At 36.3% G+C, this 143829-nt stretch overlaps 5 protein-coding genes, 2 long non-coding RNA genes and 1 pseudogene across 10 annotated transcripts; 3 read left to right on the top strand and 5 right to left on the bottom strand.

Moving 5' to 3' along the window:
• Positions 1 to 25167: 25167 nt before the first annotated feature.
• On the bottom strand, positions 25168 to 25922 carry LOC110936497. Its single transcript, XR_002590061.2, has 2 exons — positions 25737 to 25922; positions 25168 to 25381 (listed from the first exon to the last, which is right to left on the bottom strand). It is a non-coding gene; the product is annotated as an uncharacterized LOC110936497 (long non-coding RNA).
• An 8677-nt stretch (positions 25923 to 34599) lies between these two features.
• LOC110867232 lies at positions 34600 to 46648 on the top strand. Of its 2 annotated transcripts, XR_002551473.2 has the most exons (5): positions 34600 to 34861; positions 44241 to 45012; positions 45220 to 45342; positions 45526 to 45624; positions 46132 to 46648. It is a non-coding gene; the product is annotated as an uncharacterized LOC110867232 (long non-coding RNA). The 2 variants fall into 2 exon arrangements; XR_002551471.2 differs by having other exon boundaries at positions 45220 to 45624.
• A 3320-nt stretch (positions 46649 to 49968) lies between these two features.
• LOC110867244 (caltractin) lies at positions 49969 to 54057 on the bottom strand. Of its 2 annotated transcripts, none has more exons than XM_022116372.2 (7): positions 53860 to 54057; positions 53675 to 53789; positions 52863 to 52899; positions 52756 to 52783; positions 52293 to 52445; positions 51721 to 51823; positions 49969 to 50192 (listed from the first exon to the last, which is right to left on the bottom strand). In XM_022116372.2, the coding sequence occupies exons 1-7, from the start codon at positions 53860 to 53862 to the stop codon at positions 50128 to 50130; spliced, it is 504 nt and encodes a 167-aa protein (XP_021972064.1). In that variant the 5' UTR covers positions 53863 to 54057; the 3' UTR covers positions 49969 to 50127. The 2 variants fall into 2 exon arrangements, with proteins under 2 accessions (XP_021972064.1, XP_035835298.1); XM_035979405.1 differs by lacking the exon at positions 49969 to 50192 and adding an exon at positions 50479 to 51615.
• A 7303-nt stretch (positions 54058 to 61360) lies between these two features.
• On the bottom strand, positions 61361 to 64805 carry LOC110867249 (probable calcium-binding protein CML20). Its single transcript, XM_022116375.2, has 7 exons — positions 64655 to 64805; positions 64384 to 64501; positions 64268 to 64304; positions 63496 to 63523; positions 62124 to 62276; positions 61946 to 62048; positions 61361 to 61533 (listed from the first exon to the last, which is right to left on the bottom strand). Exons 1-7 carry the CDS (start codon positions 64655 to 64657, stop codon positions 61469 to 61471), a joined length of 507 nt encoding a protein of 168 aa, XP_021972067.1. The 5' UTR covers positions 64658 to 64805; the 3' UTR covers positions 61361 to 61468.
• Positions 64806 to 68793: 3988 nt separating this feature from the next.
• Positions 68794 to 70119, bottom strand: LOC118490191 (annotated as a pseudogene).
• On the top strand, positions 70057 to 72299 carry LOC118490190 (ATP synthase subunit beta, chloroplastic-like). Its single transcript, XM_035987553.1, has 2 exons — positions 70057 to 71526; positions 72289 to 72299. The coding sequence occupies exons 1-2, from the start codon at positions 70506 to 70508 to the stop codon at positions 72297 to 72299; spliced, it is 1032 nt and encodes a 343-aa protein (XP_035843446.1). The 5' UTR covers positions 70057 to 70505.
• A 248-nt stretch (positions 72300 to 72547) lies between these two features.
• On the top strand, positions 72548 to 106736 carry LOC110867261 (cystathionine beta-lyase, chloroplastic). Of its 2 annotated transcripts, XM_022116387.2 has the most exons (14): positions 99402 to 99541; positions 101007 to 101157; positions 101241 to 101371; positions 101468 to 101538; positions 101635 to 101726; positions 101818 to 101905; positions 102013 to 102124; positions 102215 to 102311; positions 102408 to 102418; positions 105182 to 105252; positions 105341 to 105458; positions 105694 to 105801; positions 105886 to 105988; positions 106378 to 106736. In XM_022116387.2, the coding sequence occupies exons 1-14, from the start codon at positions 99482 to 99484 to the stop codon at positions 106551 to 106553; spliced, it is 1389 nt and encodes a 462-aa protein (XP_021972079.1). In that variant the 5' UTR covers positions 99402 to 99481; the 3' UTR covers positions 106554 to 106736. The 2 variants fall into 2 exon arrangements, with proteins under 2 accessions (XP_021972083.1, XP_021972079.1); XM_022116391.2 differs by lacking the exons at positions 99402 to 99541; positions 101007 to 101157; positions 101241 to 101371; positions 101468 to 101538 and adding exons at positions 72548 to 72651; positions 72748 to 72818.
• Positions 106737 to 110959: 4223 nt separating this feature from the next.
• On the bottom strand, positions 110960 to 113547 carry LOC110867273 (two-component response regulator ORR9). Its single transcript, XM_022116400.2, has 5 exons — positions 112940 to 113547; positions 112754 to 112857; positions 112577 to 112654; positions 111604 to 111674; positions 110960 to 111480 (listed from the first exon to the last, which is right to left on the bottom strand). The coding sequence occupies exons 1-5, from the start codon at positions 113040 to 113042 to the stop codon at positions 111183 to 111185; spliced, it is 654 nt and encodes a 217-aa protein (XP_021972092.1). The 5' UTR covers positions 113043 to 113547; the 3' UTR covers positions 110960 to 111182.
• Between the last annotated feature and the right edge of the window lie 30282 nt (positions 113548 to 143829).

Here is a 143829-nt window from a genome sequence, read left to right as displayed (position 1 = left end):
TTTCCTTGTGCAGGAGATCAACCGGCAGGCGATCCAGCCAGCGATCCTCGAGAGGAAGGGATTAACCCTTCTTGACGAGACCAGTGTGTTAACCCTGCCCGGTTAACCATTGTTTCATCATTGGCGCCCACCGCTACTCTTAAGCACTTTTTTGTACCATCCCTCTCCCTCTCAAAAAGATCATGTTTGATCGTCCGAATAACACTACTGGGGATAACCTAAACCCCACCAACTCAGGGACTGCGAGGATCCCTCTTCCAATCCCAAATCCTAACCACGTTGGTACATCAACGCAAAAGGGTCCATCTCTAACGTTCGAACACGACCTATCACAGTACGCATCTGTGATCCCTCCGGACATGGACCCTCACACCTGGTATGACCAGCAGGCAGCCCTGCTAGCCGCAACATACAACCGAGCTTGCGCTGAAGCGCAAGTACAAGCCGGGCCTACCCCGGCACCACATACACCTGCGGTTCGTATTTTACAATATGACGGCAGGGCACCCTCACGTCCAGCCTCCAGAAGCAGGCGTGAAGTCCGCGGATCCTCTTACTGTGAGGTCCGCACAATAAATGAGGACGATTCCTCATATGGGTCCCGCACCAGAGGCCCAATACAAAGCCGCTTGGGCCCCCAAGGCGATAACAGGCGGCAATCCACAGTCCACCGCAGTTCCGGCATCCAAAGCCGGCTGGGACCGCCGCCCCAACACGAAGGATATGGCCGTACCGACCCGGACAACCATACATATTACGGGGATTCTCATGCCACTAGCAGCAGAACGGGAGGACGCAACTATTCTCCTCCCACTCACCCCCGCAACACATACCTCCGCGCTGCAAAGCGCCACGAGAACCAACCCTACAGGCCAAGAGCCGCAGCCGAAAATTCTAAATTCGCGCCAAGAATCGCCCACGCCCATGTCACCACCACAAAATTCCCATTCAACATTGGGAAATACAACGGTTCGTCCGACCCGGATGATCACATGAACATTTTCATGGGCGCAGGGTGCAACGGCAGGTGGGATGAACCCACCTGGTGCCATTTTTCCCCCAGACCCTGACGGGTCTGGCTAGGGCTTGGTTCGATTCTTTGCCAGTGGGATCACTGGCCTCATTTGAGGAACTACATGCAAAGTTCCTCGCACATTTCAGCCAGCAGCGACGTCACGTACGTGATACGATGGACGTCATGAATATCTGGCGCAGGGACGACTAATCTCTCGAAGCATTTGTCGTCCGATACAATAAAGAATGCCTGTAGATAGGCGACGTGGCTGACCAAATGGCACGTAACCACTTCATCAAAGCCGTCAGAGATGAACAGATGGTTATGACTATCTCCGGCAAAGATGGCTTGCCAAAGAAATGGGAAGATGTCATGACTGCGGTCAAGACATACGCCCAGACTCAGCGGTCCCTTAAACCGCACCTCACAAAGGCACAACCCCAAGCGGAAGGTCAAATCTCCCGCTACGAGCCCAAGCGCAACCGGGACGCAGGGAATCGCGGCAGCGATTCGAAACCATACTTCCCGCGTACCAACCAGTTTGATGCAAGGGCAACAATTAACGCCCAACGGGATAACCGGGCGTCAAAGAAAGAATCTCGGGACCGCAACTGGACCGAGATCACCAAGTCGCCGAGCGAAGTCCTCCTTACGGACGCGCAAACCCTGCGACCGGCCCAACCAATGAAGTCCAAGAAAAATCAAGATCTCACTCTCTATTGTGAGTATCACAAGGACTCGGGCCACACAAGAAACAACTGCATCAGTCTCCGACTGGAGATTGAGCGGGCCCTAAATGAGGGGAAACTGCAGCACTTGTTGCCCGGTGGGCAAAAAGCCACCAAACGCATCACCCCCCATGGCGAGGGCACTTCCTCAGGGAAGAGGACCATGTATGTGGCCTCAACCCATATGATCAACGGAGGAAACGGAAGGCCGCACAAGGCGGCCAGAAGACCGGACAATGACTGGAAAGACGAGCAAGTCGTCTTCCCAAAAGTTCGAGGCGGTCCGCGCGACAGGCGCGCCGTCGTTATCACCGGCCAACTAGCTCATTACTGCACCGAGCGATTATTCATCGACCCGGGTAGTACTTCTGATATCATATATGAGCAGTGCTTCAACCAGTTTGATCAGTAAGACAAAGATCGGTTGCAAGCAGTGGATTACCCGTTCGCCGGGTTCGCATGGGAAACTGTCTTTCCCCTTGGCCAAATTACGTTTCCTGTGCGCCTCACCAGCGGAAGGCACACACGAACAGAAGAGGTAAACTTCATGGTTTTACCTCATACTTCCAAATATGACGTGCTCCTTGGGAGAGAATCACAGGGTGATTTCAACATGATTACGTCCGTACCCCATTCTGCAATCGGTTTCCCAACCGAAACAGGGGTCGCGATAATCTATGCACGCAGGGAAGTTATGACGTCGGACGAACTGCGTCCGACCAAGATAGCAAGGCCGACCCCCAACAACCAACCAGAAAAATGGGTCCTCAACGCGAAATACCCAGAACAAAAGGTCACGTTGGGCCACGCCTTGTCCCCCAACACCAGAGCACACCTGAAGCAGCTGCTCTTCAGGAACCAAGATATTTTTGCGTGGGCACCCACAGACATGACCGGGGTCCCACGCGACATTGTGCAACATTTCTTGAATACCTTACAAGGTATCAAGCCGGTGATCCAAGGCCAACGCCACCTTGGATCCGCAAAAAACCAGGCGATGCGTGAGCAGGTCGAAGAACTGCTCTCGGCAGGCATCCTGCGGGAAGTCAAGTACCAGACTTGGTTGTCCAACCCGGTCATGGTAGAAAAACCATCCGGGGGCTGGCGCATGTGTGTCGATTACAAAGACTTCAACAAAGCCTGTCCCAAGGATTGTTACGCACTTCCGGAAATCGACGAAAAGGTCGATAACCTCGCACCATTTCGATGGAAGTGCTTCCTCGATTGTTACAAAGGCTACCACCAGGTACACATGGCAATCGAGGATGAAGACAAAACGGCATTCCGCACCCCTACCGGAAATTACTACTATACAAAAATGCCGTTTGAGTTGCGCAACGCGGGCGCAACCTATCAAAAACTGATGAACGATACTTTCCGCGATCAAATCAGCAAAAGTGTCGAAATCTACATGGACGACCTGGTCGTCATGAGCATGGAAGAGGATACCATGCTCACTGATATCGAAAGAACATTCCAAACTCTGCGAAGCGTCAATATGAAGCTCAATCCAGGGAAATGCTCATTTGGAATGGAAGAAGGCAAATTCCTTGGATTCATCGTAACCAAAGATGGATTCAAGGTGAACCCGGAAAAAGTTCAGGCGATCGACCGCATGCCATCGCCTTCAACGATGAAAGAGATGCAACGACTAGCCGGCAGGCTAGCCGCACTAAATAGATTCTTAGCCAACCATGCAGCTAAATCTTATCCTTTCATCAAGACCCTGCGGAACTGTCTAAAAAAGAACAATTCCAGTGGACCGCAGAGGCTGAAGATGCCTTCCGGGAAATGAAGGAGTGTTTGATACAACTCCCAACTCTAACCGCGCCATGCAAAGACGAACCACTTATATTATACCTATCCGCCGCAGACAATGCGGTAGGTGCGGTACTAATAGTGGAGTGGGAGGGAGTTCAAACACCCATCTACTACATCAGCAAGATGCTCAACGACCCAGAAACAAGATATTCAATAATGGAAAAGTTGGTACTAGCACTAGTACACGCATCAAGACGGTTGCGACGCTACTTCGCAAATCACGTCATCACGGTATTAACCAACTACAAGCCTGACATTTCTGGGAGGTTAGCAAAACAATCGAGCTGGGCGCACTCACGCTAAACTACAAGCCGCGCCCCGCAATTAAAGGCCAGGTCCTGGCAGATTTCGTCGCCGAGGTACCGGCAAATCGCATCCAAGAATGCAAAGAAGAACAAAACCCTGCATCACCGCCACCTTCTTCAGAAATATGGGCACTTTTTCCCGATGGTGCATCTAACGAAGAAGATGCGGGCGCAGGTCTGCGACTCGTCAGCCCCGATGGCCAAACGAAGAAGATGCGGGCGCAGGTCTGCGACTCGTCAGCCCTGATGGCCAAGAGCTTACCTATGCAATCCGCCTTGATTTCAAAAGCACAAATAACAAGGCAGAGTATGAGGCTCTATTGGCAGGGCTACGTCTAGCAGTAAAGCTCGGCGTACAACATCTGGAAGCACACGTCGACTCCTTGTTAGTTGCAGGGCAGGTGCGCGGTGACTATACCGCAAAAGGGGATATCATGATCCTCTACCTCGAGCAAGCCTTGCAACTAAAATCAAAATTCACTTCCTTAAATATCCGTCATATCAACAGAAGTAAAAATAAATCCGCGGACGCACTGTCAAAACTCGCGTCCACCAGCTTCCAACACTTGGCAAAGGAAATACGCATTGAAATTCTGCAGAATCCCTCAGTACCCCTGCGCCAAGTCAACGTCATCCAGTACGGTACAACATCCAAGATGACACCAATCATTGCATACTTGCAATCAGGTGTGACTCCCGAAAGCAAGTCAGAGGCATGCAAGTTGCAATACAAAGCGTGCCATTATCAAATGGGAGACGGTATCCTATACCGCAAGTCATACCTGGGCCCACTCCTACGCTGCGTCGACCCCCAAGATGCCACATACCTCATCAGAGAGATAGTCGAGGGAATGTGCGGCATACACGCAGGGCCACGCATGGTAGTGGCTAAAATCATGAACGCTGGGTATTACTGGCCTGGCATGCACCTGGATGTCGTCAAAGAATTGCGCAAGTGTATTAATTGCCAGCGGCATGCCCCCAAGACCTTGCGCCCCAAGAACAACTTGATCCCGGTCACCACCGCATGGCCTTTTCAGAAATGGGCAATCGACGTGGTCGGACCATTCCCAGACGCACCAGGTGCAGTCAAATTTATTATAGTAGCTGTCGATTATTTCACAAAATGGGTAGAGGCAAAACCACTTGCCTCAACCACTGCTATGATAACGAGTAAATTCATTTGGGAACACATCATCTGCCGTTTCGGTCTACCAATGTGCATCGTTACCGATAACGGCACCAACTTTGCCGCCGACGAATTTCAAAAATGGCTAGAAGAACTACATATTGAACATATATTCTCCTCCGTGGCACACCCGCAAGGGAATGGCCAAGTTGAGAGTATCAACAAAAGTCTAGTCGAAGGCATTAAAGCAAGGTTGGGAACAGCCAGGCGTGGCTGGGTCGATGAACTCCCAAGCATCTTATGGGCTCACCGAACAAGCCCAAAAACAAGCAATGGGGAGACACCCTTCAGCCTGGTCTATGGCTCAGAAGCGGTAATCCCCGCGGAAGTAGGTCTTCATTCACCTCGAATGTTGGCTATCAACAAAATAGCCAACAATGAAGCACGCAGACTTGACTTGGACCTCCTAAAAGAAAGGCGCGAAAACGCCGCCATCAAGGAGGCCAAGTACAAAACCAAGCTCGAAAAATACTACAATTCACACGTGCGGGTTTGTACATTTAACCCGGGAGACTACGTCCTTCGCGATAACGAAGCATCTAACGCAGAGCGCCCAGGGAAACTTGCCCCCAAGTGGGAAGGTCCCTACCTCATCAAAGAGGTCTTGGGCAAAGGTGCGTATAAACTACAAACGTTAGAAGGCGAAGCTATCACATGCACATGGAATGCACAACAGCTTAGACGCTGCTACATGTAAGCCATGTTTTTTACATTTCCATGTAACCTATCGGGCCGCAGGCCATTTGCAAATAAATAAACAAGCAATTCAATGCAATATTGTCTGTTACTGCTATTACAAATGTGTGTTCCACTTTGCGGTATCCGTAAAAACAGATTGGCAAAATCTTCATTCGCGATACCCACATAAAGTGCTAACCACACACAAATATTGTAATAGGCTAACAAAGGCAGAACATTAAGTGTCTATCCGGCCGGATACACAAGTTTTTACAAAACTTACACAGTTCCTAAACCCTAATAGGGCAAACGATGGAATTGACTCATACTCATACTCATACGACAAAGGTATAGAGTATACTCAACCCTATTCACAATGGGTAGAGTTCCGCATACACACGTTCAAACATGCAAGAAGTAATAACACTTGTACAAATTGAGCAACAGTTAAACTTTATATTCAAAAAATTCATGCACCCACGCGGTGCACAATGGATTTACATAAAGTTCTAACGTATACAAAGAGGAAAACAAAAAAGGGCACGCAGGCCAACCTAGTCCTATTCTGTACCACTGGTACCCGCGCCATCTTGGCCGTCACCAGCAGTATTTTCCTCCTCCGCATCGGCATATAGCATCCGCAACCGGTCTACATAATCCGCTGCCTCTAAGCATTCATCAAGCTTCTCCACAGAAGAGAGAGACATGTCATAAAAGGATGCAACGGCCGCCTCAAGAAGCGCTTCGGTGTCCACGTCACGAAACCCGGACCGTTCATCAGTGTAGCCGCCTTTAGACAAAATGTTTATATGGACGATGCAGCGGTTATAACCAGCTTTAAAACCAGCATCACGGGCACGCTGCTTGATCAAGTCTATACCAGTTGCGGTCTCAGGCGCATCCATGATAGCTTGAACAATCTGCAACAAAAGAACAATAAGATTATCACATGCTAATCCAAATAAATACAAAGGCACCAGATACTTACATGTGCAATACCGTGACACCGCATCCACTCACGGTCAGCCTCAAGCTGGTTAAACGACGAGGTCAGGGCGTCCCTAGCCTCGACAGCCTCGTTAGCCCGCTCTTCAGCTACAGTTATAACAACCCTCGGTAAACAGACATCCTCATAATATTTCCGACGCCCTAATATATCTTTAAATATATCAACTTGTCTTTATATGCACCCCGTATGTGAAAACCGAGCCCCAAGATAGATTATACTATATAAAATAAATAAAAACAATAATTATTAAGTTGAGGCAGGCCGCGTAGGGCCTCACCTCAAGCTTAAGCGGGCTGCGCGAGGAGATAACCAGACTTAGCCAAATCCATTAGTTTAGGCGGGCCGCGTACATAATCGTTTAAGTCCATGCGGGCCGCGCGCGTCCTGATTTGTGGCATGATACGGAGCCGACACGTGTCAGCACCGTGTCCAGTCTAGTGGTGAGCGGGCCAAGCTACGCCGTTGACCCACTGTGACGCGGGCCGCGTAGACCCGGCCCAAACTTCACGCGGGCCGCGTGGGGACTCGAATTCAGCACTATAAATAGAAGGCAACGACCTTCAGTCCATTTCGTTCATTTTCTTTCTGTCTCTCTACACTTTTAAATAGTGGGCATTATACCCGAGTTCAATATCCCCTAAAATAGCGAGGTTCTGCTACGATGTAAGTATTATAACCCCTGGAGACGTATTAGATACGCTGCCCGATTGATCTAGGGTTCCGTAACGGCTGTCGTGGTTCTGCCCGACGTAGTCGTTGGAATGCCGTCTCGGGGAGGGTATTACTAATGTTAAAATGGGTTATTATACTAACACACGTGCATTTGTGTAATTTATAGATTATCTCCAGGAAACCCTTACGAAAAACCTAAAACAGCAATGTGAGTAATCTCCTTTTTGTTAACTGTTTTTACAAAACCTTAAATACCTTTCCATGCAAATGACAGTTATTGAGTATTTGTGAAGAATACAATTATAGTGGGTATGTTGGGGTTTTGTATACAAAATTGGTTACTGGCGTGGTAACATCCCATATGTTGAGTATGACCGTACCACTGATGTTAATTGTGATGTCTTGGATACAAATGTAATTGCGGATGTGCCCTCAATACTGCAAATTGGTTTTTACTTAAACTTGATTAAATTGGGATTCACTCACCAGTATTTCCCACTGACAAAATGTTTTTAAAACGCGTTTCAGGTAACAATATGTGAAAGCCAAATAAAAGCCAGCTGGACAACACTGAAGGCTTGGAAAAGTGGCAATAAAATTACCTAAGAATAAAATGGATGTTTTTATTAAATAAATAGGATTTATTCCTATGAAACGTGTGTATTGAAAACTTGGGTTTTTACCCATATGTTTAATGTTATAAACATGGTGGTTACTCTGATTAAAATATTTCCTAACTACGGTCCTGATGAAAATTTCCGCTGCCAAATTGGATAAATAAATGTGATACCACCAAAACTGGCTCACGGCCGCCCGTTCCCGGGAGATAGGGATCGGGGGTTGTGACAGGAGGTGGTATCAGAGCTATGCCACTGATTCAGCCACAGAAGCGTTCTGCTGACATCAAAATTTAAAGTGTTAGGAAATAAATTATGGAAATACGTGTATAATTGTATTTCTTGCTATGTGTTATCTGACTATTTGTTAGTTTACAGTATGAGTGACCAAGGACCTTCTGACGCCTATCGTCAACTGTCTGGTTCGCCTAGGAGCGAAGGCACCTCATCTTCTCAGCCTGCCCTCTCAGGGTATTCTGCTGACACAGAAGAAGGGATCTTTGTGTTTAAGGCTCAGTCTGAAGAGCCATTTCCTCAGAAAAAGAGGGGATGGTTCAGTAGGGGAGCGCACGAGCGTAGGAAAAGAATGAAAAAGTTGCAGGAACAGCGAGTGTTAGCCGCAGCAAAAAGAGAAACTGATGCTTATAATCAGGATATGCTCAATAGGGGTATCGCTAATATCCATATTTTAGCAACCACTGCTGCTGACCCAAACCTGGAACAAATGCTAGCACCACAACCACAAATTCCTGATCAACCCATGGAAATAGAAGACCAGATAGAAATGCCTAATTTCGACCCGGAGGAGATACCTAGGGTACCTGCACCTGATCCTCTAGACCCAAACAATTACGACCCCTGGTGGGACGATGTTAGGGACTACGTGCAACAAAACCCAATTCAGGAAAATGTGCCAATACCCAACTTAGGAGCTTATCCAGGGTTAGATCCTCAAGATCCCTACAACATTAGTGATGCATATGTTAGGGAAATTTTAGAAAATCCATACCCGTACCAAGCCCCTATGCCTCCGTATCAGGAACCCGTACCTCAGTTTCCAAACCCAGTCCTAGAACCTGCACCCCCAATGAGTGCAGAAAATGTCCAGGAACTTAGGACTTTTGGGGAGGAAATTCTAGAAAGCAGTGATAGAATGCGACAGGTGGGAGCACGCCTCGTATGGAAATACGATGAGCGTAATATGGATTTCTGGATGAACCCGTATCAGTAAACGTGATGATAATACGGTAGTAGTAATAATAATATAATAATATATGTGTGTATGTGTTAAAAAAAAAAAAACTACGGATGCCTACTATTAGTATTGTAGCTTTACATTTCAGTCGGTACTGTAATTTGTATTTCTGTACTGGTGTGTATTGATGCATACTATATAAAAAGAGTAAAAGTCGCAATGCTCGACGCCTTTGGTTAAAAAAGTGCGTGTCATGTGATTGGCTATATATAAATATTATTTGTGATATTAATATTTGGTAAATGTCTAAAATTCAGATGGCCGACGCGGGAAATCAAGAAAATCTGAATAACGATAACCAGAGTAACATTAACGTGGTTAATGAGAATTCGAACAATAATAACAACGGAAACCAAATGGATAATAGTGCCGTTCAGCATATTGTGGCACAGGGAATTATAGATGCAATGCCATTTATTATTCAAACAGTTCAGGAAGCGAATAATAAAAGTAAGCATAGCAGTAAGCGACCAACTGAACCAGAAAACAGCGTGAACAATGGACCCATACTTCAAGCACCCGTTCCCAAAAGAAGAAGAACCATGCCACATGGTTGTTCTTACAAGGAATTCTGGTCCTGCAAACCAATAGAATTCTCGGGCAATGAAGGACCCATTGCAGCTTTACGCTGGATAGAGAAAACTGAGGCAGTTCTGAAAATAAGCAAGTGTGCTGAAGAGGATAAAATAATGTTTGCTTCAAATCTGTTTAAAAATGCAGCCTTAGAATGGTGGAACACTATCCTCCAGTCAAGAGGAAGTGATAGAATTTATAACATGGAATGGGAGGAATTTAAGAATATGGTAGAAAGGAAATTCTGCCCTCCCAATGAAAAAGAGCAGATAGCAAATAAGTTTCTAAATCTAAAAATGACCGGGGTAGATAGTAAGGGTTACACTACCACATTCTTTGAATATGCTAGGATAGTACCTACCCTTGCATCACCTGAACCGGTATTAATCTCCCGTTATATCTGGGGATTAATTGGAGAGATTAGACATGTAGTCAAGGCAGCTAGACCCCAAACCATAGAGGAAGCTGTAGAACTAGCCAATACCTTGACAGATGAGTTAATCCGTACTAGAGAAGAAGACCAGAGGAGAAACCTAACCCAAAGGCTTACTCAAGAATTCCGTTCTGGGAATTCCAATCGTAGGAATGTAGGTTCTACCTCTGCACCCTACTGCAAAGCCTGCAGAAAGAAGCATTCTGGAAGATGCTCTACTTACTGTAATTTTTGCAAGGCCCCAGGACACAAGGAAGAGAATTGCAAGAAGAAATCCAGTAATGGAATGTGTTTCAATTGTGGGGAAAAAGGTCACATTAGGACAAACTGTCCGAAATTGGCTCCAGCTGCAACCAACAAAAATCCTAAAAATGCTAGAGCATTCGTGCTAACTGCAGACGAAGCCAAGATGATCTCAGACGTCATTGCTGGTACGTTTTTAGTTAATGATATTTTTGCTAAAGTATTATTTGACTCTGGTGCCAACCAAAGTTTTATTAATACTTCATTTTGCAAACTCCTAAATCAATCATTAACTAAACTACCACAAGAATGTCTAGTAGAAACAGCAAATGGAGAAACCGTTAGAATTTCTGAAATCTTGCAGGGAGCGAGAATAGAAATTTTTAATCAAAAATTTATTGCAAACCTTTACCCAATGAATCTGGTAGGATTTGATGTCGTATTAGGAATGGATTGGTTAATAGACAACAAAGCAAATATCTTATGTGATCAAAAGTCAATTCAGATAAAATCACCAAGAGGTGAAAAGATCACAATTAAAGGAGATAAACCCTTTAGATCCACTAAATTCATCTCTGTAATGAAAACTGCAAGTTATATAAGAAAAGGATCTATAGTGTATTTGATTTCTATAATCACTAACACCAAAGGAAAAGAATTAAAAGACATTCCAGTAGTGTCTCAATTTTCAGATGTCTTTCCAGAAGAATTGCCAGGACTACCGCCAGACAGGGAAGTTGAATTCAGAATTCATCTGTCACCAGGAACAGCACCAATTGCTAAAGCACCTTACCGTTTGGCACCCGCGGAAATGCAAGAACTGAAGAAACAACTAGACGAGTTGTTGGAAAAGGGATTCATACAGCCAAGCTCATCGCCATGGGGAGCACCAATTTTATTTGTTAAAAAGAAGGACGGATCAATGCGTATGTGCATTGACTACCGGGAATTGAACAAAGTCACGATTAAGAATCGGTACCCATTACCGAGGATCGATGATTTGTTTGATCAACTTCAAGGAGCTCGATTTTTCTCTAAAATCGATTTAAGATCAGGATATCATCAATTAAAGGTATAGGAAGAGGATATTCCTAAAACCGCATTCAGAACAAGGTATGGCCATTATGAATTTACTGTCATGCCATTTGGTTTAACCAATGCCCCAGCCGCATTTATGGACATGATGAACCGAATATGTAAGCCATATTTGGATAAATTCATAATTGTCTTCATAGATGATATTCTAATTTACTCTAAAAGTAAAGAAGAGCATGCAAAGCACTTGCATTTACTTTTAAGTTTATTAAGAAAAGAAAAGCTTTATGCTAAGTTTTCAAAGTGTGAATTTTGGTTAGAACAAGTACAATTTCTCGGACATTTAGTGAATCATGAAGGAATTCATGTAGATCCAACAAAAATCGAGGCAATTACCAAATGGAAAACCCCAGAGTCACCAACTGAAGTTAGAAGTTTCTTAGGATTGGCCGGTTATTATAGAAGATTTATTCAAGATTTTTCTAGAATAGCCATTCCTTTAACTAAGTTAACCTGTAAATCTGTTAAGTTTGAATGGGGACCAAAACAAGAAGAAGCCTTTAGAATCCTTAAGCAAAGATTAACCCATGCACCGATACTAGCATTACCAGAAGGAACTGAAGACCTTGTAGTCTTTTGTGATGCTTCAAAATTAGGTTATTGATGCGTATTAATGCAACGTCAAAAGGTTATAGCTTATGCATCTAGACAGCTTAAGAGTCATGAAGGAAATTATTCGACCCATGATTTGGAATTAGGAGCCATAATTTTTGCCCTTAAGATTTGGAGACATTATCTTTATGGTAGTAAGTTTACCATATTCACTGATCATAAGAGTTTAAGATATGTCTTCGGGCAAAAAGAGTTGAATATGAGACAGAGACGCTGGATGGAATTACTTAGTGATTATGATTGTGATATCCAGTATCACGCAGGAAAAGCCAATGTGGTGGCTGATGCTTTAAGTCGAAAATATCACGAAAAGCCAAAAAGGGTACGTTCTCTTAAATTAAATCTACAAGTAGATTTGAACAATCAAATTAGAAAAGCACAAAAATCAGTAATCAAGGAGGATACTGAAAAGTTAAAAGGAATGATTAAGGAATTGGAACAAGGAACAGATGGAATTTGGAGGTTCCATAAAAAGAGAATGTGGATACCTAAATTAGGAAATTTACGTCACCGTATATTAGAAGAAGCCCATAAGTCTAAATATACGATGCATCCAGGAAGTGATAAAATGTACCAGGATTTAAGGAAAAATTTCTGGTGGATAGGAATGAAAAAGGATGTAGCAGCTTATGTTTCTAAATGTTTAACTTGCTCACAAGTTAAAGCTGAACATCAGAAACCCTCAGGATTGTTACAACAACTAGAAATACCAGTTTGGAAATGGGAATGGATAACAATGGATTTTGTTACCAAATTGCCTAAAACAAGAAAAGGTAATGATACAATCTGGGTGATTGTAGATAGGTTAACCAAGTCAGCTCATTTCTTACCAATGAAGGAAACCTTTAGTATGGAACAATTAGCCAAATTATATGTAAATAAAATCGTTTCTTTACATGGCATTCCTTTATCAATTGTTTCCGATAGAGATAGCCGTTTTACTTCTCATTTTTGGTCAAGTTTCCAAAAAGCAATGGGAACCAGGCTAAATCTAAGCACCGCGTATCATCCTCAAACAGACGGACAAAGTGAAAGGACAATTCAGACAATGGAGGACATGCTTAGAGCTTGTGTAATTGACTTTGGAGGTAATTGGGACGAACACTTACCTTTAATAGAATTTTCTTATAATAACAGTTATCACACAAGTATCAATGCTGCACCATTCGAAGCACTTTATGGACGAAAGTGCAGAACCCCAGTCTGTTGGGCAGAAATTGGGGAAAAACAATTATCTGGACCTGAGATAGTACAAGAAACAACTGATAAAATCATTCAAGTCAAGGAACGACTGAAAACAGCACGTGATCGCCAAAAGAGCTATGCTGATAACAGACGCAAACCATTAGAATTTCAAGTAGGAGATAAAGTATTATTGAAAGTCTCTCCCTGGAAAGGAGTGGTAAGATTCATCAAAAGAGGAAAGCTTAGTCCCAGATATATTGGACCTTTCAAAATTCTTAAAAGAATAGGACCTGTAGCCTATCAGCTACAACTGCCAGAAGAAATGGCAGGAATACATGATGTATTTCATGTATCCAATCTTAAAAAGTGTTTAGCTGATGAATCACTCGTAGTACCTCTTAAGGATATAGAGGTTAATGAGCAACTCAAGTTTGTGGAGAAGCCTCTACAAATTGAAGATAGGAAAATTAAGAATCTCAAGCACAAAAGACTAGTTCTAGTCAAAGTAAGGTGGGACTCCAAAAGAGGACCTGAATACACGTGGGAACTAGAATCAGAAATGCAAAAGAAATATCCACACTTGTTCCAGTAGATCTCGAGGACGAGCTCTAAAACAAGGTGGGGAGGATATAACAACCCTCGGTAAAACAGACATCCTCATAATATTTCCGACGCCCTAATATATCTTTAAATATATCAACTTGTCTTTATATGCACCCCGTATGTGAAAACCGAGCCCCAAGATAGATTATACTATATAAAATAAATAAAAACAATAATTATTAAGTTGAGGCGGGCCGCGTAGGGCCTCACCTCAAGCTTAAGCGGGCCGCGCGAGGAGATAACCAGACTTGGCCAAATCCATTAGTTTAGGCGGGCCGCGTACATAATCGTTTAAGTCCATGCGGGCCGCACGCGTCCTGATTTGTGGCATGATACGGAGCCGACACGTGTCAGCACCGTGTCCAGTCTAGTGGTGAGCGGGCCAAGCTACGCCGTTGACCCACTGTGACGCGGGCCGCGTAGACCCGGCCCAAACTTCACGCGGGCCGCGTGGGGACTCGAATTCAGCACTATAAATAGAAGGCAACGGCCTTCAGTCCATTTCGTTCATTTTCTTTCTGTCTCTCTACACTTTTAAATAGTGGGCATTATACCCGAGTTCAATATCCCCTAAAATAGCGAGGTTCTGCTACGATGTAAGTATTATAACCCCTGGAGACGTATTAGATACGCTGCCCGATTGATCTAGGGTTCCGTAACGGCTGTCGTGGTTCTGCCCGACGTAGTCGTTGGAATGCCGTCTCGGGGAGGGTATTACTAATGTTAAAATGGGTTATTATACTAACACACGTGCATTTGTGTAATTTATAGATTATCTCCAGGAAACCCTTACGAAAAACCTAAAACAGCAATGTGAGTAATCTCCTTTTTGTTAACTGTTTTTACAAAACCTTAAATACCTTTCCATGCAAATGACAGTTATTGAGTATTTGTGAAGAATACAATTATAGTGGGTATGTTGGGGTTTTGTATACAAAATTGGTTACTGGCGTGGTAACATCCCATATGTTGAGTATGACCGTACCACTGATGTTAATTGTGATGTCTTGGATACAAATGTAATTGCGGATGTGCCCTCAATACTGCAAATTGGTTTTTACTTAAACTTGATTAAATTGGGATTCACTCACCAGTATTTCCCACTGACAAAATGTTTTTAAAACGCGTTTCAGGTAACAATATGTGAAAGCCAAATAAAAGCCAGCTGGACAGCACTGAAGGCTTGGAAAAGTGGCAATAAAATTACCTAAGAATAAAATGGATGTTTTTATTAAATAAATAGGATTTATTCCTATGAAACGTGTGTATTGAAAACTTGGGTTTTTACCCATATGTTTAATGTTATAAACATGGTGGTTACTCTGATTAAAATATTTCCTAACTACGGTCCTGATGAAAATTTCCGCTGCCAAATTGGATAAATAAATGTGATACCACCAAAACTGGCTCACGGCCGCCCGTTCCCGGGAGATAGGGATCGGGGGTTGTGACAACAGTCACGCGGGCAGTAATGTCTGCAAGCTTTGCCTCGCGAGTCTGCACCTCAGCCTTTCAAAAGCAAGAAGCAGTTTGCACAAAATTAGTAAACATTCTTGAAAGGCAGAAGGAAGGATAAAACAGGAAAAGCAAACCATACCTGAAGGCTCCCAACGACCTGGTTCAAACGGGTGTGGTCAGCATTCGCTTCTTAAAGAGCCTTAGAAACGCGGCCCTCTCTCTCTCCTTGGCCTCTTCAAGAGCCTTTGCAGCACGGCCCCCCGCCTCTTTGGCCTCTTCAAGCACCCTTGCAACCCGAGCCTCTGCCTCAACGGCCTTTGCAGCAATCGCTTCGGCCGCAGCCTTCTCCTTACCCAAAGTATCATTCGCTGCTTTGGCATTCGTCAACTCCTGACGAACACGAAACAATGTTTCATTCTGCTTAGCCCAAGATACTTTCCAGCTCTTGCGCTCATCAGAAAGGTTTTCGTTCCAACTCTTGCGTTCATCAGAAAGTAACTTAGCAAGAGTACGAACCTGTTTAAGCTCAGCAGTCGCAGCCCACTCCGCGGTCTGTTTCTGCTTCTCAAAAGCAGCCCTATCCTTTTCAAGCTGCTCCGCACCCGCACGAGCAGCCCTCACCAACTCTTCCGCCTCGGCCCGCAAGCGTGCTACTTCCTCCTCCCTGCGGCCTAACACCTTGTAATCTTCCAGAATGGCATTAGCCACTATGGAACTTCCCACAAGCATGGTGGAAAGTTGGTTAATGTGCAGTTCACGGGGTGCAGAACGGGCACGATCAGTTTCAAAAGGGGTGCCCAGGCCACCCAGAATCTCCTTGCAAGTAGAAGGATCGTTGGAAATATCATCCCCCTGCATAACAGTCCAGGGGGGTCGGTGATAGCTCGTACTACGATCCTGCGTATAGGTGCGGTAATAATACTCCAGTTCAGACTCCCTAGGCTGAATAGGAGGCCCATCATAACCCGCACCACCAGAAGCAGAACCAGTAACCTTCTCACCAGCGGGAGACTTCTGCGGCTCAGCACTAGATTTTTGCTTCCCAGCATCAGAAAACCTCAAATCCAAATCATCAGCATCATTTAGAGAGATGAGGTTGTTGGAAGAATCAACGGTATAAAAAATCTGAGCCATAACCTCCTCCACAGTCTTCTCCGCCTGCACAGTCGGATCAGGCACCACCTTGACAAAAGGTGCCGCAGATTCCTTCGGTACCCCCGCTTCCGCAGCCGGGGTACGCGGGGGAGACGAAGGAGCGTCAAAGATAGAAAAATCTTTATCTTGCGGTTCTGCAAAACAAAGAAAACAACAACTATCAGAAAACAAGTGTGCATACAAAACACTTGCAAAAGTTACACACTTACCAGCAGCAACCGCAGACTTCTTTTGTGTCAGACCAGCCCTTTTGGACTGAAGCTTCCGACGTTTCAACTCACCAACACCAGCAGCTTTATGCTCAGGTTTCCTCTTCTCACCCGCAAGGGTGGAACCCGCAGCAGTCCCGCCCACAGCCGCACCACCACCTGGAACACCCAAACCCTCAAGGGTGTCAGATACTATCACGTAATCTGAGTATCTACAGAAGGAAGAACGAGAGATACCTGCCGCCTGCGGCACCAAATGAGGCACAACAGTAACCTCAGGTATTTTCTTCTGGCGAAAGCGCATACCTTTCACCACCTGTTTCTTGGGAACACCCTTCGCGTCAGGGTCCCCCAAGGCCCCAAGATCACCTGCACGGAAACCATCCAAAAGGTAGATTAGTGAAACCATTTTCTTTCTAACAAGTAAAGAGAATCCTTACTATACCTTTGCCTTGCGGCAATTCAACGGCCAAGCGGCCTCAGTAGGCACCCGGAAGTTGTCTCGGATGATGACCATTAAACTCATCCTCGTCATCCGCACAAGCAACTGTTTCAACCTTGCACTCGAAATCCGGAGCAAACATCCTCCATAGGGCAGCATCCTCTGATAGCACACTTGCAGATTAGTAACGCATGAGGGAATAAGGAAAATCGAACAAATGAAAGTACATACCACCACTTTTCTCCCACACTGCGGGCCTTGACTTCTTATTCATCCTTGTCAGCATCATGCGCAGCACCCATAGCTGTGTGTTGTTCAGCTTCACCCACTCAATGGTCTGCAGCTGCGGAAACCACTCTACCGTCTTAGCACTGGGGACTGCAATGGTCTCTGTTATGATCGTCTCGGTCATATTCCGAAACGTCATCCTCGCAACAACTGCAGCAGCCTTGATATAAAAGAACTTCATTTTCCACTTCGTGATACCCTTGGGAGGGGTCATCAGTTTGGGGCTACCATCCCGTTGCCGGAAATAAAAGAACCCCAAGGATACCGTCATTTGATAAAAACGTCGGAAATCTCCAACAGCAGGCTCCATTCCAAGAGCACGAAAAGTTGATTCAAAATTCCGAATCCGGATCATACCAAACGGACTCAGTTGGGAAATGTGGATCTTATACCACTCCAAAACCTCAGCAACAAAAACAGTCAGTGGTAACCGGAGATTACAGTCACCAAAAAAATCTGCCCATATAGTGATATAACCGGCCGGAGCATCGGCACCGGTATCACCCTCCGATGGATAGAGGGCCCCATACTCTGGAGGCATCTGGACGTCAAGGATCAGACGATTAAACGACGACCTTGGCCACTTTAGCACCGGCAAACCACCGCCAGGAGCCCCCCTTCCTTTTCTTCCGCCACCACCGGCGGCGAGTGTTCAGGGTTTTCACCCTCAGCATGGTGAACATTCGATGGTTCAGCCATTAACAGAATGTAATAAAGAAGACAGAGGAGCAAAATGCTTTCGAAAACTCAAACAAACTCACTGGAAACTTCAAAAAATTGATCGGAGAAGACGATGGAACTTTCTTTCTCTCACCGGGAAATTTTTGAAATTTTGAACAAGTGAGGGGAAACCACGAACGGTTTCCCCTTATATACTTATCACAATAAATGCAGCATGGAAACTGAATCATCACGTCCAAAAAGAGCGAATTATGCGGCACCACGTGTCAAGCGACGTTTCCGCTGACGGTTACCACGCGCGCGTGGCCACACGCGCGCCTGACAAAAGAGACGTTTACACTCCTGCTATAGTGCATTTATGACCTCGGGCAGTGCAAATGTCCTTTCATTTCAGCACATGCCAGAAAATCTCACCAACTTCCACCAACTCGCACGTGCGCTCAGCCACGTATACAACAAAAAGGACAACATTATCCAAACACAAGCGGCATGTGGTTTCTCTGGTGTACCGCACCATAACCCATACCGCATGTCGTTTTTTTACATACCCCTCAAAATAGCTAAAAATAATATCCTTCCATGCTTAAGGAGGTATAAACATATCCGCACATACCCACGAGCACACGTGGAATATGCGGAAATGACACACACGAGCCCGTACAGGTGTGTCAAATGCTCAGAACCAGCGTTGTTCTTTGGACTGAACTAAGGATGAGATCGGTACGATACCGGTACCGTACCGGTACCGATACCGTAAATACCGTTACCGAAATTGAGGAAATGTGGATACCGATATTTTGGTACTTTACCACATTGGTACCGCTTTGGTGTCATTCATTGTTTTACCTAAAAAAATATCATGTGCAACCCATCCATCCATTATTAACTGAACTAGAGTAATATATAGAGGAATGTAAAAAAAAGGTAAACATATTAAACATCCATGGGTTCGACTTTTACCCAATTCCAAGTCACCATCAAGTTCGACAAATGGTGTTTCTTCAACAATAGTGTGGTCTCCTTACACAACCAAATACAAAGATATTAAGAATCTAAAAATAAGAAAATATATATTGATAATTTATAACCAAACCATTAAGAAATTAACTTACTTCAATGGATTCCATGTTTTTTACCGATGATTATTAAATTCGGTATTAATACCGGTATTTACCGAAAAATAACGGTACCGATACCGTTTTTTACCGATACCGAATTTCGAAAAATCTATTACCGATACTGGTACCGTTTATGATCGGTACGGTACGGCATCGGTATGGTACCGGTATGGTACCGGTACGGTACCGGTATTTCGGTAAAAAAACTCATCCCTAGACTGAACCGCATCTCAGGAACAGGTAAACCGCATTGCCTTCTTTCTCTTCAAGCTTCAAATCCCTCCTGTCCGGTTCACAACCACAGAGGGTGCGTAAACAACTTCTTCAACAAAAAGAAGGAGGGAAATGTACGCGCACGCACATCAGCAACCCTGACTCCTGATCCTTCAAGAGCCACATCCGAGCAACACACTCGTTTTAAGCGAGTATGAGGTGACAAAACCGCAGACACTCATGAGTCGCTGCGGACACACCCATAGCTCCGCAAATGGTTGCTACGGAAGAGCCATAACTAAGTTATCACATAGATGAACGAAGCTACTTCAAGGAAAACTCCTCGGTATTGGAGCGTGAAGGGAAGTGGCTAAGGAAGAAATGCGGACGGGATCCCCAATGATCATAAGAGATCTCGTCGAACAACAAGCGGCCGAACAGCGGTAACAAGTCTGCTTATGACTTTGCTGCCCCACTTGTGAGACGGATAGAATAAACAATGGTGGGCATAACCATGCCCATAACCAAGTTTATTTGACCATTATCCAGATTCACATTGTTCGACCAAACATGGCCAACAATGACGCAAGTCCCAACATTGTTTAGTGATGTGTGTAAAATGCAACATATAAATCACATCAATTAAGGCATAAAACTAACCCTTTTTAAGTACTAATGTTGGAAAAAGAGTGTTTTTGTCTTCCTTTTGTATTTTCAGGATGAAATGAGCTCAAAATCACAAAAGAAGCAAAAAGACAACTAATTCTAGCATAAATACAAGAAAAGGAACAAAAGTAGACTGCCCGGACCCTCAACGGCACCTCCCAAGGCAAAGAAGAGAAAACAGAGACTGAACACGCCCCGTGTCCAGCGAACACGGGGGCGTGCCCAGGAAGCAGCAGAAAAGACAAACCAGTAGAAGCTTCCATTGCCCACCACGGGGCCGTGTCCAGCGGGCACGGGGGCGTGGTGAAAGTACAGCAGGCGCATTAATTGTAATTGCGAATTACAATTAATGAAGAGAGAGAATGTCAGACGGGCACGGGGGCGTGTCCAGCGGACACGGGGCCGTGCCCAGCCTTCTGTTCAGCCTATAAATAGGGGTGCTTGGCTTCATTCCATTTCATCCCTTGGCACACCACCTCTCTCACACTTCATCCACCACCCACCACCACCATAACACCATCATCCACCACCATCATCCATTGTCCATCGTAGAGTGTGTGAGTCGTCTCGGGATCCAAGATTGATCGTAAGAGTTCTTGACAATCAAGGCCATGTTTGCCTAAGTCTCTTACATCACTTGGTGAAGACAAGTGTTTAGTATAATACTTTTTATTTTTAATCTTTTGCACTTTTTATTTGGTTTTGTATTAATGACTTTAATAACTAGTTACTTATGTTGAAGGTGATCTTTCCTTATCGTTTGTCCGTGGTGTCTTGGCGTTATTTTACTGTCTATATAAAATAAAAGATTTTCACCATTCATATCTCCACGGTCTATATGGAGGTATGTTGGCTACCTGGTCGGGGGTTAAGGGAACGGTTTGGTAAGGGTCTTGCCCTTGTTCAGCGTTTAGAGGTCCTGCTTGGGACCTGGGTCAAATTTAGTAGGATCTCCTTCAATGCCCATAGGTATTGGATGGCGGGGATCCAAACTCTTTGACCCCCTCATAAGTTAACTACTATTAATACTATAACCCGGCTATTTAGGACTGTATCCCTGCTGACTCAGACTACTTAGCCGAGGGTAACGTCACCGCCGAAAGCGGGGCCTACCACAATTTGCATTAATAACTTAATTCATTATCTTTCAATAATCCGACCCTTTAGGATTGTATCCTTGCTGACTCAAACTACTGGGTTGAGGGTAACGTCGCCTTCAAAAGAGGGGCCTACTACAATAACTAAGATAATCTCTTAAACAAGTGCAAAAGTGCGAAAATAATCAAAGGTTATACTAATACACGTGTCGGATCCAAGTGATTCATCTTGTCTATCTGTTTTTATTTTATTTTATTTTTTAGCATTTAGTTAGTTTTTATTTTTCTTAGTTTAAAACATTTTTCTCACTTTTTGATTTGGTTAGACGTTGAGGATAAACCGGTATTAAAAGCTCTTGTGTCCTTGGACGACCTCGGTATCTTACCAACACTATACTACGTCCACGATGGGTGCACTTGCCCATATGTGTGTTTAGTGTTAGTAAATATCGTGTTTTATAAATTTAAAAGTTGGTTAAAAGTGTAAAAAGGGGCTTAAATATATATTAAAATTATATACACACCAACACACATCATTTAGCCAACAATGCCAAGCAACGAGGTAACCGCAAAGGACGTGCGGTTACTTGAGAGCTAATTAGAAGAACATGAACACCCCACAAAAGGGATCATCATTACATGTCCAATTACTTCTGTGGACCACTCCCTTCTTCATTCACCACCTCAGAGGTTGGTTCGAAGTTTGTGCACATCTTCAACCACCATCTCAGAGGTTGGTTTGAAGTTTGTGAACACCCCCAGCAAGATCTCAATGGTCGGTTCGACACACCAACAGGTGGCACCCAACCTTGATGAGAAACTCACAGGTAGCCTATGCTACCATATCAAAACCCGAGGCTGAGAATTTCGCATCAAACGAAACTTTTTCACCGGTACAGAAGAGGCGTCGCATGACTCTTCCGAATATCCAGCTTGATTTACGAAGAGCAAAGACCATCTACATGGTCTAGAATCTTCTCCAGACTCCAAACTACCTTCTACACACCATAGTCCAATACTCCTCCCACATGTAACTTGCATATGGCAGCAACACTAGACTGGGGGACTTGAAGGGGTATGATCCCAGATCTCGCGTCAGCATCGACCGCGAGTGACCATTACCCTTATCAAAACCCCTACTAGCTAACAACCTACCTGTGTTCGTGCGGGAACGCGCAGACCAGTGGTTGAATCCAATCTGCCCAATGATGGAGGAGGACTTACCTGGAATATGAGAACGGTATAGTGATGCGGCATGGCATCACATCTGGCGTATGAAAACGGAAGTATTCACAGCGATGCGGCCTAGCACCGCATCCAGTAAACACTTCTATCAATACAGGGAAGCTGGATAACAGCAACAGTCACCACAGATGACGATGCGGCCTGGCACCGCATCTCACGTATTTCTTGATCAAAGAGTAAGACGCGGGAACATCTACAGTTACCGCAAACAGCGATGCGGCCTGCACCGCATCCTGTGTACTCAACAAGTGGGACTGACACCACAGAGCAAGTAGCACTAATGGCAGCCGCCTGTCAGGTCTACGTAAGCGACAGACTGACGTGGCTTCACCTCCATAGCCGACATGCCTGACGCACCTGAAAAGGTGCAGCATGTCGTCAGTCTATCCGTCCACCTTCTCCTTCACTCCTCGGCTATAAATACCAACCCCAAACCAAGTTTGAGGTATCTCTTCACAACTCTCTCACTACTACTACTATCATACTTTGCTTCCCAAGCAGACTACTGATTCTCACGCCGGAGAGTGGTAACAAGGAGCACCCCCCACCCCATCCTCCTTGTTACGAGTCACGGTTTGTTTCCTTGTGCAGGAGATCAACCGGCAGGCGATCCAGCCAGCGATCCTCGAGAGGAAGGGATTAACCCTTCTTGACGAGACCAGTGTGTTAACCCTGCCCGGTTAACCATTGTTTCATCACTACCCTATTTATATAAATGGTAATTATTATTATATAAATATATGTTTAATATATTAATAAAAATATATAAACAGAAAGCTCGTTTAGGCTCGCGAGCCGGCTCGAGCTCGATAAGCGAAGCTCGGGCTCGAGCTTGAGCTCGTTTAAGCTCGGCTCGTTCGAGCTTTTTTTTCGAGCCGAGCTCGAGTAGCTCGCGAGTAGCTTGGATCGTTTGCACCCCTAATGTGTGGTTATCATTTTTTTTTGAACGACTAATTTCTTTAATCCTCCGTTGTCTGTGGGACTTGAACCCAAGACCTAGATTTTAAAGGGATGTCCTTTTTGGTCATTTTACATGAATAAGCAAAACCAAATACCTTTTAAAAAACTACTTATTGACTTATAAGTTAACCCAAACACTTTTTTAGAAACTCTTTTTCAAAAAATCATAAATTAATAAGTCCTTTTAACAAAAAGTCATTTTCAACTTAAATAAGCTAACCCAAACACACCCCATGTTTGGCTTTTAGAGGCTGCTTGTTTACCTCTTAATGAGGCTCTTAATAGTTCAGACCTCTTACTCTCTTACTGATTCAGCACTTAATGGTTCAGATTGTTTGTTTCACGAGCAGATGTCTAAATCGTTCAGACATTTGCCTCTGAATGGTTAAGATTTATACAGAGTCTGAATGGTTAAAACCTCTAATCTGGATTGGTCAGACTTTTGCCTCTGAACGGTTAAGCATTATACATGCTCTTAATGGTTCAGACATCTTACTGGTTCAGCACTTAACCATTCAAATGTTGTCAAACAGCCCCTTAGCTTTTCAAAACAACTTTTTGAAAAAGTTAATAAGTCATAATTAAGTGACTTATTGACTTTTTCCCTCACAAAATAGTTTTATCCAAACATTTTTTAATTTTTTAAAAAATCAATAAGCTAATAAGTCCCTAAAATAAGCCCTCCCAAACACCCCCTTAATTTAACTTAGAAGATGATTTTGCGATTTGTGTCATTTAATTCAACTTAGATGATGATTTTGGAGTAATACGTCGTATTTGCGGTATGCGCATATAATGTATACTAGTACTAAACCCGCACGATGCGGCGGTGGCAACAATTTACTATTTGGTAGGCGTTTTCCGTTGGTTTATAAATTCCTTTGTGATATAATATATGGTATGTTTATTAGTTTTTTATTCGTAGCATCGGTTCGGTCTATCTATGCCATGAGCCTCACAGAAAGTCAATACGTCAGTTTTCTTTTGTACTTGTGTAATACGCGGTTAAACAATCTAAATTGTCTAAGTTATAACTTTATAAATAGAAGAAAAATAAATAAACACTTCGTATTACTTCTTCCACATCGGTTTAATAATGAAAACGATATAATTAATAATATGTCAATACTTCTTATAACTTAAATTACATATTTCATACAAAATAACGAAAACAATCTAAGAATGTGTTTGTTACCAACAACTTTTTGACCTATAGTTCCCGACCAACATCTACCCACTTTTATTAATTTTAACCAAGAGAATTATTAAATACGCTTGCTTTTAAACCGAGTAGTTTTTAAGCCATTAATCCAACAAAAAATAGCCTTAAATGGAATAGGGTCAATTGGGCAAAAGAGTCTAAGATGGTTTGTTCAAAAATTTGATTATCACCAAATGAGGTTAAGGGTTCGAGCCCCGTCGAGGACGGATTTGGTGTAATATAAGTTGTTACAGAACATAGAATGGTCAACTCGACATTTACCAAGCTTACCCATCTGGTCCATTACATAACCAAGCCCATTCAACCACATATATTTCTAGCCATAACAACACCTACCATCAATAACAACGTGAAAAACATAGGTATTTCAATGTCATCTATTAAATAATAATGTCTGGTCATTCATGTCATTTATGAAATAAGACATACATCATTGTGTTTGAAACTTATTTTTAAATAATTTCAACCTTTTACCTTCATGTAAGAAAATAGACGATCACAATGGAGTGTTATTTTATATCTCCTATTCGTACCAATCACTTCTTATTTAGTAGGCGCGACCATTGCCTTTTATATAAAGATGATGTTTTATACCTGAAAAAATAGAACAATAAACATGTTATACACATGAATGAATTGGAATGTTTCACAAAAACAATATAATTAAAAAACAAGGTAAGGTGGCGGATGAACTCGGATACTGATCAAATCCATGATGAGCTTGATTTTGAGTTTTGGGGAACCGAAGCGGGCAGCCTACTCAACTCAAACTAATGTTATTACTCATGGAAATAGTGTAAGTTGTATAGCACAATGACTACGATCCATTAATCAAAACTAAAATGATGCATTTCATTCCAAACTTTGACTTTACCGCTACAAACTGCAAACTCATGCAAAACTGAAGATAAAAACTGATATTATAAAACTTAAGGCTACACCAACTTACCCGCTACAATAATCCCTTGGCAAGTAGATGTTCTTTAACGGACCAAAGTGTCCAAATATCCTCTGAAGATCCTTTGGCCTACATTAAATAGAACATCAAAATGTCACTGACAATTGCAACCCCCTTAGTTACAATGACATTGTTTTTGCCTTCAAATTAAGTTCCTAAATTGTATTTTTTGGAACCCATTACATGAGAAACATATTTAGTAACTAACCTGGCCCAATGTAGGGCCCACGAAACTCATATTAGTGATTAAAAATGAAATAAAATATAGGTTCACATGATTCTTTTCAACTGGTACTTTGGCTTTCTGAAAATTAAGGCTCATTTACCTAAAAAGAGATGCTATGATTTCTCTTTAAGAGGTCAATATGGTTAAGCAGAGAATTTAGATAAAATGTAAACGGGTCAAGTCATTTAAAATGTCACAATCGTTATATTATAAACATTGACTTACAAAATGCTAAACATAAATATATAAAAAAGAGTTTGTGGGTAGTTTTGTATAATTAACCGGTAGAGGGTAATGTCACACCCCGATTTCCACGTGTTTCACCGGTGGGCCCGTTGGGGGATTACCGTGACGTAGTTGGCAACAATATAGTCAAACCACACAATATTTAAATGCACAGCGGAAGCATAAAGATAGATATATTCCGACCATTAAATGTAATATCCGAGTATCACAAACAGTCGAATATAATCCACAGGGGATCAAAATAAAAATAGAAATATTGTTCAACAGATAGTGGCATCCCAAGCTTGCGAGACTCTAACGATGCTACGGAGTGGCCAGCCTATTTCGTACAGAACCTGCATTTAATCTTTTTGGGGAAAATACGTCAGTTTACACTGGTAAAAACATTCAACCGCCACTTTTGTAAAAATGTTTAATAAAATTGATTTGAATGCACAAGGCACAAACTCTTTATAATTTGGGATAATTTATCAATTAAATCTTGTAAAAGAATTACATGTTCACTATGCGTTCAGTCGCCCGGGTCGTGCCGGGTTTAAGGTTAATAGACACGCCACAAAGCATAAAGCCGTGGCGGGAAAACCAACGGTTATACCTTTATAATTATAGACACATTGTCGGGTGTACGGCTACACCCGCGTGTCGAGGTCGTGGCCATTTCGTAAAATGATGCCAAGGATATCCGGGACATGGTCATTAAGCTCCCAAAGGCGTAAAGCCAACAAAACCAATTTTTAAACGGGTCACATTGACAATACCCAACTACTAATGAGTTGGGGTCAATTGCCCGACCAAGCGGTATTTTTATATACCGTAACCCAAGCCCGTATAACGGAAAATAAGTTAAAAGTATTTACCTGAGCAAGTATTAACCTCAATAAACAAATGTAAGTATATTTTACTGGTCTCCTATTCTGGAACGAAGGTTTAAACAACCTATTAGAATCCTAACGGGTCTTTAATTTAGCCTTAGCTTAGACCGGTCATTTTCAAAGGATAATTACGGTTTAATCGCGTGAAAGGCGAAAACCGGGAATGGAATGTGGTTTGGACCCAACAAGTTTGAAGACTTGTTTTATATGGGTATAATAACCACACTCTGGATTTTGAAGTAAAAACGATAAGGTTTGACCCGTTTCGGCTAGTTTATGTAAACTAGTTACATAAACCGAACCGTGCGCGTAAAAGGCGTAACGGGTAACCGTAAGAGTCCTACACAGGTTTCCTAAGTTATTATGCTCTAAAGAGGTTGTGGTATCAGTAGGATACCTTCCATTACGCCCATAACAAGTTTAAATCCAATATACGCCCCGTAGGGGTATTTCGGTCATTTTAAAGATTATAAAGTCCAAAATACTCTATTTATTATTTGAAATCAGTAGCAACTGGAATCGGGTCAAAATACCATGTAGAACTTAAGTTATGTCCGAAAAGGGTATATTCGGTAATTACCGAATCGATGCCATAACCGCAGGTTATGAGCAGGTTCAAAATAATTAAAAATCTTCAAAAATCTCAAAATATTACTTTACATCAGTGTGTAAAAGGTTTGGTGTCGAATTTTGGGTTTAGATAGGTTTTATGCTAATTGCGCCGTTTAATTACCAAAGTTTTCGTAATTGCGCTATTTAGCATAACTCCTATTCTAGACCTCGGATTGACATGAAATTTTAGGGACATGCTTAGAAATCAGTAACTAAGGTTATTGTCCTTTCACATATCCAAAATTCTCGTTTTAAAGTAAAAAGGGCGTTATGGTCAACTTTTGAGCTTTTAACGGAAATGTGTGAAAGACTCGGACAAACAACGAACCGGTCACAGAGGGTTATGCCATTATGTAACCTGGTCCTAATAGAGTCCTAAGGCATATCTAAATCATACCATAACGGGTCAGAACTGAAGTCAAAGCAAAAGTCAAAGTTTTGCGACTTTCGATTCCGAACCGGGTCAAAACAGTAAATGGTCGGATCAAACAAGCTTAGACCAATTATAATACTTATTATCATGTTTTATGAGTGTCAAAACAGGTTACACGCCATCTACATTACTGATTATGCATAAAATCGAAAGTTAGCATTCTGTTGACTTTTTCTAAGCAAGTTTGACTCGACATTTGGACTAGTTAGAGTGGGAATCAGAGGGTGCCCTTTTAGGGGTTTAAAGCCCACATGATTACCAACATATAACTATCTTTGTTTCGATTAATCACTAGACCATTTGTGATTAACCGTTAAGTCAATCGTTAATTACGGCGGATTGACTTTTAAGCTATAACTAAGCAAAAACTATACCACAAAGGGTTAAACACACTTACAAGAGTCCTATGCACGACTTGTGAAGCTTAGAGAGAATGCTTGAGCTCCAGAAATGATCAGAAAGCAGAATGAAGGTGTGAAGAACTTGGTTGCAACTCATGGCCCTTTTATAGTTAATTTGGGACCTTAGATCATTGCCACACAAGTCTACAAGTGTTCTTAGATCACCAACATGTGTCCCTGAGTGCTAGGGGACGTTTAGGGGGCGCCCATGCTCTCATTATTGCACATAAAGTCGGTTAAAACACTCAACAGTGCTTCTGTCCGAATTTTCTGCATCTGGGAAGCTGACGCGGCCCGCGTAAATGATACATCAACTCTTACGCGGGTTGCCTGAATCCTTATGTCAGAGCCCATATCTATACTGTCAGCGCGGCCCACGTAAGATCCTTTGTTTCTTTAACGCGGCCCACCTGAGACCTGTTTTTCAAGATTTTCAAATCTTTTTAATTATTGCACTGGCCTTTGGCGTTTCGAAGGGGTAACTTTGCGTTTTGGGCCTCGTTAATTTACGTATAAGGGCCCCGTGGCTTTTACCCAACTTATTAACCCTAGGTTAATTTATTATTACCCGAAAAGTCATAACTTTCTATGTTTGACGCTTTTAACCCCTCGCATACGAATTTGATCATAACTTTCTCGTTTTAAAACGGAACCTTGCGAAATTTATATCGTACATTCTAGTGAGCGAAATTTACTGTTACAAAGTCTCGGGTTTGTTAAAGGGTCACTCAGAGGTATAACTTAAACATGTTGACACATTTAACCCCTGTAGTTTGCAATCTCTCACTTTCTTCCGCATTTCGTCCCGTACGATCCATGATTCATTCGTTTTAGGGTACGAGCATCATTTAGGGTTACTGTACAGTATATTTATCCCTCATTGACATTTTGAACCCTCGGATTCACATACTTTCTATGTTTGTCAACATTAGTCCTTATTTAATATTTAATACCACGTGTAAACTTATGACACGTGTCAATACATTATTGGACGCAAAAATTCCGAGGTGTTACAGGTAACAACCTAAATACCAACTTTTTCTCCATTGTCGTGATGAACCAGCACACACCTCGTAAGACATGTAATCTATTTCTAAACGCAGCTCTCTATGATGATCCACCGAATGTCCTACGATATGAAGGATTGCAACCCCTACATGTCTAAACACACATAAAGTATGAAAAACCATCATATAAACACCACGACTTCCTGTTTTAAATTATTTAAAAATAATACAAGGTTTCAATTTTTGCATACATCTTCAGGGAGAACACTACGGAGGGAAAATACCTGACGCCTTGCACTTACTTCAACCATGAGCTCCCGCTTGTGAGGCTGAAAAACCCTAAGAGAAGTTGGCCGTGCAGGAGCCACAAACCTAGGCACGGGCAGCTCAATCCTGTTCTGGAAAGGATTTACATTGGTGTTCATTGGAAGTATGCATGAAGTTGAAGCCACTTGAGAATAAAATTCTATGCAAGGGTCGTGCATTGGCGTCGGCTGTGGTGGGTGGTTGATTCAATATAGTTCATGAGGATTACAGAAAACTTACAATAACAATCTAAATCTTTGAATGAAACAAAATTAGGAAGGGTATATGCATAGAAAAATGGTGAATTTAACTTGTATGACCAGTTCTACCATTTTAAGATGCAACATTGTCCATATCGACTCACTAATAAGTACCATGAGTCAAATAGTCACCACTATGTTTACCTAAAGTTCAAGCTTGTAAGCACGTTGTTGCTCAATCGTTGAAGCATTTGAAATTTCAGTTGAAGCATTTGAATGAGAATCTGATCCATCAATAGGCTCTTGTTCGGTTGAAACCCCATTCTCCATAGGTAAATTTGTAATTTCAAAACTGTACTCAATCACATCTGAAACCCGGGCCGCCAACCTACTACCGGCACTACCAATGACATCTTATCGTATCCAAAAACAAGTAATTCAACAGGTCCATCTATTCTAACATAGGACATCTCTCGAGGCCACTTATCAGCTCCATAGTGCCATAGTGGAAATGAGTTCCTCCACCTGGGAATGTAATCTTTTCACCATTCAAAACCATCCAGTTTTGGTCCGACTTCTCATGTGCAAGGTGGGTATGTGGTATGTTTGCTTTCCATACTTCATCTATACTCTTTGGCCACTTAATGGGGACATGCAACAACAGATAAAACCAGAAGAGAACAAACGTATAACCATTTCAGTAAACCTCTAAGAATAAAAATAAATAACTAACATATTTACAATTTTTTATGTTGTTCGATTATAACGGGGACAATTCCAACCAAGTTTCTTATGAATGGGTCAACCTGGACGTACATGACGTCATATAGTCTCTAACTGCTTGTAGATTCCCAACCAGACAACATATTGTCCTCTACGAATCCAATTAACAATAGAGTTGTAGTCACAACCAGCAAATAATTGCATATGGTAAAATTAAAGTAAACTTAAAGGGATAACTAATGAGTAATGAACATGATTTACAATGATTTCAATGGGTTGATGTTTCCAAGTTGCTTTGAAATTGATCCGTTCAATCGATTCGTAATAAGAATACTTTACTATCAAACATACTACTTTAAGATCCAAAGTCGATATAGAATAGTTTACTGCTATGGACTCCATAATTTTATCGGTATAAAACTATTAAAAATTAATTTTCTTTAGTAAAAACTCGAAAAAAGAAACAAATCTCTTTACTTGCTTAAGGACATTAAGAAACTCAACCATTCCAAGCTTAAAAGATTATATTAATTATTCTCAACATGATAAATCTTGGTTAATATCACTTGAATAATTATCATTTTTAATTACCAAGCTAAATCTTTTTCTGCAGGTATCTCAAAAGCTTGATGGGTTTTTTGAACGACAATGTTACATAATCCATACTTTTAAATTACACCAAGTTTGCCCCACCAAAGCCTCTACCACCCCCACGAAAGTGGTGATGGCGAAGGGTTTTCTACTATACCACTTTACTATTAAGCAAACCTAGATACCAATGGTCACAATTTATTAAATTGATTTATAGCACAATGAATAGGATAATTTTATCAATATTTTTAGTATCAGAATATTTATATATTACCGATTGCCTGATGCAAGAGCTCTTTCAGCACATACAAGGGCATGTGCCACACTTTCAACATAAATGAAATTATACATCTTCTTGCCAATCCCAATTATAAACTGAAAATTCAAAGTTCAAGAATCAGATACATGTTTAATCTTATTCCTAAATAACCTATTACTGATACAGGTATATAATCTATAAAATTAATTCTATAAACTTCAATTTGATTAGTACCTCGGTCGCACAACCACCACATCTTCCGGTCGATCCCAACCCTCATTTTCGTCTCTCTCATCTCACTCTCTCACTGACTCTCTTCATTTCTCTGCTAGGACTCCTGTCATACTTCATTCCTTACCTGCCCCCATATAAGTTCTATGCTACCCATGCAATGGGTTGTAATGGTCACCTCGATGTGCCTACATATAAAGAAAAAAAGGTAATCCGTTATTTAGTAACTTCCATCAGCTATAACTAAAAACTCAGACAATGAAAAACAGACAATTCCAAGTCAACTGCAAGTAAAACATATCAGGTTGGAGGCTATTAAAAAGGAAAGCAAATAGGTTTTTAACAACCCATTCTAGACTAAGAAACAGTCTAGATCAGCTGGCTAAAATAAGGTAAATATATCATACATGAATACATACATCTCTAGAGCTGACCACTTTTGCAGATTAAATTATAAGTTTCACCACAAATACTTTGTATGTTTCACTATACATTTAGACCCTATACAATCAACGTTTTAATTAAACAAAATCTGGAAACGATTAGATCCTATATAACCAATGTGCAAATCTGGATACATTTAGACACAAAATGACTATAAATCTATAAAATATTAAAATATAGCACTTTGCACCAATGTCAAATGCAACATACTATATAACAATTTTTACCTCGAACCCGCGACATTATGGCCAGTGGCTTGGTTATGGTGACAGTGTGTTCCTTTGTTCGTGCTAAATATGACAGAGCGCCTTGAATCCTTATGTTGGGATCTCTGAAATAGTCACAAGCGAGTAAAGTTCTTCCTTAGCATCTTCAACATTGTTCCTCTTTCTAGGAATCCACATCATTGTTACATATAATGTTTTCAAATCCTTAGTGGACACAACAGGAGCCACCTTCCTAAACCTTTATATCATAAAAAATTTCGATGTTTATAAAGAGAAATCTAAAAAATGGTCAAATTTTGGCCTCTATACATTAAAGCTTTTAAAAATACAAGTTTAAGGCAGCTTGGAGCTTAGGGCGGTAACGCCACCACTTTCAGAACCACCGGAACCAGGTCGAACTGACCCAAAACCAAGACCTTTCAAGAACGGTGATTGAACCCTTTAAGCCAGGCCCGGTTCAGTTATGTAAACGGGTTTAGTGGTTCATTTATATATTTTTTTAATTAAAAATAGGTAAATTACAAAAGTACCCTCATGTGACCTGTACATGATCTTATTTAACATTAAAAACAAACTGAGTTACGACTAAAGGACAAACCGTGCAACAATCTGAATCATAAAGTATAAAACTCATTAATTTTAAAGGTAAAGGACACCGCCTGAAATTAGATATATACATAAAAGACAAAACTTGCAATTCACTCTGTTATTTATTATATAATAATAATTACATCTCAATACATTTGCTTAGCGTATGTAGGCTTCTTTACACTTCAATCAGTGTATTTTCAATTTCGCTCAACTTTTCAAAATTACATTTTTAACCTTTATATTATTACTTCATTTTACAACTCCTTTAAATTTTGGTCTATGCTTCAACGTAAACTTTTTTCTTAGAAACAAGTCAGGTTAAATCTAATATGTTTCCGGATAGAGGATCTTGTACATTAATCCAGAAATGTGAGAAGTGTATTATAACACTATATATAACACTATATAACACCATATAAACACCGTATAACACTATCTAACGTCATATAACACCATATAACACTATGTAACAGTATATAACACTATATAACAAATATAACACTATATTTTGTCTGATAGCACAAAATATAGTGTTATATTTGTTATATAGTGTTATATAGTGTTACATAGTGTTACATGGTGTTATATGGTGTTATATGGTGTTTATATGGTGTTATATAGTGTTATATATAGTGTTATAATACACTTCTCACACTTCTGGATTAATGTACAGGATCCCTACCCTATGTTTCCATGCTTATTTTATTTACATTTCCAGTTAATCTATGTTACGCCGTAAATTTAGTTTCGACTCAGATGGGGGTCATATATAATACGTTCTCATTCGACATTATAAATTCTGTTTGGTCTATGTTTCGACCCCATCGCAACGCGCTAGGGGTAAAATTTCAACTCTTGATTATGTTTTTTTGTACATCTCCTACGTATGAGTCGGGTCACATGTAAATAAGTTATGATTGAGCAATATACATTCGATTACTTTACATTTTTATCCAATCTTGATGATATTGAGTTAAATCGAAACGTTAAATCGTTCGTTTTCATTTGGTTAACGCATCACATAACGCCTGGAGTAATTCGTTCGATGATTACAATGTACCCGCAAAGCAACGCGAGCGGGTCTGATGACTAGTTATTAATATCTATTATTAATTAATTAATTAATTAATTAATTAATTAATTATTAATTATTAATTAATTAATTATTAATAGGACTATGGAAATGAACAGTGTTTCTGAACGTGGTTTTTTTCAATTGGCCTATTTGGGCGGCCATCCCCCCCACTACACGCGTGTCTTCCTGGTTAACACCTTACCCCTATTTCTGGTTTGCTTCAGATGAGAGGATGGGAAGAGGGAAAATGGAGACAGAAGAGAAAGGTGGTGACCGGAGGGACATCACCGTCACACCACCGCGGTCACCATCTGGTGTCTCTGTTTTCTAGGGTTTTAACCTCTATACGAATTAGAGAGAGAAACCAAGGGAGCAGTGATAAGTGAGAAAAAAAGGCCATGGCCAGCTTTTGAGCAGCTCTGTATTATGACACATTCAGGTGAAGATGAAGACAGGTGGAGTGGAAGGGGTTGCTGATTGTTGATTAGGGATGGAAGGGTGGACTGGTATGACGATAGGGTGTTGGTTTCGCTGCGATGAAGACAAGTGGAGACGGTGGTTTGACCCCGCCGATAAGGTTTTCGACGGCAACCCTAGCCGCCCTTAAGGTTTCCGACCACAACTGTCGCGGTTCAGGTCATCCACATCCATATTACTTCTCTATGATTTCGGGTATGTGTTTATTGATTGTACGATTGAGCTTTAATGATCTGACTATAATTTGGGTTTTTTATTTATATTGTTTGTTTTTTAGCTTCTTCATATCAATATCTCTTATTATTAGTTTGAATTATGATGTCGATTGAGTTTTGTTAAACTATATTTAATTTGGGCTTTTGAATGAAATTGTGTTTCTTTGATCATCAATTTTGAATTTTGTAACATCCCAATATCTTATTATTGGGAAAATACTATTTTAAAATATCCCAATATTTTAATATTGGGTAAATATTATAATTAGGTGTTGTCATATAATTATATGGAAATTTCATAGAATGTGGGGAACAACCTAGTTAGTTAAGTGTTTACTAACACAAAAATACATGGGGAAATGTTAAATTAAGCTAACTAGTGAAACATGAGGGACCAAAGGTTCCAAAGGCAGAAAGATAAACAAAATTCTGCACATTTTGTAAAGAAAACACACAACACACACACACAAAGGTGTGTGGGTCGACATATAGAGAAGGAGAAAGAGGGGTTTCAAGAACTCAAGCTTAAACAAGCAAGATTCAGCCCTAAAAACCCGAATTCAACATGAAATTGAGGCGAATCTAGTGTGAAATCAAGTCTCTAGTACCTAAACAACTCAAGGTATGTGAAGCTAGGTGTTCTTGCAAATTATGATGTATGTAGGAGCATGATAGATTCTGAATTCGATTGTTTAATGATGTTATGTACTTGTATTAGTGATGTTTATCACAATTATATAGTTGCATGTTTGATAAATTGAAGATTTATGTCATGTAACCTTGCCCTAAGTGGGTTATGAGGTAGAAACTTAGTATGTGATAAATCATGGATAAATTGGTACATTTTAATTGCGTGGAAACTGTTAAGTTGATGTTTAGGAAGGTATATAACCACATCATGTGAAAATTTCCACTCACATGGTGATCTTGGATCTCATGGGAATGGAAAATAAAAAGAAAATGTTGGTTAAAAACTTATGCACACTAGGTGCTTGATGAAATGCCTAGGTGAAATTGAGAAATATAATCATGGCCATTTAAGTCATTGTAATGTTGAAAGCTCATGTGAGCAATAGAAAGGAAGAACCATATTATAATTATGTATTCTAAATGGTCATTGAATTGGATTGTACATGTTAAATCGAATGTCAAATAAGCGTGAAAATGGTCCATAGGATGATGGTCATTATGTAGAATGATCAAGCTAACCATCTTATGGATGTCAGGTATTAGTTTGACTCTTATCAAGCTAGATGGGAGCTTGAAGAGGAACGGGTCAAACGGATTGAAGATGCGAGGAATGCTATGCGAACGCAAGGTAAGTAATACTTACACTCTTAGTTAGATGTGCAAATTTTATATGTAATACCATGTTTAATAATAAACGGGTAAAAGAAGTTAATCACCTTTTAGTGATTAACAAGGTGTTTCATAAAGTACCTAATGTTGTGAATCACCATATGGGTCAAAACGAGTAATTAATGGTGAATCAAATATTGGTGATTTACTGGAGGATTGGGAATTGAGGTTCTTTAGTAACGGGTCAAAATGGGTAATAAGGTTAATCACACCATAGTGATTAACAAGATAACTTGAAATTGAATTAGAAGGTGTAAAGCACCAAGCGGGTTGGAATGGGTAAAATAATGGTTAACCACATTATGAATGATTAACAAAGGGATTTTAAGTAGAACCAATGGTGTAAATCACCAAATGGTCATACGGGTCAAGTGGTGACAAAAACACCACTTGAATCCGAGCATAGATGACTATGTGTTGTGTGAGTGCCATACTTACAGGGAGGCACAAAATACTAGTAGGAGATGTTACTAGTTGGATTTAGAAATGTGCAAGATAGTATTAACGGGTCAACGTCTTGACCCGTGCCAGGTACGTAAAAATAATGATACCCTTGTGAAGGGTCATGGTCGGCTATAGATGGTTGGGTCACAATTTATGTTTAATAGACTTGCATAATATACACCTGATAATGGGGTAATCGGTTAGTAGAATTAAGAGTTGTCTAAAAGTCTAAACTTTGACTAAAACACCCCTTGGAAAGGAAATTTTAGAGTTTTGACAAATTATCCAACCACCATTATGATTGTGGTTGGGAAGGAAGATACAAATTGGAAAATTAAAAGTGGGCATGAATTTAGTACGTAAACTTGTAGTTACGTTTTGATACTATGTCATAGTGTATTATTATGTATTTTATTTACCGAAGTTTCATGCAATAAGACTTAGAAATTTTAAGACATGATAGTGGTTGGATAGTTGGGATTACCACAAGTGAGGTAGACTCGAAGGGAACCAAACGGGTCGTATAGAGGAAAAATACCTCTAAATGGATTCGATGTTGGCGTGTTATTCCGAGGTAAAAGTGACCATAGGCGTCATATAAACCAAGGAAGGGTAGATTAACCTAGGTTCTAAGTCTAGGGATGTTAAAATAGCGTTTAAACAGTGTAGGAATTGAAACAAAAGATGGAAAATCGAGATTTTGTACAAAATACCAAAGCTGAACTGGGCACCACCGTAATTTACGGTGTCACCGTAAGTTACGGTGGCCCCTGGGCACAAATGTCCACCGTAAAACAGTAGCTAACCACCGTAGCACAAAGGTTGCCACCGTAACTTACGGTGTCACCGTAGGTTACGGTGAGCCCCTTGATGTTTGTTTGTTCCATTGATTTCTTAAAACTCTATATTAGTAGACTTGTTGGATCGTATTATTTTTACACGATGACTAACTAATGATTTGGTGGGTGTAACCATGTTAGGTACAAGTCAAGAGATGTAATTCATGCCGGATAAAGATCAGGCGAAGGGCAAGAACCGAACAAGGACCGAAACGTCACCCGCCTTATAATAAGCTTCTGCATACGCTAAAATTGTAACTATAAAATTTTGTATAGATAACCGTTATGATGGTTCATTTAGTTATTCGTGAAACTCAGTTGTGTGAGTTATGATTACAAAAAAAAAAAAAAAAAAACAACAAAATGGGACCTCATTTAGTCAGAAAATATAATAAAATATTCAGTTATATATATATATATATATATATATATATATATATATATATAGGGTGTTACAAGTTGGTATCAGAGCCCTGGTTTAAGAGATTCAAGTATAGTGGGGACTATACTTGGACTTAAACCTTGTGTTCTTACTCGGGAAGGCGTGTTCGGTTCGAGGCTTGATCGCAAAATCCGGTAAGTATAATTTATTAATGGTTTAGCATGGTAAAGTGTTGTGAACAACACATAGGGTTATGGTGTAATACACGTTACCCCAATGAAAACGACAGGTATAGTCAACGAAATCACGTGCGTTGACATGTATAGTAAATAAAAAGAGCCTTGTATTACAATACGGGTGTTTATTAATGTCGAAATTACTAACTTTTGTAAATGTTTGGTTGAAGGATACTCCCATCTGAAGATGGCGAGAGTATAACAAGTAACGGGCATGACAGAGGAACGGTTCAAAGTACGACAAGTGGAGCATACTCACCAAGGACCTAAATCGCGTAATAGTCACGAACAAGGTTAACGGCATGGAAAGCCCGTTAGGGCAAGCATTACCAGGTGCACATTATAAATTAATCACATTAAGTAGAAATAAGTGTTATTCATGGGATGAATAACAAAACAATAACGAAACTAGTCTATGTGGAAACTTGGACAGAAGTAACTATCCAAGTGTATATTCTCAATACGGATATTATTGAGAAGTATAACCATCACACTAACAAATATGATTATATAATAGTTTGATAAAAGAGAAAACAATATATATGTTCAAGTGTAAAACTAGTAAAACTAATGATTGTCGTTTTGCAATTAAATAAAGTTTTACTAAATGAAACCAGAGATACGAAATAAATAGAGGCATTACTAACATAGGGCGTGATGTGAAAGCTATAAAAAGGTCATGTGTGTCATGTGTTGACCGCTTACTCTGGCCAAGTAAGTAGTGGCATATGATACCATGAACTTCTTGTAGTGGACACATTTACGTCCGATGTAGTAAGGACGGGGTGAATGGGACTAACTTAAATGGTACCCAAATGAGTCAAAAAGTAGGATGTTTGGTAAAAACGTAAGCGCAAGCCCGATGACGGAAGCGTACTACGTTAGAATAATGAGCCCGAGAGAAGGGACAAAGATCAAAGTAAATAAAAATACAGACCGACTAATGAGAATGTTAAGCATAGAGATAAAATTTGGACTGTCATAAGTAATGAAATTCACACTAACATGTCAACAGAATGAATAAGGAATAAAAGACTTGACTAAATAAAAGTGATGGATTTCGCTAAGGCGATCAAATAAATTCAGAAGATGTCTAAAACCATATAAGAATGGTTACTTGACGATGACTTCGGTAAAGATACCCGATGGACGGGTAGGATTGTGGGTGAATGCGTAAACCGAGAGACGGGAACGCGAAAAAGAAAGTCAAAAGACTCGGAATATGAGTCATGACTAAAAGACGGTGAGAATTTGCAAACAAGAAATTTTGATAACTATATTCAACTATTTTAGAGTTGAACGGGTCGAATAAAGAATGAACTTTGACATTCATAAGTGATAAAACCTCACACGAATAAGTCAAACGAGACAAATACAATATAAGAAACTGGTAGTACAAATAGGCGCAAACCGAATAATAAAAGCGCGAATATTAATGAACCTATGTGATGGGTCGTAAAGGAATGTAGATAAAAAAAAAACGCAAACTAGCGAGACAAGAATGTTAAAGACATTAAGATAAAGAACCCGGGTAACGGGTTGTAAAGAAGTACAGGTAAGAACCGGATAATGCAAAGCGTAGGACAAACTGACGCGTAAATGACGTAAGGGGATCATAAAGTTGGAAGATTAGTTTAAAAAGGAAAACGAATGTAACCTTAGACTACAGTCAAGGTCCAAGGAATTCAATAACGAAAATAAAAAGGTGAACCGCACCATAAACAACCTACGGGGTTGTATAAGAAGCGGTAGTGATGAAAAGATGAACCGCACCATAAACAACCTACGGGGTTGTATAAGAAGCGGTAGTGATGAAAAGATGAACCGCACCATAAACAACCTATGAGGTTGTATAAAGGTGGTAGTAAAATGAAGTATAGTTACCACGTATATAAATGTGGTAGAAACTTGTATATAACAGGCGAGTCCAAAGAGACCCGTGGGATGAATGATGAGTCAAGAGGCTGGTACCCCTCACATTTAATCCCTAATAATGAGAAAGGCATATTAACGAGTACATAAAAAGATCTCCGAAACCTTGGTTTCGGAAAATATGGGATAGGAATGACCAAAACATACACGTCTTGATTTTCATGGTCTAATAGAGCCATGAGTAATAGATTGACAAATGAAAGTAAACCCGAAAACATAAAACGGGTGGGATGACACCAAAACATCTTAAAAACAAAGACACAGATAAAAGATGATTCATGAGATTATCACGACCTTTGGGTTGTATTGAGTGATAAGGTCAATGGGACCAATGGACCTACGGGTCACGGATAAAAGAAATAGACATACGAGTAATAATTAAAAGGAAACGGACCTATGGGTCATTGACAAAAGAAATCGACCTATGGGTCATTGACAAAAGAAATCGACCTATGGGTCATTGACAAAAGAAATCGACCTACGGGTCATAGATAAAAAAAAGGGGAGAACGGGGAGTGTAAGGGCCTTGTTAGGCAAGGAAATGGTATAAAGGGAATGTAAAGACCCGACTGAATTTAAAAATATAAATATATATATATATATACATATAATGAGAATTTTGGAAAGTTATGAACCGGGTGTGTTAATATTAAACAATTCCGGAAACGAAGTAAGGAAAAAGGTGATTAATGGGATAATCCTGCTCTTCGGGTCATCATTATAGAGAAAATATATATATATATATATTTTTTTTGGAGTATAGGTAATGCTAAGGTCTACGGGACCGATGTGACCTACGGGACACTAACAAAAGGGGCGGATATTAAGAGCAATACCCTCCGAAAAACAAAGATTTAAGGAAATAGTCTAAGGGTTGAAGTACAAAAGAAAAATGGCTAGAAACCGAACATGACGTGACGCGATCATGTTCAAAATATATATATATATATAGATTGGAATACAGTAGCATAGGCTATGAGATAGAGTCTATCAAAGCCAGTAAGGTCTTAGAGGACTAGGTAGGAATAAGGATCAAGAAATCCTATTTGTAAAAGGCACATAGTCAAGGTATGTTGTAAACCTTGAACAAAAACTAATCGTATTAAGGTCAAAGTGATAACAAAATAAGAAAGGTTTCGGGGACGAAACCTCCTTAACGGGGGTAGACTTGTAACATCCCAATATCTTATTATTGGGAAAATACTATTTTAAAATATCCCAATATTTTAATATTGGGTAAATATTATAATTAGGTGTTGTCATATAATTATATGGAAATTTCATAGAATGTGGGGAACAACCTAGTTAGTTAAGTGTTTACTAACACAAAAATACATGGGGAAATGTTAAATTAAGCTAACTAGTGAAACATGAGGGACCAAAGGTTCCAAAGGCAGAAAGATAAACAAAATTCTGCACATTTTGTAAAGAAAACACACAACACACACGCACAAAGGTGTGTGGGTCGACATATAGAGAAGGAGAAAGAGGGGTTTCAAGAACTCAAGCTTAAACAAGCAAGATTCAGCCCTAAAAACCCGAATTCAACATGAAATTGAGGCGAATCTAGTGTGAAATCAAGTCTCTAGTACCTAAACAACTCAAGGTATGTGAAGCTAGGTGTTCTTGCAAATTATGATGTATGTAGGAGCATGATAGATTCTGAATTCGATTGTTTAATGATGTTATGTACTTGTATTAGTGATGTTTATCACAATTATATAGTTGCATGTTTGATAAATTGAAGATTTATGTCATGTAACCTTGCCCTAAGTGGGTTATGAGGTAGAAACTTAGTATGTGATAAATCATGGATAAATTGGTACATTTTAATTGCGTGGAAACTGTTAAGTTGATGTTTAGGAAGGTATATAACCACATCATGTGGAAATTTCCACTCACATGGTGATCTTGGATCTCATGGGAATGGAAAATAAAAAGAAAATGTTGGTTAAAAACTTATGCACACTAGGTGCTTGATGAAATGCCTAGGTGAAATTGAGAAATATAATCATGGCCATTTAAGTCATTGTAATGTTGAAAGCTCATGTGAGCAATAGAAAGGAAGAACCATATTATAATTATGTATTCTAAATGGTCATTGAATTGGATTGTACATGTTAAATCGAATGTCAAATAAGCGTGAAAATGGTCCATAGGATGATGGTCATTATGTAGAATGATCAAGCTAACCATCTTATGGATGTCATGTATTAGTTTGACTCTTATCAAGCTAGATGGGAGCTTGAAGAGGAACGGGTCAAACGGATTGAAGATGCGAGGAATGCTATGCGAACGCAAGGTAAGTAATACTTACACTCTTAGTTAGATGTGCAAATTTTATATGTAATACCATGTTTAATAATAAACGGGTAAAAGAAGTTAATCACCTTTTAGTGATTAACAAGGTGTTTCATAAAGTACCTAATGTTGTGAATCACCATATGGGTCAAAACGAGTAATTAATGGTGAGTCAAATATTGGTGATTTACTGGAGGATTGGGAATTGAGGTTCTTTAGTAACGGGTCAAAATGGGTAATAAGGTTAATCACACCATAGTGATTAACAAGATAACTTGAAATTGAATTAGAAGGTGTAAAGCACCAAGCGGGTTGGAATGGGTAAAATAATGGTTAACCACATTATGAATGATTAACAAAGGGATTTTAAGTAGAACCAATGGTGTAAATCACCAAATGGTCATACGGGTCAAGTGGTGACAAAAACACCACTTGAATCCGAGCATAGATGACTATGTGTTGTGTGAGTGCCATACTTACAGGGAGGCACAAAATACTAGTAGGAGATGTTACTAGTTGGATTTAGAAATGTGCAAGATAGTATTAACGGGTCAACGTCTTGACCCGTGCCAGGTACGTAAAAATAATGATACCCTTGTGAAGGGTCATGGTCGGCTATAGATGGTTGGGTCACAATTTATGTTTAATAGACTTGCATAATATACACCTGATAATGGGGTAAGCGGTTAGTAGAATTAAGAGTTGTCTAAAAGTCTAAACTTTGACTAAAACACCCCTTGGAAAGGAAATTTTAGAGTTTTGACAAATTATCCAACCACCATTATGATTGTGGTTGGGAAGGAAGATACAAATTGGAAAATTAAAAGTGGGCATGAATTTAGTACGTAAACTTGTAGTTACGTTTTGATACTATGTCATAGTGTATTATTATGTATTTTATTTACCGAAGTTTCATGCAATAAGACTTAGAAATTTTAAGACATGATAGTGGTTGGATAGTTGGGATTACCACAAGTGAGGTAGACTCGAAGGGAACCAAACGGGTCGTATAGAGGAAAAATACCTCTAAATGGATTCGATGTTGGCGTGTTATTCCGAGGTAAAAGTGACCATAGGCGTCATATAAACCAAGGAAGGGTAGATTAACCTAGGTTCTAAGTCTAGGGATGTTAAAATAGCGTTTAAACAGTGTAGGAATTGAAACAAAAGATGGAAAATCGAGATTTTGTACAAAATACCAAAGCTGAACTGGGCACCACCGTAATTTACGGTGTCACCGTAACGGTGGCCCCTGGGCACAAATGTCCACCGTAAAACAGTAGCTAACCACCGTAGGTTACGGTGAGCCCCTTGATGTTTGTTTGTTCCATTGATTTCTTAAAACTCTATATTAGTAGACTTGTTGGATCGTATTATTTTTACACGATGACTAACTAATGATTTGGTGGGTGTAACCATGTTAAGTACAAGTCAAGAGATGTAATTCATGCCGGATAAAGATCAGGCGAAGGGCAAGAACCGAACAAGGACCGAAACGTCACCCGCCTTATAATAAGCTTCCGCATACGCTAAAATTGTAACTATAAAATTTTGTATAGATAACCGTTATGATGGTTCATTTAGTTATTCGTGAAACTCAGTCGTGTGAGTTATGATTACAAAAAAAAAAAAAAACAACAAAATGGGACCTCATTTAGTCAGAAAATATAATAAAATATTCAGTTATATATATATATATATATATATATATATATATATATATATATATATAGGGTGTTACAAATTTGAGTTGTTTGGTGAATTTACAAGAGGGGCCAAATTCAGTTCATATAGTTTTAGCATGTACCTTTATGTTTCCTTGTTGTTTTCTTTCTGTGTCATTTATGTGGTGGTTTGAATTGGCAGCAACAAATTCATCCATACTTGCATGTTTCATAGAGGATTTCTTCAACAAATGCTAAACTTTAGCAGATCACAAACTAGACCAAGGCCAAACCGATCTCATCCTTTGGGAGGTAATTCATTATACACATGTTGTTTGGATCATGATTTCAATATTATGATTCTTAATTTCGTCATTATTGTAATGATATGGCCACAAGATCATTGACTTGTGTTATTTTATGTTATATCAAACTGAGCACGTCAAGTTAAAGTATCAATGATGATCAATCTATAAAGCTGGCTTTTAAAAGGCGCCACTGACATGCACCTCATGCACAAGGCTGGTCGCTTCTAAATTGAAAAGTCCCAATGTGTATAGAAGGCATACTAAAGGCGAGGCAGACGCACGGAAAAGTGGCTGGAAGCGGAAAAACAAACAATATGTTTGATCATGTGCCTAAAGCGGATGCAGTTCTGTGAATAGTAGAACTCCAGAATGCAGGTGTTGTCGCTTACTGCTTTGGAGCTCCGTGTATCACGAGTAAATAAGTTTACCTATTAGAATTGGTCGATGAGTTTTTATGTTGGTGATTTTGTGGAAACACAATTTGTTTCGAATTTCATATGAAACTAATTACAAGATTTGTAGGAAGCTGTTGGTGGAGTCTGCTACTTTGGTGCTTCTATAATGTCTTTAGTGCCATCAGACAACTTTGGTGCTTATATAATGCAAAGCCAAGTTGAAAGCCCGTTAAGATTTGTATCCTTCTTGGAAAAGCTAACTGATCTTAAGGTTGGACCTGCTGCCATGGCTCCCTTATTTTCCATAGAGTGGTATAATAACGAATTAAATGCGGGGTTTTTTTTCGCATGGCAACTACCCTTAATTTGTGGAAATTTTTTGGATTTGTGAGCATCATAAGCTTCGGATCTGTTGTGATTGTTGGCTTCGATATTGTATGACGTGTAGGTATGAATGTCTGTCATTTTTCTTTTTCAGATGCTTCAATGGCTATGATGGTCCGCTGAGCTTTCTGTTGTGAGAATCAGTTTGCATATTGGTTGTGCATATAAGGTGTTCGTTAAAAATGGCTAAAAGATAGTGTTTGTGCAGTCGGCTATGGTTAGTATTTGCTACTTTTAATTTTGAAATGGTTCAAGGTCTATGATGCTTTTAGTTTTGTGATGGTACAGGGGCTATGATGTTTGCGTAAGCCCTTTCGAGAACATATGACTGGTGTGGCTGAATATCTGCCTTTTTTAATTTTCGAATAGTTCTTTTTTTGTTCGCGTGGCTATGTTTCAGGGGCTATAATGGTTGCCTGCACCCTCTATTGAGTATGCGCATTGTTCTCATGTGTAATTTTGTGATGGTACAGGAGCTATGAAGTTCGCCTGAGCCCTTGTAAGTGTTCTCACCGTCCTAGACTCGGGTTTGATTAATAATGTGATACATAGTCTATTTTTGTATAATGAGTGGTGGACTAGACTTTAGAGTAAAATGACTCAATGGATGTCAGTTTACTTTAGGTGACCCTGTGTGCTCTGACAAAATTTTTTATTATATCATTTTTTGGTTTACTTCTAAACTTGATTAAACATAAAGTTAACCTTAAGAGTTAAAACATTAAATGGTTGTGTTTTTAGCATACTACTGATGAAAGGTGCCTTGAAGATTTGAGAGAAAAGGCAAAAAGGTATTTCTTGAGCTTTTAAATGCTACGCAATATGGTCTCTACCTAAATGAAAAAAAATGTATAGAACAGTCACCTACTTAGATGCAGAGTGAGTACATGTTTAATCTATATTGACTTCCATCAACTATTTCAGTTATTTTTGTTTTTTTTTTATTTGTGATTAACGCTTTTGAATGCTATTCAATACCGTCTAACTATAACAGAAAAATGTGTAGGTGTTTTTTTTAGAAACAAAGACAATAACCTATTCGGAACAGAAAATTGCGTCAAAAACTCGATTCCGTCACTACGACGGAACTGTCCAACCCAGAAGGAGGCAACGGTGTGGTACTTGAACTGTATGGTGTGGTATTCAGATCGAAAAATAATCGGAATCGTTGATAATTGGATTTCCGGCGAGTTATTTAACACGGCTAGGGATCGGTGGGTTTGATAATGCGATGAGTAACTTGGAAGTTAGGTTACAAACGCAAGCTGTCGGAGGAGATTTGTTTCGGAAATGGGCATTTGAAAGTGTGACGTTTGGGTGGGATTCGGTGACGATCTACGAGATGATGCAATGTACGCCTTATTTATCAAAGGAGCAGTGCAGTTTGTGTTTGTACGGACTGGTTTGAAGGTTTTGCCAACTGTGATGTAATTTAGTTCTAAGTAGATTGTTCCTAATTATTTGAGTTGTAATTGTGAATCGTATAGTTCGACTTTTTATTGTCAAATTGATTACTCTTCAGTTTTGAATTGCGTTATACCAAACATGTCATATTACTCTATAGAAAGATTAAAAAATCAAGTTTGATGCTTCCTTATAGTTAGATGAACGCGTGTTGTGATAAAAAGTCGTGCAACGCGCGACAAGGAATACCACTAGTTACAATAATTATGTTAGTATGAGAAATTTAATCAATTAATGGGATGTCCCGTCCTTCGGCGGATTTTCGATCCCTATCGGTTCGTAGAGTTACAACACCATTACGATACCGCGTGTCAGTTTCTGATGCTTTCTCACTTTATTTTCCTATTTATCTCTTATATTAAATAATAATAATTTTAAACAACATATAAGATAAGAATAAATATTTTTTGTACAAATAATTTTAAACAAAAATTAAGATAAGGATAAATATTCGTTTTTATTATGATCATCATTATAATAATAATAATAATAATAATAATAATAAATTTAAAATAGATAAGAATACCTACGATTGTTTTTTATTATGGTTATATTAAATAATAATAATAATTTTAAAAAAAAAATTAGATAAAATAATTATTTGTTTTTCTATAATTAATTTTAGACAAAAATTTAGATATATACTTTGAAGTTCGGTGAATGAAATTATGGCAACTTAGGAATCAAAGGTTTCCGTTTAATATATACTTAATAATTGTATTATTGTCTTTTTTTTTCACTAGAATTAAATAATTATTCTAGGTCGGGCCTATGCTTCTATCAAATTGTAAGTATTTTTAGACGCATCGTTATAACGACTTGGAGTGTTCATTTTTAAAAGATAAATCTTGACGACTGTTTGTGTTATCATATTATTATATAAAATTATATTTATGCAACCCGTGTAATACACAGAGTTTTAATCTAGTATATATATGTGTGTATATATATATATATATATAGGGTAAGGTTCATGCGAGAACCACCCTTATTGCGAGAACCAATGTGAACACAAAATAAAATCTAAAAAAAAAAAATCAAAAAAGCACTCAAAATTTTTTTTTAAATATTTTTCTTGAAAAATCGCTATATTTCGTTACCATAAAAAAAAACTTTTTTTTTCGAGTAACAGTTATCCATGCACATGTGCGTATGTATCATTACTTCGACAAATTCGGTAGTACGTTATCAGTTATCAGGAATAGACAATTGCACTTTAATTTACAATACCATTCGTAATACACTACTTTTTACATTACCAATATTCAAAATGCACATGTGCATCATTAGGTATAACCATGATACAACGTGTTTTGGTACAAAAAGTTTGTGATTTTGAATGGAGAACTAGGCCCATATACATGTTTTTTGGTTAGTTATATTTAGTGGTTGATGGTTTGGTTATAGTTGTCAATTTATGATGCAATATGTTGATTGGATGGTATAAATGGTGTTTACGTACATGTAATAAAGTAAAAATATTGGTAATGGCATTGTATTATGGATGGTGGGAGGTAATGGTATTGTATTATGGATGGTAGGAGGTAATGGTAGTATATTATGGATGGTATGATAGATGAAAGGGACAGTGTACAAAACACCTTATTTCATGTTGATACATATAGATGCACATGTGCATTTCTAATATTGGTAATGTAAAAAGTATTGTATTACACATGGTAGTGGAATGAAAGTGCAATTATCTAATAGTTGTAATGAATTACGGAATTTGTCGAAGAAATGACAAAAATGCACATGTGCATGTTTGTGTATCATGGATGTAATGATAGATGAAAGAGAAAGTAGTGTACCAAAACACCTTATTTCATGTTGATACATATAGATGCCCATGTGCATTTCTAATATTGTTAACTTAAAAAGTAGTGTATTACACGTGGTAGTATAAATGAAAGTGCAATTGTCTAATATTTGTAATGAATTACGGAATTTGTCAAAGAAATGATACAAATGCACATGTGCATGGATAACTGTGACTCGATTTTTTTTTGAATTTTTTTTTATTGTAAACAAAAAAAAGGGTAAAAAAAATTTGGTGTTTTTTAGATTTTTTTAGGTATTACTGTTTGTGTTCACACTGGTTCTCGCGGTTCTCGCAATAAAGGGTGGTTACTAACGGATCTTTCTCCTATATATATACACACATATATATAATAAGAGTAAATTTCAATTTATGTCCCTGTGTTTTAGGTGCGATGTCAAGTTGAGTCCATATTTTAAATTTCTGGATGTTGTCCTTGTACTCTAATATTCACTACAATTTGAGTCCCTAATGCTAACTCTGTCAGTTAAGTTGATTGAAAAGACCATTTTGCCCCTTATCCTCGATGTGAAAAGATTATTAATTATTATTTATTATTTATTACCTATCGTTGTTGCTGCTACTATTTTTATTTTATTTTACAAAATCACATCTTCATCTTCAAAATTGCACACACTCATCACCCTCAAACCACCTGCAACAAGACCATTAACCAGACCAACCACCAATCTTTCTACAACCACCTAGAACCTCCGATCTCCGTACAACCATCGGACCATACTCTAACCAACCACCACGCCACCACATCCCGCAACCCTAAAACAACAACAATTATCGATCTTCGTTCTAATACGTCACCCACATCCTTCAACTCGTCACCGTACACCCACACGACTCAACACTACCCACCAGAAAACACCCTCTTCATCTCTCTTAAAGCCGGCGAGATCTTGAGGCCAACGATAGTTGTGAGGAGAGAATGAAAGCTGAAGGTGTTCGGGTTCGTGATTGTTGATTATGGAATTTGAAGATTGTATGTTGAAGATCATTCCTTTTGAAGAGGATAGTAATTTGTTGATTCTGAAGATCTGGAATTCGTACTTAATTTGTTGTTTTTGAAGAGGATAATAATTTGCTGTTCTTGAAGAGGATATTAATTTGTCGATTGTATGTTGAAATTTTGCATATCTGGAATTCGTATTAATTTGTTGAAGATCTGGAAATTTGATTTCTGAAGCTTGAATTTGGGTTTTGTTTTTGATTTGTTCTTGTTCAGGAAGATCTGAAATTGAAATGTGAGTTTTAGTTAGGGGATGATGATGATAGTTGAAGGTTGTCATGTTCTTGAAGACCTGGGTTTGAAGAAGATGATGTGCAGATGATAAAAATTAGATTGAGGTTTTGTTTTTGTTTTGATTTTAATATGGCGAGATTACCAAAATACCTCCTGAATTAACAGTCAAACTAACGGATTCTTAACGAGAGGACTCGAAGTGTAATGCTTTTCATAGGGCAGGGACTCGGGCAGCAAACTTTTTATTTTAGCGACTCAAGTTGACTCCGCCCTAAAGCAAAGGGACACAAATTACATTTTACTCCTAACTTTAAATGAAAACATTTATTCTAGAAGAAACTAAAATAATACAATACATTTGTTTTTCTACATACATTTATACATATTAATATTAGACCTAGTAACAAGAACAAAGAAACCAGAAATTACATACTTTAGGATTATACATACACACACCCCATATCCTAATACCCATATGAAGTTGTCTTCATCATTCTCATGAACTCCTCTATGTTTACTTCTCCATCATCTAACAAATTATTCGAACTTTCTCAATCAACTTGAATCACAAGTTATTTTGTTCAAATTTTCTATTCAAAAGATACAAGTATACATAATATACATGTTAAAATAGATAGCTTCCACTTGAAAGGTCACTCAAAACTATTTTTTATAACTTTCCAACTCGTATAAATTTCAAGTCGAGTTTGAGCCAAGGTGAGATCACTTGTTAGCTCGCTCAAGTGAGTTGGTCATTTAACAAGCCCAAGTTTCATGAGGAAAAAAACCCACACCATTTGTTGTTATTTCTATCAATATATATTAGAAATACTATTTTCAGTTTTTTTTTTTTTTTTTTTTTTTCAAAACTAATCCATATTTTGAAAGTGTTTTCACAAGTAATGCCATCTTGGAAAAAAATCAATAATAATGCTACTTTCATTTGAAATGATGATTTGTTGAATGCTGTTGGCCTAAGATTTCAAAGATTGTAAAGAAACAATCATTGGGTTGTAAGATGATAAAGGTAAATCGTCATTTCAAACAGCAATTTATGACAACTCGTCATTTCAAATGGCAACTTCTGACACATAAAGTACTTAATATATCCATATTTTTAAAACATAAACCATTTTTTTATGTTCCAAATTTTGTAATCTCTTCACTTCTGTAGAAAATAAAAATCTGTAACTTCGTTTTTTTTAAAGAATTCATACAACTTTGTTTTTAAGGCACTTTAATTAATATAAGTCCACAAATTTGGACTTTAATCACCGTTACTTTAAAAAGAATTCATTTAACTTCCGTTACTTTATGCATATAATATAAGTCTACAAATTTGGACTTTAAACAAGAGCAAATTTTTCAAAATAATTGGATGTTTAAAGAATCAATATTTCAACAATGTCCTTCAATAATATATCACTATTTTGGAGACTCACATGTAATGTCAATACATGACAATTTAGCTTTATGTGTGATAAGTTGCCATTTGTAATGGTGATTTAGATTTATTGTGGTCTATCCCAGACAGTTATAGAAGGTGCTAGCTACCTTCTTCCCATTCTTTAGTAGCCCGAGTGTTAGAAGTTGTCACTTGAAATGACAATTTGTCATAAATTGCCATTTGAAATGGCAATTTATCTTTACTCACTTACAACACGATAATTGTTTCCTTACGATCTCTAACATCTATCTCAAACAGAAATGACAATTATTATTGAAAAATTTTCCAAGGTGAAAACATTTTCTAAAGGTGAAATACTTCTTCAAAAAACCCTATTAGTTTTCAATGTTGTATTTACCTATACATACAGGCAACACAAAATTTTTGAATTTCAAAAATCTACAGGAGCTTACTCCAAGCTTAGTTGAGCAGCCTCGTTTAGTTTTGAGTTCGAGCTCGATTTGAAGTTGGCTCGGCTCGCTCATAAACAACCCTAGCCAAAGGGCTTTTCAATAAAAAAAAATTACGTTATAAAAATAATATTGTTTTCAACCCGTAACCCGACCCGCCACCCATGAAATGTGATGAGGAAAAAAATAAAGAAACTCACGATCACGATCAGCTTCCTCCACCATTGATTGGATCTCTGCATCTGTAAAACGTACACCCAACTCCCTAGCAATGTTCTTTATGTCTGGAATTGATATCTTCCCCTATTTTCACCACCATATACACACACACATTGGTTTCTAGTTTTATATTAAAAAATAGAGTTAAATGTCATTTTAGTCCCTGTGGTTTGGGCCATTTTGTCAGTTTAGTCCAAATGTTTCATTTTTCGCCTGTGGGTCCAAAAAGGTTTCACCGTTGCCATTTTAGTCCAATGGGTTAACTTCATCCATTTTTTGTGTTAAAGAGAAGGGCAATTCGGTCATTTTATATGGCCGAATTGCTTTTCTAGTTAACAAAATTACATATAAAATGACCGAATTGCACTTCTCGTTAACACAAAAAATGGATGAAGTTAACCCAGTGGACTAAAATGGCAATGGTGAAACCTTTTTGAACCTACAGGCGAAAAATGAAACCTTTGAACTAAACTAACAAAATGACCCAAACCACAGGGACTAAAATGGCATTTAACTCTAAAAAAAAGAATGTTTAATATGTATAAAATGTTACATTTTTATCATGATCAAGGATGTTGAAAGCTGTTGTAAGCTCCTTCTTGCTATTCCTCTCACAGATTTTGTCAGTCATCATGTACACAAACTCATCAAAATCAATTGCACCACTCCCATCCCTGTCTACTTCTGCTATCATGTCACTGATTTCCTGAAACATCAAGCTGAAATTTTTATCGAATCCTAAAACAACAAAAAAAAAATCAGAAAATTAGAAACAGAGCTGTCAAAACGTGTCATGTTGTGTTAAACAGGACATGTTTAACACGTTTATTGAACCTGAATATGTTGTTTTGAGAAACTGGTCTTTAACGTGTCATCTTGACCCGTTAACCCATTTAACACAATTACTAAACGGGTTAGAAATGTTTTTAACCGTGTTACAAATATGTCCACTCATTTATGACTAGAACAAGTTTACCCCAAACCCTTTAACTTCGTGTTGAATCATGTCATGTTACCTCTCTGGTCATTTCAAAACCAAGGGCCCTGAAATTAAACAGAATCAAGATATGATTATATGCATAATCTCATAAGTATTTTGGATAAAGTTGAATGAAGTGCACACCTCATTGCATTACTTAATTCCTTGGCATCAATGGTACCTACGATTGTAACGGAACATACAAAAAGTGATATTTCAATTATCATTCCCTGAATTTATATATTCATGGGTTCATATAGTGTTAACGACTTTACGGTCTGATTTTCACTCTGATTTTCACTGTTTTTAGCCAAACTATTAGACCATGCCTAGTGGTAAGGGTGAATAATGCCCCAACCCTTGGGCGTTTTCCACCATGTGGCAGTATAGTCAGCAAGGGACATTATTGGACGTTTTTTTTTTCTAAAATGGGTGTAGTGGGGATGAGGACATTATGTTAAAAGGGTGTAGAGAACTAAATAAAAATAAAAAAACCCAACCAGAAAAGCTACTGGCCAAGAAAAAGAAAGATTAAATGTGATTGGCCCTTCAAATTTGCACATAGCGTGACTTAAAAAACGCATAGGGGGCTTTTTTGAACAATAACGCCCAATAATGACCAAGGGGTGGGGAGAGGGCGTGTTTGATGGCAAATTTTGAAAAAATATCGCCCACTAGGCATGGTCTTAGTGACAATTTTTGTCATCGTAAACCAAAACAAAAACTATTATGTTTTTTTTTTTGGGAGGGGGATGGGGGTGTTTAGGTGGTGGGTGGGTGTTTAGGTTTTGGGTAAGTTTATTTCCATTTTTTTTTATCGGCTTCGAGTATAGACGCCAAACCGTTTGATACGGTTTGAAATCTCCAAAACCGACATACCAAATTAAAAAAAAAAAAAACAATAGATTACGATTTAAACTATTTGAAAGAACAGAAACATGAATTAACATATATACCATTGCCATCGGCATCGAATAGGTCAAAAGCTTCTTTCAACTCCTGTCTGGTCTGCTGAGTGAATCCATGATGACGTCCGCTCGGGTTTGGCTTCCTTGATTCTCCATAAAACCCCTGATCAAATCATGAATAAAAGTTAGTAGAAGAAGAATATTATAGATATGAAAATAGGAAGAAGACGCACCATTTGTATATGATGAATCTAGCGGACTAAATAAAACAGCTTTTTTTTTATTATCTAGGCTGGATGGCTAACGATAGGAATGGTTTTGGTGGGTGAGGGAGGGAGGGTTGAACTTCGTTTTCAGGAACAATCGAGATGCTGGTGGAGGAGGAATTAAGAATAATACATACATGCAAACCGACTGAATAAAAACGTACAGCATCGGTACTTTAACGCCACTACTAGCTTAGATAATTTACTTATTATTTTTATTAAATATTTAAAAGCAACGTGGATAAAAATTAACCTGAGTTTTTATTTAATAATATTTTATTTATAATTTTATTCGATTTTTTAGACACGCGTTCGATAATTTTTAAAGCATCTTTAATTTATTTTGTCAACATTACAAAAAATATATATTTTAAAAGAATCAAAACAAAGTACTAGGGTACTATAAACTAGGAATTAACATTTTTTACTAAGTACTTCAAATCAAACGAATACCATCTGATTAACATGAGTACTGGCATCTGTATTCGTTTTTATGGTTTTCGTTTTCAATACGAGTTGGATTCGATACTTTTGCCCTAGCGATATTACCGGTACCGCCATACCAAGGGCTTTTACACGTGCTTGCATCACTAACTTCAAGGAATATAATTTTGTACTTCAATAACCGAACGGCAATATATATTTTATTTACTTTTTAGTGTAACGTAATATTAATCCGTTATATGATTTATGTAAAATGTCATTATGACACACTACAATCTCAATAACTAATTGGACATATCAATAGCATCCCCCTTATCAATTTCAAGATCAGCTCATTAAGTCGACATATCCTTAATCTAGAATACCTTATTAAAGAAACTGAGTTTTCTACCCTTATGGTAATTTTACACACGTATAAATTTTGAAGCATTGTGTACAATAGAGTATAAGCCATTTTAGAGGGGTAATATTTGACAATTGTTCAAAATTTTAAGACTTTTTGAGGGCAATCTAGGGATTTCAAATTCCTTCACATTCACATTGAAAAGTATTGAATGAGATTAATTTCCTACATTGAATTGATCTTTTCATGGCCTCCTCAATTGTAGGTTACTTAATGCTAATTTCCTACAAATTTTAAGATGACAAATGGAAAGTCGCATTGTAATTTATTTCCCTGCGATCCATGTTTTCCCATCTTTTCAATACCATTAAATTGGGTTCACTGACCACCTTCCACCATCAGTGTTTCTCTTTCATGGGAATCTTCAACAACTTTCTCTTTCCTTTTTGTAGGCACGTGACAAGCACATGGTTTGTTTGTTTGTTTGTTAGAGTATTTGTTATATATATATAGATAGATTGCTGTTTGTATAGTAGGTTGAATGTGAACAAGATCATTTTCCCCAATTTCAAACTCTCTCAAGAATTACATGGTAGCAGAGCTGTGGTGACAGTTCCGATTATCTTCTTCCGATTCTTTCTATGATCTTCTTCCGATTATCCGATCAATTTCAATTTTTCGACATCGTAGATCTGTTTCTGCGTTCTGATTCAGTTCTCTGATTCGATTTTTTTTGTTATTCTTTCATCTCGATCATGGTTGTATCAATTGATTCGTCAAATCCTCTTTATCTTCATCCTTCAGATCATCCTGGAATGATTCTTGTTACAAAGACATTTGACGGTACTGGATTTGGAGCATGGAAACATGCAATGACTATCGCCTTATCTGCGAAGAACGAATTAGGGTTTGTTACTGGAGAAACCCTAAAACCTCATAATTATGATCAATTTTTGACTTGGAAGCGATGTAATGATATGGTTATCTCCTAGATCTAGAACACATTATCAAGAAACATAAGTAATAGTGTTCTGTATATTGAAACTGCTGAATTGCTTTGGACAGAGCTTACCGATCGTTATGGTCAGTCTAATGGAGCAAATTTTGTATCAATTACAGAAGAATTTGAACGAATTAACTCAAGGCAATGATGATATTGCTACTTACTTCGCCAAATTGAAGTGTCTTTGGGATGAATTGTTTGTTTCGAGCCTTCTTCCATCATGTACATGTGGTTCATGACCTATGCTTCTTAAAAGAGAGGAAGATCAACGATTGTTTCAGTTTCTCATGGGACTGAATTCTTCTTATGATGTCGTTCGTGGTACTATTCTTATGATACATCCTCTTCCTTCGATTAATCAGGCCTATGCTCTACTAATTCAAGACGAAAAACAAGGAGAAATATCATCTGCATGTCATTTTTCTTCTGAATCTGCTTCCATGAATGTTAATTCTCAGTTTCAAGGAAATCAATATGGTAGGTTTGAGAATAAAAGGAATCTTGTTTGTTCACACTGCAAGAAAATTGGCCACAATCTTAGCAAATGTTATCGTCTTGTTGGTTTCCTAAGGACTTTAAGTTCACTAAACCTAAACGTGGGGCTGCAAATATGGTTTCTGAGAATGATAATGATTTGTCGAGTCAATCTGAATCTTTCTTACACCAGCCCAATATAATGAATTGATGAAACTTTTGCAAAAGACACACGTGTCCAAAGAACCTGTTGCATATGTGCCTCAGCCTACTACATCCATCAGTTATGCAAATTGTGCAGGTATGATGGCTTCTAATTCCTCAAACTCTAGTACTAACTGGATTATAGATACCGGTGCAAGTGACCATATGTGTCATGATGAACTGTTATTCACAAATCTTCAAACTCTGTCTAAACCATTCCTTATTGGTCTTCCAAATGGTCAGAATATTACTATCAATAAAATTAGGATTGTTCATTTAACTCAAGACATTGTTCTTCAGCATGTCTTAATTGTCCCACAGTTTAAACATAATCTCTTATCTGTTTCCAGGATTTGTCATGATACTCATGGCATCTTATATTTCACTGATCAATCTTGCATGTTACAGGCCCCTTCTCTGAAGAGGCCACTAGTTCTTGGTAATCTCACGCGGGGTCTCTATATTCTGCTTGCCAGTAACAGGTTGCTCTTTGATTATGCATTTTTTACTACTTCTCATTGTAATTCTGTTGTTACTAGTACTGTTTGGCATCAAAGACTTGGGCATTTGCCATGTTATAAAATGAAACAATTGCCTATTAATTCAAATAACTCTTTGCATTTTCTTGAGCATTGTGATTTTTCTCCTCAAGCCAGGCAACATAAGCTTCCTTTTCCACACAGTACTAGATCGTCTATTGCTATTTTTGACCTTATTCATGTTGATGTTTGGGGTCCCTTGACGTGTGTCGTTGTGAGTATATTTTTAGCTCTTTTTAACTCTCCGATTTCAAGTTTTAAATTTATGAAACACGATATTCTACTATCACTCTACACACACGTTAGGGCAAGTGCACCCATCGCGGTCGTAGTATAGTGACGGCAAGATACCGAGGTCGTCCAAGGACACAAGAGCTTTTAATACCGGCTTATCGTCAACATCTAATCGAACCAAACTTTGAGAAAAGATTTTTAAACTAATAAAAAGATAAAAACAGAAAATAAAATAAAATAAAAATAGATAGACAAGAATGAATCACTTGGATCCGACTTATCTTTCATGTACCCTTTTGATGATTTCCGCACTTTGTGCATTTTAAGAGATTATCTTAGTTATAGTAGTAGACCCCTCTTGTGAAGGCGACTTTACCCTTAACCTAGTGGTTTGAGTCAGCAAGGATACAATCCCACTAGACCAGATTATTGAAAGATAATTAAGTAAGTTATTAATGCAAAATGTGGTGGGCCCCTTTCCAGGAAGCGGCCACCCTCAACCCTCGAAAGTCGAAATAAATGGAACGAGTCCGTCCGCACGGATCAGCAGATTCGCACGAACGTGCGCATCCCCACCAAAGTTGATCTGCACCAAAGTGCGTCCGCACCAAGTGCATCCGTCCGAAAATCTAGGAAACCCTAATTTCACTCGAAGCCTATAAATAGGCACACTACTCCACTCCTCAATTCACCCATTTCTTCTCAATCATTCTCAAGCCCTCCGTGGCGACCAGAATCTGATGTAAGGATCGCTCTTCCATTTTCAATTGCATTTCATTCATTTTTTTGCATTTTTATCATAAGTTCTTAAACTTTTCTCGAAACCCTCTCGATTCAAAGGATGGTTTTCACTAGTTTTGCTTGGGCAAACTGCTGTGGAGCATCACACATACGAGATTGAATCAAAGATGATAAAATCTAAACATTTTACAACTTATACATAAACTTTCTTTTCGATTATTGTACGATCTTGATGGAATCTGGAACCCGTCGGACCCTCAGCTCACCTCATAGTTAAGGATCTGCATTATGGTTAATTTCCATCAAGAAATGATCTGTTTTGAATGGATACACGTTTTTCGAGCATAACAGTTGGTTCACACGGATGGACTATGTCCATCCGCACGAACGGACCCTGTGTGTAATCTGTTTTGATTTCATTTCTGTTCTCGCACCTGTTTATCATTGTTTAACTGTTTTATTTACTGACTTGAATAATTTAAACAACTTACTTAACTGTTTGCAATTGAATCAACTTATAACTTAAACTTTACGCAGCGTAACAGTTAGTTCGCACGGACAGACCATGTCCATCCGTACGAACGGACACAACCTGCTTAAATCTAAATCAATTTCCGTTTCACATCAGTTTAAAACGTTTGATCATTTCACCTTTCTGATTTGATTATTCTAAACCATTACCCTACTGTTTACAACCAAATCGAATTATAAACGAACACTAACAGTCAGATCCGTTTTTAGCCAAAACCCCTGATCCGCACAAATGGACTATGTCCATCCATACGAATCAACCTGTTACACGCTTTATCTCGTATAATCTGATCCGACACTCTTTCACTACAGAATGCTTAGACTCTTGTTTAACCATTTCAGTGTAATCTCGGTGCTCGAAACTTCCTCAATCCCGCTCACGGTTTAGTGTTTACCCTACGCAAAAACTGTGAGTATACTCGATCCCATTTTCATTTTAATCACTTTGGGTGCAACATGTACAATATACAAAAACATGCCACACTATGATACTTGTTTATTCAAATCACACTATATCCACAATTAAACACGATAACATGTTATACTTGTTAGACTTGATTAATTATATTGTCACAATTAGTGTTATAATGCTATGAACAATCATGTTTTCGTCTCACTCTGATGTTTCCGCCATCGGTTGGGGTGTGACAGATTGGTATCAGAGCCATAACTATAGGAAATTAGGAAAAGTAGGAATGCTTTTACCTAGTCTATAGTTTAGGAACATATCCTTATTTGTTCTTTAAAACTACTTGCATTCTATCTTGTCGCATTCTATCTATTTCTTTGGTCTTTAAATATACATGCATTTCCTAAGGCTAACACAATAGACACTCGAAGGCTTGGTGAAGACACTCTTATAACACAATCGAAACGACTCATCAAAATAGAGCTGTTAAAACGGTGCAGATTTGTGCAGTTTATTGCTATCATATTAATGTAGTTTTTAGGCATATAGAGTTGTCAAGAAGTGTAGATTTGTGTAGCTTATTGCTATCATATTTTAGTGCAGTTTTTAGGCATATAGAGCTGTCAAAAAGTAAAGATTTGTGTAGTTCATGATTGTCAATTTAGTGCAGTTTTTATGCACTATATAGTTGGCAAAATAGTTCTAATACATGCAATGTGTTGCTGTCTACAATGTGTAGTTATGCATTATAAAGTTGTTGAACAATGCAGTTTGTTGGTGTCAAATAAATGTATCTTTTATAGATTATAAAGTTGTCTAAACAATGCATTAGATAGTACTACTTCTATTACGAGGATGTGGATTACTTCATTTAGATTTTTTTTATTTGACCCATTAACAGTAAGCCATAACCCAAATCATATTATTCATAAGTAAATAGGTAAAATGAAGGGCTTTTCCATCTCACCCACTGAATTTCAGGTTTAGAATGTAATAAGTCCTGGACATGGCTTCACCCTTCCGGATTCCCACCCCCTGTTAAGAAGTAAGCAATTGCAGCATTCAATCGTCTTCCATAATGGCCAACTGTTGTAGAATCTAAAGGTCTAAATATTAAAGCAATATTATTTTATTTCAAACAAAGCTGTTCTAAAACTATGTATTCTGTCAACATTTTCTAGCTATCATCTCAATATTTTTACTAAGCAAATCCAAATGACCCGTTAGGAGTGAATTGATTATTTTTTAATTTGATGGCTATCAACTGAATGTATTTACTAAGCAAATCCTAACAACCCACTGGCAGCAAATTGATTATCTTTTATAATTATGTATAATGTATTTCTTGCATTAGTGTTGTCATATTTTTTATTTTTAATTTTAAATGTTTATTAAGTTTATTTTTATTTGAGTCTTTGACAGGGAAATAAAAATATGGTTATAGAATGCTCTAAAACAAGATATGCACTTTGTCATTAATTTATCTAATACGTCACATTATTAAAGTTTATTTTAATCATACACTTATGAGTATTTAAAATTATTTTTTTCTGCCCGGGAAGCAATTATGGATGATAACCTAGTATATTATAAACATGGCAAACCAAGAAGGTTATGGTAGCTTAACGATGTAAAAGCTTGAACTGAATCTTTATACGCTTAATCTCAAGCTCGAATTTAAATTGGAGTTCATATACTAAACAAGTTCGAGACTCAGATTCATTTAGTTATTGATTCTAACTAGCGTCTGAATTATTTATATAAAACAAATTAATGTGCTTGGTAAAATTTCACTCAAAGCATCGTTACTTATAATAGTATAAATATTGTAAAATAATTCTGTAAAAATATTTGAATAACATATAAAAAAAGAGGAAGGTTAACGTACATTACAGCTTAACGTATATCACATACGACATGTAATTACGCATGTTCATTTTAAAATCACGCACGTTATAACTCAAAAATCCAAAATCAGGCATGTTGAAACACAATAATCACGCATATTGAAAACATTAATCACGCATGTTATAGAACAAATCACGCACGTTGTCGTACGTGAAGTATGTTAAGCCGTAATGTACAATATACTTTTTCTATAAAAAAATATATGTAAATGAATCAGTTAAAAAATAAATATTTAAGAGGCCTGAAACTTGCTCACAAGCGAGCTCGAGCTCTAACTTTTAAATGAACTTAAACCATGTACGGCTAGCTTACACCCCTTAACCGGTTATCCATGGGTTTACTTTTGATCAGAATAACGATACAACGAGTAGATGAATGCTAAGAGCATACAGATTCAAACAATCTACAAAACGGATCTGGAATCTGCGTATAAATCAATGAAAAAACAGAATGACATAACCTGCAAATAACATCCCAGGAACCCGGTACAGATCATTGCTTCGACTAACAACCGCCATTGACACCAAGAGTTAACGTCAATCCAAACACAAATCACAAAAATCAAACTAATTACCGATTGCTCGGGGCCATAATGGACCAAGCACAACAAAAGGAAGGGGTGAACAGAATAAAGCCAATATAACAAAGTTTTTTTTTTTAAAAAAAAGTTGGTACAAAAACAACAATTTGTCACTTACTAACAATAAATTAATAGATTTTACATATCAGAGAATGACAATAACAGCCTAATATCCATATGAAGTTCTCTTCATCATCCTCATGAACTCATCCGCACTAACTTCTCCATCACCTAAACAATACGAATACATCAAACAAAAATAAGTGACACATCATTCGCATAAATAAAAGATTAGACATATTTAAAGATTTAAAAACCTCACATAAGATTATATATAGAGTTAATTACTGTTTTCGTCCCTGTGGTTTGTCAAAAATTACTATTTCAGTCAATTAGTTTAAAAATTGCGATTTCAGTCCTGTGGTTTCACTTTCGTAACCATTTCAATCCATTTATTCTATAAGTACAGGGACTGAAATGGTTACGAGGTGGACTGAAATGGTTACGAAAGTGAAACCACAGGGACTGAAATCGCATTTTTTAAACTAATGGACTGAAATATTGATTTTTGACAAACCATAGGGACGAAAACAGTAATAAACTCTTATATATAAAAAAACTAATCAAGAATAAACAAACTCACGATCACGGTCTGCTTCCTCCACCATCTCATTGATCTCTGCATCGGTAAAATGCTCACCTAATTCCTTAGCAATGTTTTTAATATCAGAGACTGATATTTTCCCCTGTATTCATCACAGACACGTCAATGTCTATGTTGTTTTTAAATATAATGACAGGTTATTTATATAAAAGTTTACGTTTTTATCTTGGTCAATGATTTGGAATGCTTTTGTAAGCTCTTGTTTGCTGTCTCTTTCACCGATTTTGGCAGTCATCATGTACACAAATTCATCAAAATCAATTGCACCACTCCCATCTTTATCCACATCTGCTATCATTTGATTAATTTGCTGAAAACGAATGAAGGGATAATTAGAGTTAGATGCCATTTTAGTCCCTGTGGTTTGGGCCATTTTGTCAGTTTAGTCCAAAGGTTTGAAACGTTGCCATTTTAGTCCAAATAGTTTTAAACGTTGCCATTTTCGTCCACTGGGTTAACTCCATCCCTTTATTCTGTTAACTAGAAGGGCATTTCGGTCGGTCATTTTATATGTAATTCTGTTAACTAGAAGGGCAATTCGACCATATAAAATGATCGAATTACCCTTCTAGCTAACATAAAAAATGGACGGAGTTAACCCAGTGGACTAAAATAGCAATGCTTGAAACTATTTGGACTAAAATGGCAACGTTTCAAACCTTTGGACTAAACTGGCAAAATGACCCAAACCATAGGGACTAAAATGGCATTTAACTCGGATAGTTAATTAGTAATCTACACACGTCTGATATATGAAATGGTCGAATTGGATTACTTTTCTAAACACAAATGGATATAAAAAGTTAGCTAAATAGGGAACAGATCAAACGGGTTAGAAGTTATTAGAAGTATGTTTCATGTAGACAACATTGCAAATAGTTTTATTCAAAGATTTAGGGTAGATGTGGCAATTTCAACTTTAACTTGTGAAATGGTCGAATTGGGTTAGCTTTATTCACAAACGAGTCATATGGGTATAAAAATTTTAGAGTTAAATGCCATTTTAGTCCCTATGGTTTGGGTCATTTTGCCAGTTTAGTCCAAAGGTTTGAAACGTTGCCATTTTAGTCCAAATAGTTTCAAGCATTGCCATTTTAGTCCATTGGGTTAACTCCGTCCATTTTTTATGTTAGCTAGAAGGGTAATTCGATCATTTTATATGGTCGAATTGCCCTTCTAGTTAACAGAATTACGTATAAAATGACCGAAATGCCCTTCTAGTTAACAGAATAAAGGGATGGAGTTAACCCAGTGGACGAAAATGGCAACGTTTAAAACTATTTGGACTAAAATAGCAACGTTTCAAACCTTTGGACTAAACTGACAAAATGGCCCAAACCACAGGGACTAAAATGGCATTTAACTTAAAATTTTAGCTAGAAAAGGAAAACGGGTCATACAGGTGGAAATTAGCCGAAGTTAATGTTAAATGTAGACAACATGGTAAACAATTGTCTTCAAATATTTAGATTAGTAACCAAGAGCAATGGATCATACGGGTTGATAAATCAATGACGCTTAGAAGTTACCTCTTCTGTCATTTCGAAACCAAGTGCCCTGAAATGAAACAAGTTAAGATGTCACTGTATGCATAATCCCATACATAAGAAGGTTGTAAAACAAGGTTTCCAAGGCCGAGTACTCTCCGAGTAGTCGCTACAAGGCAGGTTGCCGAGGCGACTTTCTTTGACTCCGCCTAATTACTCGGAGTCGGTCAAACGCAGTCAACCTTGGCCAGAATTGGATCTAGTAGGTTAACTCAGGCCTATTTTGATTTAAATAATAATATAACATAATTTCTATGCCTATCATATTAAAATGAATATCATTTTCACGTATTTTTTTATAAATATTAGTAAATTTGTGTTATTTGACATATATTTAATCTCCAAAAAGTAATTTCTTTATAATTTAACATGTCCGAGTACTCCCCGAGTACTCTCCGCGTAGACCGAGTACTCTCAACTCCCCGGTCGACCGACTAGGGAGCGCCTAACGACTTTTGCAACCATAGATAAGATTACTGAATGTAGCGGACGCAATTGCAATACTCTTTTACTTAATAATCCAGTTGATTTGCATTATATTTTGTCTGCTACTATAAAAAAAACCGACTTAAAACAAAAAGGGCCGAAATTAGATTGTTACTGAAACAATATTACTCCTGTAACAAAAAAGATAGATTATAAAACTGTAAAGATTTCGAACAAAAAATGTTTCGGCTCAACCGAACTGGCTTCGACCCGTATCTGACAATGACCCGTTTTGACCCATTACGCCATTCATACATTAAACTCATACCTCATAGCAACATTCAACTCCTTGGCATCAATGGTACCTACATTTTAAACAGATTAAAGCACTCAACTTTAATAACTTTAACTAAAACAGTATACAATCATGAATAAACAACATACCAGATCCATCAGTATCAAACAACTCAAATGCTTCTTTGATCTCTTGCCTTTTCTGCTGAGTCAACCCATGATGACGTCCTCTGGGCTTCTCTCTCCTTGATTGTTCTCCATAAACCCCCTGAAAACCCCATTTTCAAACATATTTTACCTGTTGTTGACTAACAAACCCTAAATCCCCAATTTTATAACCCTAGTTTGCTAAAACATTGATTAAAATAGCAATAGTATACAGAATCGAGATATGATTGAATAGGAATTCTTGAGCACTTACCATTGCACCGAGACCTTAACAAACAATTTCTTTGGCAATCTTTCTTGGTGTGTTTACGAAAGAAATGCAAAAGCTTTAATTTGAAAATTACACAAGAGGTACTTTAGTTTCTTATTATTATCACTTGGGCCCTTGAAGCTTAGTTATTCCATGCGTACGGGAGTAGCACCCCTCGTCATGTCAGCATGTTACGAACCAAATCGTTAACCAATTGATCCAAAGAAAATAGATAAGAACTTGAGAGAATTTAGAGATTTTTGAAAGTGACTACTTCATATTTTTCATTCATAAAATAAAAAAATGGAGATACAAACTCGTTTAAATAAGACTTAACAATTGTAACCATCCAAACCACTACTCCCACTAAGTCACTAACCCACTATGCAGTAAGATAAATAAATAAAACAAGTAACTAATATGCATATGATTCTAGCAACTGCCATGACACACATTTCATTTTTGTGCATGGTGTCTCGTGAGTAAATATATATGTGGATGAGGTACACATCACAGCAATGAAGGGCGCCAAACACCGTGTCGGTCCGCCATCTTGGGGAATCACAACAATAACGAGCGTGATGCCAGGTTTTTTTTTCTAACCATTCATAACCCAATTCATATTTTCACAAAAAAATAATTATGTTTTTAGTTAAACCACTATACCCTTGTGAATGTCTAGTTTGGTTATTGCCGGTTACTGTCTTGTCTGCGTGACAATAGTTTTTGTACTTTTTAGTTATTCCCTGCATATAGTTTTAAATAAATACATGACTCATATAGCTATATATAATAAAAGATCGTTGATGCTAATCCCAACGTGCTTTCAATTATGTACACAAAATGACTCGTGTCACCTGTTTATTGATAAGGGTAACAAAGCATTTACGGTTTGTAAATGCATAAAACGAGTTCTTAGTTTGAAGTAAAAGAATATATATTTAAGTTTTCTATTATGTTGTTTAAGGGGTTGACGTGTCATTAGGCTTATAGTTAGTTTATTCAATACATGGTTTTAACGTCTTGTATTCAGCAGGTGGAAGACATAAGAACTTTTCTTATCGAACTCACAACTTTTCGGTCTTGGTGTATTCTATACATATTTTATTGGGTCGGGTCATTGAGTTCTTTTTTTTACTGTGTTTTTAGTGTAAATATAGGATATTTGGTTCTTATAACTTTTTATTTTTTTATGAGAAAAACTACTAAGAATGACCGTACGTTTAAATAATTGTCGACTACCACCATAACACCATTATCTTGCTAACCCATTAGTTTTGTAGCCAGGGTGGACCCATGGGCTTCTTAAGGGGGCAACTGCCCACATTATTTTTTTCATAGTTACGTACTTGTTTAAATCCTGATCGGCCCCCATTACGATTGTCCCTCATGAACTCTTAAACCAACCCATAAAATTTTGAAACCAACCTTTATTATGAATGATTACTCTCTATGGTCTGTTTTAGTTTATTTGATTAGATATTAGGGTTACCAAAAAATCAAGTTTATCATTAAATATTAATGGGCCCGCCACTATTTGTATCCCATGATTCCCATCCCTCCATACTAAGGGTCTGTTTGGTATGGGGTAATGGAATGGGCGAATGAATGGAATGGACGAGGTAATGGAATGGACGAGGTAATGGAATGGACGAGGGAATGCAATGGATCATTACCATTCCATATCTTGTTTGGTTACCATGTGTGAATGGAATGAGTTATTATTGTGTATTGTTCGGTAGGCAAGAAAAACGGAGTAATATAATCAGCGGTGAGTGATGGTGGTGGTGGTGGTCGGTGGAAGTGATTGTGGGTGGTTATAGATGGCGGCGGTGGGTGTCGGCGGCGGCGATGGGTGGTGGTGGTGGCGGCGAGTGGCGGTGCGGCGGCGACGACGAGGGGTGGTGGTGGCGGCAAGGTGGTTGTTGGTGGTGGGTGGCAGCAAAGGTGGCGGTTGGTGGCGGCAGTGGCGGTTGGTGGTGGTGGCGTCGACGATGGTGGTGGTGGGCGGCGGCGGCAAGTGTCGTTAGCGGTTGGTCGCAGCTATGGGTGATAACGGTGGTGAGTGGGTGGCGGTGGCTGTCGGGGTGAAGTGGCGGGTGGCGGCGGTGGCGTCGGTGGTGGGCGGTGGTGGTGGTGGGTTGTGGCGAAGGTGGTGGGTTGTGGTGTTGTTGATGAATGGTGCAAGAGAGGATGGAATGGAAAAAAAACATGGGGGGTGGAAGGAATGATTTTGAGGGAATGGAATGCATTTTGGAATGGGTGATTCCATTCCATTGACCAACCAAACATCCTTTTCTTCATTCCCTCGTAATCATCCATTCCATTCCACCTCTCATTCCTGCATACCAAACGCTACCTAAAAGTCTAGGTTCAGAGCATCTCTCTATAACATAATATGATATAATATAACATTGTAATATGATATGATATAATACGACGTGATACGATATAATACGACGTGATATGATATGACGTGATACAATCATATCAAATCATGTGGTGAATTTCGCCGATTTGGAGGCAAGTGCATCCTAATGTGGTGAATTTCGCCAATAGCCTATTTGAAAGATTCGTTGCCGTTTAAAAAGATATATGACATGATACGATCATATCAAATCATGTAATATGCATCGTATTATATTTTAAGAAACATAATATACGTTATCACCATTTTCACGAACCTGCCGCAAAGGTAGTGAAACTACCAGTGGCGCAGCTATGAAGGGGCCGGAGGGGGCGCCCGACCCTCCGAACTTTTCGCTCAGTAGTGTTATGTATGTACGTTTCGTATAGATTTTTTAGGTATATACGTTTTCGACCCCCGGTTTTATAAAAAATAATTTTTTTAGGTTATATACTTTTAGGTCCGGTAACTTCCGACCCCCCGATGGAAATTTTCAAGCTTCGCCACTGGAAACTACAACAATGGCGTCTACTCTCCTCCGATCACCAATGGCGCCACCAACTGACCTCAACAACCGATCTGTAAGCCATCATTTCACATGCATTTTGTCAGTTGTTTTTATCCTTTAATTGTGTTCGATTTGCATGCAAATTCTGATCATCTTGTTTTGTTTTCATAAATCCATGTCAATTATTATATTTTTATTAATGGTTATTGTAAGATGATGAAACAATTGAAGAAATTTCATTAGGGTTTTGCTATTTTACGAATGTGTATACTTTGATGTTATATGTGTTAAGGATTAGGATCAAGTGAGAACCAAAGTAAACTGAGAGAACCACTGTCAACCAAACAATTTTTTTTAAAATTTACTTTTATTTATATGTTACTAATCTTTACTTAAATAAAAGAAAATTTGAAAAAAGAATGTATGTAGATTGGCGTGTTACATGTACGTACATCGTAAACTACATATATATCTCTACATATGTGTATAGGACAAAGATCATTACTTTTAAAATCATTACTTTTAGTAGCCAAAAAAAAAAAAAAAATTTTAATTTTTTTTTTGCTACTAAAAGTAGCGATTTTTACTTAAAAAATATTAAAAAAATTTAGATTTTTTAAGATTTTTAAGGTTTTTTGGGGTTTAGTTTTTAGCATTTTAGCTTGGGGGTGGGGGGGGGAGGGTAGGTTTTTTGGGGGTTTTAGTTTTTAGCATTTAGCTTGGGGGGGTTAGGTTTTTTTAGCTATTTTAGGTTGTGTTCACATTGGTTCTCGCGGTTCTTGCAATAAAGGTGGTTCTCGCATGAACCTTACCCTCTGTGTATTTTCACATGCTACATATATGTATATCATCAATCTACATATGTTTTTTTTGGGTTTTTTTGCCCTCAATTATTCTATCCCTGACTATTCATAGTAAGTTAAAATTGTTCGAAATATTAGAGAGTTTTATATAATGATAGAAAAGGAGTTCTTTCGTATCAAAATCTGAATAATATTCATATTCATTATTTAAAGTGGTTTTCGGGGCATTCATCGAAAGGAGATATGTGCTTCAAATTTGACTATAGGGAAACAATATTTTTTGATTATTTATTCATTCGAATTTTTCACATTCATCGAAAATCAATTGAAAAAAATATTTTTTGAGAATAAATAAGCATCTCCACCGGTACATGAGAATAAATATCGATGCTTATTTGTACCTGAATAATAGCCTCTACTTGTTTCAGAAGGTGAAATAAATACTGCGACTTCTATCTTTTTTAATAAAATCATCACGCAGTAAATCAACAAAGCCCAAAGTGATTTCTCTTTCCCCTTCAAGTTTACCTACTACGGTACCGGAATGAATGTGATCTCCACCGGACATACGTAACGCTTTAGCTAGTACACGGAAGTGCATACCATGATTCTTCTGTCTATCAATAACCGCATGCATTGCGCGGTGGATGTGAAGAAGTAGACCATTATTTCGGCAATACTGAGACAAGCTAGTATTTGCAGTGAATCCACCTGTTAGGTAGTCATGCATTATGCATTACGATAGGAACTCCCAATTCTCTAGCAAATACAGCCCTTTTCATCATATCTTCGCAATTACCCGCAGTAGCATTCAAGTAATGCCCTTTGATTTCACCTGTTTCAACTTGTGCTTTATAAATAGCTTCGACACAAAATAAGAAACGGTCTCTCCAACGCATAAATGGTTGGGAGTTCACGTTCTCATCATCTTCAGTAAAATCAAGGCCACCACGAAGACATTCATAACAAGCTCTACCGTAGTTTTTAGCGGATAACCCCAATTTCGGTTTAATAGTACATCCCAACAGGGGACGACCATACTTGTTCAATTTATCTCTTTCAACTTGGATACCGTGAGGCGGACCGTCGAAAGTTACGCAGTCGGGATTCGCAAATCTTCCAGACGTAGAGCACGCAGGGCTTTGAACCCAAATACATTACCTACAATGGAAGTAAACATGTTAGTAACAGAACCTTCTTCAAAAAGGTCTAATGGGTATGCTACATAAGCAATAAATTGATTGTCTTCTCCAGGAACAGGCTCAAGTCCATAGCATTGGCCTTTGTAACGGTCAAGGCTGGTAAGTCCATCGGTCCATACAGTTGTCCATGTACCAGTAGAAGATTCGGCAGCTACTACGGCCCCTGCTTCTTCAGGCGGAACTCCAGGTTGAGGAGTTACTCGAAATGCTGCCAAGATATTAGTATCCTTGGTTTCATATTCAGGAGTATAATAAGTCAATTTATAATCTTTAACACCAGCTTTGAATCCAACACTTGCTTTAGTCTCTGTTTGTGGTGACATAAATACCTCCCTACAACTCATGAATTAAGAATTCTCACAACAACAAGGTCTACTCGACATGAATTAGGCGTTAATGAAACTTTTTACAGGAACCTTTCACAAAATTCCCAACTAATAGTAAAATTATCAACTAATCAGAATGCTTTCTTATTAGACCATGGTATTTGATTCGGCAAATACATCATTATTGTATACTCTTTCATATATATGCCGCAACCCAATTCTTTTTTTTTCGAAATACCTAAAAATCACCCAAATACTAAGAAATTCCCCCTTGACAGTGATATATATTGTAAGTGTTATATGTTGTATATGTAAATCCTAGATGTGAAAATATGTGGAATATTTCTATGAAAAGGTAAAAAAAAACAGACTAGACGTAAATCAATAGAAATAAGAAGAGCCGATCATATAGAAATACTGAATCGTAAATAGAGTTCAGGTTCGAATTCCATAGATAATATAGATGGGATTGTCTATAATGATAGACAAATGAAAGATTTTCTCAAGATTCTTATTCATCTACTTGATATTTTGAAAATGGGTTGGTTGAACTTGAAAATTCACTCATTGAAATTGAATAAGTAAACAATTAAATTGGATTCGGTTGGATGGTACTAACAAAATCATGTGCTAACTCCCATTTCTTATGGAAGTGTCATCGGACATTTATTTTGAATGCGAGAATTTTCGCAAAAATTAGATATTTTTTACTTTATTATTATATTATGAGAATGAATCCTACTACTTCTAGTTCTGGGGTTGCCACGCTTGACAAAAAGAACCTGGGGCGTATCGCCCAAATCATTGGTCCGGTACTAGATGTAGCCTTTCCTCTAGACAAAATGCCTAATATTTATAACGCTTTGGTAGTTAAGGGTCAAGATACTGTTGGTCAACCAATTAATGTGACTTGTGAGGTACAGCAATTATTAGGAAACAATCGAGTTAGAGCCGTAGCTATGAGTGCTACAGACAGTCTAACGAGAGGAATGGACGTAATTGATACGGGAGCTCCGCTAAGTGTTCCGGTCGGTGGAGCGACTCTCGGACGAATTTTCAACGTGCTTGGGAAGCCTATTGATAATTTAGGTCCTGTAGATAATGGCACAACATTTCCTATTGATAGATCCGCGCCTGCCTTTATACAGTTAGATACAAAATTATCTATTTTTGAAACCGGAATTAAAGTAGTAGATCTTTTAGCCCCTTATCGCCGTGGAGGAAAAATCGGACTATTCGGGGGAGCTGGCGTGGGTAAAACAGTACTCATTATGGAATTGATTAACAATATTGCCAAAGCTCACGGAGGCGTATCTGTATTTGGCGGAGTCGGTGAACGGTCTCGTGAAGGAAATGATCTTTACATGGAAATGAAAGAATCTGGAGTCATTAATGAACAAAATATTGCAGAATCAAAAGTGGCTCTAGTTTACGGTCAAATGAACGAACCGCCGGGAGCTCGTATGAGAGTTGGTTTGACTGCCCTAACTATGGCGGAATATTTCCGAGATGTTAATGAACAAGAAGTTCTTTTATTTGTTGACAATATCTTCCGTTTTGTCCAAGCAGGATCTGAAGTATCCGCCTTGTTGGGTAGAATGCTGAACTGTAACGTTGGTCTATCTATATGTATGTGGCTATCTTTCGATGAATGTGATCTCCTATGTGTATATTCACATGCTACATATATGTATATCATCAATCTACATATGTTTTTTTTGGGTTTTTTTTTAATATTTTTACAATAATAACACTATAACAAAAAATTGAAAAAATTTACTTGGTTGATATTGGTTCTCTTAAATTCTCAAATAACTTGTAGTTCTCTCGGGATCCCTACCCTATGTGGTAAACGGGCCATCTTTGTCGGTTAGGGTCGTCTTTGTTGGTTGGTGAGTCGTACACTCGTACCTGACACGAATTAGAGAAGCGTGTCATGTAAACCCAAGCACGTAGCCACTGGTTGACATGAACCCAACCCTCTTTAACCGAATTGTTTTTATGTATTACATACTGGCACTTTAAAATTGCAAATTTACGAGAAAAAAAATAAAAAAATGTATATTAAACTAATTTTTTTTTGCCATAAAATACCCATTTAATTTAAGTTATCAACAAATATATTTTATTTGTAAAATTACAAATTTACAACTAAAAACAAAAATACACCAATTTTTGGCATAAAATACTCATTTAGCTTAAATTACTACATAAAATATACTTTTTAAAAAAAAGTTTACAAACATAAATGGGTCAACCCATAAACCTACTAGGCTGACCCAAACCTGACCCATTTAAAATAAACCAAAACTTGCAAACTTCGTGTTAGATTTGTGTTCCGTAAAAAAATTCACACACACCTGATTGTTATTTTAATGTATTTATTTTCAGGGGATTTTTAGTTCTTGGTGTAAACTGGGTTCAACAAGTACACATAGTTCGACATTATTCGCTAAGAACTACATATTAAGGTGTGCAAGGGACTGCAACATGACTGTGAAGACTTCAGCAGTAACCGATACGAAGCCCAGACACTTAGAAGGTTCTTTCTTATTTTATTAAATTGTTAATGAATTACTTTATTTAAATTTGAATACATGTTAAACAAGTTATATGGTAGCAAACACATGTTTGAATGAAGAGGTAGTTGATAAGGATCCTAATATATCAACCATACTCATGAACTTTGGGAATGAGTTTGATCCTTATGGTGCAATGAGCACACCTCTATATCAAACAGCTACCTTCAAGCAGGTAACATTTTGCAGCCCATTTGGGCATTTTTGTAATAATTACTATTCATATATTATTTTGCAGCTTGTCAATATTACTTTATTTGTGCTTTTTCAGCCTTCGGCGACTCAGTATGGTCCCTACGATTACACTCGGGGTGGCAATCCTACACGCGACGTGCTTGAAACGTATGACTTATGAGACCCTTTTATTAAAAAATATTTGTAAGTATGACTTATGAAACGTGTTATAATGGTACTAATGAAGCCATCTATTTTTTAGTTTTTTTCTCTCTATTCTACTTAATTATAGATAATTAGTATTAATTAAAAGATAATTAATTAAATTAATACAATAAATTTAAAATGATCAAGAAAGTCGTAACTAATATCAATATGAATTTTAATTTGTATTAAAATGATCAAGAAAGTTTATCTCATAGTTATTTATTAAAATTAAAAGTCCATAAATACGTATTAATAAAGAAAGTTATTAATTAAAATATGATATAAAATAATAACGTATTTGATAATAGAACAATTCATATATATGTTATAAAGTTATTTTAAAATATGATTAAAATTAAAAGGCTTATGAGACAATAACTATATGTAATTAAATATCTGCATTGCCTTAATTATATTTCACATATAAAAAATTGAAATATGTTTATTTGTAGATTTCAAAATTATTTATCCTGAAACTAACAAAAGACGTAAACTAAATATAAATTAATATAATGTAAATGATTTATTTATTTTATTTAACTAAAGTAGTTAAGGGTAGAACCTATTTTATAAATGTTTTTAAGGGGTAAACAAAAACATTAATCAATGTTTATTGGTTCTATACTTTTATTTTCGTGTTCAACTCTCAACTCAAATACGGTATTCACTATGTTTACATGACAATTATAAGAATCATCACCCCAATCATCCCATCCATCATATATCGAGTATATCCGTTAGTTTTTTTTTAACATGTAATTTTTTTATTAGATTCATTCAACCTGTGTAATAAAAGTGGTTTTTTAAAGATATAATATTTTTATTATTTACCATACAAAATTACATTTATGGAACACGTGTAATACACCGGGTTTTTAAAAATATAACTTTTTCTATTTTGTGGTATATAAAATTAGATTTATTTAATCCGTATAATACACAGGGTTTACAAAGATATAACAAGATATAACTTTTTATTGATTGATATATAAAGTTACACTAGGTTTTTACCCGGGATTGCTTTCCAGGCTCGGGAAACTTAGTTATATCAATTATTATTTCTTATTAATACGACCTCATTACATCAAGCATCTCATTGGATTCAACATCAATGTTTTCACATCACCGGGATTGCTTCCCAGGATGCAGAAAGTTATTAATATACTTTTAAACAAATGAACGATCAGTACCTTACAGGAAAAAAACGTTCAACAAACAATAAATTCACAAAATGTAACTCCACATGTGATCCTTATTAATAGATAGTTACCATATTATTATAGTAAGGAACCCGCGCGATGCTGCGGAACACGCAACACACTAACACAAACACCGGTAGTTAGTCCGTTAGCTAACCTTGTTAGGATCGGAGGGTTTCGTGATTGTGTTTGTTTGTATAATTTGAACAAATCAAATAGAAATGAACAGAGTTTAAGTGCAGCGGAAATGAACAACAAACTTTGTAAACACAATCAAAGAGGAAGATAGTTTTAATAAACATTTGCTTTTCATTAAGTTAAAAGATTACAAATCAAAGCAAAAGATTACAAACATGCTTACAAACTAAACTCCCCCTCAGCCTGTTACTCCATGGTTGGTTGCACAAGATGAAAGGATTGAATTAAGGAGAAGAACTCACTCAAGACGATCAAATGTAGCAGTACAGGGTACTGTTCCATTTATAGACAATCCAAACAACTGAGGCATCTCAGCTGACGTCACCATGAAAGCGACGTCTAACAGCCTAACAACCTGTAACAACTGTTCCTATACAAATACTGCTATTATTAACCACTGATTCTACATAAAACAAGTAATATACTAAAGTACTGCTATCCTCTTCCATCAGTGCTTTCCTCAAAGTTGATCAGTCCTTGAGTGGGCAGTGTTTTGTCATCAGTAGATAGAACCAGCAGTGTTTACTTCTTCAGGGCTTTGTCAACAGTTTAAAGGGTAGCAGCAGTTGTATACGGACAGTGGATAGAGAGCCACCAGTTTTGGCTTTCATTATCTGTTCCTCTGGTAGGGTTCAATCCCAACAATCTCCCCCTGGAACAGATAATGCCAAAACCCTTCATTATTCTGGATTTTTATTTCTCATCAGAAGTTCCCTAGCTTGTCTTTTAAATTCTTCTTCAAAGTCTTTGGAACTTGAGTCATCCTCATCCCTGCACAGTGAAAGTTCAAGGAGATCCTGCAAATCTTCAACACCAAGACCTAGTGCTTCTTCCTTGATATGTACTTCACTTCCCCATTGGATCTGACCAAGGTCAATACGTGGGTCTTTTGATCAGACATCCACTTTAGTACTTTTGAACCCAATGGGTTTCTTGGGAGAGTTTATTTTCTGATGAGCTTGAAGAAATTGGTCTTGTGAAAAGTTGTAAACTTTCAGACATTTGTTTGAAGGCCATTTCGATGACATTATTTGATGCAGCTATATCTTCTGCAGTCTCTCTTTCAATCTGCTCTTCCATTTCGATGACATTATTTGATGCAGCTATATCTTCTGCAGTCTCTCTTTCAATCTGCTCTTGCCTCTTCTTTTGATCTAGTTCAATGTCTGTCATTTCTGAAGTGTTTGGTGATGCAGGTTTGGTTAATACCTTTTTGGCAAGGTCTTGAAGCTTTGCTGATTTGTCTTTTTTTAGATCCATTTTCTTGATGGCTTCTGTGAAATACTCAGTCTCCTTTTCTTTTTCTTCTTCACTGGTCAGCAGTTTTCCTTTTTCTTTATTTTCAACAATGATAGGGTTATCTGCTGATGTGATCCGTGTTTTAAGAGCATCAATCTGTTGTTCTAGCTTTTTGTAGTCAGGCTTCTTAGAAGTGTCTGAGACTGTTATCCTTCTTTTCTTAAGCCTTTCATAAGCCTCGTCGGTATACTGCTTTGTCCATTTTGCTATGGCTTCAGCAGTATCCACCTTAGCATCCACCAGCTCTTGCTTCTTTCTTTTATACTCAGATGTAAGGTCAGCAATGAGCTTTTTGAATTTGTTCCAATTTGGAGCTGTCTTCTTCTTTTTTGGATCGTTTTTAATTCTTTCAATCCTGTTTGCCTCATGCTTTAAAGCAACTATTGGCCATTCTTCAAATTGTTTTTCTTCAGCAGGATAGAATTTTTCTTTCATGATATATGCAAGATATTCTTTTCTCATTTTATTTCGTTAATCTATCTTTTCTTTGTTTAGATCTTGTGCATAGTCTTCCATCTGCTTGACCTTAGTGAGCAAGAATTCCAATTTTTTCAGAGATGGCTTCGTCACTTTGACCTTCACATTCAACTTTTGCTCTTATTTTAGCCTGTCTTGCTTTGAGCTTGAGATATTCATCCATATCTTCTGGGACTATGAAGCCGATGAGAGAAGGGAATCTTCTTGTTGAAGGATCATCCTTGGTGTAGAATTGTCTTATCTCATTTTTTACAGCTTCCAGTTCCAGTGGATATTTTGCAGCATTAGGATCATGTTTGTCTACATCTGCCTGAGTTATTTTTCTTTTTCTGGAGTAAATTTTATTCACTGAAGGAGTGCTTTTGGGTGATTTGTTGAGTGGAGTGAAGATGGTTTGAAGTGAAGTGAGGGTAGTGGTGAATGGTGGCTGACTAATAGTTGTGGAAACAACTGGTGTTTCAACTACTGTTGCCATTACAACAGATGTTGTAACATCTGATGTCTTCTGCTTTTTCGCAGGAGGTGATGGTGGTGATGTGACATTGATGAGAGCAGTGGTGGATAACTGGCAAACAGCTGTTGAAACAACTGGTGTTTCAACCTCTGTTGTCATTACAACTACTGATGTGTCAGTAGATGTCTTCTGCTTTTGAGCAGGTGGTAATTTGATGGATGGTGTTGTAGTTTTAGGTTCTGGTAGGGCAGTGGTTGTAGTGTGTGTTGTAGTGGTGTGTGTTGAAGAGATGGCAGCTGTTTGGTTAGCAGTTTTTGAAACTACTGACATATCAACAGTTTGAATGGAAGTTTGAGTTTTTATGGTTTGAGGTTTGTAGCCTTTGGGAGATGGTTTAGATGTCTGTTTTTCTTGCTCAGGTTCAACACACAGGCCATGTTCTATTCCCTTCTTCTTCAACTGCTTCAGTATCTCCCCCTTTTTGGCATTATCTGCAGGGGGTTATCAAAGAATAGTAGAGTGGAAGGAGCTTTGCTAGTGGTGTTTTGGATACTGGCCTTTATAGCCTTGATGTCTGCTTAAGTATCTTTAAACCTAGACTCCACCATGTTTGTCAGCATTTGTACATGTATTGCATGCTGGTGATCAGCCGCTTGTTTTTGTTTTTGGAGCAGGGGTTGGAATACACGCCATAGCTCATTTGCAGCAAGTGCAGGTTGTGCAGGTGCTTGAGCTGGAACAGCAGTGGATTGTGCTTTTTGAGCTTTTAACAGTTGTTGCACCATATCCTTTATTTCAGCAACTGATGTTTCAAGTTTTTCAACTCTGCCCGTTAATTCCTGATATTTTGAATCATCATCCAATTTAATGGAATCATCTGTTTCCCCACCAGCAGTGGTTGTACCAATGTGTGACTTAGGACATGAAGCCCAGAAACCATCCATTGATGCCCCTTGTTCTTGGTACTGGGGACTTCTTTCTTCAGCACTTGATAACCTTTCGATGGTACCAGTGGTTAAAACAAACTCACTGGTGGTTACCAGAGGTGCTATAGAAGAAATTGCCTTCAAGGGAGTCTTACTAATGAAACAACTGTCCAAATGTAGACATGTTGATCCATCACTTGTAGTTGCTGCTCCACTTGAACTACCACCAAGAGTTACTTGACTTACTTGTAACTAAAGGGGTGTAACCTCCTCAGTTGCTGCTGGGATAGCAGAGGTATAATCATCAGACCCAGTCACTTGTAGGAGTATGCTCTCAGTGATAGGTGATTGAGAGGAACTGGTTTGTGTCTGAGCTATATCAACTGCATGCAATAGAGGTATTATGGATTGGGGTAATGTCAGGGGTGAGGATAAGGGTGTTGAAAGAGACATGTCCTTGGGATCAGGAATGTGGAAGATGGATCCGAGTGGATCCAGAGCTTCATAATGTGGAGTCCCTATGTTTACAACCTGATCCTTTTGTGAGGATGCAGGAGGAGTTTGAGGTAAAGGTGGAGATCTTTCTACCATCTGCTGTGAGGAAGTAGCAGGAGTGGTTTTTGGTGACATTTGTGTTGTTACTGGCAGTTGCTCTGGGATCTCATCTTCCAGAGTTGCCTTTGTTTTGGGTTTGGAGGGGTTTCTGGATATTTTCTTTTTGGTCCTTTTGGTAGTGGCAGGTGTGGGTTTCAAAGCAGTGGTTGTGCTGTTATGATCACCTGGAGCAGTGGGCTCAACAGTAGATGCCTGAGGAGCAGTGGTAGCTGCTAAATTTTCCTCAGGCACCTCTGCTTTTGTTTTTATAGGTGCCATCATTCTAGAAAATGTTTCAGTTGTCAAACCACTTATTTTAAAAGATGCACCTTGTTTGAGTACATTTTCATTTTCTTTTCCAAATTTTTCTTTGAAATAGTAGCTTAGAAACCTTGGAAAGAGTAAAAATGATTTGGTATCAACATTCTTTACTAAGTCATTAAAGATCTCCTGGGAATAGTTATAATTTTCATTATTTAAATAGCATAACCCAGACATTGGATCTTCAATGGTATTTCGTTAAAAGCAGTTGTTTTGTTTGAAACACTCAAAAGTGTGTGGAATAAAAACCTAGCTGCAGAAGGGAAGAAACCCTTTTCTAAGGTATCCCTTTTTGGTTGTTCTGCATACCCCCTTTTCAAGAAACCAGTTTTCAACTCGGTTTTAGAAAAAGAAGTTTTACCTTTCTGATCATCGAGTTTAAAGACTTCTGAGATTGATTGTGGAGTAATCTGAATTGCTTTTCCCTGTATAGAAGAATTGATGGCTATGACGATGTCTCCTTGTTTTTCAAGGGTAGCATTTTTCCAGAACTCTCTTTGAGTTTGTTGGAAAATGGGAGAATCTGTTGTAAGCAAAGTTTTGTACTTTGATGCAGATATGGTGTCGATGATGGAATCAAAGGTGTGGTTGATGGTGGGTTTTGTGAGTAGACCCAAGTAATTGTGACGGGATTTGTAAGGGATTTCAATGGGTTCAGCTGCCGTTTGAGCGACCTCTTTGGAAGATGATGATGATTTTAACTTTGATTTAGATTTCGTCATTTTGATGAAGAAGACGAAGAATGGTTCGAAATGGAAGGCTGGAAACTGCTTTGAGAAGAGAATTTTTAGAATTCAATTCGACAGCATAAAACACTGTTTGAGGGTTTTGATCAGGCTTTTGATCAGGCTTTTATTTAGGGAAAAAGTAAGTGTTGATGTGGCAGCGGTTACAAAGATCTGAAGGCTAAAAACTGACCACGTGTTAACCGCTGATGAAAAAACCAATGATTGTAAATTTCAGTGCATGTCAATAATAAAAAGGGGAGCAGTGACTATTTTTTAACTATCAGTGGATACCCAACAAAATGTAACACAGATGTTTGGTCAGTCAGTTGTCAACATGGAGAACGAAGAAACAGAGGCTGGCCTTCAGCAGTGGATAACATTTAACAATCACATGTTTGTGCTTAAACAAATGTTTGACATTAAAAAGAAGTTGGCCCATAAACAACTGTTTGCAAGAAAAGACCAATTTCCAGAATACTATACCCAAACAATCAAAATGAGGAGCTTAATAATAATCCAAGTGTACTTCATTTTTATTCAGTGGATGTCAACTAACAAAATGTGAGCAGTAGTTGTTTTTTATCTAACAGTGGATAGCCAATAGTAATTGAAACACTGATATTTGGAGTTAAATAAATGTTTAACCTTAAACAGATATTTGCAATAAACAGATATTTGGCCATAAATAGATGTTTAGCCTTAAACAAATGGTCTTAAACCAAACATCTGTTTAAGGTCAAGATGTATTTGACTATTGGTGAACCTCAATTTAACTTTTGATGAACAGATGTTTGACGTTTGGTCAACAGATGTTTGGAAACCCATGATAGATTAAACACTATGAACGAATAAACACTGAAGTATCATAAAACTTTGAATGAAAATCGTGAAACTCTCAACATGATACAACAGTTGAGAGGAGACGTTTGAATCATGTTGAGAATTTTTATTCACACTGAGATTATTAAAATAAAGTATTACATAAAAAAATAAAATTTAATGAAATATTTATAAACCATTGCACGCTAGAGTTAACACTTGTTAGGATTTTGTAAACTCTGGCCTTTCTCCATGTCATTTCATGCTCTCTTTTGTTTTTCAGATCAGTTAGCATGTTGCAGATTATCTGATCCTGTTTTAGAAGTTGGGTAACAAACTCTTCTGCATTTTTCTGGAAATCTGATGGAGGAGAGTGGAGGACTTCATCATGCAATGCTATGATGTTCCAGATTTTCTTGTAATTAGTGTCATTGATTATGTCGACTTTCATGTTTAGTTCTTCGTCTGTTCTTTTTTCTTTAAATGACCACATCGAGAATTGGGTTTTAACATCGCTGGTGTCTGACCAGTGGTAGAAGCTGAAGTTTGCCATGTAGATTTTTGTTGAATTTTCTGATGTGGAAAATCTTTCACAGACAATGATTAGTAACACAGTTTGTTGATATTTTGAATGAAAAGTAATTATCGATCTTTTATATAGTTTAAAAACGCGTGTACATGGTAAATGAATAGGTTAATGGTAATTATGATAATATGCTTTTGTTCTTTGAACTTCGAAATTTGTCCCTTGGGTTTCTTGATATTTAATTTTAAAATTTTCCCATAAAAATTGGGGTTTAGAAAGGATTTTGCATTAAAAGACTGCTGTTTTGAGATATACATTAATCGTTTTATATTAAATCTACACGTTTAGATTGATTAAGTATATAAACTCATGACCACTTCACCTGTTTTTCATCACAATTTCCTAACAAGATTCATACTTTCAAAAAAGTGGACTAATATAGTTTATTATTGATATGGCGTCATTCACTATTGTAAAATCAGATGATTTAAAGCAGCGTTTTGTCAAGCATATAGAGGAGCAGGTGTATGAAGATAGGACTACTCTTCAAGAGCTAAAGAGATGTTTTGATGGATTGCAAGTTGGCATGTTCACGAGAGAGCAGGTTTCCAGAAATCTTATGCGAATGCCTTCAACTGCAGTTCGTGACCTTTGTGTTGTCAGCAATATAGAGTGCGGTAATAGAGACGTTGAGTTCATGGCGATGCTGAAGGACATTCATCAAGAAGTTCAGCAATCGATGGAGTTGAAGCTGTCATTTCTTAATTCTCACGGTTATTGTTAGATGTAAAAGTTTATTGGTTCAGTATGTTATTTATGTAATAATTGGACTTTCAAGGTCATGAATAAATGAATAAATTTTAATCTTATGAATCTATGTTGCGCTTGTAGGAAAAAAAAAAGAGAGAGAATGTCAATTTTAAATTACCATTTTGCATATTTTGCATCTAAAATATGCTAGAAAGTATTATTTGAGAATACCCCTGGATTTTAAATTACCATTTTGAATATTTTGAATTTTAAAAGTTATGGCTATTGTCAGTAATTACTGATATGATTTGAAAGCAATTGTCATCATGACATTTTTAATTTTTATTTTAACTTTTATTAAAAGAAAAACACCGTCAATTTCAAATTCCCAGTTTGCATATTTTCAATGTCCAAAGCTCAAGAAATTAACATTAATTACTGAGTTGATATGCAACAAAATGTAATTGACAGTTATTTTTATTTTTTATGTTAACTTTAACTTTTATCAAGAAAACAATATTGGAGGAACTCTTATCTCATTGGAATGTAACGATCAGGTTAAATGGTAATTTCATTGTAATTCTTCATTAGATAATTTCATTCTATAATTAATTAACTGCATCAATTATAAAAATGTGAGCAGTGGATGTTTTTTAGGAAAACCAATGATGGTCAATATCAGTGGATATCAACAATAAAAATGTGAGCAGTGACAATTTTTTAACTATTAGTGTATTACCAACAGTGATTTAAATTACCATTTTACATATTTTGAATTTGAAAAGTTAACGATATTGTCAATAATTACTGATTTGATTTGAAAGCCATTGTCATCATGACATTTCTAATTTTTATTTTAACTTTAATTAAGAAAAAATATCTGTCAATTTGAAATTTCCCATTTTCCATATTTAGGATGTCCAAAGCTCAAAAAATTACCATTAACTTTTAATTTTATATGGAACATAATTTCATCAACAGTTATTTGGATTTTTTATGTTAACTTTAATTTTTAAATATCAATAGATAGCTAACAGTGATTGAAACACTGATGTTTGGACAGTCAGTGGTCAACATAAAGAATGAAGAAGATGTTGTCTCTTATCAGTGGATAACATTTAACAATCAGATGTTTGAACCAAAACAGTGGTTCCAACAGACTTTTAAGGATTAATGAAAACTATCATTTTTTACTATTTTAAATATCTTTGACCTTAAACAGATATTTGACCTTCAATATCAGTTGTTTGGAGTTAAACAGATATTTGACCTTAAAGAGAAGTTTACCCATAAACATCTATTTGCAAAAAAAAAAAAAAAAAAAAAAAAGAAAAACGAATTTCAAAAACATTATATCCAAAATTTAATCAACAATTATTTTGATATTTTATGTTAACTTTAATTTTTATCACCAAAACAATATTGGAGGAACTCTTATCTCATTGGAATGTAATGATTAGGTTAAATGGTAATTTTATTGCAATTTTAGTTTTCATTTGATAATTTCATTCTATAATTAATTAACCGCATCAATTATAAAAATGTGAGCAGTGGATATTTTTTAGTAAAAGCAATGATGGTCAATATCAGTGGATATGAAGAATAAAAATGTCAATAATTACTGATTTAAAAATGTGAGCAGTGACAATTTTTTAACTATCAGTGGATAACCAACAGTGATTTAAATTACCATTTTGCATATTTTGAATTTGAAAAGTTAACGATATTGTCAATAATTACTGATTTAATTTGAAAGCCATTTTCATCATGACATTTCTAATTTTTATTTTAACTTTAATTAAGAAAAAGTATCTGTCAATTTGAAATTCCCATTTTCCATATTTAAGATGTCCAAAGCTCAAAAAATTACCATTAATTACTAATTTTATATGGAACATAATCTCATCAACAGTTATTTGGATTTTTTATTTTAACTTTAATTTTTAAATATCATTAGATAGCTAACAGTGATTGAAACACTGATGTTTGGACAGTCAGTGGTCAACATAAAGAATGAAGAAGAGGTTGTCTCTCAGCAGTGGATAACATTTAACAATCAGATGTTTGAACCAAAACAGTGGTTCCAACAGACTTTTAAGGATTAATGAAAATTATTTTTGACCTTAAACAGATATTTGACCTTCAATATCAGTTGTTTGGAGTTAAACAGATATTTCACCTTAAACAGATGTTTTAACATAAAAACATATTTGAGGTTAAACAAATGTTTGAGCTTAAAGAGAAGGTTGTCCATAAACATCTATTTGCAAAAAAAACGAATTTCAAAAACATTATATCCAAATAATCATAATGAGGAATTATTTAACATCCAAGTGTACTACATTTTTATTTAGTAGTATAAAGATCAAACAACTGTTGTATTTATAATACAGATCAAACAACTGTTGTACTACATTAAATACTAAAGTTACATAAGAACCACTGATAATTAAATACTAAATTTGAATCCGTTGTAAATGCCGAACCACTGCTGATACTAAACAGTCGTTTTCCTTTGGTTAATCAAACTCTAGTTACATAAAGTCAATCAATTTATATCTCCAACAATCGCCATGAACTCCATGGAAGGACTCAATGCATAAACATCAGGATTTATAGAAAGCTGATCTCTAGTGAACAGACGAAGATGCAATACATGAAAACACTTCTTCAGCTGCTGAAGAGTAGCCCTGTCCTCATATACTTAATCCTTAACTTTGTTTATAAAGAGCTGCTTTAAACCAAACTTTATGCTTCTTATAATACAAAAAAGGCAGGAAAGACCATTACTCTAGTAAGATAAAATCTTATCTTACAACAGTAGCAGATCCTTTCTTGGACAAGTCATCATCATCTTCTGCACAAGTCAATTATAATCATCATTTACTCATAAGAAAAAATTATTTTAACTGTAAATTTAATAATCTTTCTTTGTGTTTAATTAAACTTTATACTTCTTTGAATACAAACCTATAATAACCCGCAACATATTGTATGAACTTCAACAACTGTCATTAGACTAAAATATAATGCGAGAATTAGAGTATATCACTTCATAATTAAAAACTCAAAATTTGAAAATCGGAGTAGCAAAAAACACATACTTTAAATGATGTTGGAACAATGATACTGGAAACAACAGTAGAACAATCATCATCATTATCATCTGCAACAGATCATTGACAATCATCATTTAGTCACAACTCAGATAACAAAACTTTAGTAAAAATTAAAAACAAAAACACATACCATGATTATGGAAAACCACATATCAACAAAAATTAACCAAAAAATCGGAAGATTCAAATCTCAAGCAAACGAGACCTTAATTTCAAAAAGAATAAGCGGTGAACATATTCACAGATCAATAATCAACAGATGTTGTACTCTATATCATAACCCTAGCAATGGTTACATGAAAAGACACAAAACACAAAGGATTAGTATAAATAAGAGGAAATCATGAAACTGTTTCAACTAAAAAAAAAAGAAGAACAAACCTTTTGATGAAGTAATCGATGAACAAAAGAAGATTTTATGGTGGCGTCTGCAAGAAGATTAAGGTTTGCAGGGTTTCTGAAATTTGAATTTGAATCGCCGGCATAGAGAGAGAGAGAGAGAAGGAACCCTAGGCATTTGTAAAGAAAGAGGAGAAGTGAGAAGAGAGATTATATAAGGAAAAGGGCAGTGGTACTGTTGGGCGGGAAAAGAGAACTGAGGATGCCCTAATTAAGTGACACGTGGCCCAAATAACTTTCATTTATTATATATAATAGATGTGTTCAACCCACACAATACATGGAGTTCTTAAAAATGTAACTTTTTCATTAGTTAATATATAAAATTAAATTTACTCAATCTGTACAATACACGAGGTTTTTAAAGATATAATTTTTTATTATTTAATATATAAAATTACATTTATTCAACCTATGTAATAAACAAGATTTTTAAATATATATTTTTTTTTATGATTTGGTATATAAAATTACATTTATTCAACCCGTTTAATAAACGGGGTTTTTAATGATTTTTTTTATTATTTGATATATAAAATTCATTTATTCAACCCGTGTAATACACAGGGTTATATCCTAGTTAATAATAATAATAATAAATCACACAAATAAATTTCCTAATCTAAATTTACCTACCTACATTGTCTTGATTTCCCAGTTTAAATTATTAATTTATATAATATCATAATAAATAATATATATTTATTTGAAATCTTTTATTAATAGTTAGATATTATACTATATTATATTATTAGATACATTTACATTAGTTATAGATAATTATTAATTAAATTTGAATTTATACGTTTATCTCTAAGTATATTAATATTATACTATTATTAAAAGCGAGGAGGCACTAAAGAGTGACACGTGTACAAAAAGATTTTATTGGTATGTTTATCTGAAAATTTTGGTTTGTTTGGACAAGGTTTTGTAATGCAGGTTTGCCAAGTGATATAACTATTGTCATTGATAAAGTGAAGTTCCACGTAACTTTTCCTCACATTACATGCAATTACAGATATCCACATTTTGGTATTGCAGTTTTGACCCATTTTGAATGGGTCAATTTGGGTTGTGTTTTATCTTAAAACCTTTACCTAAAAGGTGAATAAGTCATTGGTTAGCACATAATTAACGCATTAATCATGTATATAAAACGGACGAAAGAGTGTTTACGGGTCAACCCAGCCCATCCCATACTAAAAGTGATGCGCTTTAATTCAAGCCTGTTTGGCCTGTGGGGTAACATGCTCATCTTGTTACCTTTGTTAAAGATCCTATGTTTTCAAATAGTTTTGTGTGCGCTCATTTTGATCACAAGATTAGTGCATTTATTATCATTAGATTTTGATTTTAACTATGTTCAGTTTTATAACAAAGAGCTAGATTCTGGAAAATGCATTATCTTTTGCAGCTTGTTTTGTTATGGAGAACATAACTATTGAGGCGATCATCCATCAAAGCCGGAACCACACGGCTGCCTGCTAAGACACAGTAGTCAACCGGATTATGCAACTAGCTTAAGGAAACTGTTCAAGCTGGCCAAAAGTAGTCCAAAATGTTTGTTTATTGCAAAATTGGATTACAGTTTATGGAATTAGCTTTCTTAGTTTTTGCGGGTTTGGGACAATTATAGCCGCCCGATTACCCGAGCCCGTTTATGTTGGAAACTTGAAATTATTAAAATTATGGAATTTGTAGAAGCGAAGTTGAATATTTTGTATCATTCAGGTTGGTTTTTTAGGTGAGTTTAAGATAGGGTTCCAGGTAATGGGCATCACACCAAGAAACTTATATAAGACCATAAATGGGTATACCTGATGGGTAACGAGTAATGGCCAACGGATACCCGACGAGTATGGGACCGGTTAATTATGACACAGTTTTACAATCGCATATGGGGCTGGGATTACGAAAATCTGTCCCGTACCCGACCCATTGCCATCCCTAAATTGATGGGTTATTGATATTCTCAAAAAATAAAAATAATCCACCAATACTTCCATATATTGCTTCAAAATCCCCTTCCAACTATACATCTAGCAACCTCCTATAAGGAGCCAAAAAAATAAATAAAAAAAATATTCAAATCCTTCTTTCACCCTTCTATAATAAAGTGGAGCCAAAACTACTAATTTCTGCACATTCTTCAGCAGCTTTACAGAAAAACTATCAAATCCTCTGCACGCTTGAACAAGAAAAGCATCTTTTGTTTTTCTTCTAGTGGTTGTGCTTGTTTTTTTTTTTTTCTTTTTAGTAATGTCTACTAAGGTTGTACACACACCAAGAGAAGATAAACAAGGGCTGCAGAAGCAGTTAGGATGCATGAATGGGATTTTTCAGCTCTTTGACCGTCGTTACCTTCTCGGCCTACACCGCCACGGCTCAATCCAGAACAGGCTAACCGCAGGTACGACCGTGCGAATTGAATTCAGTTATGTTGTTAGAGTGTGTTTGTGTGTTTGTTCATCTGCATAATGTTAAGTGTTTTAACTTACATCTTATGAAGTTTTGATAGATATTATTTTCATGGAAACAGGTAGATGAATTTTAGTGTAACTGTTACCGGTTGTAATATTGGCCATTTAGGGCTTTTATGCCATTAAATGATAATACATGCAAGTTTGCAAGTTAAAGGGTTAAAAGCGTCAACATATTAATTTATACCTCTGAGTGACCTTTTAACGAACCCGGAGCTTTATGATGCTTGTTCATACTCTTGGGTATGCCTAATATTGGCCAAGGAGGGCTTTTTGTGCTAATTATAACAAAACATGCAAGTATGGAAGTCAAGGGGTCTGAAATGACAAAGTTAGAAAGTTGTTTGTGTGTGTGAGAGCTGGGCAGGCTGTAGCCTACGCCCCTGGACCGTAGCCTACGGTTCCAGGGCTGCCAGCTACGTTATTTTTGGCTTGGTGGCCACTCCAACCAACCTAAAACCTCCTAAACGAATCTATGGGCTTGTTGGTTGTTTTGTACACATTCTAGGACACTTGTTAACATCCTAGGAAGACCCATAACACCTGGAGATCATCCACAATTCATCCAAAAGCTATAAATATGTGCATAAGTTCATTGTTCAACTTACACCTTTTCTTGAAATCCCCTCTATCTCTCATATCTGGAGGATCCTGAGTAATTGAGAACTTTCTTTGAGTTTTATTCAGCCCATAGGACCACTTGTAAGTGTTCCCTTCGTAGCTTATTCCCGGTTGTTCGATTAGCAGACATTGTTTCTTTTCTGCTCCAATTAGTTTATAACAGATAGTGAATGTGAATGGTGTAGATCTGATGGATACAAATGTACGATTGATTGAAATTAGAGTTTGGATGAAATGGTATTCAAATTGAGGGAGAAAGGAGTGTGTGTTTTATTCGAATTGAAGGGAGACGCAGATTGGGTGTTCAGTTAGGGTTTTGGAGGGGACAGGGGATGGGAGGCAGTTGTGGGGGGATGTGAGAGTGGAGTTAGGGTTTGGGATATGAAGGATATGTATTGTGAAGGGGATGGGAGGCAGTTGGGTGTTTTGTTAGGGTTTTGAAGGGGACAAGGGTAATTTGGTCATTTAACAAAAGTTAACAGAATAATTCTAACAGTGTTGGAAATTTGGACTCAAATGGTTAAAGAAAATGCTTATGGGGACTCAGGTCGTTAAACTTTTTGCTTTGGACTCAACTAGTTAAAACCCATAAAACACAGGGACTCAAAATGTAATTTACCCTTTTTTTGTTGATTGAGTTTCGATTTCGTCCGTTTTTGGTTAAGTTGTTGCCGATCATTAGACACTATTAATCGCATAGCATATCAATTTTTTGGACATTATATAAAACGAAGAACCTAGCGGCGAAGATAAATGTAAAAGCGATAGAAATAAAAAATCCCTAAAGGTAATTAATATTTCTCTAAACCCTTAAAAGTAAAATAAAATATGATGAATTTACCATAGGTTTTAGAATAATGAAGTTTATCCACAAGTTTTCTCCCTTTCATTTATTGTTAAGTGACCCTCATGTGAAAAGTGTGCGACAAGATATTACTCTATGCTTCCAATTCTATGATAAGAACATGTTTAACGTCTTTATGAGCTTGTTATGTTATGGTGTTTGTGTGGTGATTATTATTTATATGACCGTGATCATGACAACGAGAATGGCCTCGTCCACATACTAATATTTGATTCATCTAAATGGTATTAATGAACAACTGTTTTAATTTTCTTTGTATCAGTTTTTTTTATCATTTAAGTTAAATATGTATTAACTATAAGGTTTTTGTGAGCATTTTGTAATAATATATATTTATATGTATAAATTATTTTATCTTTTAAGTTAAATAATATCAATTCTGCAAATTAAATATGAGAAGAGAAGAAAATAAAGTCGTATTTAATAAAAGGGTTAAAACTTTAAATTATATGTTATTTTTATCGTCAATGTTGGTACATTAGTCAAGCGACAAATGCTTTAAATTCTTTAAAGAAGATATTTATTCTCATGAACTTCAACTGTTGACTGATCGATTTTGTTTTTCAAATAAAAATATAATTTCAGAGGAAACATATAATGACTAGTGACTTGATAGTATACAAATATGTAAATTTTAATTATTTTAATTGTATTCGAGTTATTATAAAAATATCCTTAGATTCCTAAAACTAGATTTATAGGTAAATTAAACCGTTTTTAACTCGTTTTGTAACGAAAAAAAAAAGTTTTTTTAGTTCCAAAATCGTTAGTTTGTACTAGTTTAAAAAAAAACTTATTAATGAATAATATACGTTTTTTTAGTTCCAAAATCGTTAGTTTGTACTAGTTTAAAAAAAACTTATTAATGAATAATATGAATATTCTAAAAATAAAATAAATCAAAATAGGTAAATAGTGATCCAAGTTTCAAATTGTGAACAGAGCTGTAAAACCATGGTTTTCAAACCATAAATCTGCAAAACCAAATATTATAAATTATGCCGAACTAGCTAGTTTGTTTCGGTTTAAATGGTTTGATCGGTTTAAATATTGCGTAAAATATACCTAGGTTTTTCATTATATTTATGATTCAATATTAAGAAAAATACACAAAATGACAGTCAAATAAACAATGTCTCAATTCTCAAATTAATTCATACCGGGTCTTCATCTCTGTCTTTATAATTATACTAGGTTATAACCCCGTGTATTACACGGGGTGAATAAATAAATTTTATATACTATATAATAAAATAATATACCTTTAAAAACTTTTTTTATTGCACGTGTTGAATGAATATAATTTTATATATTAAATAATAAAAAGTTATATCTATAAGAACAATATTGTACAGGTTGAATAAATGTAATTTTATATACAAAATAAAAAAATATCTTTAAAACAACGTGTATTACACGAGTTGAATAAATGTAATATTGTTTACCAAATAATAAAATAATACATCTTTAAAAAACCTCATTTAATACACGGGTTGAATAAATGTAATTTTCTATATCAAATAATAAAAAAATTACATCTTTAAAAATATGCGTATTACACGGTTTGAATAAATGTAATTTTCTGTACTAAATAACAAAAAATATATATCCTTAAAAAACCTCGTGTATTGTACGAATTAAATAAATCTAATTTTATACATCAAATAATAAAATTAATTAATATATTTCGAGATAAATGTATAAATTCAAATTTAATTAATAATTATCTACATCTAATATAAATGCATCAAGTAATATAATATAATATAATATAATATAATATAATATAATATAATATAATATAATATAATATAATATAATATAATATAATATAATATAATATAATATAATATAATATAATATAATATAATATAATATAATATAATATAATATAATATAATATAATATAATATAATATAATATAATATAATATAATATAATATAATATAATATAATATAATATAATATAATATCTAACTATTAATAAAAGATTCCAAATAAATATATATTATATATCATGATACTATATAAATTAAAAAATTTAAACAAATGTGGGAAATCAAGTTAATGCACGTAACTAAATTCAGATTAGGAAATGTATTTGTATGATTTATTATTATTAATTATATTTATATTAGTTATAGATAATTATTAGAGTTAATTACTGTTTTCGTCCCTGAGGTTTGTCAAAAATAACGGTTTCAGTCCATTAGTTTAAAAATTGCGATTTCAGTCCATTAGTTTCATTTTCGTAACCATTTCAGTCCACTAACTTAACTCCATCCATTTATTTTGTTAACTTTGAGTTAACTAACTAATTCAGGGACGGTTTGCGTCAGTTTTAAAAACACAGGGACTTAAGTGTAAACTCTAAAACATTAAAACAAAAAAAAATAGTAAATTCCAAAAAATCAAAAAAATTCCAAAAAACCAAACAAATTCCAAAAAATTCTAAAAAATAATAAAAATTCTAAAAAATCATAAAAATTCTAAAAAATTCTAAAAAATCCAAAAAATCCGTTTCGGCGCGAACTGTTTCGAACCCGAACTGTTTCGAGCTGAACCGTCCGTACCGTTTCGACCCGAACCGTTTCGAGCTGAACCGTTTCGACGTGAACCGTTTCAACCCGTACCGTTTCGAGCCGAACCGTTTCGACCCGTACCGTTTCAAAGCCGAACCGTTTCGAGCTGAACCGTTTCGAACCGAACCGTTTCGACCCGTACCGTTTCGAAGCCGAACCGTTTCAAGCCGTACCGTTTCGAACCGAACCGTGCCGTATCGAACCGAACCGTTTCGAGCTGAACCGTATCGAACCGTACCGTTTCGACTCGAACCGTTTCGAAGCCGAACCGTTTCGGTTCGATACGGCACGGTTCGATACGGCACGGTTCGCGTCGAAACGGTACAGCTTGAAACGGTTCGGTTCGATACGGCACGGTTCGGTTCGAAACGGTTCAGCTCGAAACGGTTCGGTTCGAAACGGTTCAGCTCGAAACGGTTCGGTTCGATACGACAGGGTTCGGTTCGAAACGGTTCAGCTCGAAACGGTTCGGTTCGAAACGGTTCGGTTCGAAACGGTTCAGCTCGAAACGGTTCGGCTTCGAAACGGTACGGGTTGAAACGGTTCGGCTCGAAACGGTACGGGTCGAAACGGTTCGCGTCGAAACGGTTCAGCTCGAAACGGTACCGATCGAAACGGTACGGACGGTTCAGCTCGAAACGGTTCGGGTCGAAATGGTACAGGTCGAAACGGTTCGCGTCGAAACGGTTAAGCTCGAAATGGTTCGGGTTCAAAACAGTTCGCGCCGAAACGGATTTTTTGGATTTTTAGAATTTTTTAGAATTTTTATGATTTTTTAGAATTTTTATTATTTTTTAGAATTTTTTGGAATTTGTTTGGTTTTTTTGGAATTTTTTGGAATTTTTTGGAATTTACTATTTTTTTGTTTTAATGTTTTAGAGTTTACACTTAAGTCCCTGTGTTTCTAAAACTGACGCAAACCGTCCCTGAATTAGTTAGTTAACTCAAAGTTAACAAAATAAATGGATGGAGTTAAGTTAGTGGACTGAAATGGTTATGAAAATGAAACTAATGGACTGAAATCGCAATTTTTAAACTAATGGACTGAAACCGTTATTTTTGACAAACCTCAGGGACGAAAACAGTAATTAACTCTAATTATTAATTAAATTAACTTATTTTCAACAAAATATTAGATAAGAATAAATATTTAGATAACGATAAACGTTTGTTTTTATTATAATCATATTAAATAATAATAATCTAACTTATAATAAAAGACTCTAAATAATGCCACATAACATTCTCTTCTTCAACCTCATAAATTTTATTTATATTTGTTTAATAAATTTCTTTTAATATTAACTAGGTTAGAACCCCGTGTAATACACGGGTTAAATAATATATAATATATATTTATTTGGAATCTTTTATTAATAGTTAGATATTATACTATATTACGTGTCACTCTCTTGCCTCCTCACTTTTAATAATAATATAATATTAATTAATATATTTCGAGATAAATGTATAAATTCAAATTTAATTAATAATTATCTACAACTAATATAAATGTATCAAGTAATATAATATAATATAATATAATATAATATAATATAATATAATATAATATAATATAATATAATATAATATAATATAATATAATATAATATAATATAATATAATATAATATAATATAATATAATATAATATAATATAATATAATATAATATAATATAATATAATATAATATAATATAATATAATATAATATAATATAATATAATATAACGGAAATTGGCCTATAATAATCCCACCTAGACTTTATTGGCCATTAATAATCCCACCTCAGAATATTCCCACCACCAGTCCCACCTTTCACATATTTTTCCTACAATGGTCCCCCGTTAAAAAAACTTAACGGAGTTAAGCTTTTTTCCAAATTACAAACAAATTTTTAGGGCTTTTGATTAGAACGACGATACGAGTCCATTTTGGTAAAACTTGCCTCGAAACGGTGCTCTAAACGATGAAAACGGCGCTTCAATTCGGGTGTTTAAATTTCCAATTAACCAAAATCAAGTCACTTGGAGCACCATTTCAAGGTAAGTTTTACATCAATGGACTCGTATCATCGTTCTGATCAAAAGCTCTAAAAAATCTGTTTGTAATTTGGAAAAAAGCTTAACTCCGTTAAGTTTTTTTAACGAGGGACCATTGTAGGAAAAATAGGTGAAAGGTGGGACTGGTGGGGGGAATATTCTGAGGTGAGATTATTAATGGTCAATAAGGTCTAGGTGAGATTATTACAGGCCAATTCCCCAATATAATATAATATAATATAATGTAATATAGTATAATATCTAACTATTAATAAAAGATTCCAAATAAATATATATTATATATTATGATATTATATAAATTAATAAATTTAAACAAATGTGAGAAATCAAGTTAATGCACGTAACTAAATTCAGATTAGGAAATGTATTTGTATGATTTATTATTATTAGTAATTACATTTATATTAGTTATAGATAATTATTAATTAAATTTGAATTTATACATTTATCTCTAACTATCTATATACTAATAAACGAAAATATTTTTTTGACACGTGTCACTTTCACTTTCTGGTGCTTTCTTACCTTATTTTCCTATTTATCTCTCGTATTAAATAATATTAATAACTTCAACAAAATATTAGATAAGAATAAATATTTAGATAACGATAAACGTTTGTTTTTATTATAATCATATTAAATAATAATAATCTAACTTATAATAAAAAACTCTAAATAATGCCACATGAGTTCTCTCCTTCAACCTCATAAATTTTATTTATATTTGTTTAATAAATAATAAATTTCTTTTAATATTAACTAGGTTAGAACCCCGTGTAATACACGGGTTAAATAAAATAAGTATAGTTAATAATGAAGATTAACGAAAATCTTTTTTTGACACGTGTCACTTTCTGGTGCTTTCTTACCTTATTTTTCTATTTATCTCTCGTATTAAATAATATTAATATCTTCAACAAAATATTAGATAAGAATAAATATTTAGATTATGATAAACGTTTGTTTTTATTATAATCATATTAAACAATAATAATCTAACTTATAATAAAAGACTCTAAATAATGCCACATGACATTCTCTCCTTCAACCTCATAAATTTTATTTATATTTGTTTAATAAATTTCTTTTAATATTAACTAGGTTAGAACCCCGTGTAATACACGGGTTAAATAAAATAAGTATATTTAATAATGAAGATTAAAATATGATAAAATGGTTTTTGTGATAAGATATTATTGACTTTTTTAATAAAAATTTTAAAATTGAATAATAATAAAATCCGAAACAGAGTAAAATAAGAGGGCAAATAAATCTTGGCTCACTAAATTATAACATATGACGCAAAATAATGATGATAACAACAACAATAATAATAAAAGTATTTTATGCAGTTTTGTACATAATTTGTAGAAACAGTTTTATGCAGCTCTGTAGATAATTTGTAAAAACACGTTTATTGGACGTCATGATAGCGCTAGGCTATAAGCCGGCTATCTTTTATGAATTTAGGTAGGAAATATATAAATAACATGTTTAAGTACCCGTGTGCTACACCTATCAATTAGAAAATATATAAATAATGCTTAAACATAAAGAACACGGTCAATTGATAAAGACAAAACTTTAAACATTTGGAGAGGGGGAGATCTTGGGTTCAAGTCCTAAAGACGTCATGTGTAAAGAAATTTGCCGTTTAGAAAAACAAAATACAAAACCAATGATATTTATATAAAATTTATACTATCAAATCCATGATATTTAATAACCATCCAAAAAATGATACAGATTAGATGTATATTTAGCATTATGAAACACATACAATGTATTAATAAATATTACCGTAATGCAATAACCACATTTTTTTCTAGACCATACTTATTTAATTTATTATAATAGGGATAAACTTTTGTGTGTGAGTGTAAAATTAATAGTTAAATTTATATTAAATTCAATACAATTGTATAATTATCTTTTAATTATTTTGTGGAAAAAGAATTACTTATTTAAAAAAATAAAAAATTATGAGTAATTTAAGGATATTAACTAAATTAGAGAAAAAAGGGCGGGGAAAAAATTTATGAGAATGCATAATAATATTTCGTAGGAGATTATCTATAATGAATTAGAAGATATTAAATTAAATGATAATTATTGAAAGATTTTAGATTTGATTAAATATTATTAAAAATAAGAATTTGTATTAATTTAGATTAAATATTATTATTTTTAGTATTATTAATAATTTTAATCAATTAAATGTAACGAGTCCTTTCATACATTGGTGCTAAAGTTTCCAACAACATATCTCATGGTACGGATTCTATTTTTTTACTTCAATGTAGGTTTGAAGTATGGTAAAGTAGCATGCTGCGGAAATGGAGGGGGTCGCTATAATTTTAATCCACAAGTGTTTTGTGGGAACACCAAGTTTATAAACGGTCAAAATCTGACCGCATTAGCTTGTGATGATCCCGAAAACTATGTGAGTTGGGATGGAGTCCATACCACTGAGGCTGCAAACAAGATTATCGTCGATGCCATCTTTACCGGTGACTTCACGGATCCACCTTTCAAGATCCAATGCTTATAGGTCATTTTGGGCTAATTTACAGGGTACATAAACCGAGTCAATAATAGTCAACGAGTAATCCAGTAACTAAATTTACATTTTAAAATAAGTATTTTTTTTAGTATGAGTCAAATTGTGTCGCTTCAGGTGAGATTGGGTGTAAGTTTTCACTTCTCTTTTGAGATACTACAATCCATTTTATTATGTCTTCAAAAGAACTAACACTAAAAAATAAAAAAATAATGATCATAATTTTTAAAAATAATTATAAGTTATGAGGTTATGGTAAATGAATTGTAATTAAATTCTACTATGTATATTAATGATATAATAAATACTTTGATATAAATACTACTTTTAGATATATAGATCATGAGACAAGATACGAATATCATCATTATATAGAAAATATTACATATTAAAAAAATCATACTAAAAATAAAGTATACGTTTAAAAAAGTAGGAGTAAAGTTTTTTAAACTATAAATTTGAGCGTCTACAACAACTTTTTCAATTAGTAGTTGACATTTAAATATTCAAATTAAAATTTTTATTATATTATATAATGTCTTTATTTAGCATGATGATACTGCTCGTTCAAGGCCTGATCACCCTTTGAAGAAAGCACTGATGCTCAACATCAGTGGTTGACTACAACAGTGGAATGAAGAATCAGTGTTTATATAATAGTGTTTAGAAAGTAATCAGCGTCTGTATGGTCAGTTGTTATAGAACAGTAGATAGAGTTTGTTAGTTTGTTAGATGTCGCTTTCATGGTGACGTCAGCTGAGATGCTTCAGTGATTTGGTTTGCCTATAAATGTAACAGTACCCTGTACTTGATTTAGTGTTGCTGAAAGTTGTTGAGGCAGGTGATTGTGTTTTTGTAGTTAATGTTTGTTGATCTTTAAGTTGTATTCAACCTCCTAGAAGTACGTATGTCTATAAACAGTTTATATTGTCTTTTTGGGTAAACAGTTAAATTGTATGTAATTGATACATTAACCGATATTCTATGTTTATAGTTGTCTTTTAGCTATAATAGATAACACGTTTTGGTACAATATCTATGCACGTATCTATATGTTCTATTAATATGTGTTATGCATGTTTGTCTAAGAAACGACTCGTGTTTGCAGCTCTCATTTTTAATGAGAGTACTAAATTCTTTGTTAATAACATTATTCTTTTAACATCTGTTTACAAACCTTTGTAATTTCTGTTGACTGGCCTTTTTAACATAGGTTGACTAACATGCATATCTGTTTAATATCTATCCATCTAGCAAGTTCTGTTGGAGATAATGGATAACATTTTTTAGGAAAGTCTATTGGAAAGCAACAGAGGTTTTTAACAGTTAATAAACAACAGTAGTTTGCTATCAACATAATGGAATTGCTGTTAAATAAACCTATTGACCATTAGTGTATATCAATTTTATAAGTCTGCACTAATTATTTTTTTACTCTCTGTCAATATGGGCTATGCATGGTTTTCTAAGAAACGACCCGTGTTTGCACACGGGTCTTACCGCTAGTACTATATAATAAAAGAAACCAATAAGTGACACGTGTCATTCATTGAAGGCGTCTACATTTGTAATTTCCTACATTTTCATACTTATCTTATATCAATTAATTAAATAATAAATAATCAATTAATATTAAATCTTATCTTACTTTGAATGTCGGATAAAATCATTCTATTTTTTCTAATAATATTTTATCTTCAAATTTAAGCTATAAATATTCTATTTTTTCTAATAATATATTATCTTCAAATTTAAGTTATAAATTAAAGATATTTTTTAAATAATGCTTTCTTTCCCTTCATATTTTATCTTTCTTATTTATTCATAATATTGAATTGATTCTAACAACAAACATTTAAGATGTTGCACATATTATATATTTTTTTTATAAACATTGAACATCATATATTTGCCCCGCTTGCAGTATGCGCATATAATATATATATGTGTGGACGCTCGGAGGGAAAAAGTGAAATTGCACTAATTTTAACGTTATTTTACTAAGTTCGTGAAAATAACGTTAAAAGCGGTGGACGGTTAATAATGCATTATCATCATGTGGTGGCGTTGATAACAGAGAGATAAAAGGGAACATCGGAGAACTTATGAAAGATGAAAAGTATATAAAAGACTAAAGTTGAAATTAAAAAAAGTGTTGAGATTAAATTGCGAAAGATGAAAAGCTTTGGGTTGAAAGTAAAAAAAAAAATAAAGGGGTTAAATTGCGAAGGGAAATTGACCTGTAATAATCCCACCTAAACCTTATTGGCCATTAATAATCCCACCCCAGAATATTTTCCCCACCGGTCCCACCGTTCACCTATTTTTCCTACAATGGTCCCCCGTTAAAAAACCTTAACGGAGTTAAGCTTTTTTCCAAATTACAAACAAATTTTTAGGGCTTTTGATTAGAACAACGATACGAGTTCATTGATGTAAAACTTGCCTTGAAACGGTGCTCCAAACGATGAAAACGTCGCTTCAATTCGGGTGTTTAAATTTCCAATTAACCAAAATCAAGTCACTTGGAGCACCATTTCGAGGCAAGTTTTACATCAATGGACTCGTATTGTCGTTCTGATCAAAAGCCCTAAAAATATGTTTGTAATTCGGAAAAAAGCTTAACTCCGTTAAGTTTTTTTAACGGGGGACTATTGTAGGAAAAATAGGTGAAAGGTGGGACTGGTGGAAGGAATATTCTAAGGTTGGATTATTAATGGCCAATAAGGTATATGTGGGATTATCACAGGCCAATTCCCCAATTGCAAAAGATGAAAACTTTTGAAATAAAAGTGAAAAATCAAATTAATCAAAGGGGTTAAAATACCAAAGATTGAAACTTTAGACTTAAATTGCCAAAGATTGAAACTTTAGAGTTAAAAAAGAAATCAGTTTCAGCTTATGAAAACAAAAGAGATAAATAAATTTAGTTAAATTGATGTTTAATATTATTATTATTTAATAAAAGAGATAAATAAAAAAAAATAAGAGTAAGAAATTACTAGAGAATGACACATAGGGTTCACCAAAAAAAATCAAGTTTATCATTAAATATTTAAATGCTTGAATTTTCAATGGGAACTGAATAAATATTTGTCAAAATCCGATCTGAACTGGACATAAAAAAATTACTATATAATGATAGACGAACGTTCTTAAAAATTTGTGCGCCCCCATGAATATATTAATGGGCCCGCCACTGTTTGGATACCATGATTCCCGTCCCTCCATACTAAAAGTCTAGGTTCAGAGCATCTCTCTATAACATAATATGATATAATATAACATCGTAATATGATATGATATAATACGACGTGATATGATATGACATGATACAATCATATCAAATCATGTGGTGAATTTCGTCGATTTGGAGGCGAGTGCATCCCAATGTGGTGAATTTCGCCAGTAGCCTATTTGAAAGATTCGTTCGCCGTTTAAAAAGATATATGACATGATACGATCATATCAAATCATCAAATCATGTAATAAGCATCGTATTATATTTTAAGAAACATAATATACGTTATCACCATTTTCACGAACCTGCCGTAAAGGTAGTGAAACAGTCAGTCTATAATCACTCTCTATATATACACCATCACCTCAAAACTAATGCCATAACAATTTCCAAATACAACAATGGCGTCTACTCTCCTCCGATCACCAATGGCGCCACCAACTGACCTCAACAACCGATCTGTAAGCCATCATTTCACATGCATTTTGTCAGTTGTTTTTATCCTTTAATTGTGTTCGATTTGCATGCAAATTCTGATCATCTTGTTTTGTTTTCATAAATCCATGTCAATTATTATATTTTTATTAATGGTTGTTGTAAGATGATGAAACAATTGAGGAAATTTAATTACGGTTTTGATATTTTACATATGTGTATACTTTGATGTTATATGTGTTAAGGATTAGGATCAAATGAGAATCAAAGTGAAGTGAGAGAACCACTATCAACCAAACAATTTTTTTTTTAAATTTACTTTTATTTATATGTTACTAATCTTTACTTAAATAAAAGAAAATTTGAAAAAAAATGTATGTAGATTGACGGGTTACATGTATGTACATCGTAAACTACATATATATATCTAGATATGTGTATATTCACATGCTACATATATGTATATCATCAATCTACATATGTTTTTTTTTTGTTTTTTTTTTATATTTTTACAATAATAACATTATAACAAAAAACTGAAAAAATTTAGTTGGTTGATATTGGTTCTCTTAAGTTTTCAAATAACTTGTAGTTCTCTCGGGATCCCCACCCTATGTGGTAAACGGGCCATCTTTGTCGGTTAGACCACAGGGTATGGGGCTCGTCCCCGGGCCGTCCCCCGTCCTGGACCATCGCACACCGCCCCTCCTGGGCTCGTCGCGTCGCTGTCGGCCTCTCCAAGACGTTGGAGACGAGGCTATGCAAGTGGGCCCCCTCTGACTTCTCTCTCTCTCCCCCTTTATTATATATTATATTATATTGATTTTTATTGTGGGGTTGGGTAGTCTTCCACACCCTTAGGTAGTCTCTAAGGGGATGGTCCTCCACCCTTGGTGAGGTGGCGCCTACGTGGCGGGTAGTCTCTTTGGGGACTATTCTCACCATACCCTTTGGTCTTAGGGTCGTGTTTGTTGGTTGGTGAGTCATACACTCGTACCTGACACGAATTAGAGAAGCGTGTCATGTAAACCCAAACACGTAGCCACTGGTTGACGTGAACCCAACCCTCTTTAACCGAATTGTTTTTATGTATTGCATACTAGCACTTTAAAATTGCAAATTTACGAGAAAAAAATAAAAAAAGATGTATTTAAAACACTTATTTTAAACTATTTTTTCGCCATAAAATACCCATTTAATTTAAGTTATGAACAAACATATTTTATTTGTAAAATTACAAAGTTACAACTAAAAACAAAAATGCATACACCAGTTTTTGGCATAAAATACTCATTTAGTTTAAATTACTACATAAAATATATTTTTTTTTAAAAAGTTTACAAAAATAAATGGGTCAACCCATAAACCTAATAGGTTGACCCAAACCTGACCCATTTAGAATAAACCAAAACTTGCAAACTTCGTGTTAGATTTGTGTTGCGTAAAAAATTCACACACACCTGATTGTTATTTTCATGTATTTATTTTCAGGGGATTTTTAGTTCTTGGTGTAAACTGGGTTCAGCAAGTACACATAGTTCGACATTATTCGCTAAGAACTACAGATTAACGTGTGCAAGGGACTGCAACATGACTGTGAAGACTTCAGCAGTAACCGATATGAAGCCCGGACACTTAGAAGGTTCTTTCTTATTTTATTAAATTGTTAAAGAATTACTTTATTTAAATTTGAATACATTTTAAAAACAAGTTATATGGTAGCAGACACATGTTTGATTGAAGAGGTAGTTGACAAGGATCCTAATGTATCAACCATACTCATGAACTTTGGGAATGAGTTTGATCCTTATGGTGCAATGAGCACACCTCTATATCAAACAGCTACCTTCAAGCAGGTAACATTTTGCAGCCCCTTTGGGCATTTTTGTAATAATTACTATGCATATATTATTTTGCAACTTGTCAATATTACTTTATTTGTGCTTTTTCAGCCTTCGGCGACTCAGTATGGTCCCTACGATTACACTCGGGGTGGCAATCCTACACGTGACGTGCTTGAAACGTATGACTTATGAGACCCTTTTATTAAATAATGTGTGTAACGACTTCTGAAACGTGTTATAATGGTATTAATGTATTATCATTTGCATTATGTTAGTCTCATGGCAAACCTTGATAAAGCGGATCGCGCTTTATGCTTTTCAAGCGGAATGGCTGCGTTATCAGCTGTTACTCATCTTGTCAACCCTGGTAAAGTTATTTGATTTCTCTTTTTTACACAAAAAGCAACTTTTTGGTCATTGTATTTATTAATTATATTATACAATAACCATAATTGCAGGTGAAGAGATTGTTGCCGGAGAAGATATATATGGCGGTTCAGACCGATTACTGTCACAAGTCATTCCAAAGAGAGGAATTGTGGTTAAGTTAGTACAAAATCTTAACTTTTTAACATAATTAACCACATGGATATTTAATATCTTTTGTCATTTAACCATAATTTTGAATTTTAATTTCGGTTTTTAATCTATAGGCGAGTGGATACAACCAACTTAGACATGGTTGCGTCTGCTATTGGGCCCGAAACAAAGCTCGTGTGGTTAGAGTCTCCAACCAATCCGCAACAACAAATTTCTGATATTCGTGTACGTTTGTAAATAATGAAACCATATGCACATAATATATGGTCATAGACTTCTTCACCAATTGCATTTACTGTATTTGTTTTATTTCAGAAAATAGCGAAGATCGCTCATGACAATGGTGCTCTCTTGATGGTGGATAATAGCCTTATGTCTTCGGTATTGTGTCAACCGTTGGAACTTGGAGCAGGTGCTTACATTTTTGTCTACGGGTTGGCGGGAAAATGGGTGGGTCAGAACGGGTTGACTAATAATAATAATAATAATAAATTTCTTGCACTTTCAGACTTTGTAATGAACGCTGTTGGTATCATCGTCATCGGAAACCCAGGACCAATCGGAACGGATGGACTTGTGACCACAAACACAATCATTCACGTACAAACCACAACACTCACACGAATTCATGATAACTAATTGAAACGAGAATGATTTGCAGAAAACAATAACTAACCGAATGAATAAACTTGATTGACTGAACTTTGAATATGATAACTAACTTGATAATACACACGTTCGAATACACTGATAACTACCGGTTTGATAGGGAAGTTTGGCAGCGGCTTTATAGGGATCAAGAGGCATGTCTCCAACAGTCACGTTGTTTCAAAAGAGATGTGACGATTCTGAATAACCGCCATTCGGTTATGGAGACACACCGGTTCGCTACTTGGCCCAACTTCCTCATCAATAACCGGCTGTTTAATGGACTGGACATACAAATCGTTCGACCCAAACTGGTGGCCTACGGCCCAACTAAAATACATAAACATAACTATTGTTTTGACCCAATACTAATAGACATAAAACAAACAAATGTAAACAGGCCCGAGGCCCATGTTCTGGACTCGGATGATTCTTGCTTATCGAAACAAACTTCATTCTCCCCTTAAGCAAGAAATGTCCGAGCTCTTCGATCCGATTACTCCTTGCGGTTGTTGGTGACTTCGATCTTCACCACCACGTCATCATCACTTGAATCTTCGATCCATCCGCAATTGCTCGAGCTCTCGGCCATACCAACTTTCTCTCTTGCACGCTCCTTCTTGATGTAATCAAAGTACCATTCGACCAACTCTAGATAGTAAACGAATGCAACCTTCATTTCATAAGCGTCGTCCTTGTCGTAACCATACTTCTCCGATATCTCGCCCCATTTGTCTTTTGCCGTTATTTCATCAAACCCACCATTGTGCCTTACGATGCGGTGTAGTAAAATGAGGCTAACATCACGACCATCAATTAACTCCGGTGGCATTGCCTTCTCACAAACAATTCCAAGAAAGTTAGTGATGAACCAAACCAAAATTCCTTCGAATGGTGCGTCGAAGAATCTTGGATGCTTCTTGACTTCTTCGTGTAGGGTGATTAGATCCCCTGGTTCGACACAACTTTCCATGATTAAACCCCTTTCAACAACATCCTCCTCGAGTTGAGAAAGAGTTATTGCCCGTTCCCGAAGTAATTGTCTTGATTGGTGTGGATTATCCTTTTCGCCTTCGAGGTAAATCATTAAAGCTTTCTTTGCCTTTTTCGAGTACACGACTTTCCTTGCACTTGGGCGTTCATCATACACTTTCTTTTTATTTTTTGACTTTTCAAATTCTCGCTCATAGTAATCGCCCAAACATTCTTGAAACTCCTCCTTTTCTTTCTTGTACCCATTGTCGACCCCAAGATTATCATAAAAGGTGTCAAGATAATCTTGTTCCAAGTCGGTTTCCGACTTGTCTTCGTAAATATCAAAACCCTTTGATCGACAACCGAACATCTTCTTCAATACGCACTTTTCACCCATAGTAACCGTCTCGATTCCTTGAAACAGGAGTTGTTCCAAACTTAGAACATTCCTGTCAAGTTTTGGTGCGTAACTAACACACGGAATTGTCTTGTCCTTGCCGTCCACCGGCACCCTTACTTCACCAATTCCATGAACAAACGAAACATCCTTCTTGCTTTCATTCTTTACAACCCCAAAGTGTCTTTTAAAACACTTGAACAAATTACGGTTTCCCGTCATGTGCGTCTTAAACGTAGGATCCACGACCCAAATTGAATCCCACTTACCCCCGCAAGTATCCTTTACAATATAATCACACTCGACTGGTAAAGGTGATAATATAATATACTTACTAGGGCAAATCGACGCGATGTGGCCAAACTTCTTGCACTTGAAACACCGAACCCCCGGTTTTCTTGGCCTACCCACTGGTGCATTGGGTTTCTTCCCGTTCTTCTTCACGAAACCCCCTCTGAATACTTTCTTTGGAAACTTTCCTTTTGGTGATACCCCGGTTCGTATGGTTGGCTTCCCCTGCGCGTACTCATCCACTTCCGCCGCCCGGCCGCACTCTCCACCACGAACAAACACATCATCACCAAAATCGGTCATAACCGATTTCCCCTTGTTTCCACCGATTCGGTTCTCTCCTTGATCACAATTCCTTCCGGTTCCTGTTAAACCTTTGGCTCTGATACCAATGTTGGTATCATCGTCATCGGAAACCCAGGACCAATCGGAACGGATGGACTTGTGACCACAAACACAATCATTCACGTACAAACCACAACACTCACACGAATTCATGATAACTAATTGAAACGAGAATGATTTGCAGAAAACAATAACTATCCGAATGAATAAACTTGATTGACTGAACTTTGAATATGATAACTAACTTGATAATACACACGTTCGAATACACTGATAACTACCGGTTTGATAGGGAAGTTTGGCAGCGGCTTTATAGGGATCAAGAGGCATGTCTCCAACAGTCACGTTGTTTCAAAAGAGATGTGACGATTCTGAATAACCGCCATTCGGTTATGGAGACACACCGGTTCGCTACTTGGCCCAACTTCCTCATCAATAACCGGCTGTTTAATGGACTGGACATACAAATCGTTCGACCCAAACTGGTGGCCTACGGCCCAACTAAAATACATAAACATAACTATTGTTTTGACCCAATACTAATAGACATAAAACAAACAAATGTAAACAGGCCCGAGGCCCATGTTCTGGACTCGGATGATTCTTGCTTATCGAAACAAACTTCAAACGCGGCTACGAAATTTGTTGCTGGCCACAGTGATGTCATGGCGGGAGTGCTTTCTGTTAGAGGAGACAGGTTTGAACATTGCATGATATAAGTATTGATTTTGACTTTATTGTTTTTGGTCAAATGACATTTTGCAGTTTTTTATATTGAAAAACAGGTTGGGGGAAGAATTGTACTTCTTGCAAAATTCAGAAGGTGCCGGGCTTGCACCTTTCGATTGTTGGCTTTGTTTACGTGGAGTCAAAACAATGGCATTACGCGTCGAGAGACAACAGGTTTTGTTCTAAATTACAAATTTATCCTACTAAATTATGTAATATTGTTTTATACTTTTATTTTCAAATGGCATTCTGTTATGGAATTATATATATTAATCATATAATCAGTAGTTGTTTCAAAAGTCAAACATGATACAATCACCAAATAAAAAAAAGTCAAACAACAGTTTGGAAACAAAAACTAAAAGACCTTTTAGATTTTGATATAAGTTTTGATGATATATATATATAGGAGAATACACAAAAGATAGCAGAATTTCTAGCTTCTCATCCCTTGGTGACAAAGGTCAACTATGCTGGTCTTCCTAACCATCCAGGTCACAATTTACACTACTCTCAGGTAATCATATCCTTTAAACAATAATAATATAAATATTTAAAACTAAAAATAATTATTAAAACATTAATTATTTTCTCTTTGCAGGCAAAGGGTGCAGGATCAGTCTTGAGTTTTGAGACGGGGTCTTTGGCTCTATCTAAGCACGTAGTAGAAAATACTAAGTACTTCGGCATAACTGTTAGTTTTGGTAAAGTTTTCTTCCCCTTAAAAGATCATTTGATGATTATCAACTTATCTCCATTGTTTAAATGTTGGAAATATTTGGATGCTTGGACGGGATGTCTAACGTGTCAAGCGGGTTCGGGTCAAGCTGAACACTTTTATTAGGGTCAAAAAAGGCCGGTTCAAGTTCACCGTAATTCCTTAAACACATTTTCTCCATTTTTATTACTCGCCTTAAATAATGAGGATAGATAATAGTCTATTAACTAACAATATAGCTTTAATAGTCTTACTTATCAGTTTAGCTATTTGTATAAATTTAAATATTGACAAAAAAACGTTGACCCATTACCCAACTCACCTGTCCAACCCATTATGTTTTATAACTGAATTGTGTTGATTGTGTTGTGTTAGGAACCGTAAAATCACTCATATCATTGCCGAGTTTCATGTCACATTCAGTCATACCAGCAGAGGTGCGTAAGGCGAGGGGTCTAACCGAAGATTTGATACGTATATCTGTTGGGATTGAAGATGTGGATGATCTGATTGCTGATTTGGATCATGCACTCAAAACCGGGCCCGTTTAGGACTTTTGGGTGCGAGCTGAGTTTGATTAGGTTTGCAAGTTTAGAAGTTGGCTAGTTTAACGAGTTATATCATAATAAAACAAAATTGCAATGAACCTTTGTCCTCATATGTTTCTTAAAAAGGTTGTAAAACTTGTGTTCTTGTTGAAGATGATGAGGGTATTGTATTTGTCACTTTAAAGTTTTTTTTTGTCTCTAAACTACGGTTTTGTAGGTAATACCAACTAAAAATAATCAAGCGGATTAATATTTTCGACAATAATCATCTAAGCTTTGGTCATTTAAGCTCTTAATCTTTAAAAAGAATGTCTATTTACATAGCAAAATTTTGACTGATAATTGAAGGTGTTTTACTTGATAATATGACCATCAGCCTTCTTGGCACGTCGCCTTTGGTGAGAACCGAACTTCAAAGTGACATTTAGCAAGCACAAGAGTGTTTTGGTAGCGTGAGTTGTAACCGGTAGTGGCGGTATGGGTTAAGATATTCGTTTTAAAAAGGTATATTTGGTCGAAACGACTTCACATTAAATTAGTTGAAATAAATGGTTAATAGAGAAAGTATTAAGAATAATGGTTATAGCAACTAACTTCCTAGTTTGGGTCAAGAAATGCATAAAAATTATAATCTTCTCATTCAATTATAACTAGAGAGGTGGTACTACGTGTTGCGGCGGATTGAACTTTTTGTATTTTCAAGAACATGAGTATGATCGGAGTAGTTTTTGGCACACATTATTAGCTACTTATGAACAAGACATATAAAGAGTTTGCGGCGGATTGAACTTTTTGTATTTTCAAGAACATGAGTATGATCGGAGTAGTTTTGGGCAAGCATTATTAGCTACTTATGACAAAACATTTAAAGAGTTTGCTGCATAGTTGAGCGTTGCGACAACAAGCTGCATACTATACTATTTACATAGGATTCAAAATGGGATTAGCTAAATTTGCATGTTATCATGACTACAATAATATGCTAGCTTTTGACCCGTACAAAAAAGTGCAATAATCAACCGGACCCGACCTGTTTGACCCCTACAAAAAAGTTGCTCAATGGACCTAATTAAACTCAGCGCGCCCATTCAGCCACAAAAAGAGATATCACAGTGTTGAATGTCTTACATAGAGGAACATGAGATCCATTAGGAATAGTAACTGAAGCTGCTCCAATGGTGGGAGATATCTGTCTAAGGTAATTTATAATATTTTAATATTTGGTCTTTTAAATTTAATCTGAAAAAAATCCTGATTTTCTTCTTCAAGCTTCTGCCAAACTGAAAGATAGCATAAGTGTTACATGACCAAATCAATAAGGAAGTCAGTCCTTCATGTTCTAATTATGAACCATAAAGACATTAATTAATAACTCAAAAAAATCACAAATGTTTCTTTTAAATGGAAAACTTGTAAAAAGATTACCAGGAATATTTAGGAGTATATTAGTTTGTCGTTATAAAAAACCTGAATAAAAAGTACAACACTATTAAATTAGTAAATTCAATTACATTATTTAGAAGTAACATTTGCTACACAGAAACATTGTATTTACTATTTATCATCTAATTCCATTTTCTTCTTCCATATTTAACAATTAAATTAGTGAATCTCCAGACCATGATGATCAATCACTGTTAACTCCTGCAAACAATAACAAAAATACAAAACCTCAAGCTCAAAATCACAATCAATAAGTCTTAATATGAGGTATTTTATGTAGAAGTTTTGATAAACTGATTGAACTGTTAAAACCGAAAAAAAGTCGGCCAGTTTGAGATTTATGCAATTTTGAAGGTTCATAGCTCTGATTGATTATAGACTTGGAACTCACAATATAAATCGAACCAGGCGTTTAAGTTTTTTTAATTTGTATCTTTTTATTTTTGAAATATGCATCTATGTATCGTGTGATATCCCTGAACTATGTTTATCATTTTAAACTTATTATTTCTAATACAAGTTAACGAGTTGGGAAAAGAATATATAAACAAATCATTTCAAACCATCAGAACGCTAAAAATAGGCTTGTCTGGTCAACCCACCCACCCCACCGGTTTAGTTTGTTGTTTTCCGAGAACATATTTAGTGGTGTGGATTAGAAACCTTGTATGTTTGGATGTAACGTTGATGTCTGGATATGGTGTTGGAGCTGGGGTCTCACCGGACGCAGTCTTTTTATCCCTCGGGATAGAGATAAGGCTTGCCTACATCTCACCCTCTCTAGACCCTACCGATAGCTTTGCTATAAGTGGGATTTACTGGGTATAGTTGTTGTTGATTAGAAACCTTGTGAAAACGGACTAAACCATAAAAGCCCATTTTGCCTCTTTACTTTCAACCTTAATTTTCTTAAAGTCTTGGATTAATTTTTATTTGTAAGAATCCTAAATCAACCTAAACACACATGTTTTGGGTCCTATACAACATGTTCTTAACCTACAAAGCGTAAGAAGCCACAGGACGTAGCATGTGTAATTTACACAGGGTATATGTGACCATATAGACACATCATATGTATAAATACATGACATTATACATATAGTTACTACATAACATATGTATATAACTACACATCGTTATAAACAATTATCAATATTTAAAACGACACTTTATAGGTATATATGTGTGTTCATACTATACTCAAGTTAAAGGTAATAAATTTCTATATCTTTTTGATTCTAAATGAATGGTGAAACTAAATTTAAACCACAAAGTCAATAATGATTAATTGTAACTTTTTTATTATTTACCCCATAATCTTAACGATTAAAAATAGTGAAATCAATGGTTCAAATCTTGTCCTATGCTTTGTAAAAATAATGTGTAGTTGATTTGGATTCTCTCTCTATGTCTCTGTCCCTCTCTCTATATATGTGTATGCATGTGTACGTGTATATATATATATATATATATATATATATATATATATATATATAGGGTAAGGTTCATGCGAGAACCACCTTATTGCGAGAACCGCGAGAACTAATGTGAACACAACCTAAAATAGCTAAAAAAACCTAAAAAAACCTAACCCCCCCCCACCCCCCCCCCCCAAAAAAAAACCTAACCCCCCCCCCCAAGCTAAATGCTAAAAACTAAAACCCTCAAAAAACCTAACCCCCCCCCACCCCCCCACCCCCCCCCCCCCAAAAAAAAACCCTAAACCCCCTCCCCCACCCCCAAAAACCTAAACACCCCCCCCCCCCCAAGCTAAAATGCTAAAAACTAAACCCCTAAAAAACCTAAAAAATCTAAAAAAATAAAAAAAAATCTAAATTTTTTTTTATTTTTTTACTATTTTTTATGTTCAAATCGCTACATTTAGTAGCCAAAAAAAAATTTTTTTTGAAAAGAAAAAAATTTTTTTTTTTTTTTGGATACTAAAAGTAGCGATTTTTATATAAAAAATAGTAAAAAAATAAAAAGAAAAATTTTTGGGTGTTTTTTAGATTTTTTTAGGTATTACTGTTTGTGTTCACACTGGTTCTCGCGGTTCTCGCAATAAAGGGTGGTTCCTAATGGATCTTTGTCCTATATATATATATATATATATAGATGGGTGTTCACATGTGTGTGTTTGTGTAGATATGCACATATGTTACATAAACTTGGAAAGCATAATAAGAGCATGAGTTAACATATTGATCACTCAACTAGTCTTTGTTGGTTCAGCCAATCCTTGATCAAATCATGCTTAAATCTCACCTAAACCGAAGATGAAAACAAAATGCCATGTTTAAATAAAAGTCAATTGTCAAAAAGGGTCAAACTCCTAAAAGGGGTTGTCTTCAACTTCTCATTTTCCCTCATGAAGATACATACAAATATTGTAAAATATATCACCAAATGTTTAAGGATAGAATTCCGACCAGAGAAGCTTTAAGGAAAAGAAACGTCCTGTCTGGAGATTCTTCGTGCCCTTTTTGTGGTTCGGATGATGAATCTCCTGATCATCTTTTCATTGCTTGCTTCGTTGCATCGAATGTTTGGAACGGAATTAGTTCGTGGTGTAAGATCCCAAATATTTTTGCTTTCTCGATTAAGGATCTTCTTGATACCCATAAGGTCCTTAAGGTTTCGGAGAAAAAGAAGGATGTGATTCAAGGCATAATCCGGATCAATTGCTGGAGTTTGTGGAGAGCTAGAAATAATTTGATTTTTTCCAACATTCCTATCAGGATAGATAGTATTATTAGCGAGGTTAAGGCCTTGGGGTTTATTTAGTTCTCAAATAGATCGATACATAAAGGGCACATTGGGGTGATTGGAGTTCTTTTGTAAATATGTAATTGGTAGTTTGGTAGTTGTTTTTTGGTCGGCCCGATTTGGGTCGGCTGGTTCGTGATTGAAGTTTACATTTCAAAAAAAAATATCACCAAATGTTTACATGAATGTATGATGAGAAGTAAACAAGTTGACTTTGACTCTATAAAAGGTTGACTTATACATTATGTTCAAGTAAAACTATGTATAAATCTTGAGATCTAATTGTATCGGTGGTCTTTTTTACATCGCCTTTTGTAAAACAAAAGTAAAAAAAATAGATGGTCAGAGGAAGAGTAATTTAACATAGAAACAAGAAGAAGGAAAAAAAAAAGTCAAAATTGAAATAAAAAGACTATTTGGCAATTAGTCAAATCTACAGTATGGCCACCATTGGATTTGTGTCTTGTTTTGTTTTGTAATAGTTTCTTCTTCCATGGATTTTCTCTTGCTTCCATTAGATTGTTGTTGTGATTCGGCTTCCGGGATTTCTAATACGTTTAGTTCTCCTTGTTCTTGATCTTGTTTATGATGTTCTTGAAGTTGTTGTTGATGAAGATGAGTATCTTTGATTTTGGTTTTCATCATATGAGGTTTCAATTTGCTTACATCTGATAATCTTACTGGTTTCAAGAAAAATTCTTCTGCACCTTCTTCTAAGCATCTATTTATAGGTCAAAATGATCTTATGTAAGACACAATATATACAATAAATTAAAGTTTGGTTGAAAATATACATAAAATGAACATATATGTGATTGATAAACAATGAGATTAAAGTTTTTACCTACTAATCCTTGAAGGAACATTCTCTGATGACATAATGACTACTGGTATGTCCTTTAGAGATGAAGATTTCTATAAAAATAAATAAATAAAAATGTTAGTGAATATCTTGAGTTATACAACTCAATGTTCAATATTCTTGTTCTACAGTTCTACTATCAAATCACACCAAGTGTATATATATATTGATCTTTTCTTAATTAATAATCTAAAAAGAGATATAAAAAGAATCACAACATGTTTATGATTGTGATTTGCATTAATAAACGATGTTTATGACAAAATGTTCACAGGTTCATGCACCAAGTGTTCGTGCGTGTAGCGAGGTGTATTTTTAATCAATTTGTCCCTTATAACATTAATACATGTTTGTGCTGTGCGAGTTCACAAAATTTATGTGTTTTTAATTATATTGTACTTTTAGATATATTATTATGATGTGTAGCAAACAATTTAAAAAAATATATATAATTTATATTTTTTTTAAATAATATATTCGCTACACGAATAAACTAACAATCTTGTGAGAATTAAAGTGTTATGTTATGTGTGACAAACTTATATTAGTACATCAAAAACTGTGTTTTTAAGAATAAAATTTTGTGATAATCAAGGTTATGGATCTCTTTTCTAGTTTTCCTTAATCTAAATAACATCAACCATTTGACTTAGTTTTGTGCATGTGTGTATATATATTAGCAAATATTAATCTAAACTATAAATTGACTTACACATATCTTAAACAAATTAGATGATGCTTCTACTAGGCTACATCTTTCTACAAGACTTTCTATGGATTACCTTCTAGGCATCTATAGACAAGAGGCTATATCATACATGTAAAGTTATTAACATTAACTTCTTTAAAATATATATGTTAATGTATTTTAGATATCCATTTAAATCCTAAAACCAACCTCAATCAAATCAAATCAAATCATATAAAAATAAATAAATAAATAAAAGAATCATACCTTAACTTTCTTGAGCAAATCATAGCCTGTCATTCCAGGCATACAATAGTCTGTAATTATCAGATTCACTTCAACTTCCTACAAAACCGTTATCAAAATGATTTAACAATCATTCAAAATAAAAAAATAAAAAAAAATCAAATTATGTACAAAATTCATTTCATCTAAATTACAAACCTGATTAATATTTGGTGACACAGATGGTTGATTTGAATTTATTTCATTATCTTCATGCAATCCCAGAAATTCTAAGGCTTTACTTCCAGAATCAACTGTTGTAACTGTAAAATCATATCCAACATTGAGTCACAAACTCACTCATATTATCATTCGAGAAAACCGAATAAAAAACCGAAGAATTACCTTGATAAGATGAGTTTTTAAGCAATCTTTCTATCAGTTTTCTGTCAATGATGCTGTCATCAACAGCAAGAACATGAAACTGTGAATCTGCTGCAACACCCATATGAACAAGATCCAAGATTCTAAACAAGATGAACAAGTTTCAAGACTTTAAACAAGATGAGCAAATTGTCCAAAAAAAGATGGATATTTTTGGAGTATGGTTTTTGGATGATGGGTATGGAAAAAAGATGAAGTTTTTATGTGAAAGAAAGAGGCACCAAAATCCACAACCCACAAAGCAAGATCTGACCAGATTTCATCCAAAGATCTTCCCACCTCTTAATATTTTTGGATTATAAGGCAAGCAAGGGGCAAAGTTTGTAAGGGTGCAAATGGGAAATTTTAAATCAAATAAAATCAAATAAAGAATACAACCAAAATCTTGGATGTTATATTCTAATCAAAAGATTCTTTGAGAGTTTGGTTCCATATAACTATTCATATATCAAAGTTATTGTGTTTTGATACATGATTAAATTACTATAAGTTTTCATGTAACTTATAATTTCATCATCAATTACTAAAACAGTAAGTAAATGGACCTTTAATTAGGTTGACCTTTTTTTTTCCTTTTAAATAAGTTTGGGTTTGGATAGTACCAAAGATCATGTAAACCATCTCTCACAATTTTTTTTAACAACAATTTCTAGATTTTTTATACTAAATACGTCAATATTTGTACCTTTTCTATTGGGACATTATTCGTCACCTAGGAACATGAATGAAAGACTACACCACCCCCTTGTTTGATCCACCATGGTTTACATGGATTAAACCATGGTAACCATGGTCCTCCTTTTCATTTTTCAAGAGATCATTTTCTTTTTCTTTAGACAAAAATAAATTAAAATAAATAAGAGGCTAGTGGTTTGAGTCATGACCACACCTTTAGGGTAGTGGTTTTGGATGATGGAGTAGAGGTAGGTTATGTGGCACTGACGTGGAGGGTCATAGTGGTCACGAAGGTCATGACCACACTCTATAGCCTAACTCTCATTAATTTGGTAGTGGAACACACCACTTAACTACTAGAATGTAAGGAAATCATCTCCCATGATTATTCAACATTTCAAAATGTTTTTTCTTATCTCTAATTGATAAAACACTTTTATATAAAGATGTAAGTATGTAACAACATTTGTTGATAAATTGTTTTACAAACTAACATCTGTTCATGATGACAGATTTATATATAAAAAAATAATCAGAATAAGGAGACATTTTCTTTTTTCAGTCAACCCTTTCTTAACAAAGTTTCTAGTGCAATTGATTACTAATATGAGTACTTCAATATATTAGTTATTAGTTATACAGACCAAGTCTTTTTGAGAACTTTTTGTGTAGGTTTAGGTTTAAAGACTAAACTAGCTTATGTCAATGGGATAGATGGGGAGGAGAACAACCCACACAAAAAGTTATGTAATTAAATTTACATTTTTATGGGTTTTTAAATCTGTCATTTTAATTTTAATGAAAAGGTTTAACTACATAATATTCTAAAAAAGGAAGTCATGAAAGGGTATCAAATAAACTCCGATTGAATTTATTGTGTCTTTTTTCCTCAACATTATTTTATATTTTGTGATCCATTATGTTATATTCTGCGATCAATAGTGTCTTTGTACCTTTTCTAGATTTACGAGACTTTATAGGATAAAGTTACCCTTAATTTTAATTCTACCCCAGAACAAACAATTTCAATTATTGTTGTTGTTGTTGTTATTATTATTATTATTATTATTATCAAATACATAATAATTATACTCATTAAATAAACACATACTTAACACGAGTGTTTGGTTTAATAAAATTACTGAAGTTTAAATTTATAAATTTGAAACCTGAATTTAATTTTACTACCTGTTTAATTGATTTCAAAGAATAACAATTATTTTTGGCGATAAACTTTCATTTCTTGTAAACCTATACATGTTTGGACCACTCACATGTGAACGAGTCAAATCATGTACGAATTAAATGATAATTTTATACTTTTTTAACTTTTTGGTTCACATTAAGCTATCAACTAATATGCATTTATAAATGGAGTTAAAAGTGTATTTTTTTAATGGCAAATTTTGATCACCGACGGATCATTGGAGTAACATCGTGTCACTATCGGAACCACTCGACCATATTCATCTCCACTAGGCTATAATGTCTATACACCAATTCAGGGTTTGTTAATACACTATAAACTAAAACGTACATGTTATGTTATTGATGATATAAATTTATAGTGCATGAAACACACCACCTTATAAAGAAAGAAAATCTTTCAAAAAAGTATAACAAATTTTGTATCGTTTCATCTAAAAGGTAGTTAAACTATAAAAAAAGTCGGTTATTTTTTTATTTCGAACTTTATTTACATGTTAAAAACTGAATCATCTAAATGAATCATTTATAATACCTATTAAGTGTTTTTTTCTTCTTTCTAAGGAGTTGTTTGTTTACATCTGAATGATTCCATTAAAAGGTTTTTTCTGAACCAGTAAGAGGTACATATGTTTGGTTTACCAAAATATCACCTCTTAATGGTTCCATTCAGATTTGAATGGTTCAGCTAAAATAAAACGCTGAATGAAACATTTGACACACATGCCCTCTTGCCCTTACAAAGATATAAGGCATCCCTCAACATCACGTTCTCATCTTTCTCTTCCTATCTCCTCCACAGTCGTCGTCTCCTCTCCACTCCTCCTCCACAACCGTCGTCTCCCCCTACTCCTCCTCCACAACCGTCGTCTCCCCTCCACTGCTCCGCCACAACGCTACCATCTCCTCCTCTGCTCCTCCATATCACAGTCATCTCCTCCTCTGCTCCTTCACAGCGCCGCCTCCTCCTCCTCTGCTCCTCCACATGGCCTACCTCCTCCTCCACACGGCTGACCTACTCCACACTGCCACCGTCCTTCACGTTTGCATGCATGTTCATTATTTGTGGTGTTTGTTTGTTGATTATTTGTGGCTTATGATTATAAGTATTAGCCCTTTTTCATTTTTCATGTTCTGTTCAATAGTTTCAGTATTATAGTTTAGATGGTGTTTATTTGTTGATTATATAGATATGGGTAGGATTATATGGTCTTTAGGATTACAATTTCAGTATTATAGTTTAAAATTTGAAATTTTGTAAGAGGTTTTGTGGTCATTAGATTATAGTGGTGCTTATGATTAGAAATAGTTCAGAGGAGTAAAAATATCATTTTACATGGTCATTCAGATGTGTAACTGATGTATTGCAAAATACATCCCTTATTCGTGTAAAGTTTGTACATTTTTCGTTTCGTTTATTTCGGTTTTTAGTTAGAATTAGTTATTTCCATTAGTTTGTTTGTTTGCAAGTCTCGGCTGCTGAAAGTTGGAAAAAACGTTAAAAATCTGCTGAAAAAGAAGTTGGTAACGAGAACCGGATCGTGACGCAGCTGAACGGGAACGGAAAACGAGAAAAGCTGGAAAAACCTCCCGTGGCGTCACGCGACAGATCTTTGGAGAGATTGTGGACAAGCGCGACAATTAAAATATAATAAATCCAGTATTAACGCGCCACGTCGCGAGAGCCAAAAGAGACATACCCTTCGCGTAGCGCGAAAGGGGTTAAATTTCGAGACAGCATCATTATTTGAGCAGGATTATGTTAGAAGATGATATAAATATAACATTAACTCATAATTGCTTTGACTTGGACGAAACTCAGCTAGAATTTTAGCACTTTTGAAGCGGTTTTGAAGGCTTGAAGCAACTAGTCGAAGGACGGAAGCTTGGGAAGTCATCCGGGTCGTCTTTTCACTATTCGGGTGTCTTTATTCTTCGTTTCTTATTCTTTGATTATGTTTCTAATTATTAAAAATACTTCTTTTACAATTGTTTTAATGACTATTGTTGGCTAAATTATTTTACTGCCTAGACTTAGATGATGAGATTATAAAGTTTTGATTTTTATTATGTTTATTTAATTATTTATGAATTTTTACAAAAGTAGTCGATTTGGTTTATTGGTTTGATGTGTTTGTATGCTTTAAGTTGTTTTATTATTTTTTGTTGCTTCGTATGAATTTTGGTGAATATCTTTGAAGGAATAGGTTCATGCTAGGTTATAAATTAATTTTATAATATTTAGGGTTAATTGGCCAATACACCTTAGAAGTAATAATTGGTAATTTAATAATCTTTAGTGTTCTACTAATTTCAATAGTTGTGAGGTGCGAATTATTGTTAGGTCTTCGTTATTAAATTGCTAGGTAGGGTCTTCGTGGGGAGTCTGAACTAGTTGCCTTAGTGATTGTTGTCTAACAAGTCATACTAAAATTCCAAGTCTATCCTAGGTTTATAGCCTGTTAGGGAATAAATCGTATTAGGGTACTTTTGTAAACCTTAGATAACCCGTGAGGGAGTCTAGTCAACCGGTAATCGTAACAGCCTTTAGAGTTCAATAAGTGTCTTCTCGAGAAGGGTCGAAGGTCTTGTTTAGTGTCTCGACAGGTTTAGAATATAAAGATCCCTGTTCCATAATAATTAATAAACATAATAAGTCATTATTGTCATAATCCAGGATTCCAGTCTAGGCAGTCGTTTCCATCAATTGATTAAAATCCAAGTTAATTCGTGCTTCGTTAATTTCATTCATTAAATATAATTTAAATTACAATTTTGTGAAATTTAGAACCCCCCCCCCCAACAAATATAAAAATGATTAGCGTCGTATCTGTGTCAGTCTAGGTCTAGATAGAGTCTAGTTAACGTAATTAAATAGAGTCCTGTGGGTTCGATATCTGGACTTACTTAACTTTACTATAGTCGATCGGTTCACTTGCCGGTTATTAGTTTAGTCGAGTTTAGAGTATTACTTTGTGTCTAGATTAGATTAATTTAATTTATTTTTATTAAACTACTTTTAACACATCAGCAACCAAACAACACTTATTGGTTTAGAGCAGTGGCGAAGCTTGAAAATTTCCATCGGGGGGTCGGAAGGTACTGGACCTAAAAAAAAATTTATCGCGTTGTTTAGAGGTGTATATTCGGGTCGGACGTTGGTGATTCGAGTCGGGTCGGGTCGGGTCAAACATTAATATCAAATAAAAAACGTTCTCAAACATTAAAACGTAAACATTGTATAACAAACAAATGAACAAAGACACCAAAATATTAAAAAGGAGAGAGGAAGGTGGGTACCTGGTTTTCCTGGATGAAGAATTGTAGTCCTGCCCGTCTTCTTTTAAGATTTTTGAATTATTCCCCATAGCATAATCTAATAACAAAACAAGTTAACAAATCACCCTAAATTTCAAACTCTAATTTCTATCTAAATCAAATCACAATAAGATTAAACAAAAAAAAATTATACATAGTTACAGAAAGATTCAACAAGTTTAGGGCAAAAATTCGGATAAATTCCACACCTAATTTCAACCTAAATCACATAAATTGCAGCCCTAAATTAAACCCAAAGATAAAAAACACATACCTTTAACCTTATGAAGATTGAAGAAGTTGAACAAGAGTACAAGACCACAACAACAAGTAGCGCAGCAGCAGCAGTTCTGGCTGTGTTTTCCCCCCCTTCTAAGACCTGAGTTCTGGCTTCTGTTATGGTCAAAAGTCCCAAACTAAACGAATATGGGTTTTGTTTTGATAGGGTGAGCTTTTAATTTGGGCTATATAATATACATTCTACCCAAATATAATGATTTGAGCTAATTAAATATTTTATTTGGGCTATATAAATAAAAAAATTTAAAACTGGGGGGTCGAAAACGTATATACCTAATTTTTTTTTTATAAAACCGGGGGGGGGGGGGGGGTCGTAAACGTATATACCTATAAAATTCTATACGAAACATACATACATAACACTACTAACCGAAAAATTCAAAGGGGTCGGGCGCCCCTCCCCGCCCCTTGAATCCTGCGTCCCTGGTTTAGAGTCTCTTACCCATTCAGATCCTTATTCATTCATCACTTATTAGGCTAAAGGGTGTGGGGGACATGGTTGGGTCATTAATTGGCATGTAGGATCATTAATAAATTGTTATACCACCCTCTTGCTTCATCCACCATGGTTGGCATGGATTAAACCATGGCAACCATGACCCTCCTTTCCTTTTTTAATATTCCTTTTTCCTTTTTTACAAATAAATTAAAATAAGAAAATAGTGATTTGGGTCATAACCACACCTTTAGGGTAGTGGTTTTGAATGATGGATTAAAAGTAAATGACATGACGGTAATGTGGAGGATCATGGAGACCATAAGAATCATGACCACACCCTATAGCCTTAGTTCAGATGTTGCCAAAAAGGCAACAGCCCCTAAATTTAACTATTAGCTTAAGTCAATTTTGGAAAAACCAAAAATAATATTTAAGTACTATAATTAAATAGATTTTTTTTAACTAGGAAATAAATAAATTCCCTAACATACAAGATTTTCATTCTTAATATTCTGGTTGTGAAGTAGACCACTTACCATTAGGGGTGTAGTTTCTTGGGGGTGTAGTTTCTTGGTGAACCGGGGATGCCACAATCCTTTCTGATTTATTATTCGTAGTATTAATTTTATCAAAAATTTGTTTTGTAGTGTTAACTATTGAATTTTAAGAGTTCACCCCTTGCTAATTTAGATTTTGAAAGTCTAAACTCTACTAATTTTTTATTCAAGCTCCACATTGTATACCCCTAATAGAACCGTAGAAGACTTGTTATGAAATATAAAATTCGTACAAGCTCCACAACAACTTACCACTAGTAGAAGACTTACAACTAGATATATAATATAGTTTATTTATATATTGATAATAATAGACTAGTTGTTTTTAGAAAAAACAAACAGTTTGCCACCCTTAAATTGAGATTTTCCAAATGAACGAAGAAGATTAGTTGGGTATAACAATTAAGTGGTGGGAGCCACAAAAATCATGAGAAGATATACAGGTGATGTAAGTTGTGAAATCATGTGCACTTACCATATCTTGGGCAGGTGGGGGTGGCCACCCTTTTGATTCCTTCAAAAAGATTTGCTTCCCATGGTCATGCCCATCTATATGTATTTGTATGCAATCACCATCATCCATCATCATCATCCTTAGGATGAAAAATGAGACAGATTTTCAAAGGATATCGATCATTTTAGTCCCACACCCGATTATATATTGTCTATTAGTAGTCCGGTATGCTTGTTGATTTATTAAAGTTATCCATTTAGATTTCTAAGGCCAGGGGTTTGGCATATTGCCCCCGGCCAACTCAGCTTTGTTAGCGTCCCTGTGCCATCCCATGCGTGCCGGGGAAGGGGGGGGGGGGGGGGGGCGCCACTGAAGGCTCGCCAACCCAGTAACAAGCGCTAAAGGCAATCAATTTTTTTTCTTCTTATTTTTGTTTTTTGTATTTTGTTTAATAGCAGACTTTAAATGAGCTTTAAACCATTGCATGCAAATTAAAGAGAGCGGCTTTAAAGCCCCCTATATGACATGACACTGATGTAGATCTGACGTGGCGTCATAAAGCCTCTAGAGGCTTTAAACCATACTCCCTAGCCTAGATACAATTGTTACTAATTTTATTTTTATATACTTTTATTATCGAAGAAATTTAGAAATATAAAAACTAAAAAGTTAGTGGATTAGTAGACCATTTTCTTACCTAAGAATAAATGAAATAAACAATGTTTATGGTTATGGTCTGTATAAACATGTATGTGTGTTTCTAGTAATTAGGCCGATGCCACTTAATACAATTCTCAGGGCCGGTCCGTTAGTGTAATTGGGCTAGGCGACGGTTTAGGACCTTCGAAAAAATAGGGCCTCGAAAATAAAATAAAAAATTATTTTTATAAGAAAAAGAATATTATATTTACGGTAATATTTGTTAACATTAATACAAGTGTAGTCTGGTGGTAAGAACAAGATTTGGTTTTTGTAGAGGGTTTGGTTCGAATCCTACCTGCTACCCATTTCAAAATTATTAATCACCTCACTCACTCTTTTATAAAAGGGTTATAAATGCATCTTTTTTAATCACCTCTCTTAATTTAATAAGCTAAAATATTTTGTCCACACAATTTTTAACATGATATGTCCATGTAAAATTTTATTTAAAAAAATCGTTTCTAACTAATAACAATAGTATGCTTAAAATAAATAGCATGTTTTAATTCCTTTCACACATATGGGTGGAGGGTATGGTTAATCACTCTAGGGTGATTGAGTGATTTTCTACCCAATAATATTATGTCATGTCAACTCCCCATTCCACTCTCCATTTTGTACTCAATCAGGGGGTATGGTTAATCACTCTAGGGTATTTGAGTTATATATTTTTTGATTCGTTCTTCTCTCCTTTCTCTCTCTCTCTCTCTCCTCCATCACCCTTCTCCACCTTCGGTGACTTCACAACGATTTCTCACCCTCTCTCCTACTCAAACACCCTAACTCAATGGGGGTATGGTCACAGATCAGTGACACCCACTCCCCGCACATCATACCCCCCACCCTAATGTAATTTGTTATTTGTTAGGTTAAACTTTTTTTTACCAACTTAGATTTGATTAATGTATTAGATCCCAACATTATTTGATTAGTGAAATCATCTAGTTTATATAATGGTTAAGTGCTTTATAAGTTTCTTCCTAATATATTTCATGTTAGATACAAACCGAAATTACGAGCCTAAAATATTAAAAAGGACCTTGAATTTTTAATTCGCTTTGGGCCCCAAATATTCTAGAAACGGCTCTGACAATATTCGCACCATATTTGTGATTTTTTTTAAATTAGTCTTATGCCCGAATATACATTCTGTTACCCGTTCCTAATATTTTTAATTTCAAGTTTGGACGGGTTCGGGTTCCTTCGCCTTTTGTAATCATCATCGTTTCTTCCATTCTTTCTGCAACTACTTGCATGCATGTTGTTAACATGTCATACTATGTATATGGATTTTTTTAGGGAAATAATAACAATATCATTTCACACAAAAAAATGCAATTACAAAGCAATGACAGGTAGTCGGGCAACAAGTTGCGCCGCCACCCTCCTTTGAATAGAACTCGTTGATTACACCTCAAAAATGTATTCTCATTCTATGTCAAATTGACATGAAAACCTTTTATTCCCATTATACTTTGATAGGCAGTTAAGCATTATATTATTATATTAGATATAATATTAATAGAAAAAAAGAATGATTAATAGAAAAAAGTGAATGAATGGTAATTATTTTTTTTAAGTTTTTTATCTGTTATTTAGTGGTATTTTATAAATGTTATATGGTTTTCTTTAAACATCTTATATACCTTGTATTTGTTTTTGGTCGATGTAAATCACGTATCGGTATTTTTTGGTCATACCAAGATTTTTTTTTCTATAGGTTGCTGTAACGAGTGTCGGTGGCGTAACAAAACAAATCAATACCGACCAAATTCCCGCCGTGATGGTATATTTTTGGTCATATCATGATTTTTTAATTTTTTTTTCTCTATTGGTTGCTATAACAATCGGTACCATACTTAAACGAACTGATACCCACCCACTGCGCATCGCGAGGATTCCTGGCGCAACGCGCGGATTTAATAGCACTAGTTTATTATAAAAACTTAAAAAGTTAAATGACTTTTTATAAATTAATCAATAATCATTGGGATTCTCTAGCGTTACGTGACGGGAAATCGGTCCAGTGACGGTATCTTTTTGGTTCGTTATGTTACCGACATTCGTTATAAACAACTGAAAGAGAAACCCAAAAAAGAGTCGTGATATGCCCAAAAGGATATCAACATGTGTTTTGCATGACACGAAAACATAAAAAATGAATACCAGTACCATTTCAGAATATACTAATACTGATACCGGTGCCTGCAAAGCACCGACACTTGTCTACTTTACAATACAGAGAAAAATACTCTATTTCAAAAAGAGCTCCGTTTCTAATAAAGTTATTTGAATATAACTTCGTTAGAGCATTCACATCCAAGGCATCATATTCTCAGTGTGGTGTTTTTAAAATATAAAAAGTATAAAAAGTGGTTGTGAGTGGAGGATAGAGAAAATGTTACTGTTCATCTGTATATTTGGGGGGACACTGTTCACCCACTATAATTTTTTAATATATATTGAAAGTGGTTGTGAGTGAAATAGAGAGAAAACTGTAATGATAAAGGTATAAAAATATTATTTAATTGAAAATGAGAGAGAAAAAGTATTTGTTTTTAGTTGAAATATATTGATATAGGAGTTGTTTTTTAGTGGAATGTATGTATAATTTTAGGGGGTTGAATGTGAATGTTATTACATGTGCCACCTATCTATGTATGCTACTTATTTTGCATATGATTCATTATGACTTATTTGCTTTCTGAAAAGCAAATAAGCAAATAAGTCATTTTGAAAAGCTCTATTTTAAAGCAAATAAGCAAATAAGTCATTTTGAAAAGCTCTATTTTAAAGCTTTTCAAAACAGCTTATTAACTTATTTGCTTTTCAGAAAAGCAAATAAGCAAATAAGTAGTTTTGAAAAGCTTAGCCAAACAGCCCCGAATATTTATGAGTTTACCCAATATAAGCTTTTGCGAGATCTGGATTCAGCTTTGTATTTTATTATTGCCATTTATATTGACTTTATGTTATAGAGAACTTTAACTTTCTTTGTATATAATTATAAATCTCATAATTACTAATAATCATATTTCATGGCTCAAATTCAATCCTACCTACTTTTTTTCTTTCTACCTCAAAAAACAAATTGTTATTTTAATACAGTCTTTTTATTATTTGGTTAATAATTTATATGCATTATTAGAGTATACGGAATGGGGGGTTATAAAGGGTGGCGTTATTCGACATGCGGCTGCCATGTTATATGTTAGAAAAGTGACGTGGTGCAAAAAAGGAAGGAGTGGGATCGGTGTGGTTAGTGATGTCTTTATAAAAAATAATAATAAAAAAGTAAACATCAACCAATTAAAACACATCCAAAATCTACTCATCAATCAAGAGCCTCCACCTCACATCCCAAATGCCCCTCACGCCAGTGGAAAACTCTCCGCCCTCATCACCACGCCATGGCCATGCCACCACAAGGGGTGGTGTTCCCGGCGTGGAAGGGCCATCACGCCCATAACGTGTGGTCTTAGAACTTATTATTTTGATGTAACTCGATTTCGATTGTATTTTATATTAAACTAGTTTTTTTTTTACGTCATGCGTTACGGCGAAACCGAGTAAATGATAATATAAAACAAACGTGATTTGAAAATAAAGCAAGTTGTTTAGAAAGCCAAACCATTAGAACGATTTAGTTTATTATCATACTGTTTTATGATACCAAATAAATATTTTATTTTGAATACAACTTCGTTTTAACAAAACTTATAAGAGAACGTCAGGGGAAAAATTAAGCACAACCACATACTTAAGTTTTTAGAAAAATGTTATAACGTAAATTATTAAAGAAGTATCAAATTAATCGATAAGTTAATATATGTTTTAAAAAAGAAAAAAACAATTATTAAAAAATGGTAAAGGAAATATATATTTTTTAAAAAAAGGAAAAAAATTAAAAAGATGTTATTAAAAGTAAATATAATAATAAACTATTATAATATATTAAATAATAAAATAATAAAAAGCTATATATTATTATAAAAATAAAATTACTATTCATCATCCCTCTAAGGTGGGGTTCTAGAGTGAACACTGATGTATTTGCGAACTGAGTGCACAAATCCTGGCCATTGATCTACACACATGTATGGCCAGGATCTCATCATCAGATCGTAAAATACACTAGTGTATTTCAACATCAAATCCTAGCCATTGATCTACACACGTGTATGGCCCGGATTAGTTCACTCAGTTCGCAAGCTACACTAGTGTTCACTCTTGAACCTAATCCTATATATATATATATATATATATATATATATATATATATATATATATATATATATATATATATATATATAGAGGAAGGTTAATGTACATTACGGCTTAATGTACATCACGTACGACAGGTAATAACGCACGTTCATTTTAAAATCACGCACGTTATAACTCAAAAATCTAAAATCACGCATGTTGAAACACAATAATCACGCATATTGAAAACATTAATCACGCATGTTATAGAACAAATCACGCACGTTGTCGTACGTGAAGTGTTGGAAATTTTAGTGAAAATGAGTTTTTCACTAAATATTTTGGACATCAATAATATTTATAAATGTGTTGTATAAATAATTATTTATGGTTTGTGTTCAAACTTTGTCCAAATAGAGAGCTAAGATGAATGAGATATCGAAGCTTGAAGTTGTATGTTTGGAAAAACAAAGATGAGAAAAATGGATTGAGATTTGTCATCTTGTCCCACATAGGTGGGATGACAAAACTTAAAGTGGTTTATAAGGAGGAGCACTCCTTGTACTCATGCACATATGCGTGCGTGCCGTGGGCTATAGGCCCTATGTAGTGCACTTTGAACTTCGCACGCCGCCTTTGTATTTTTGTCCATGAGCGCGTGGTCAGATACATGGCAGGTCCACTTATGGCACACCCTTGGGTGGCGTAGGCGGATGCCATGGCATGTCGATGCGGCGCGAGCTCCTTAGGCACATGGCGCACGTCATTGGCTAGGGCGGAGAGTGCAGGTGGCGCACGAGTATGGACGGCGCATGACCGGGTGGCGTCCTGGTATGCGTAGTGGCATCCGTATGGCGCGCGGCTCCATATGGCGTGGCATGAGATCCTTGAAGCGTGGCACGTGGACTGGCGGATCAATTCTAACACGCGCGCAGGTTTGCAACAGTAGTAAAAGATCTAATTGGACCTAGTCAAACTAGTTGTTTCAAATCATTTAATTCGTGTCATGATGAATATGACCGTTTTTGACTAACCACTTAAGTCCATTAATTAGAGATTAAAACCTGATTAATTGTCTTGTTAATTACAAGATTTAATATCTTGTTTATTACAAATTGAATGTCTTGTTTTATTACAAGATTAAATGACATTAATCTTGATGGGTGTATATATGAACATGGGAGTTCATATTCTTGTAGAAGAGAGATATACATACACATAGAAAATTCATCTTTGTTCCATGGAAATTTAGAGAAGAGTTTTCTCTAAATTGTTTTAAACAACTTAAATATTTCCTATTTTATGAACACCATCATATCCGGTGTTATCTCGGGCGCAAGAGCTATCTCCGGCAGTACACATATTGTTCCGATTGTTGTACCCTGGGAGGCAGAACCGTCTGAGAGGAGGCGCGGAATCTGTTTTAAGGGAAGCGTGTTGAACACGTGCCTCAACCAAAACCGTCAACAATTTTGCTTGTCTTGCAGCGGAGTTTCGATCTCATAGGTGTAGTTGAAGTTTCCAAAGACATCGACTTGAATCAAGATTGGTACAATTATATTGTATTTTATATTCGTTTATTTAATTTTTGTAACCGGTATTGTACTAGTCGAATTTCCCACAAATAACGAGAGTCTCGTTATTATTTATTTTGTAATATATTTTAATAAAAAGTGAACCTAGTTCCTACAATCTTAAAACAGACTTTCGTGAAGATTGTTGCTACAATCTTAAATCCCTTCTCTACGAAGATTTAGGTTCACGAAAGTTAAAATATTTAATGGGATTTTTGTTAAAATCTTGTAAATACTTTTGGGGAAATATTTATTTAGTACAAATGAGTCGGATTAATTCTGATGATTGGAGTACAATCTTTAATCCGAATACCGTGTTACAAAACGATCATTTTGATTCAAGTTTTGGAGTTTCATGGCTTGTGTTCGTGTTTTGATAAACCGAACCATATATAAAATAAAATGTATTTCAATATGTTTTGAAATACTAAATTTTCTAATGAGCGTATTAGAAAAATTTATTTTGTAACCCCTTTCAAATGAAATGTTTGTAACGTTTAATTTATTTATTATAAACTTTTAGTAACCATAATTGAGAGATTAATGTTGGTTTTTAAAAGTCTTGAAATAAATTTATTTTCTAATGAGCTTTTTAGAAAGTAATTATTTTATAAAATAACTAGTTTTAATATCTTCTAACGAGCGTGTTAGAAACGTTGTTGAAAGAATAACGACATTAAAACTTTTTATATCTCTAACGAGCGTGTTAGAATTGTATAGAATAAAAAGTTTTAATATCATCTTTTATATCTAATGAGCGTGTTAGATACGATGATTGTGTAAAACTAACTTGTTAAAAGACGATTAGATTTTCTAACGAGCGTGTTAGAAAATATACGTCTAGATTTTCTAACGAGCATGTTAGAAAATATTATTATTTCAAATAATTACCGACGAGCGTGTTGGAGACAATTATTTTGGATAATAAACCTTGTAACGGTTTCGTCTAAACTGTTAAATTTCTAACGAGCGAGTTAGAAACGGATTTTTTTCACATACGTTTAAACGAATTTTATTTGTTTATTTCTAATGAGCGTATTAGAAATGGTTTATATTTTTTTATAAACTTCGAAACAAATTTTGTAATCGATTACTTCTAACTAGCGTGTTAGAGACAATTTAAAGAGTTTGATAGTTGTTTATTTTCTAACGAGCGTGTTAGAAACGATTTAACGACTTTGTCAATTGTTTATTTCTAAGAAGCGGGTTAGAAAACGTTTATTTTATATAAACCAAAAACGGCTTATGGCAATAAATAATCGATTAATTTTCTAATGGGCGTATTAGAATTAATTTATCTTATAACCAATTATTTTAACGATTTTCAGTCGTTAATTTCTAACGAGCGGGTTAGAAACGGGTTAACTATGATAAACTATTTAAGATGATTTGTAATCGTTTTATATATTTTCTAACGAGCGTGTTAGAAAATATTTGTGTTCATTTCTAACGAGCGTGTTAGAAAACGTTCATTTAAATAAACCAAAAGTGAATAATTGTATTCGGTTTATTTCTAACGAGCGCGTTAGAAGCGGTTTACTTTATAAAAACCGAATATTTTGAATGTTTGTTAAACATTTAAATTCTAATTAGCATATTAGAATTGGTTATCATACAAACCACTCATTTTATTATCTAACAACGGTTAGAAATAGTTTGAATATTTAACGATTGGTAATCGTTATTGTCTAACAGCGGTTAGAAATGGTTTGAATATGATAAACTAATTATTAAAACGATGTGTATTCGTTTTATTTTCAAACGAGCGAGTTTGAAATTGTTTTATTTATTAAACTATTATAAGGTTTATTGTCTTGATTTGTAATCAAAACATAAATATATAGTTTAATATTAAAACACTTGCAAAAACGAGAAATGTTTTGAGCGAATAAAACATGTCTTTGCGAAGTATAAGTGATTCGTTACTTCCACGAGAAGTATAACGTGTTCAACCATATAATAGTCTCGGAAAGACTATTTAGTGGAAAACAACTCGATGTTGTTATAAATATAATAAGTTGCTCAACTACTTGCGAGTAGTTAATTGTAAACAACTTTATATTTTAGACAACTTGTGATTATTCAAGTTTAGAGTTTCAAGATGAAACAAGTTATACGTGTTCCATTGAGGGAGTACCTCAAAACATGACAGAACGATGTAATTGCATTTATTTCGTTCTAAAGTGTTGAAAATAATAACACTTTGGGATTTGATGTTTAGATATCATTGGTGTATCAGTTATTTTGGACTACTAATAAGTTGTCAAAAGGATACACATTTTGATACAAAGTGTAAAAACTAATTTACACGAATACAACGAGCGGGTTGTGATCATGACTTATGTAATAAGTCACAAATAAAACATCAAACGTATAACGAATTCGTGAGAAACGTGGTGTATGGTTTGAGATGAAATGTTGAGAGTATCAACATGGAAATTTTCAAAGAATATAACATATTAATGGAATATATGTTAGTATTGTAAATGATTTTAATAAATTTAGCAAATTTATTAACGGAAATTTACAATAGTGATGGACTTATAGATGCTTCTACCACTATCAATGTTGTTTAAACTATGTGGAGGCTTGGTCCTCATTTTGGGAGAGTATCCCAATACATGGTATTAGTGAAACAACAATGTAAATGTATATATCACTATAGGTATACGTGAATGCCTTGTTGTTGAGAGTCAATCTAATTGGCTATATCTCAAGACTCGAGTGATTTTATACAAAGATTTTTCATCAAAGTGACTTGGATTAAGACTTATGTTTAAGTCTTTAGGAAGTCAATGATGAAGCCTTGGAGATAAAAGGCAAACGAGTTATGATCCTAATGGATGAAGTTAACTATGGTTTTGAGGCCTTCCTAAAAACCGATGGTTTTGGAATGGTGAAATAAATTTCATTATTGTGTCTAAACTAAGAAACGAATGTTCGGAAGAGATAGTGCGTTATCTCTTAAGGCTGTGAAGAATCAGAATGATGCATCTTCTGTTCACATGCTAGAGTATTGTGGTCTAAAGCATGCTAGACTAATACTTGTTAATTTATATGCTCGACGGAGATTAAATTAACTTTAAACATTCAAAATATGTGATGACACAAGAACGAATTTGTGCTAAACAAAACTATAAATATAATTTCATTAAAATGCAAGCAATGTGGGGGGAAGAGGCCATTTAAGAAACAAACCCTTTAGGGTATGTGGAAATGGTATTTGAGAAGTTTTCTCAAACTCAAAATGAAAGGGAGAACCTTTCATCACCCCATTTGGATGCTATCCAATTACACTTAAATGTGGGGGTGACTTGCATTTGAATGTGGAAATGGTAGTTGAGAAGTTTTCTCAAACTCGAAATGAAAGGGAGAACCTTTCATCGCCCCATTTGGATGCTATCCAATTACACTTAAATGTGGGGGTGACTTGCATATATTGCAAATGCATGACCAAGTGGAGTACACAATGGTTATATGGAGTCAATCGAGTAGATTGGACTCGAATGCCAATTGGTTAGATTCAAAATCTAGTAAGATGTCAGTCATGACACACCAAAGGCATGATGGAAACGTGTCCAACCATGAATAGAGTTTCATGTCATTCTAAGACAAGGTACATAACTGGATCCAGGTTGAGATCACGAGTTATAAGTTTTATGAATCGACTAAAAGGCAAAAGTGACTAGCGAGTCAAGAACACGTTAGAAAAACTTATCGCAATTTAAATTATCCTTGGTGACTTAGCGAAGTCAAAGATAATTTTGGATCCAACAACCAGTGGGTTGATAACAGATCATGTTGTGGAATGGGACTCAAGCCATGGAAAAAGGGACATGAGGGAAACCTAACCTAGTTAACTGGAGATCCCAAGATCTAGGTTCAATAGGCCAACTTAATCATGAACCGAAGGGTAGTCACTGTGGGGGCGTAGCTAATATATATGTTTATATATAAGCTAGTTTATATGTTTCATATATCCCCCTAAAACTATAAAAGGGTGTTTAAATACGTCCTAGTCCATAACTATAATATTCATTGACATTGTTGTGAGGTTAAGCATAATATGTGGTTTTATGATTTGTGTAAATCATAGTAAACCATAATGCTTTTAATGATTTAAAGGGAAATCACCTATGTTGGAGAGAAGTGTGGTCGCTTAGAATGGAATTAGGGCATAATTCCTAGAGCTCCCGCAGAACCAGGAAAGTGCTCCAGGACCATAATAGGACACGATAGTGAGGAGATGGCCCGGCTAGGGAAAGTATTGTGTGACTGTATATTGTCGTTTACATAAATGAGGGGTTGTTCAAGAACATCACGTCTACAAAATCCTAGTAGGCTAAGTACGCTTCACAAAGGAAGGTTCAAAGGCTACACCTACCTATCCGGCAATACTCGACTGTCGAGGTTTCATCGGGGAATTTTGTGTGTTTTAATCGATCTCCATTCATGTGGGGGATTGTTGGAAATTTTAGTGAAAATGAGTTTTTCACTAAATATTTTGGACATCAATAATATTTATATATGTGTTGTATAAATAATTATTTATGGTTTGTGTTCAAACTATGTCCAAATAGAGAGCTAAGATGAATGAGATATCGAAGCTTGAAGTTATATGTTTGGAAAAACAAAGATGAGAAAAATGGATTGAGATTTGTCATCTTGTCCTACGTAGGTGGGATGACAAAACTTAAAGTGGTTTATAAGGAGGAGCACTCCTTGTACTCATGCACATATGCGTGCGTGCCGTGGGCTATAGGCCCTACGTAGTGCACTTTGAACTTCGCACACCGCCTTTGTATTTTTGTCCATGAGCGCGTGGTCAGATACATGGCGGGTCCACTTATGGCACACCCTTGGGTGGCATAGGCGGATGCCATGGCATGTCGATGCGGCGCGAGCTCCTTAGGCGCATGGCGCACGTCATTGGCTAGGGCGGAGAGTGCAGGTGGCGCACGAGTATGGACGGCGCATGACCGGGTGGTGTCCTGGTATGCGTAGTGGCATCCGTATGGCACGCGGCTCCATAAGGCGTGGCATGAGATCCTTGAAGCGTGGCACGCGGACTGGCATATCAGTTCTAGCACGCGCGCAGGTTTGCAACAGTAGTAAAAGATCTAGTTGGACCTAGTCAAACTAGTTGTTTCAAATCATTTAATTCGTGTCATGATGAATATGACCGTTTTTGACTAACCACTTAAGTCCATTAATTAGAGATTAAAACCTGATTAATTGTCTTGTTAATTACAATATTTAATATCTTGTTTATTACAAATTGAATGTCTTGTTTTATTACAAGATTAAATGACATTAATCTTGATGGGTGTATATATGAACATGGGAGTTCATATTCTTGTAGAAGAGAGATATACATACACAGAAAATTCATCTTTGTTTCATGGAAATTTAGAGAAGAGTTTTCTCTAGATTGTTTTAAACAACTTAAATATTTCCTATTTTATAAACACCATCATACCCGGTGTTATCTCGGGCGCGAGAGCTATCTCCGGCAGTACACATACTGTTCCGGTTGTTGTACCCTGGGAGACAGAACCGTCTGAGAGGAGGCGCGGAATCTGTTTTAAAGGAAACGTGTTGAACACGTGCCTCAACCAAAACCGTCAACAATTTTGCTTGTCTTGCAGCGGAGTTTCGATCTCGTAGGTGTGGTTGAAGTTTCCAAAGACATCGACTTGAATCAAGATTGGTACAATTATATTGTATTTTATATTCGTTTATTTAATTTTTGTAACCGGTATTGTACTAGTCGAATTTCCCACAAATAACGAGAGTCTCGTTATTATTTATTTTGTAATATATTTTAATAAAAAGTGAACCTAGTTTCTACATGAAGTACGTTAAGCCGTAATGTACGATATACTTTATTTATATATATATATATATATATATAATTGGCTAATAAATAAATAAAAGAATTATGAACAAATCAAAAGGGGTTTAACTTGACTAAATTAATATATTTGATTCACAAAATTTAAACATTTTATCTAATTTTTTTTCTTATTATAAAAATGGCAATCAACTAAATAGAATAACAAATTTTAAATAATGAAAATGACAAAAAGTTAACGAATTTCGTTAAATAATGAAAATGACAAAAAGTGTTAACGAAATTTGTTTTTAGCTTAGTAACGAAATTTACATATCATGTAATTTGGAAATATCCCTCAACTTTGTGCTTGTACTCTTAGGAAATATTAGGATACCTCTAGTCTAAGAAAATTTACTTAGAATACCACCAGATTCATTTTTTTTAGAATACATCTTAAATTTTCTTATAGATTCATCACTAAAAATATTTATTGCATATCTATCTATTATACTAAATGAATTCTCTTAGGCCACATGGGCTATTCTTAGCCAATCATTTTGATGATGTGGACACCTTCTTAATCAAGAGAATTCACTCTGGGCGCCAAACCTCTATTCTTCTTTATCTCATTACATCGCTCTTTTTTATCAAAGTGTGCTTGATACGTTTCACCATCAATCAATTCACCAGACTTTCCATTTTGTTTAAACCCTTCCTTTTCAATCTACTTTGACAATTAATCTATACGAAGACAATGGATCTAACATTCTAGATCAAGGTTAGACTCTTCTTCTCTGTAGTTTTTCTTCTTCTTCTTCCTCTTCAGATTTTTATTCTAAGTTCAATTTCCATATCTGAAATTAGGGTTTATATTGTTTAAACAGTGTCGATTTGTTAAAGAATCAAATGGTTTTATCAATGGATTTCAAGATAATCTCCTCATTCTACGATTGTTTGGTGTGGATTTCTCGCAATCAAAGGTACAAAATCATAATATTTATTTCAAAGCTTCTATGTTTATGTCAAACTGAGAATGGATATGTAAATCTGCAATTCTTTTGAACCCTAAATTTCAGTCTACACCTCACTATGTCGCTTCTGATTCTCTAATTCTTAAGGTAATTGTTCTTATTCTTCGGTTGTTTGTGTTTTTCATTCCTGATTGTTCTTCCTTTGTTCTGTTTTGTTTTCCTTCTTAAGGTAATTCCCGCAACCACTACAAGCTTGCATCTTTTGTTTTACATCAAAGGTATGGTTTTACTTTTGATTCCGTTTTCTGATTTTCTATTGGGTTTCCACAACTGTGTTAATATTTCTCATTCGAATTTCATGTGTTTTGATTATTATATTGGAGATATTATCAATACACACCATTGATTATTTTGTTATAAGTTTATTTCATGAACTTCCTCATTTCGTTTCATATTAGGATAACTATCTAACATATATGGGCTCTTTAATGCTGATTATAAGTTTTTTTATGGCTCTGTAATTTCAAATTAATTGATTATTCTATTCAGTAGTCCATCTTTGTTTGTTTATGTATCTCTAAGAGTTGTTTAATTTTTAAATACTTGAACTGTTCGTGTTATATGTTTGTTTTTGTTTCTGAAACAAAGTTCATTTGATTCTGCATCAGAAAAAGAAGAAGATATCACATAATATATGGTTGAATTATTTTATTTGAAAAGTTCCTTTGCATACCACACAGATCGTAGCAATTAACAGTTATTGGTCAGATTCGAGAATTAAAGGACACCTTTTCAGCAACCTCTGAATCACCTTCGAGAATTAAAGGAATTCAATTCACTTCTATCATCTGGCAATAGGAGGAATGACTAATAGGTAATTTTTTAGTTTTTTTTATGCTAATGAAGTTTTATTTTGATATAGAGTTTTCGATATCTTTTGATAGTACTACTTGAACGACGAGAACCATGAAAATAAAATAGTATCAATTACAATGAATATTTTCTTTTTAAATCCATCATTTCAAGTAATGCTGTTTTTTAAACCAAACATGGTGTAATGAGAAGGGTGATATAAAATTGAAATATGTTATCAGGTGGCGTTTTGTTTGTCTATTAGGGATGGGCATGAGTGTTTGTAGTTATCATATAAATAGGTTTTGGTATTAATGGATGGGTTACTTTACTTTTTTACAAGAGGCTCGGTTAATTCCGTTGACCATCGGTTAACTGTCGGCTTTGAACATAGGTGGATTCAATGATCAACAATTGCTTTTGGCTTCACCTTTTGTTAACAGTTCGGTTTGATGGTTCTATTAGCAATTTGGTATTACTTCCCACTAGGGGTCTTCATCGGGTTTTTTCTTCGGGTTTCGGGTTTTTCGGGTCGGGTTGTTCGGGTTTTTCTCTGGGAAAAATTGACCCGATAACCAACCCATTTAAAGTTCGGGTTAATCGGGTTTGGGTTATTCGGGTTCGGGTTAGTTCGGGTCGGGTTATTCGGTTTTCGGGTTTAGATGTAAAATAAAAATAAATGTTTTTTTTTTTTACAAAATATCATCAAAATTCATATTGTTACTTTATAAATATCATCAAAGTTCAAAGATTAATTGACAATATGCTATTATAATATTTAAAAAAACCTAAAACTTAGTGTTCCATCTATTAAAGACGCAAAATCTAAACAATTTTATAAGAAAAAAACAATAAATGTTTGGGTTTTTTTTCGGGTTTCGGGTTTCGGGTTTTTCGGGTCGGGTTGTTCGGGTTTTTGGCCTGGAAAAAGTGACCTGAAAACCGAACCATTTAAAGTTCGGGTTGGTCGGGTTCAGATTCCATTTCATCGTTTCTACTACACGTCAAGGTATGTTTTTTTTGTTTCAGTTTATCTAATCAAAGGTGCGTGCCTAGGGAAGGCAGGGAGTAGCAAAACCCATTACGTGTAGCACGGTGCCAAAGGCCCAAAAGTGCCTAACGGGATAAAAACAACCATGAACCAGTAAAAAAGCTGTCTGATTGGGCAGTGGTGATGTAAGTATATACATATTAAAATCTCAAATGTATGGTTATTTTATTAAGGTCTGATTAGCAATTCGGCTTGATGGAGAAAAATGGAGAATTGTTTTTTATGTGGATGGCAATCTAACTGCGCCACTAAAGGTACACCTTAATTATAAACACTATGGTCCAGTATGCTCTTTTAATTACGATTTTCTTTCTGGAGGTATGGTAGAACATTATGATCCTTTTTACTAAATACAGTTTACTACAATATAATAGAATTTTGATGTGGAAATTGGGGAAACCATCTTATTGAAATAAAAAATCTCAAAAGGAAGTCAGATCTTGGAGAATGGTTTAAAGAAAGATAATACTCTACCTAAAGAATAAAACATATATGTGTCAAAATTGGAAAATCTTACCCAAAAAAACACTATAGAAAGTGATGTTTTTTCAAAGGATAGACTTGAAAAGAAAGGTCCAAAACCATCTTTGTTAGTAGTGGGTCCCATGGGCCCGGGCCTACCTAGAATGGAAAATGGTGGGCCTGCTCTGGTACAGCTGCAGTAGTGAGTGAAAATTGGCTTTGTTGTGATAGATGTGAGAAATTGACGCTTCTATAGTGGTGTAAATCCTGGCAGGCTTCTTGAGAAGTGGCGCTGTAGCATGCTTGATTGGCTGTAACTTCTTTTTTACAATCGTAAATTCATACTCTTTTTTAAGAAAGGTTATTGATATCTCAAACCACCATACATATGGTGTTTAGAAATTTGTGTCTGTTGTGTTAATAACATGATTAAAGCATTTTTCCAAGGTATGTGTGGAAATCGGTGATAAGATTCTGTTATTTGGGTTAGAGATTGAGTGAATTTGTTAGTTTAGGTTTATCAAAGGGTTCATGTGTTTTTGTTCTCGATAGGAATTTGATGTTTGGTTTATGTGAGGTTTAAAGAATCTAAGCATTTTTTCAGTTTTTTGTTTAGGTTTTGTTGATGTTAGTCGTAGTCTCTCTTCACATGCTCACTCCAATCTCTCATATCTAATCTTATTGAATTTGACATAGATAGTGCGGTTGTAGGTGCATATCTTGATATCGGAGTTGGAACCACCGAATTCGAGTTGACGCGCGTAAAAGGATTGGTGACACTCGGCTATTAGAGCAAGAACTAAGAAGGTAAACAACTTATTAATTATATTAATAAGATGGCTATTTATTCAATAATTTGTTTGGTTATGATTATAAACCGGTCAACCCGTCGTGGTTTCTAAACAAGTTGACCCGATTCGTCTTGATGGCTCTATTAGCAATTTGGTATTACTTCCTGTCACACCCCCAAATTCCACCTGCGGAGTAACATCCGCTTGAGGGCGTGACTGACCAGGATCCAGCCACCAATTATACTAAGCATTGGTTAATAGTAAAATGATTGCTATCTAAAGTAGTTAGCAACATCGTAGTTTAAGTTCGATAATTAGTTTAAACAAAAACAGCGGAAGCATAAACCAAAAAGATAGTTCAAAGTTCAGGATGATTAAAACCCAACACACGGGTTTTGACGAACACTACACATTCCCAAGCAGCAGCTCCTCAGTCACTGGTTACCTGCAAAGCATGCAGTAAGGTGTCAACAATAATGCTGAGTGAGTTCACTAGTTGTCCAGTTTTAATTACCAAAAACTTGTTTCACCAGTTAATTTACTCGTTTATACATGCCATGGGGAGCTACCCCAAAAGTTAGCGACTAAACTGTTTTTCCAATACCGAACACTAGGTAACCGTTTGCGTTTCCGCAGGATGCCCCGATGTCAATGTTCTATCATCATTGACGGATGCCTGAGTACATTAGTTCACGACCGATCCCAAACCATGGCACGGTGTGAGGTTGGTAAAACCTAAATAGCGCTATCAACAAATAACCCGTTCGCCTGGCCCCGGCGACTAATCGGTATTAAGTAGCAGGGACTTGAGTGATAGAGTTTCGTTTAGTGCCGTTGGTTGCAATCCGTATAAACAGTAATTAACTAAAGGTTCCCAATAACAAGGGAAGAAAAGTAAGTTGTATCCCTCATAAGGGAATAGTGTTGTTTGTAGTTCCGCTTCCCAAACCACCGGGAACGCATGCTTTAGGTTGTGAACTCACCTTGGGTTGCTCGGTAGATATTTTACTTGGTCAAACACGTTGGTCACCACGTCCTAGCATGGTTACCAAATATAGGTCAAGTTGGGGTACAAGTAATCACGTATAGCAAACACATATAGACACACTTAAAATGCACACATTCAACAGTTGGGTCATTGGGCCTGCCCTAACATCTTCGTAAACAAACAGTAACAGAAACACATGCAGCCCAGTCAATAGATAGTCCAACAAGCTTTTGGCCCAATAACACTTAGGCAGCCCAGTCGAGACAAGGGCGGTTTCGACTCGAGAATACACGGTCTCGAGTCGCAACCAGGGGTTCCGACTCGCAACCTCGGTCTCGGTTCATCATGCTTTGGTCTCGAGTCGCAACCAGGGGTTCCGACTCGCAACCTTGGTCTCGGTTCATCATGCTTTGGTCTCGAGTGTGCTGCTTGCGAGTCGCAACCGGGAGATCTCGAGGAATCACGTTTTGGTCTCGAGTCGCAACCAAGGGTTCCGACTCGCAACCACTGCTACGTGCACCTGAATCCTTCTAGAACCTGTCCTATGTACTAGCCAATGGCATTTTGATTTCATGGTAATGTGTACTATCCAATGAGAGTGCACCAACATGTTTTCTTGTCCGGTAATTAATCAAAACAGATCAAAACATGCATTTTTTGAATATTCATACCACATTCAACTTGTTCTTCATTATTCATTTACATTCAAACAGTTCATCTTTAGGGTTATCTCATCCTAAACAAGCATGTTCCATCAAACCGATTCATTCATGTGAACTTAGATGCAAATCACTAAACCTTCAATCCACCCAAACATGCATTTAACAACAATAATTATGTAACATTTATTCTAAGCACTATCAACATAAATCTATGATCATGAACATCTTATACTATCAATCATTCATCATCCAAATGTCTTAACACTTCATTATCATGCAAGAGTTCACATATTTCATCCATCATTTCAAACATTTCAAAGCAAATAGCACCATTATGTACCAAAACACCTAGTGAACATCTAAAACACTAACCGATTCAAGAGTGATACGAAGGTGTTCAAGTTGGTGCTAGGATGGAGCCTTCAAGTGATGATTCCGAGTCAATCCGAGAGTGCTCTTGTTGCCGGTTGAATCCGAGAAGGAGGAGAGGGGGTTGTGGTGATGTTCTAGGGTTTTAGAGGGAGTGTGTGTGAGCAAGAGAATGTTTGAGTGTCAAAATGAGGGAAGTGTGGCTTATGTGGGGATTTTATAACCCATTCAAGGGCCATGCACCCTTATGGGTTTCCGAGTGGGTTTCGTGTGAGGCTAAAGGGAGCGGCCCAACGGCCCATCAGTTCACTGTTCACTCGAGACCGGGAGTGGTCTCAAGTCGGGTCCTTGGGGTCTCGGCTCACTTGTAATCACACATATAATATACATACATACAACACGTAATAACAGATAATTCATAGCTTTTCATTTAATAATATACGTACACGAAGTGTTACATCAAGAAGGTTGCCCGAGAAAACCCGAAGTGTCACATTATCCCCAAGTTTTAAGAACTTTCGTCCCGAAAGTTAAGGCAGTCACTGTCAAGCTAGTATAAGTGAGAATGCTTCAACGGGGTGTCACATCATCCCCCCGTTAGTTTGGAATTTCGTCCCGAAATTCGGTTGTAGCTTCAGTGCTGGGGTTTTCGTTTGGGAACAACTGGGGATACTTGTGCTTCATCTGGTCTTCCCGCTCCCAGGTAAACTCTGGGCCACGTCGCGAGTTCCAACGGACTCGTACAAGAGGTATCTGGCTACGTTTGAGGATTTTGATCTCTCGATCCGTGATCTCAATCGGTTCCTCAGTAAAGTGTAGCTGTTCATCAATAGTTAGTTCCTTGAAAGGAATTACGAGCGTTTCATCTGATAGACACTTCTTCAGATTAGATACGTGAAAAACGTTGTGTACCGCACTCAGTTCTTCAGGCAGGTTCAATCTATAAGCAACTTTACCGACTTTCTCGGTAATTTTGAATGGTCCGATATATCGCGGATTAAGCTTGCCCCGTTTACCAAAGCGAACCACACCCTTCCAGGATGAGACTTTAAGTAGAACCCGGTCACCGACCTGGAATTCTAGTGGTTTCCTACGCTTATCAGCGTAACTCTTCTGACGGTCACGAGCTGCCGCCATGCGTTGTCTGATCTGGGCAATCTTTTCCGTTGTATCTACCACCATCTCTGGGCCCGTGATTTGACTATCACCGATTTCCGCCCAGCAGAGAGGTGACCGGCATTTACGGCCGTACAATGCCTCAAAAGGTGCTGCCTGAATACTAGTGTGGTAGCTGTTGTTGTAGGAGAACTCCACTAGCGGTAGATGCTTCTCCCAATTCTTGCCAAAATCGATCACACATGCTCTAAGCATGTCTTCTAGGGTTTGGATGGTGCGTTCGGACTGTCCATCCGTTTGCGGGTGATAAGCGGTGCTCATGTCCAAACGTGAGCCAAAGGATTTGTGCATAGCTTGCCACAATTCCGAAGTAAAACGAGCGTCTCGGTCGGAAATAATTGAGGTTGGCACCCCGTGCCTCGAAACTACTTCCTTTAAGTAAATCTCCGCCAAGGTAGAAAACTTGTCTGTTTCCTTAATAGCCAGAAAGTGCGCGGACTTGGTCAATCGATCTACTATTACCCAAATAGTGTCATTTCCGCGTTGAGACCTAGGTAGCCCTGTAACAAAGTCTATGGAAATTTGCTCCCATTTCCATTTTGGGATTTCTGGTTGTTGGAGTAGGCCTGCTGGCTTCTGGTACTCTGTCTTGACTCTTGCGCAAGTCAAACATTTGCTGACATATGTTGCTATGTGGGCCTTCATGCCAGGCCACCAGTATGTAGTCCTCAAGTCGTGGTACATCTTATCCGAGCCAGGATGTACTGAGTAGCGGGACTTGTGGGCTTCGTCCATCACGAGTTCACGTAAACCTCCATAGAGTGGAACCCAAATGCGCCCTGTTACATAGTAAGCGCCATCTTCCTTCTGTTCTAATCGTTGTCTCGATCCTCGCAGAGACCCAGCCCTGATGTTTTCCGGTTTCAATGCTTCGACTTGAGCATTTCGGATCTGGGTAGGGAGGTTAGACTGGATGGTAAGTTGCAATGCTCGCACGCGCTTTGGTGTCGTGTCCTTTCGGCTAAGGGCGTCTGCCACGACATTGGCTTTGCCCGGATGGTACTTGATGGCGCATTCGTAGTCATTCAAGAGTTCGACCCATCGACGTTGTCGCATGTTTAATTCCTTTTGCCTAAAGATATGCTCGAGACTCCTGTGATCGGTGTAAATAGTGCACTTGGTACCGTACAGGTAATGTCTCCATATCTTAAGAGCAAAGATCACTGCTCCCAGTTCCAAATCATGCGTAGTGTAGTTCCTTTCATGCGTCTTGAGTTGTCGAGAAGCGTAGGCAATAACTTTCTCGCGTTGCATCAATACGCAACCGAGCCCATGAATGGACGCATCGCAGTAAACCACAAAGTCGTCAGTGCCTTCCGGCAACGAGAGAATAGGAGCGCTACAGAGGTTATCCTTTAGCCTTTGAAAGGCCGACTCCTGAGCTTCATTCCACTTGTAAACAATGCCTTTCTGAGTAAGAGTCGTGAGGGGTTGAGCAATCTTTGAGAATCCTTTGATGAATCTGCGATAGTATCCTGCCAATCCCAGGAATTGGCGAACTTCGGTTGGGGTCTTGGGCGTAGGCCAATTCTTTATCGAGTCGATCTTAGCGGGGTCGACGTGAATCCCGTCCTTATTGACCACATGCCCAAGGAAATGGACCTCTCGAAGCCAAAAGTCACACTTCGAGAATTTGGCGTACAATTGCTCATTGCGTAAGAGTTCGAGGATAAGGCGTAGGTGTCGTTCATGCTCTTCTTGACTTTTCGAGTAGATCAGGATGTCGTCGATAAACACAATCACGAATTTGTCGAGGTAAGGCTTGCACACTCGGTTCATGAGATCCATGAAAACCGCAGGTGCGTTAGTCATTCCAAAAGGCATAACGAGGAACTCGTAATGACCATAACGAGTCCTGAACGCAGTCTTAGAGATGTCTTCATTACGAACTCTCAGCTGATGATAGCCTGATCGCAGGTCAATCTTAGAATAGTAGCTCGATCCTTGCAACTGATCGAATAGGTCGTCGATGCGCGGGAGAGGGTAACGATTCTTGATGGTAACCTTGTTCAGCTCACGATAGTCGATGCACATTCGGAATGTGCCATCCTTCTTCTTAACAAAGAGTACTGGTGCTCCCCAGGGCGACGAACTAGGACGGATAAATCCTTTATCCAATAGTTCCTGTAATTGCGTAGAGAGTTCCTTCAGTTCTGCAGGGGCTAGACGATAAGGCGCACGAGCTATGGGTGCTGCTCCGGGAGCTAGCTCGATTTGGAATTCGACCTGACGGTGGGGAGGGAGTCCAGGTAGTTCCTCGGGAAACACCTCGGGGTAGTCACGTACTACAGGAAAATCTTCAATCCTCCTTTCCCTCTCGAGGGTGTCGGTGACCAGTGCTAGAATAGCGGTGTGCCCTTTTTGTAAACACTTCTGGGCTTTTAAAAGCGAGATAATGCCTGTGACTTCTCCACCTTTGTTGCCTTGAACGATGAGGGGTTGGCCAGAACGACGAGGAATACGAACCGCTTTCTCTTGACAGAGGATCTCAGCGCGATGTTTGGATAACCAATCCATGCCGATGACGACGTCGAAGCTTCCAAGTTTGACAGGGAAAAGATCGATACTAAACGTTTGACCAGACAATTCTAATTTGCAGTCATGGATCACGTGCGAGGCCTCAATGTTCCTACCGTTGGCTATCTCGACGACGTGCTTAGATCTTAATAATGCGGGCGGGTGCTTAAGTTTCTTACTAATACGAAGGGATACATAACTGGCATCGGCACCGGAATCAAATAACACAGAAACATAACGATCATCAAGTAGGAACTTACCCGCCACGACGTTGGGGTCGTTCCTTGCTTCTCCAGCTCCAATCACAAAAGCTCTTCCCCTTGCACCATTCCCAGCATTGTTGTTTTGCACATTGTTCCCAGCTCCTTGGTTGTTGTTGCGATTCTGATTCAGTTCAGGGCAATCCTTTCGCATGTGCCCCGTTGCCCCGCATTTAAAACATCCGCGGTTGTTTCCCTGCTGCTGTTGCTGTTGGGGTTGTTGCTGATTCTGCCTTGCTGGGAACTGACTCCTACAATCCTTGGCTTCATGCCCCATCTTGTTGCACCGCTGGCACTGACCTTTGTTACATGCCCCATTGTGGTGCCTGTTACACTTGTTGCACTTAGGGTAGCTTCCCCGGTAGCCACCCTGTTGCTGAGTGCCTTTGTTGTTGTCAGTTTTCCTTTGCTGAGCTGGGGCCTGAGTAGAGTTAGCATCTTTGCCCTGATTTCCATCCCACTTTCGTTTGCCATCACTAGAAGTTCCTTCCGCAGCACTGATCCTTTTGGGCAACCTGCCCTCTTCCACAGCCTGGTTGGTGAGTTTGTGGGCAAGACGAACCACAGGCTGTATGGTAGTGAGGTTGGCCGAGGTCACATGGCTCCTGATTTCTGGGACTAAGCCTTTGATGTACAATTCGATCCTTCGATACATGGGTCGGGACATGTTTGGGCAAAGTGCAGCATAGTCGTTGGACAGCTTGGTGTAGGTCTCAATCTCTGACCCAACCATCTTGAGACCATAGTACTCGTCTTCGAGTTTGTGGATGTCATCCCTGTGACAGTACTCTTCCTTGATCATATCCTTGAAATCTTCCCATGCAGTAGCATTAGCAGTCTCCAAACCAAGCATTTGAATCTGCGCCTTCCACCACGAAAGCGCGCTTCCCTCAAGAGTACCAGTAGCAAACTTCACCCAATTAGCAGGGGGACACTCAAGACAGCGAAGACAGCTTCGACCTTCTCGATCCAGTGCAGAAGACCTATGGCACCCTCAGTGCCATTGAATGGAAGAGGCTTGCAATCCATGAAAGTCTTGAAGGTACAAACACGTGGTTGCACAGGCGCATGCTGACCTGTTGTGGGAGCGATACGAATAGGTTTAGAGGTGAAAAGACGATGTGGCGGTAGGATCTAAACATCCTAAAACAACAAGCTTACCTCCTGGGTGAGCTGCGAAAGCTGCAGCCACCGTGTTGATCAGGTTAGTGAACTGAGCCTGAGTCATGTTGACGTTTCCTCGTCCGCGTCCACTCATTGTCTTCATAACCAGAAAACATAGTATGAGTGTGATGTCGTAACTTAGCGAGAATGAGATAGAAGAGGGGAGGCGTATCTATCTAATTGGGCAAACTAGTACGTATAGTAGAGCAGAAAACATAAGACAAACAAGCAAGTAAATATGGGTCCGAGCTATGAGGTCAGATAAGTCGAGCCTTGCACTTGGAGTGTAGTGTCGTCACGAGTCACGGGTTATAGTCTGGT

Source organism: Helianthus annuus, chromosome 1, assembly GCF_002127325.2.
Source record: "Helianthus annuus cultivar XRQ/B chromosome 1, HanXRQr2.0-SUNRISE, whole genome shotgun sequence".
Lineage (NCBI taxonomy): Eukaryota > Viridiplantae > Streptophyta > Magnoliopsida > Asterales > Asteraceae > Helianthus > Helianthus annuus.
This window is presented reverse-complemented; position numbering and strand designations above follow the sequence as displayed.

Bases quoted from the DNA above. Each gene is read 5' to 3' on its own strand.
- LOC110867261 (XM_022116387.2), top strand. From the start codon at position 99,482: ATGGCGTCTACTCTCCTCCGATCACCAATGGCGCCACCAACTGACCTC. The intron at 99,542-101,006 runs GTAAGCCATCAT...ATTTATTTTCAG, and splicing joins CTGACCTCAACAACCGATCT to GGGATTTTTAGTTCTTGGTG. The intron at 105,253-105,340 runs GTTTGAACATTG...ATTGAAAAACAG, and splicing joins CTTTCTGTTAGAGGAGACAG to GTTGGGGGAAGAATTGTACT.
- LOC110867273 (XM_022116400.2), bottom strand. From the start codon at position 113,042: ATGGGTGTTGCAGCAGATTCACAGTTTCATGTTCTTGCTGTTGATGAC. The intron at 112,655-112,753 runs GTTTGTAATTTA...ACGGTTTTGTAG, and splicing joins TGTCACCAAATATTAATCAG to GAAGTTGAAGTGAATCTGAT. The intron at 111,675-112,576 runs GTATGATTCTTT...TTATTTTTATAG, and splicing joins ATTTGCTCAAGAAAGTTAAG to AAATCTTCATCTCTAAAGGA.
- LOC110867244 (XM_035979405.1), bottom strand. The intron at 52,900-53,674 runs GTATATATGTTA...TTACAATCGTAG, and splicing joins ATTCGATGCCGATGGCAATG to GTACCATTGATGCCAAGGAA. The intron at 51,616-51,720 runs GTGAGTTTCTTT...TTTATTGAAAAG, and splicing joins GGAGGAAGCTGATCGTGATC to CCCTTTGGCTAGGGTTGTTT.
- LOC118490190 (XM_035987553.1), top strand. From the start codon at position 70,506: ATGGTACTAACAAAATCATGTGCTAACTCCCATTTCTTATGGAAGTGT.
- LOC110867249 (XM_022116375.2), bottom strand. The intron at 63,524-64,267 runs GTATGAGTTTAA...GTTTCATTTCAG, and splicing joins GAGTTGAATGTTGCTATGAG to GGCACTTGGTTTCGAAATGA. The intron at 62,049-62,123 runs GTAAACTTTTAT...TGATGAATACAG, and splicing joins TCATTGACCAAGATAAAAAC to GGGAAAATATCAGTCTCTGA.